The 136,037-nt window shown below is 40.5% G+C and overlaps 2 protein-coding genes, 2 non-coding genes and 1 pseudogene across 7 annotated transcripts; 2 read left to right on the top strand and 3 right to left on the bottom strand.

Moving 5' to 3' along the window:
* Window positions 1–10,880: 10,880 nt before the first annotated feature.
* Mrpl30-ps6 (mitochondrial ribosomal protein L30, pseudogene 6) lies at window positions 10,881–11,328 on the bottom strand (annotated as a pseudogene).
* Window positions 11,329–20,192: 8,864 nt separating this feature from the next.
* Decr1 (2,4-dienoyl-CoA reductase 1) lies at window positions 20,193–48,072 on the top strand. Of its 3 annotated transcripts, NM_057197.2 has the most exons (10): window positions 20,234–20,347; window positions 32,392–32,594; window positions 34,526–34,583; window positions 34,701–34,787; window positions 35,848–35,995; window positions 42,166–42,265; window positions 43,970–44,042; window positions 47,207–47,353; window positions 47,757–47,819; window positions 47,920–48,072. In NM_057197.2, the coding sequence occupies exons 1-10, from the start codon at window positions 20,279–20,281 to the stop codon at window positions 47,977–47,979; spliced, it is 1,008 nt and encodes a 335-aa protein (NP_476545.2). In that variant the 5' UTR covers window positions 20,234–20,278; the 3' UTR covers window positions 47,980–48,072. The 3 variants fall into 3 exon arrangements, with proteins under 3 accessions (XP_063143156.1, XP_038965094.1, NP_476545.2); XM_063287086.1 differs by lacking the exons at window positions 42,166–42,265; window positions 47,757–47,819; window positions 47,920–48,072 and having other exon boundaries at window positions 20,193–20,347; window positions 47,207–47,239; XM_039109166.2 differs by lacking the exons at window positions 34,526–34,583; window positions 34,701–34,787; window positions 35,848–35,995; window positions 42,166–42,265 and having other exon boundaries at window positions 20,193–20,347; window positions 47,920–48,064.
* A 3,090-nt stretch (window positions 48,073–51,162) lies between these two features.
* On the top strand, window positions 51,163–51,291 carry LOC120103326 (small nucleolar RNA SNORA17). Its single transcript, XR_005505393.1, has one exon. It is a non-coding gene; the product is annotated as a small nucleolar RNA SNORA17 (small nucleolar RNA).
* Window positions 51,292–56,711: 5,420 nt separating this feature from the next.
* On the bottom strand, window positions 56,712–83,655 carry Calb1 (calbindin 1). Of its 2 annotated transcripts, none has more exons than XM_039110854.2 (11): window positions 83,392–83,655; window positions 82,836–82,912; window positions 79,247–79,321; window positions 68,969–69,052; window positions 68,811–68,867; window positions 65,541–65,618; window positions 63,651–63,706; window positions 63,505–63,544; window positions 63,302–63,355; window positions 60,432–60,503; window positions 56,712–57,197 (listed from the first exon to the last, which is right to left on the bottom strand). In XM_039110854.2, the coding sequence occupies exons 1-11, from the start codon at window positions 83,468–83,470 to the stop codon at window positions 57,108–57,110; spliced, it is 762 nt and encodes a 253-aa protein (XP_038966782.1). In that variant the 5' UTR covers window positions 83,471–83,655; the 3' UTR covers window positions 56,712–57,107. The 2 variants fall into 2 exon arrangements, with proteins under 2 accessions (XP_038966782.1, NP_114190.1); NM_031984.2 differs by lacking the exon at window positions 56,712–57,197 and adding an exon at window positions 59,191–60,109 and having other exon boundaries at window positions 83,392–83,585.
* Window positions 83,656–124,637: 40,982 nt separating this feature from the next.
* On the bottom strand, window positions 124,638–124,767 carry LOC120096108 (small nucleolar RNA SNORA15). The gene has a single exon (XR_005505350.1). It is a non-coding gene; the product is annotated as a small nucleolar RNA SNORA15 (small nucleolar RNA).
* Between the last annotated feature and the right edge of the window lie 11,270 nt (window positions 124,768–136,037).

Here is a 136,037-nt window from a genome sequence, read left to right as displayed (position 1 = left end):
TGAGTGTATTATACCAGAACCGTGTTTACGTCTTTACACAATGTCAGAATTTACTGAATAACATTAAATTCACAAGCTGCATTGTTATCTTTGACTGCAATTTGCCAAGTAGTCCCAACTTGCCCTAATAGTTGATCACTGGCAAGCAGGTTTTAGTCCAGTTGTAATATTAATACATCACACAGCAAGAGTGTGTGTCCATTAAAGAGTGACTGCAACTGCTGGGCATGGTGATGCACACCTTTAATCCCAGCACTCAGAAGTCAGAGGCAGGTGGATCTCTGTGAGTTCCAAACCAGCCTGGTCTACCCAGAGAAATCCTATCCAAAAAATGAATAACTACAGCAGAGACACAGGGAGAGACATCAAGGGATTTGGGAAGCTAAAGTATAGAGCTGAAACAGATACAAGCAGGGTACATGCAGCATTTACCTAGCATGCATGGATGGTTGGTTTTGATTGTCAGCGCCAACAAACAGCACAGAAATCTTCCTGCATGGCAGTAATTGACTAGTAGCTTACATATGATATTGAAAGGTAAAAGTTTTAAAGTTGCCCCCCTAGACACAAAGTTTAGAGGAGAAGGAGAAAAAAAAAACAGGTTAGGCCCCAGAATTATATGTTCCAAGAAGCCTCTCCTAGGGCTATAGAATGGGTAATTACATTGGCCGGCTCAACAGCTTTCTCCCAGAAACTAGCAGACCATAAATCTTAGAGAACAATCTTGAGAAGAAGGAAACAACTTCTCCTAGGAACTAGCGGACCATGAAGTTAAACAATCTGAGAAGTAGGAGACAGCTTCTCCTAGGAAACAATCTTGGGGGACAGAAAGTTTTTCCTTGTGATTTTTCACTGTTATTCTACGACGCCATCCCTACCCCCTTGGGTTGTGGTTTCTCCCTTTAAATACCCTTTCTCCCAGCCTCTCGGGGTCGGACTCCACTGTCCCTGCGTGGGATATGAGTCTCGACCCCAGTGCACTGGTTGCTATCGATAAACCTCATGTGATTACAACAAGGACGGTCTTGTGTGAGTTCTTGGGGGGTCACGTCATCCCAAGACTTGAGTGAGGGTCTCCCCACTCCGGGGGTCTTTCAATATACAATAAAATGTAAATGATATTTAAACAGCCGTCCGGTTCTATTGCTTAAAGAAAAATAAACAATCTGTACATGTTCGGCAGAATACTTTTTTAAAAATAGTATTTTAGGTCTGTGTTGTTAGAATCTGGAAACCCAGAACCCTGAGAATCTAAGACTTAGCAGATAATCAACTATTTACACTAAGAGACCTTTTCCTTTTTTTTACAAGACCGAAAACTGAACTTGAAAATTAAGCTTACTATTCTTTTCTTTTTTTGTTGAAAGAGTCTCATTACTTGCCTGGAACTCTCAATGTAGACCAGGCTGACCTTGAGCTAACAGAGCTGTGCCTGCCTCTGCCTCCCAAGCACTAGGACTAAAGGTGTGTGCCACCGTGCCCAGCTCAGTTGCTAAGCTTTTTTTTTTTTTTTTTTTTTTAATTGTGCCCATACTGCAAAGCTGCAAGGGACTGACTCCAAGTACTTTCCTCACCCCAGAAGCTATGAGCCTTGATTTAATCCAAATGACCTGTCATAAATGTATACAAGTGGGGGCCTTCACGCTGAAGGCTTTCCACAGAGATCTTGGTCCAGCTAGGAGTGCGGGTTAAGGTGAAGGGGAGAGGACCCAGGCAGGAAGGGGGAGACTGCTTCCGGTGCTGGTGCTGCTGGTGCTGCTCTGCCTCCATTTCAGCCGCTGCTCGTTTCTTGGGCCAGGCTGAACCAACAAGAGACTGACTTGCTGGCGAGGGGTCCAGGAGAGCAGATCTCTTCTCCAAGCTGCAGTGTTACAGAATAATTCCTTCACACCTTTAATCCTTCTGAATAGGATTCTTAAATACGTTTTGGGGATGGGTCAGTGTCTGATAGCAGGTACTTCTTATTGGTTTGGCCTGAGAGCGTGGGAGGACCTCATCTACATATTTGGGGGCGTGGTCTGATCTGTCATGACTAATCTGTCTTGAGCCTATGTGACCTGTGGTCTAGTCCTCACCAGTGGAGGAGGGGCTTGGAGCATTTGCCCTACATGGCTGATCTGTCTCAAACCTCTCAACAGAGGGTTGTGGGGGGGCTATAGCTACTTGAGAGGGGACTGGGAATGCTCCTGACGTCCCTTAGAGTCCCCGGGGATTTGACCTATCTGGACCCTGGTACTTTTCAAAGCCCACTGCTCCACACACAAGGTACTGCATACTGGGTTTTTATAAAGCTAACATAAATTTTAACCAGTACTTCAGTAACTTCTAGACAGCACTTAATCAGGACAGTTGAATTTCTGCCTCAACTCGGCTCAAAAATACCAAAACAAAAAACCTGAAGTCGTTTGTTTCGCTTTCTTGCTCAATTTACTAATGGATTAGAACGTGGGAAACCATGAAAAAAGGACTTGTTACAACCTCAGTGTCAGTTCCTGTCCTATCATTCTGGCCTAGCAACCATTCTCCACAGGCAGGGAAACAGTGAACATTTCCTGTCTATTACTAGGCTAAGGCCTGTTTGAAGTACTTTAGACTTCTTGGGGTGGGGGAGGGTAAAGGAAATGAGGTAAGTTCTACTCACAGAAGCAGGTAACTAACATGTATGTTCTCACCTCAAAAAGATACTATATTCTTAGGCCAAATATGAGTGGTCATCACCCCAGTATTCATTCAGGTTGTTCTAAATTCCCTGTTCCAACATGGGCATAGCTTCCTGAAGATTTTATAGTTACAAAAAAGTCTTGAATCAGTATACCTTGGTGAAAACATCAGGTAAGCAGGTTACAGCAAAGGAGAGAAAATACCATAGGTCTTAGCCCTTTTGTTACTGGAAGCAGGTTGTCTGCTAATACATGTTAAAAGGATTTAGCTGGTACAAAGCTGTTAAGTCAGACACAGAAGTAGGTGCAATAAATGGCTATTGAGGACGTTAAAGGTAGCCTAAGGTAGTCTAGCTTTGAATTTATCACATTTCAACTTTTCACAGTCACAGAGTTTTAATCAGTTACTCTGTCAGCAGAGAAGCAGAATGAAGTAACCCAGATCTGGTGCCAGCAGCTTGTGTACTGCCTAATCTTTTAGGTTCTAAGGAAGGGACAGCACAGAGTTGGGAAGTGTAGGGCTGAGGGTGGCAGGTGCATGGGCCAGCTAGCAAGCAAGCTGCAGGCTGTGCATGGGCAGTGGTGCAGCTCAGGCCAAGCCCAGCGCAAGAGGAGTTTCAAGGCGATGGTGCCACCGGCTGGGGATGATGCTTTGACAGCAAAAAGATAGCACAGAGTTAGTGATTGTTTTAAAGACTTTTATGAGACCTTTGGCCCTGAAAAAATTCCAGTTGCTGCTTTCAGTGGCCAGACCTTCAACACTTGCTCACGGAAGGAGAGCATTCATTAAGAGAACTTTCTTTGAGGGAGCCTGCCTCCCTACCCTTATCCGCTGGCCCTATTCCAAGAGAGGAGTCAGTCTCCAACATTAAGTCACCTTCCCCGTTAGTCATCACTGACATAGAGAGTGCCTCTGATCCTATCCCCACAGCAGCCAGTTCCTGCCCCTGTGGTCAAAATGTCCCAGGTTGGGAGGCAAGGAAGCCCCTAAAGTAGTTTCAGAGAGAATCTGCAGCAAACTGTGAGGAACTTTGTTTTGCCAGTCAGAATTTGGAAAAGGCTTTGGCTGTGTTTACCCTACGATATCAGGAGAAAGTCTTGGCACGGGCTCTTCAGCCTACTCCAACTGAGGGCTGTGGCCAAGGTCAGGATCAATGTTTTCTTTTCCATGGGCCTTTAACCCAGTGAGACAGCTTGGTGAGGGGCTGGGGGGACTGCTACTGAAATCTGGATTTCAGAGGCATGAGGAGGGCTGTAGTTCTATTAAAAGTCAGTACTCCAGTCTTTATTGGATGTAAAAGTCAGGAAACCCAGCTCAACCTTGACTTCTGCCCCAGGAATGGCAGCAGAAAGAGTCCTTATAGCCATATATCTCTGACTGTAGCTTGCTCTCTGATACCCGAGGCTTCAATCGAATAACACCCCTCCCCCCAAATCTGGCTTTTCTTCTGTGTCCACCAAGGTGCTCCAGGGAGCAGATGAGCCATACAATTCTTTTGTCAGCTGCTTGGCATCTAGCACCTAGGTCCTAACCATCTCTCCATCCTTTTGTTATATCTTACTGGAAGCGTAATGTTGTCTGGAGGCTGGGTCTCTTGAGAGACGAAGCCCCCGAGCTGACACTGAAGGGAGGTACTCCTTAAGGGAAAATCTAAGTCCAGAGAGACAGCCGGTAACAGACCAGCTGCCCCTCTGCTCACCTTTCTGTTTCACAGGCACAAGGCTTGTGCATATTTTTGCATTGGCCTTTTCATCCTAAGAAAGCCTCCTCGTTTAGCTGTGTGACTGAATGCTAGTTGTCCTCTTTGGCGGACCTCTATTTTCTAGACTCTCTTCTTTTTCTCATCTGGCCACTTGAGATGCTTATTAGTAGCTGCTGCAGGTCCTCTTTACCACCGAGGAAATACAGAATCTTATTAGAGGCCAGAAAGAATGTTCCAGACCCAGATGGAAGGCCCTCACTCCTGCCTGTTGACTTCAATAGCCCTGAAGGTAGGGAGTGCCAGGTCTATCGCCAGACTCCAATAGTGGGTCTCTGACGGACTGGAAAATGTCCCACCAATTTGGCTAAGGTAAAGGAAATGTTCCAGGGGCATACAGAATCCCCCTCAGCATTCTGGGAATATTTGATGGAGGCTTTCTGTCAGTTCATGCTCTACAACCCTATAGCAGAAGAACACAAAGCCACTGAAGAGAAAGTTGCAGAAACTTGAGGGGTTAAGCTAAATTGCTGAGAGAATTAGTGTAAGTTGCAGAGAAAGTAAGGTTGAAGTGTGGTTCAGGGTCTATGCACATAAGTGGACAACATCTAATAGCTGTAGAGGAAGATGCAGAAGATATAACAGAGAGACTGAGGAAGAGAAAGAGGAAAGAAGGCAAAAAGAGCAGGAAGCTAGGGAAGAAAAGAGACAGAAAGAAGAGGAAGCTAGAGAGCTAAAGAGAGAGAAAAGACAGGAGAGGAACTTACATTGGCCACAGTAGTTAGGAACCTAGGAAGACAGTACCTGGCAACAGAAGAGATTCCTGGCTAAAGATCAGTGTGCCTATTGTAAGGAAAAAGGGCACTGGGCCAGGGACTGCCCCAGGAAAAACAAGACGGGCCTCTCCAGTGGGCCCGAAGGCAAGCCTCTCGGTCCTAGAGAGCTGGCTATACGCAAAGATGGAAGGAAAGCCCACCCAGTTGTTTTGTGAATACGGGGTCCCAACACTCTGTGCTCCTACGCCCAAATGGGCTAGTGTCCAGCAAAAGACCTTGGGTACAGGGGACTACTGGCAACAAACAATACTCATGGACTACCCGAAGAATGGTGGACCTTGGCATGGGCTGGGTATCCCACTTGTTCCTTGTGATCCCAGATTGCCTTTACGAGTTTGAACCCTGCAACCCTGCTCCTAGACCCCGACCTAGACCCCCCTTCATGACTGTCAGCAGGTGCTCACTGAAGCACAGGGGTGGCATAAAGATCTGACTGACCAGCCACCAGAGGGGGCAGATGCCATCTGGTTCATGGATGGGACCAGCTTCTTAGAGGAAGGAAAAAGACGGGCTGGGGCGGCAGTGATACATGGAAACAGAGTCATCTGGGCTCAGGCCCGACCAGAAGGCACCTCTGTTCAGAGGGCAGAGCTCATTGTCCTCACTAAAGCCCTTGAGCTGGGAAAGAGACTTAATATGTATATGGACAGCAGGTATGCCTTTGCCACAGCCCACCAGCAGAGGGGCCTGCTGACATCTGAAGGCAAGGAGATTAAAAACAAAGAAGAGATTCTGGCTCTGTTAAGGGCCCTCCACGACCCAGCCAAGCCAGGGAAGAACTCTGGTACACCTCAACAACGGGAAAGAAGATCCTGCTACAAAAACTGGCAGAGGCCATGATAAAACAAATGCATCAATGGACTCACTTAGGGGTAAGCAAACTCATCCAGACATTTTCAAAAAGTAAATATTATGGCCCAGGTCTCAGGTATCTCGTGGAGCAGATAGTGCACCGATGTGTACCATGCCAAAAGGTAAATGTTTGCAGGAATAAAATTGACTCTGGCAGGAGACTCTGTGGGGATCAGCCTGGGGCCTACTGGGAAGTGGACTTCACTAAGATAAAACCAGGAAAATATGGTAACAAATATCTCCTAGTGTTTATAGATACTTTCTCATGATGGGTAGAAGCTTTCCCCACCAAGCAAGAGATCACTTTGGTAGTCATCAAGAAGATACTGGAAGAAATCTTCCCACAGTTTGGGGTGCCCAAGGTGATCACCCAGGTAAGCCAGGGTGTGGCTAGGTACTTAGAGGTCGATTGGAAATTACATTGCATCTACAGACCTCAAAGATTGGGACAGGTAGAGAGAATGAATAGAACTCTAAAAGAGACCCTGGCCAAATTGACCATGGAGACTGGTGCAGACTGGGTGGCACTCCTTCCTCTTGCTCTCTTCAGAGCAAGAAATACCCTTTTCAAATTCAGCCTTACCCTCCCCCCTACTTTGAGCCTCAGCTCCTCTGATTGTATTAGATGATATTATTGAACCAACATGTCATAGTAATAATGATTTGTATGCCAGACTAAAAGGCCTACAGATGATACAGAAAGAAGTCTCACCAGTTCCAGGTCAGAGACTCCGTCTATGTATGACAACACCGGGCCCAGACACTTGAGTCTCACTGGAAAGGACCATACTGGTGCTACTGACCACTCTGATATCCATTGTGTCAGCCCTCACCAGTCACTTACTAGCTGTTGGGACTAGGGGGCTGGGACACTCAGATCTTAAAAAAGCTCCCTAGACTTGCATGTCAGATAAATGGATACATCCGAGATGTGACTGGGGGTTGCTGTGATGGGGTTGCTGTAATGCTCACTTGAGGAGTGTGCTTTGGAAACAAGACTTTCATGTTTGCCCTGGGTTCCATCAAGATAGGCCCCTCAAACGTAGGTGTGGAGATAGGTTTGATTTCTATTGCAAACGATGTAACATCCCCTTACTATGAAGGCATTGCACACGTTAGTACTCCTAACACTTCTTGGGCCTATGCCTCAGGAATCACAACCTGTATAAGTTTAGAAGTTCTAAAAAGCAATCGTGACTTTTGTGTGTTAGTTCAGATAGTGCCTAGAGTGTTATGCCATCCTTATGAAGATGTACTGAACTACTAGGATCCTGATGCTAAAGTCTTAGTAAGACACAAAAGAGAGTTGGGGATTACTCTGGCAATTATCTTAGGGCTTAGTTTAGGTGCTTCAGGGCCAGCTATGGGGACATCTGCTATTGCCCTACAACACAAGGCTTATGAAGAATTGAGGGCTGCTATTGACTTAGATATAGAAAGAATAGAAAAGACTTTAACTGACCACCAAGAATTCCTGACCTCCCTCTCAGAGATAGTCCTTCAGAATGAGAAGATTGGATCTACTGTTATTCCTTAAACAAGGAGGCCTGTGTGCTGCATTAAAAGAAGAATGTTGTTTTTATATAGATCACTCAGGAAGAGTTAAAGACAATTTAGCTAAGATTAGAGAAGGATTAGAATAAAGTTTTTAAGAGAGAGCTCAAGACAAAAGTTGGTTTGAAACCTGGTTCAATTCTTCCCCTTGGTTCACAACTCTGGTTTATTGCTTATTAGAGAACATGTTGTTAAAGTAACAATATGAGACCATCACTAGTGATGAGATTGAGATATGATTCTAAGATTAAAACCATGATAAAAGAAAAAGGGAGGAATGAAGAAATAAAGTTTCATAGATGTGAAAAACAAAGTTATAAAAACAAAGTTTTGAGAAATACATTTGGTGGCCAAGATGCCTATGACAAAGTTGTGACCTTTCTGAGAGATACATCTGATAATAGGATGCCCTGTGAGATGATAAAGTTTTGGTGATCAAGATTCTGACTAAGCTAATTAAGCAATAACAACTGTTCTTGTAAAGACCCCCACCCCTCCTTGTGGTAAATTTCAAGAACAACCGAAAGATGTCATCTTGACCCTGCCCGACCACCCATTTCACCCCCCTCTAAGGGATGTGCCAACTTAGCCCTTTCCCAGTGATTCTCCAAGGTCATGTGTAGGGCTGTATGAGGAAAGTGACCAACTGAGCCAAGAACAGACCATTGAGCAGGCCAGCCAATATCTGACCAGATCCTTTGTCCTGTGCACCACCAATGGGAATGGGTCAGCTAACCCTGTTGCTGAAGTCTGCCCTCTGTAACAAATAAGAGCTGTGTGCTTTTTGGGTTCGGGTTGCCTCTCCCTGTGTGGATGAGCAACCCCATGTACATGGATTAAAAAACCTTTTGCTATTGCAGTGGTCACTTTGTCAATCTGTGCTCTGTGGGTGGCGCTCCTGATGTAGGGGCATTTTGGGGTCTTATAACAGTTAACTCAGGGAAATGTTAGGACATACCCGAAAGTATGGGTGCGGGCTTCTAAGAAGAGGAAGGCATCTCTGAAGTGTCTTGGGGTGATCATGTGATGATTACATGCATGTATATGATCTTCAGCTACATCTCAAAGGCTACTAAGAAACTTTCTTCCCAGTAGGGTATGCTAGCACACTCTTTTAATCCCAGCAGTCATGATACAGAGACAAGCATATCTCTGTGGGTTCAAGGCTAGTCAGTATACATAGTGAATTCCAGGACACCTTGCACTACATCATAGACACTGTCTAGAAGAAGAAAAGAAAAAAGAAAGAGAAAGAAAGGAAGGAAGAAAGAAAGAAAGAAAGAAAGAAAGAAAGAAAGAAAGAAAAAAAGAAAGAAAATCTTTTAATCTTTTCCTATTTTTTTGGTGTGATTGTGTGTGTGTGTGTGTGTGTGTGTGTGTGTGTGTGTGTGTGTGTGTGTATCCCCTCACATCTTTTGCCCTCTGTTGTGTTTTAAATGAGAATGGCCCCCAGGGTCGTGTATTTGAATACTTAGTCCTCAATGCATGAGCCTTTGAGGAATAATAAGGAGGTGTAACCTTGTTAGAGTTGGTGTGTCAGGAAGTGGGCTTTAAAGTTTCTCTCTTCTTGCCAACTGCAGATTGTTAAGGCCTAGGTAAACTATTAAGATCTAGATGGAATGTTGAGGCCTAAGAAAAATGTTAAGTCCTTAGGTAACTGTCACCTGGCTGGCCTACCATTATAAGGAAACCTTCTCATATGTTTCTGCTGTTACTAGGAAACTTTCTAATGCCAAGTTGACTACCTGTTCTGTTATGATTTGTGCCCTCAGAAACTAGCCATGCTAGAGGTCAGTAGTATTGCCTTGTAAACTTACCACAATAAACTTGGACCAGAACCAACCGTCCACCAGCACTTCCTATACCTGTGTATAAGCTTTTATGTTATTTGCTTTTATAAGCTGCCAATGGGATGGACCCCAGCATAAGATATATATATATATATATATATATATATATATATATATATATATATATATATGAAACGATTTAAAATAAGACTTCCATTTTGAGTAGTGGTCAAGTAAAGTTTAAGTTCCCAAGACCTACCTGGGAACTAACATCCTACATGGCAGAAAGAGGCATGTACATGGGTAGTTGACATCCTGGTTGGCAAGTTAATGCATGAATATTAGACAAGGCAAATCCCTTGCCACAGTTGAATTTTCTAACCAAGGGTAACAGGATAAATGTACAACATACATTCCTGAGGAAATCTCCTATCCCTAAATCCTGATTGACGGAATAACGTCACACAGATGATTGTAGATCTCAGGCTTTAAAAAGTCCTGTAGGACCTTAAATCAGGGTCATGGTTCAGCTCCTGAGCCTGATTAGTCTTAGGGTGTGGTGTTCAAGACACCATTCCTATTTGACTGAGATCGGTGTCTGAATGGTTTGTGTGGCAGTTCCCAGACCCCAGCAGGATCAGGATATAAAGCTCTCAGCTATTGCTTATTGCCATGCCTGTCTGCTTCCAACTATGATGATCTCAGACTAGCCCTCTGTATTAGTCATGGATCTTTAGAGTAGCAGAATATATATATATATATATATATATATATATATATATATATATATATATATATATATATATACCAAGGCTGGATAATCTTCGGTAGAAGCTGGAATCTTTTTTTTTTTTTTTAAGATTTATTTATTATGTATGAGTACACTGTGGCTGTCTTTAGACACACCAGAAGAGGGCATCAGATCTCACCACAGATGGTTGTGAACCACCATGTGGTTGCTGAGATTTGAACTCAGGACCTCTGGAAGAGCAGTCAGTGCTCTGAACTGCTGAGCCATCTCTCCAGCCGGATACTGGAATGTTGAAGTGAGGTATAATGCCTGTGAAGGAAGGAATGTACTTGCTAACAAAGACGAGGGCCAGCACACAAATAGCAAATGCTTCTTTCTTCCATGTTTTTATATAGACTTCCAGAAGATGGTGTGGCTCAGAATAAACGTGTATCCCCCTGATTCAAGATCCGGATCAAAGGCATGTATCTTTCTACCTCAAAGGTTGGGGCTAGAAGTGGAGTCACCCACTTCAAACCAAGCAAAATATTTCTTGTTTCTAGATTGTAGTTCATTCCAGATATAGCCAAGTTGACAACCAAGAATAACCTTCACACTCTAAAACTGTAAGTAAGACCCCAGTTAAATGCCTTCTGTTCTTTTTCTTTTTTTTTTTTTTTTTTTTTGGACTGGATTAACACACTTTAATGAGAACAGTTTCCTCAGGAAGTGCATCTGTGAGCTGAAGCCATGCTGCATCAGGACTTTGCTTCCTGCTCCACAGGATTCAGATGCTACTGACGAAGTCCCCAGGGCTGGACACGGTCTCTTCTGTGGGAAGTCCCTGTGGCAGCTTCAGGGGCTGGATGTTTATCAAGTGTTTAACCAGGTTCAGTTTTGCATTCACAGACGAGATGGTCTTGTGAATTTGAGGGCTGTATGTCTTCTGCAGTCCAAGAATCTTGATTGTATCTTTTTCTCAGTATGGACACCTCTTTGTACTTCTTATTCTTGTAACAATGGGCAATTTACAAGGGTTCTGGTGGTCATGATCTTTAGGTCTAGACTGAAACACTTTATCTGAAATTCTTGATCTGGTAAATTTGTGACGAATCCACTCTGTACTGAATCCACTCTGTCACCTTTCTTCACAGTCTGTATTCTGCTTGGAGGCCTCTGAAATACCAAGCATAGAATCCCAGCCATAGGTGTGGTAATTCTCTTCAGAGGCAGCCACTGCTGTGTTCACCCCGAATGTCCCCATAGATGAAAGGAGAAGAACGGAAGCCAAATGCCTTCTTTTCTAAGAGTTTCCTTGATCATGTGTCTTTTCACGGATATAGAACAGTAAGGAAGACACTCTTCTTTTTTCAACTCTTCCCTTCTAATTGGTTCCAGTTTTACTTCTACTTTCAAGTCTCATGCATACACACCCCACATGCACATATCTACACACACAATGCATAAGTACACATAAACACAAAACATGCACATATGTACAATATGTACACCTCTCTTCCTGCCACCCCCCCCCCACACACACAGTTGAGCATTCTTTCCTGCCAATCCCTTGACACACTCAAGGTGGTCTGATGACAGTTTGGTGAGTCTCTCAACTTCAGATTGTCAGGCGCTCTCTTTGGTAGGGTTTACAGCCAGGGTATTGCACATTTTCGTGAGCTTGTTGCATTGGAAAGTTCTTGGGTATGGTTTTCTCAGTATGATGTTGTTGTTGTTGTTGTTGTTGTTGTTGTTGTTGTTGTTGTTGTTTTTGTGGGGATGGGGTGGAATGGTAGAGAAAGAAAGGGTGTGTGCAAAGAGAGAAGAGGAGAAGGAAAGAAGGAAGGAGTGAGCCCTCAGTATGGTTTCAATGTGCCCCTATGACCATATGGTCCCAATTTACTTTGAACACTTTGTAGGCTTGTACCCTCTTTACCTTTACAAATAACATATTTTTCTGTATGTGCCTTGTGGGTATTACCAGCACAAATGTGGTCCTCCCACTCCCTGTTTGCACTCAAAATGGAGTCACAATGGAATCTCTCAGGACATTCAACATTCTGAAAAAATAAAAAAACCACTGTCTCACACAGTGTGGAAAAGTAGAGTAGTGTTAATTCAATTTTATAGGTACCAGTTTCTTTATCCTGGCTAGCTTCCTGATAAATGAGACAGAGACTATGGGATTTATTTGATAAGCTTTGCAGCACAATGTCTGAGCAGTTATTAAGCTATTCTAATCCTCTAAACTAATCTGCCTACCTCACAGCCAAAATCTCTGAGATTCTTGAATTTTAGCATTGATCTGGCGTTTCCTGCTTCATGTGTTTTCTCTGGGACCCTCCCACCATGGTGAATCTTCTTCTGCTCTCTCCTCCCCTCTCCAGAATCAGAAGTCCAGCCCCTGCTTAGCCATTGGCTGATCAGCTTTAATGACAAATAAGAATAAATAGGGAACAAATGTCCACACAAACTTGAAACAGGAGATTCTTAGAATAAGCACTACAAACCAAGTCTGTGATACGGGGGCAGAGAAAGCAGCATGTGAATAATACAGGGATAATCCTTACACAATGCACAAAAACATTATGCCTATGGAGTACAGAATAGCCTGATGTCATCACGATTACACCTCTGGGAATGTTCCCAAGTACAGCCTGTTTAGCTCATGGATTTGTCATAGTGATGCAAAACTAACTCATATACTTTGTAGGTGCTTATGAGGATTAGAGATGTATATATAAGGAGTGCTGACCCTGGTCTCGCTCTTACACACACACACACACACACACACACACACACACACACACACACACACACACACACCCCAACATTGATAAATGATAGCTTTCAAGAGAAATATGTACCCGGACACTGAATTAATCCCCAGTTCTTAGATTCTTGATCAAATCAACTCAGAGGACACAGAGAGGACAATGAAGCATACAGAGTTTACTACAGAACAATATCAAATGAGAATTAGCAATGGTCTGTTCACTTAAAATGCCAGCTCTCATCTCAAAGTATCACAGTTCTCGTCGACCTAACACAAACCAGCACATATCTGGGAAATTTGGGTCTTAACTGAGGAATTACCTTCATCAGATACGCCTGTGTGTAAGGCACTGTTGCTGACTGATGTGGGACAGCTCACTGTGTGAGGCATCAGTTGGACAGGTGGCCCATGGAGGAGCTGAGGAAGCCACAGGAAGCAAGCCAGGGAGAAGTGTTCCTACATGATCTCTGCTTCAGTTCTTGGTAATCATTCGGTTCCTGCCTTGACTTCCTGACTTGACTTCCTGCGAGATGGATTGCAACCTGTAAGCCAAATAAACCCCTTCCTCTACATGTTGCTTGTGGTTATGGTGTTTACTACAGCAACAGAAAACAAAATACGACACCAGAGAAATATTAGTGACCAATGTGGTTCCACTTCAGCCTCATCTGTTGGGGTGGTGTTCAGGAGTCACTGAGTGGGTGAGTCAGTGTCCTAGTCCTGTAGAGAGTGCTGGGGGTGGATGTGTGTGTTGGGGAAGATCTTCTCTGAGGATTTCAGTGTTACAGCTCTCTTAAATGATATTCAGTGACACAGCTTGTATACAAATACTTTATTCTGGGTAAACAAGGGCCATGTGAACCTTGGAGAGTGGGAAGGACGTATACATTCATGGTGGATGTAAATTATTGGCTGGAGCTTAAAGGATTAGGAATGCCTCAACTGCATGGAGAGGTTCTTATCTGGAGAGAGGAAGTTGAACCTGTACTATTGCCCAGGAGTATGTGACATTCCTCAGGTAGAAAATGGGGTTGGGCTCCCCAGATCAGGTAGGGAAGAGGAAGTCCTGCTAAGAAAAGGGAGTCCTTCATTTTGCACCAAGCTCAGGGAAGCTGTCTGGACGTGGTAGACAGCAACCTTAGTATTGGAATCCAAAAAACATGACCCAGAAATACAGATTCAGGTTCCTCCAAATACATGGTCTAACATGGTCACAGGACCTGGTTCAGCAGGTCTTCCTTCATTGTCCGACCTTAGAAAGAAGACCGGGAGATCCAAAGACAGAGAGGATAGTAAATAATGGGATTTGGAGGATTTATAGAAGCTACATCTTACGCCAAGCAAATCTATTAAGTACAGAATCTTATACTATTTCTAGGGGGGAAATGAGGCAAAGTCAGCAGACTCTACCACACAATAGGACAAAATCAGCAGGAGGCGAATCAAGCCTTACAAACTCACAAGAGCATTGCACACTGTCTATACAATGGCCTTGGTACTGATGACATAACCCTTTAGCACGGTAGAGTTGGGTTCCCAGGATCTGAGGCCATAGATCCCCAAAGGTCCTGGTACCAGGCTGTCACTGGCTCTGTGAAGCATATTCCCTGTTTTAGAGAAGGAGCTGGGTTTGTTGTTGTGGTGGTTGGGTTTTGCTTTTGTTTTTGTTCTTTTTCTATATGTCAGGGCCTCAGAGAAAGACCCCCAAGGCCCTGGCCTATTAACAGCTCTTCCATGCACATTCCTGATTTTGAAAGAGCTCTGCTACTTATCCATACCACCAGGGCCTCAGAGATCAGTCCGTCCTTTCATAGTCAAACTTCATGAAATTTGTCAACACCCGTAATACAAGAATGGTACAAACTAAGGTACTTTTCAAGTGCATTGGCAGAAATATCAGGCAGTACTAGCAAAGCAGGAAACCTGCTGCTGTTGGTGTCAGAGGCTACTTGATAACAACGGTCTTGGCTTTCGGGTTGGTGGCGGTAGGCTGTTAATATGCCCAACAAAGTTTCACGTGCTCATCACGAGGAGGCTTGAAGAGGGGCAGAGATAGTTTCTTGTTTCTGTCCTGCTTCATCCTCCAAGCGAGCTGGACCTAATCTTCCAAGGGACTGTCCCCGTCTTTGTTGTTTCTCACCTCGCCACAGACATGCTTGGAATAAAGATGCAGAGTTTACATCCAGCGTTTTGTATGCATCTGAGGGACTGAATGAATTCTTATGCCTTTGCACTAGCTACTTTTACTTGATCAGCCTTTTTTGCTGGTCCCCAATTAATTTTTTAGGAAGGCAAAACATCATAACTGACTAGAATTTAAAATCTGATAGGAAAGAGAGAAAGTGAAGGTGCAGGGCTGGATGGGTGTTGAAGTCCCTTGGGGGCAAAGCAGCTCCTTTCTGATGAAGCATTTTAAATGTTTGTATGGGTATGCACACATGGATTCTGGTGCTAGAGAGGATGGTGGATTCCCTGGAGCCAGAGGTACAGGAGGTTATGAGCCAACAGGAGTGTTGTGAACCAAAATCTGCCATTTGTAATCGTAGCACATGATCTTAAGTCCTGAGCCATCTCTCTACCCCAAACCTCTGCATTCTGATACTCTGAGTGGGTGAGGACTAATGCTCTAAACTTCCTGGAAGATAAAGACACTATTATCTAATGGAGAGTTTCTGCTGAAAAAATAAAAAACTGTCCCTTCCATTTAGAATTATTCTAAATGTGACTGTCAGTTACCTGGTCAGGGCCGCCCTTCTCCTGACAGCTGTTTTAGAGCCCTTAAAAAGTAGTATACAGCCTACCTAAAATGTATGCCTGCACAGTGGTCTTTTTACCACTGCTATCTCTTCAGTCATGAGAGTGTTCTCTTCAGAAATGAGGAATAAAAGCTAAGATAGCAATTGATAACAGAAGTGTGTTGTTGAGACACACCTGACTGTATCGCTCTTAGCATGTTTTGTGGCTGGAATGTGGAAGAACTTGCACCTTGTGGTTAGAAGAAGCCTTGGATGCATACCGTTATGATGGGATCTTGGATGGCATGAATGTTTGAGAGAAGTGTGGATAGTGAGGGCCAGCTCATGAGATTTCAGAGGTGAACAGTGGCTCTATAAATAACCGGAGAAGGAACATTTGTTTGATATTTTTTTGGTCAAAAAATATGGGTTCATTCTACCCCAGGCCCTTAGATCTGTGAAGAGTGAAGTTGTGTTTAAGAATAATGGAGGAATTTGTTTTAGAGAGCATTCAGGCTGGTGCTGAGAAGACAGCTGTGGTGGTTAAAGAGATCAGCATTGCTGAAGAGAAATGGCCTGGGCTGAAATGGGACAAGAGAAAAGATGTTCTGAAGGCACAAAACAAAGCAAAACAAAACAAACAAACCTGTCCCTTAAAGGCGCCATAATATGCAGATCTGAATCATTTAAAGGAAGCCTGGGCTGAAGGTGCAATGACCTAAGAACGAATTTCCTTGGGGTCAGCGTGCAATGCCCACATGGAACTGATCCTTGGAGGCACGAAAGAGGCGAGATCGAGAGAGGGATCGTGAAGAACAGCTGAGGCCAGACAATGTGTTAGCATCCATGTCAGGAGGCCCTGACAGGACATTCTATAAACCTGTGAAGGTAAGGCACAGGCTTCAGTGGAGACCCCAGGGGGTTGGAGATGCTAAGACAATGGGGTCTGCATCCAAGGAGTGTTGTGGGCATGGATTGGAGCCAACCTAGCAGAGAATCTACTGGCTGGGAGCAGGAGGGCTGCAGGGGTGAAACTCCCCAAGCCTTTGGAAGCACAACTGATGCATGAGTTACTTTTCCGTTGCTGTTGTAAAATTCATGACCAAAACTAATACAGGGAAGAAAGGGTTTATTTTAGCCGATGGTTCCAGAAGGCCAGAGTATGCATAATAGCAGGAAAGTACTGGCATGGTTGGCAGGAATGGAGGAAAGAAAAGGATGGGGGAGAGGGGGAGGGTGCGGGGGGGGGGAGGGAGGGAGAGGGAGAGAGAGAGAGAGAGAGAGAGGAGAGAGAGAGAGAGAGAGAGAGAGAGAGAGAGAGAGAGAGAGAGAGAGATCACAACAGTTAATTACTCACAAAAGTTGATGCTGGCAACCAGGCAGTCAGCATCCCAGGTACCTGATACCTGAAACAGCATCCTGGCTCCTTCCAACACTTTCCGACCCATTCCTACCATAAACCTCTCTAGTCCTTGAGCTTCTCTTTCCTTGCTCCAGCTTCTCTTTCCAATATAACCCAGCCATTTTGGCCATGTGCTCTCTTTGGCCTCAAACTCCCATGTTTCTTCTCGACATCCTACTCTCTCTCGCCCCTCCCACTTTCCTTCCTCCCTAGCTCCCCACTGTGCTCCTTTCATGGCCTTGTCTATTCTGCTGGCCATGTTCAGTCTGGACCCTTTCAGATGCCCCTGCCTGTTCTGTTTCTCACATCTGCAATAAGAACCTTCTCCTCAAATATACCTAGGAGTGGTTATGTCTCTATTATATCCTGGGTCTTCCATTTTTGAATAGGAATTCTTATTCTGTATCATTATGTGTTGAGAGTATGTAACTTGTTTATGGCCTAAGTCTTTGGAATTTTAATGTGTTATAATCGTAAAAGATTATGGAGATGTTTAAAGTTAGACTGAATACATTTTACATTATAACACGGTCATGAGCCTATAGGGACAAAGGTGGAAGTTTATTGCCTAAAATTAATGAGGTTGGGTGTCAGGCTGATAAACAGCAGAGCTGCAATGATTGTGTTTTTAACTGTGAACTTGAAAGAGTCATGTAGCAGACTGGCCTTTGTGACCTGTTATCTTGACTGTATTATTTGAGGTGGAAAGAGCCATCTTCGTTTTGGGCAGGACCATTCCCCAGGAAGGGGATCCTGGACTGTACAAAGGAGAACCAGGCCTGATTGCTCACAGGTACGGTCATCGCTTCCTCCTGTCTTCCAAAATAGTGTGAGCACGTCTTCAAGCTCCTGCTCTTTCGACTTTCCAGCATGGTGGACCTGGAGCTGGGAGCCAAAGTAAATGCTTGCTACCATTCTTTCAAAGCGTTTAAAATTTTAAAATAGATTTATTATTTTGTGCCCAGATGCTCTTGTGCTGAGGTCAGAAGACAGCTTGCTGGAGTTGGTTGTCTCCTCTTCTACCTTGTGATTCCCAGAGATGGAACTCAGGCTTGGAGGCAAGTTACTGTACTGGGTGAGTTACCTCACCGTCCCCAGTCAGGTTCAGACTATTGCATTTTATCACTCATGCACGAAAACAAATCAAGACACATACCTTTAAGGATTTTTCTTTCCTGGTAGCGATAGGCTTGCATTTATTTATTTATTTATTTATTTATTTATTTATTTATATTTTCTTTTTTTTTTAAATTTTTTTTAATTTATTTAATACGTAATAATAATTCTTTGGTTTCCGGGTAAACATCCCCCTCCCCCTCCCCTTCCTTATGGGTGTTCCCCTCCCAACCATTCCCCCCATTGCCGCCCTCCCCCCAACAGTCTAGTTCACTGGGGGTTCAGTCTTAGCAGGACCCAGGGCTTCCCCTTCCACTGGTGCTCTTACTAGGCCATTTATTGCTACCTATGAGGTCAGAGTCCAGGATCAGTCCATGTATAGTCTTTAGGTAGTGGCTTAGTCCCTGGAAGCTCTGGTTGCTTGGCATTGTTGTACATATGGGGTCTCGAGCCCCTTCAAGCTCTTCCAGTTCTTTCTCTGATTCCTTCAACGGGGGTCCTATTCTCAGTTTAGTGGTTTGCTGCTGGCATTCGCCTCTGTATTTGCTGTATTCTGGCTGTGTCTCTCAGGAGAGATCTACATCCGGCTCCTGTCGGTCTGCACTTCTTTGCTTCATCCATCTTGTCTAATTGGGTGGCTGTATATGTATGGGCCACATGTGGGGCAGGCTCTGAATGGGAGTTCCTTCAGTCTCTGTTTTAATCTTTGCCTCTCTCTTCCCTGCCAAGGGTATTCTTGTTCCCCTTTTAGAGAAGGAGTGAAGCATTCACATTTTGATCATCCGTCTCGAGTTTCATTTGTTCTAGGCATCTAGGGTAATTCAAGCATTTGGGCTAATAGCCACTTATCAGTGAGTGCATACCATGTATGTCTTTCTGTGTTTGGGTTAGCTCACTCAGGATGATATTTTCCAGTTCCAACCATTTGCCTACGAATTTCATAAAGCCGTTGTTTTTGATAGCTGAGTAATATTCCATTGTGTAGATGTACCACATTTTCTGTATCCATTCCTCTGTTGAAGGGCATCTGGGTTCTTTCCAGCTTCTGGCTATTATAAATAAGGCTGCGATGAACATAGTGGAGCACGTGCCTTTTGTATATGTTGGGGCATCTTTTGGGTATATGCCCAAGAGAGGTATAGCTGGATCCTCAGGCAGTTCAATGTCCAATTTTCTGAGGAACCTCCAGACTGATTTCCAGAATGGTTGTACCAGTCTGCAATCCCACCAACAATGGAGGAGTGTTCCTCTTTCTCCGCATCCTCGCCAGCATCTGCTGTCACCTGTTATTTATTTATTTATTTATTTATTTATTTATTTATTTATTTATTTATTTATTTATATTTTCAAGCCAGACTGTAGAGATGGCTCCAGATGGTTAAGAACACTGACTGCTCTTCCAGAGGTCCTGAGTTCAATTCTCAGCAACCACATGGTGGCTCACAACCATCTGTAATGGGATCCGATGCCCTCTACTGGTGTGTCTGAAGATAGCAACAGTGTAGTCATCTACGCAAAGTAAATAAATATATGTTCTTTAAGTCTGAGAAATTATAATCTTTTATGATGCCCTGAGCTTTTCAAACCTAGTTATCCCAAGTCACTTATACTATACTGTGCGTTTGCTTTTCAAGTGTGCACTGGTTCCTTGGAGAAAAAAGCAAGGGCTTTGAGGGTCATGGCCAAGCTTATTCTAATAGGTGGTGGCGTGCCCTCCGACATTTCACCGTCTGCTTGGCTTTAGAAAAGAGGCCATGCCTTTAGAAAAGAGTACATAATATTAATCTGATGGTATGTGACAGAGCTTCCCATGGACCATGGCTTTACACCTTGGAGGAATAAACTCCAACTGACCACAAGGCATTCAATGGACTAACTTCAGGTCACGTTGTTTCGGGAAACTTTTGTATTACGCAGGGCCTGGTCCTGAACCCGTTCCCCGGTGGACGAAATTCTCTCTTAAGAGGGAGCCGAGGGAGCCTAGAACTACGTGGAGGAGGGAAGCCACCCCCTTCTGGGGTTAGCTGGTCCGGGATCGCAGCCTGGCCCTGCCCCTCCCTCCGCCCCTGAACTGAGACTTCCGGGCGGGGCGGACCCTGACACTAAGGACTCAGTTCTGCTGCAAACATGGCGCTGCTGGCCCGTGCGTTCTTTGCTGGGGTGTCCCGCCTCCCCTGCGATCCCGGTCCTCAGAGGGTAAGGCAGCGCGGCGCGGGTGAGGGCCAGGCTCGCTTCCACAGGCGAAGCTGAGCACGCAGAGCGCAAGAACAGGGGCCCCGGGCGCAGGCAGCTGAAACAGGGCCTTCGGGTGCAGGGAGGTGACAGATGCCAGGCGTTCCAGGGAGCAGAGGGTGCAAGGAGAGGGCTGAGGAGACCAGAGTTCCGGGATGTAAGGAGTTGTAATGAAAGAGGAGAGCATTCCAGGGACGCAGTGAGGGGAGAGAGACACAGCTAATTTTGAGAAGTCAGGGGTCTCAGGGCGCTGGGAGATGAGAGAATGAGGGGGTGGGGTGGAGGCACGAACTCCCCACAAAGGAACTTTCATTTGTAAATAAACAGGTAATGCTACACGTGTCAGTCTGGATGAACTCTGGTCTGTTCAGTGAACAGCGGGGTTTAGTTGGGAGGTGGAAACCAGAGATTGCTTTGGCAGAAATCCAGGGACCTTTTACCTACTTTTAGCAGTGGCAAACCCTTAGTCAAAGCTAGCCTGAAGGGCATAGCTGCCAATTCTGTGGGTAGGAAAGAGAAGAGAGTAGGCTACTAGGTTGGTTCTGTTTCTGAAGCCTTCCTTGAGCATTGTTGCCCTTTTCCAACCTCCTCTCGCCCCCACCCCCACCCACAGTGCCTTGTTTTGTGGGACATGGCAGGGGTGACTTCATTTTCTATAGTTATTTTTCCAAAAAACAAAGGCACGCAAAAAGGATAATAAATGAAAGCCCTAACCTTGTGGAAGTTGGCTCTCACCTTCTACCTTGTGAAGTTAGTTCTCACCTTCTACCATTGGATCCCAGGGTCCAACTCTTGCTTGTCCGGCCCAAGTAAACAAGCGAGATGTAATGAAAGTAATTTGAAAATATCAAACCCAAGCCACATTTGGATTCACCTTCTAGGGGTGCATCGCGGTGGAATCCACGTTGTTTCCCTCCAGCTTATATTGCTTCACCTGCCAACATTTCTCCCACCGGGTCAACAGTGGAAGTGAAATATATAAGTGAAGGAACCAGGGGAGAAATCGAAGAGGAAGAAGAAAAACCAAAAAGCATTAGGTCAAGACAACCCATGCCCCGTTAAAAATCTTTAGCTAAAAATCAGAATTTCCTTATCCCAGTAGAGAAGTCAGTCCATTCATTGATACCCCATCTCTACCTGCTTTGAGTTTGATAGACAGGCCCTGCAGTGTTCACTTTAGAAAAAAATGTGGGGTGATCCAAAGAACTGGGTACTGGAGGGCAGGGAGCTGTGAGAGGCAGGAGTGGGGGGCATGGAGGTGCAGAGAAACAGGAGGCTAAACAGGTCAGGACACAGGCTAGAAAGAGGCTCCAAATGTTAAGACAGAAATAGGTGTGGTGGCTTCTTCAAGTCAGAGCACCTTTTTCTGGAAAGAGTCTGTTCACTGGTCCAGTTGAGTTGATACTGTTTCTCTTTTCAAAGATAATGCCGCATGGCAAAGACAAACAGACAAAACCTCCACATTCCTTTCTGAGAACTGGTACTTTTCCAGGCCCGCAGATGCTCTTAGCGTCGCAGCAACAGAGTCACGGGTCAGAATCCCACTCTTTTGACACCACCGGACAGCACATTTCAGGAAAGAAAAAGTAATCAAAAAGAATTGCAACCTGACGTTTTGAAATTCATTTGCTTAAGAAAAATGTTAGAAGTCAGGTGTAGTGGAGCACACCTTTAACCCCAGCAGTTGGGAGACAGAGTCAGGTGGATCTTTGTGAGTTTAAGGCCAACCTGGTTCACACACTGAGTGACAGTCAGGGATGTGTAGAGAGACTCTATTTACAAAACACAATAGAGGTGCCTGTCTCCTTGACATATGAAGGCAGGAATTAAAAGCCTGTGGGGGAAGGAATAACATCTGTGCATTGGAGGCTACCAAGCAACATCATGGTTTCGAGGGTAAATATATTATAGCTAAAACCTCATGTGTGAGAGAAATGTTCCAGTTGTCCTAAGCTCTATCTGTGAATGCTATTTCACACTTAACCTTGACCTAGGAAGGCCTGAGTTCAATCCAGTAAACATCTAGTATTCCCTCTGCTGAGAAGGACCTTGCCCCTTAGTTTGCGTTTCATTCTCTGATAAAACATTTAATTTAATCAGTTGTTAATTATGAAATGTGATTGAGGGCTTTCTTCAGAGAGACTCCCTGGCTGGAGAGGGAAGCCTGCATTCCGTGTGGAAATATCCTAGTTACATTTCCAGAGCATGGCTGGTAACTTATGATTGCACTTTGAAATACATTTAGTGCAACCAAAACAGGTGTAACCAAGAACTGGAGCAAAAGGCGATGCCGCCGTGTCTTGCAGCAGGACGAATAAAATTCTATTATTCCTTCTGTAATTCCGTTACATCTGGTTAGCTCACTGCTTGATCCTAGCACAGGGCCTGGCACAGAGTAAACACGGAAGAGGCGTGTTACGTGGGTGACTGTGCGTACCATGTGGAGTTGGAAATTTTATCGCCGTGGTGCACAGAACAATGTGTGGAAAATGATAGTTCAATGAGATACCACCAGCTCCAGCGGACTGAAAAATGTGGTGTATTATAAAGCACAGAGGAACGAAACTGTGTGCAAGGGAGGCAGGAAAGGCTGCCTTCGAGGTGGATCCTAGCACTGGCTTGTGAGTCCAATGTCAGATTGCAAGGCCCGCAATTTCAGCCTAGGGCAGGAGAGATGGTTCTGTGGTTATGATTGCTTGCTGCTTTGTCGGACGACTGAAGCTTGTTGTACAGTACTCACATCGGCTAGTCACGAGCACTTGTAAGAACAGCTCCAGGGAATCTGACACCTACTTCTGCCCTTGCTGGGCACCTGCCTTCGTTATTGTTGAGGCACCATGACCAAAGCAACTCATAGCAGAAAGCCTTTAATTGGGGCTGCCTTACAGCTTCACAGGTGAGTCCATTATCGTCGTGGCAGGGACCATGGTGCTGGAGAGGTAGCTGACAGTTCTGCATCTGGATCTGCAGGAACACTCTAGGCTTGGCATGGGCTTTTGAAACCTCAAAGCACACCCCCAGTGACACACTTCCGCCCACAGGGCCACACCTCCTAATTGTAATTCTTTCAAATAGTTCTACCCCCTGTAGATGAGCCTATAGAGACCATTCTTGTACAAACCACCACGGCACAGCACAGCGCACACCCGTACATACAAACACACAGACACACACACATTAGTTAAAAAGTATAAAAAAAAAAGATAATTTCAGCCTGAAGAATAACGTTCCTCAACGAGTGAAGGTCATTCCCTGTTTCTGAAAGTCCCTATGAATTGATGTATAGAGTTTGTGTCTTCGGACCTAGAAAAAAATACACGAGGTTCTTCATCTCAGCCTACGGACATTGGAGAGCTTGGGGATGACGTTGGAGGAATCTTTTCCATTCAGGAGAAGATAACCCCAAAGTATCACTGTTTTATTTTTATCTTTTCACTTGAAAATATTTATTTTTATTTCATGTGTATGAATGTTTTATTTTTCTGTGTGTCTGTGCCCCAAATGCATTCCTGATGACTGCCGGGGGTCAGAAGAGGCCATCACTTTCCCTAGAACTGGAATTCTAGATGGTTTTAGTCACCATCCAGGTGCTGGGAACCAACCCAGGTCTTCAAGAAGAGCAATATGGCCTCTTTACTGCCGAACCGTCTTCTCCTGCCCCCATTTGAAATCCTTTTGGGTACAGGCTTTTGGGTAGCCTCAGATTCATGTTGACTCTCCTTGCCTCAAACTCAAGTGCTAGGATTAAAGTCATGTGCATCTCCCATCTTTAAGTATCTCTGTTTTTAGGTTAAGGTTTGTTCTGAGATCCAGCTGTGCCCTGTGAACTGCTGTGCTTCTGAACCGGTCCTAGTTACCACCTCAGAATGGTGTCCCAGTGTTGTCCAGTGGGGTAGCTAACTCCCAAGGGGAGGTAGGCCTTAGAAGCGTCTGTCCAGTGATTATCATCACAGTTTTCTGGATAGATGAAGCAGCTCTGTGGAAACATTGTACCTCAAAGCAGAAAGGGCTGGGGTTTCAGAACAGTCCCTGAGGTGCCATGAAGTTCTAGGCAAGAGAGTAGCTTCTGTGTAGGTTCAGACTAAGTCCAGGTGGTGATAGCTAGGTTCCTGGGCAACTGTGACTGCCTTGAAGGACTTAGAGTTTCCCCGGGAAGGCAGTGGTGTGGTGGCAAAGATGGAGACGAGCTGTCCACACTGGCTGGTCTTCCCAAATGGGAGGTGATGTGGCTTCAGGTAATGGGTTGCAGTGGAGATTAGAAGTAGAATGGGGTTCTATTCTATTCTAGTGAATGGTTAAGACAGGAGTTGGTGGGGAGAGGGATCAGGCTTCTCTGAGGGCCGCCATTAACATCTTATCAGATCCCCCCTGCACTTGCCACAGGCACCCTGGGTGCAGCTGTGTCCTCCTTCTACCTGTAACAATGCCCTACCTTCATTCCGTGTCATACTATAACTGCACCAAGGCTTAATGGACTATACATTTCACTTCATTTGTTTATCCCTTTCCCCCAAATCTAATCTCACCATGGGTAGAATAGTATATCTTTTTGTCTGTCCATTGCTGTACTATCATTGCCTACAATAGTGCTCGGGGCATAGTCGATGCTCAATAAAAACTTGCTAAGTAAGTGGATGAACTTTACCCTACCGTCTGTTTTCTGTCTAATACTTTCCCACATAAGCAAATCCTCAAATCCAACCAATCCTTTTCATAAGAGCAGTGGCTCTGATGTTTGCTCCAATAATGACAGTCATATGTTTCACTTGGCTTATGTAATAGGGAGTGAGTCGAAGATGTCTCCAAGGCAGGTAGAAATGAAGACTCCAGGGGAGCACCTCAGACGGTTTCCTAATTCGAGGCTGATTTCATCTTCTTTTATTGTGCAGTATTGGGAAGCATCTAAGTGTGCAGACAGATAAGAACTGTAATAACGGTAGGGAGTACACCCCAAAGCACAGAGTAATGACTTTTTCAAAAACTTTGGCTCATTGCTATGGGATGTGCCATTACTCAGAAATGTAATTTCTGCCTGGCTCCTGGCAACTGCATGATTCAGCCTAGCCTTTGGAGCTTGGAGTCCAGCAATGCCTTTTCTTTTACATTCAGGCTGGTTGCTGTGGCAACAAGATCTGAGCTCCTCAGAAACTCAGCACTCCAGCCTTCTGTGAGGCACTCTGCTGTAGGTTATAGAGTGGGCAGGCATGCTCAGGTGGTCCACACGGTTACAGAGATGTGCTTAACATGGCCCGTGAAGAGCCCAGCGTGACAGAGCTTGGACAATTTAGTTGTTTAAGTTTGTAGGCTCATGGTTGACATTTGGGGTGCTTGGCAGGTCTTCCCTTCTAAGAACCTACACGAGAACGTGGGAGAGAAGCTGTCCCTGTGTTTCCACATGCCTCCTGCTAAGAACCATAGGTGCTCTGCTGAAAAGGCAGTGTTTGGACTTAACCAAAAAGATCTCGTGGCTGGCACAGAGAAGCGCATTCTGGCAAATGGACAAGAATTGCAAGCAGCAAAGGAAGGCTTAGTGGGCAGGCAGTACAGGGAGTGCTCTGGGAGTGAAAGATAAAAGTCAACGTGTATAAAGATACGAATTTTCAAACACATACTTTGAAACACACAGCTAGCCAGTTTTTGCCAAGCATATGTTATATGACAGCTAAAGAGTAGTCTGCACAAATGCCCACTTTTGTATGAATCTGAGTCAGAGTAAATTTGATTTAAAAATATTCACCTGACACAAATCAACTGACACTCAGCCCCACCCCCTCCCTGAAAGAACCATGGAAGGAGTTCGTTTTCTGTGATGGAACTCCCAGCCACATGTTAACCGAGGAGGCATCCTGAACTGTTTCTGTGCTGTGTTTCTAGAGTGTTGTCTCCATCTCCAACCTTCCTGTACTGTGTGCCTGCTCACGTGATTCACTTTTGTGTTGGATATTTCAGATGAAGTATAATCTTAATGAACATGTTGAATACTCAAGCAGTGTTATGCTGTGCCCATCTCGAACTCTTCTGAGTATGCTACACTGGCTAGTTTCCTGTGGATTGTTCCAGAAGCCTTTGTGTTTGTGCCAACACATATGGGAAGACAGCCCTTTATAAAAGGCACACAGATTGTGCGTCACTTCCTTTGCACCTTTCTCTTAACAAATGATGCTTCACTCTGTTGATATTCAACATACATGGTTGAGCAATTGGACAAACTGGCAGTGTTTGCCTTCAGCGTGCGAGTTGTGTGCTTTTAATAGGTAATAGGTCCATGCTTTATAAATAGCTGAATGTATGAGGACACTCTCATCAACTTTTGTAAAGAGGTAGGTAAGGATATCAATCTGTTTTCAATGCTGGCAATATAACCCAGGGCCTTGTACATGCTAGGCAAATGATTTACCACTGAGCTCACCTCTTGCCCCTTAACAAGTATCTTTGAACAAAATGGCCCTTTACCGCCCTCTTAATGAGTGGATACATTTTTGAATGTGGAAGGACTAGATCAATGTTTTATGTAACAGTTTGATCGATATTGCCAAATCGACCTCCAGAGAAGTGGGCACTAAATGGGAGGGGAAATGTTGATAATTTGCCTGGTTTTGACTGGTGATTCTGCTAAATGGAAAATGAGTAACTCAGGCTGGAGAGAAAAATAGAGCAAAGGTTAGAAGGTGAAAGTTCTTGGCAAGCTTTGGGAATGCTGCAGCATTAGTAACTGTAATGTGTCTAGTTGGAACTGATATGGTATTGTTATTGAAGAGCAAGCTGAGGCCACACTAGATGGGTGGCTTTCAAGACCTGAGTACAATTCCCAGAACCCATGTAAAACTGGGTCAGGTAGTAGATGTTTACAACCCCAGTGCTTGGGAGCCAGAGCTGGGAGAGCTCCTGTAGCATGCTGACTAGACAGTCTAGTCTAATCAGCATTTCCCAGGCCAGTGACAGACCCTGCTCCAAAAAACATGGTGGACAATTGCTGAGGATGATATCCAAGGTTTATCTTAGGCATGCGCATGTGCCCTCTCCCCCTCCCTCTCCCCCCTCCCCTGCTCTCCCTCTCCCTCTCCCCCTCCCTCTCCAATACACACACACACACAATGGGAGAGAGAACAGAGATAGACAGAAGTAGAGAAACAAAGTGACTGGCAGAGAGGGAGAGAGAGGTTTTGTCTTTGATTCTGGATGTATCCTTGTTTTTGGAGGTATGCATTTTTATTGTGGAGACCTGATCAACAGCCATGACGTTGGTGGTAAAATAGCTGAGCTAACAGTTTTTAAATATCTATCTGTTCAGCCTCATAACTTCCTGTGAAAGTCTTTTGCTTAATGAATTTTACAGATTTGAAATTTAGCTTTCTTTTTTAAATAGAAACCTAGCATGTTTAAATACTATTTTCAAAAAGATATTTATATATGGAAATGCCAAAAACTTATTTGTGGTACTAAAAGCAAAACAACACAAACAATGGCCTCTACAAAAACCCCAAACTTGTCCCACCGCTTTTTTATACTGATGCTTCGGTTTATATAGACAAGAGTTCTTACTGAAATGCCTCAGGTCACTAAAGGTCCCTTAAATGGAGGAGGCCACTAAAGTGGAAGGACATGCAGGTTGCAGAGGCTGGGCAGGCAGCAAAACTTGCCTCAGGTGGTCATGGTTCAAGGTTATGCTTACTCAATAGTTTTGCCATGAATTCTGAGTTTTCTTTGAATTCTCCTAACATTTTAGTGTTGATTCAAGGTTTCAAGACTTTGTGCTAGCTTCACAATACATATCTGGCTCAAGATTGCCAATGCATGTATCTTTTAGTTAATTTACTTATTTTAGGCTAACAAAATATCCTTAAATTAGGTATGAATCTCATGTTTTTTCATCCCTCACACAAAGGACAAAGACAATATTCCTTCTGACTTTCCATTTTGAGGAGGATACGTGTGATCACCCCCAGTATCCTCGCTGGATATGAAGTGGGAGGCTGATGAGTAAGGGGACAAAAGGGGGTGAGAGCAATTTTCCTAAGGCAGATTTAGAGCTCAACACGTAGTCAGTTGGCATATCCAAAATAGGAAGATTTTACAAAGTTCAGGACATGAAAGGTCTACCAAGAAATTAATGCTGGTAAGAAAGGTATTATTTCCGATTAATAAAAACAAAAAGCCCAATTCACTTCTACATAAGCCATGTATAGGAAAACCACAATGTGAGATTTGAGGGCCATCCAGGGCACATTTACGTTACATCCGATTTTCCTAAGAGAAAGTGGCCAGGTGTACTTTTGGGGAATTCAAGACATTCCCTTATGGAAAGCCTTAGTGACAACCTGGTCCTGTGAGATCTAGTCATGTTCGTGAGTCTTTTTTTTTTTTCTTTTCTCCATCTTTATCAAATTGGTTATTTCTCATTTACATTTCAATTGTTATTACCTTTCAGGGTTTCCAAGCAAACATCCCCCCCAACCCTTCCTCCTCCCCTTCTATATGGATGTTCCCCTCCCCATCCTCCTCCCCTTACCGCCCTCCTAAGAGACAACCTGTGAATAGGCTAAGAGATGGCAGAATTCGTGCTTACACAAGTGCTGTCAGCTGTCAGAAGCAATTAAAATAGCAAGTCAGTGTTTTCCCTTTCAATGGCAGGAAAGGAATTCATATAATTATTATTGATCAATTGCATGAACTTACTAAGACATGCAATGATGCTTTTATTATCAAATATAACATTTTTACCTTTGTTTGCTTCCTCTGCCTGTTAGAAGGCTGATAGAATGCTTTTAAACATATGTAAATGTTCTTATTTAAATACCTAATTATCCTTCACAAAGCTTCAAATTCCTGCACAGATTGACCACAAATAAGTAAAAGTTCACGGCAGAACCTTAGGAACGTTGAAGCACTTCTTTCCCACTATTACCAGATAGTGACATCTCTGTCAGCCCACTTGCGTCCATTTCCTGATTCATCATACTAATGGAGTCATTGTGGAGGTGGGTGGAAGTCTTAAGCAAATCTGCCGGTTATGAAGAAAAAGATGATTGTAGGTTGCTTGTATTATCGTTTCGTGGCAAAGAAGATACAGAGAGAGAGAAAAAAAAGCAGTGTTCGTTAATGTGATGATGGAATTATGATGAAGATGAGATGTAACCCAGATTTGCAAAACTTGACCTTTGGCGATGATTTTGCCTGATTATTAAATAAGATACTAGCCAAGTAGATTTTGAAAATACTTAAAAACTAATATAAAAAATATTCATGACCCCATCGCTTAGAGATGATAACCGAGTATAGGAGACTCTGAGGCCAGACACATCTTGGATTTGAGGCAAGTCTTTACCTCATATTATTATTTGTTATAAATTTATTATGTTAAAATTTTTATTCATGCATCTGTGTGAGTATATGCCCTATGTTAGGAGTGCTTCATATCATGAAGAAGGTGTCAGATTGCCTGGAGCTGGCCTTACAGGTAGTTATGTCTGAATGCTGGAATCTCTCCAGCTCTCTTACTATCTTAAAAAGTAGGTTATTTGGCCATGTAGAGTTTCATTTTCGTGGTGTGAAAATGAGTCTGACAACAGAATTTGCATCATAGCTGTTATCTACAGGCAGCGTGGTCAGGCACTGTATAGATCACTGCTTACTGTTACTCTCTTCTTGTCTTTGTCCTGACTATATGTATATGTACAGACCCATCTCTACATATATCTGTCTATATATTTATCAAGACCAGGTAGCTTCAGACTTGCTATGTATTTGGAGATGACCCTGAACTTTTCACCCCCAAGCCTCTACGTCTGTGGTATCGTGATTAGAAGTCTGTCCTACCAGTCCTACTTTTCTGTATAGTGCTGGCCATTGAACCCAGGGTTACTCTGCAGTACTCTGACATCTGAGCTACATTCCCCACCACTAAACATTGTGGGGGTATTTTTTTGTAATTAAAAAGCTATCGAACCACAATAAATGATGTCTTGTATAAATTCAGTTGGGCAGCATTTTTTTTTTAAATCGTTGCTCACAATCCTAATCATTTCTTTGGGAGTAATTTGAGGATACCATGGCTCAGCTGATGACAGCTCTGTAGCATGCAGAATGGTAGATTAGAATTGTGATCTTGCAACCATGACTTATCTTTTGGGGGAAATGTCGTATCCTTCCCTGGTGTATTAATGAAGCTTGAGAAAAACTTAGCGGTAAGCCAGAGGCAGTGTGTCAGGGTGTTTTAGAAGTGGGCTCCAGAGTTTGCCAGCTTGAATTTGATCCTGCACATGGCTGTGGTGATCACATGATTTGGTACATAATCCTAGCCCATAGTAACTGATAAATGAGTGTTGGTTTTTACTGTATGTTTTGTTCCACACTTGATGTTTGCTTTTATAATTAAAATGTTTGAGAATAGCAGTACTTTTCATGAGTAATTATTTTTTAAACTGTAAATAGAAAACTAAGCAAAAGAAGTATGCTTAAATTAATTTGAATTATTTACCCTTCGTTTTAAGTATAGCAAGAACATTTTACCTGCTTTGTTTATTTATTTATTTTTTGGCATAAAAAAGGCATTTGATAAAGTCTATAAAGAGTTTAAAAATAATTGTTGTCCTGGGGTCTTTATTGTTGTGAAGACACACTGTGACCACATAACTCTTATAAAGGAGAATATTTAATTGGGGCTGGCTTATAGTTCAGATGTAGCTCATTGTTATCATGGTGGGAAACATGGTGGCTCACGGGCAGACATGGTGCTGGAGAGGTAGCAGAGAGTTCTACATATGGCTCTACAGGAAACAGGAAGAGACCATAAGATACTGGACCTGACTTGAGCATCTGAGACCTCAAAGCCTCAGTGAGACACTTCCTCCAACAAGGCCACACCTACCTCAACAAGAACACGCCTCATAACAAACAGTGCCAGTTCCTAACAGCCCATGGGCCCATTTTCCTTCAAACTACCACAGTTGTCTTCAGAAATTCAAATACAAAATGAGGTTTTCATCTAAGTTACTCTTTTGTTAATAGATTGAGCTAAGTGGCCCGGGATGGCCTTGAACTTGCGATCCTTCTGCTTCAGCCTCTGAATGACTGTGGTCGAAGGTGTGTGCCGCTCACCTGGCTCAAATATGTTATTTCTCCCTCCCCCTAAGACAGGGTTTCTCTGTGTACGCTTGGCTCTTCTAGAGCTAGCTTTGTAGACCAGACTGGCCTTGAACTCACAGCGATCTGCCTGCTTCTGCCTCCCACCACCAGTACCTGGATCAAATAGTCTTTTAAAAGACAAAAACCATAAAAGCTTTATGTTTTTTGTGAGTTGAGAAAGACTATCATATTACCAACTTGCTATGCATCTGAGGATGGCCTAGCATCCCTGATCCTATGCATTAGTTCTTCGTATGCTCTACTCCCCCAACTGTATTCTATTATATCATCATCATCATCATCATTGATATTGTTTTATGGTTTTTTGAGACAGGGTTTCTCTGTGCAGCCCTAGCTGTCCTGGAACTTACTTTGTAGGCCAGGCTGATCTCGAACTCTGATCTGCCTCCTGCCTCCTGCTGGGTTTCAAGGCACGCACCACCATTGCCCCTCAAGCTGTATTACTTTTTAAACTTGAATGTGAGTGTAACACCTGAGCATGGCGATGCTACCGTTTGTACCAGGGTACTGTGTACTGTGCACTGCTTCCTTTTCTTACTACTGTAGTTATTTTGCTTACAACAGTGTATGAAACCCATGGAGATGCTTCTGTTGGTCTCATTTTTGTGAGATGAGGAAACTAAGGCACAAAAAAGTTTCAGAACTTACCTACGCTTATACGACCACGGAGGAATTTCTTTCCTATGTTGTCTAAGCTCTTGAGCCCATGCTTCTTAAACCACCTCATTATACTACTTATTCACTTAATCAATGTTCTCATTCCGAAAAACACCTTAAATGCAGTCATGATAGGTAGAAGAGTTCTTCTCTTTTGTAAATACACAGGAGTGCAAGTCTAAACTCTTTTTTTTTCTTCCTTTCAGTTTTTCAGCTTTGGAACGAAAACCCTGTATCAAAGCATCGATGCTCCACAGTCTAAATTCTTCCCACCCATTTTAAAGCCTATGCTACCACCTAATGCCTTTCAAGGAAAAGTGGCTTTCATCACGGGAGGAGGCACTGGCCTTGGCAAGGCAATGACAACTTTCCTGTCCAGCCTGGGTGCCCAGTGTGTGATCGCGAGCAGGTAAGTGTCACTTGAGAGTCTGTAAAGAAGCTGCCTGTGTCACAGTATTAAAAACAGGGCCATTTACATAAAATATTCTGTAGGTAGATTAAATAAGTTTCCTTGGAAAAATTCAGTTGCAGTTTGATTCATAAAAACAGTGGCAGTTATGAAACTGATGGTGCTTGCAGTTTCCATTTTCTGAGTATGAAGGTGGCGTTTAAAATGCCTCCATTGAAGTGGTTTTCATTTCTCTTGGAGTCCTTATCCTTTTTTGCTAATTCGATTGATAATTAACCTCATACCAGAAGAGTGGATGCAGCCCTGGTGGTTGTTTTACGGTAGATAAGAGTTACAATGTGTAAGTTGTGATGGCTATAAACCACACAGGCAGAAGTTCTTATGTGGGCGTATCCTGGCACCATCTGTGACATCTGAATCTTTAGATCCTTGTTAAAATCTTTGCCCATTTCATCATCTCAGTGACAGTTAGCAGTCTGCCATTCACAAATGAAATGCAAACTGGACAGAGTGTTTATTTTGTTCTTAGTGTTGCAATGCGTAAGAATTTTGAGATATTATTTTCACTTTAATGCTGTATAGTTGGCATTCATGGTTTGTTTGTGTTTTGTTTTCTTTCAAGGATGTAAGACTGATCACGTAGAGTTATCCAAACTCATAAATTTAATGTGAAACCTATGCATATTATAACAGGAATACATTTCTTTGGTTGAAGAATGAATATAATGATTCTAATCAAGGAAGTAACGTAAATCAATAAGTAAGTCAGGGGTAGTTGCACATACCTGCAACCCTAGCACGTGGGAGATAGAAGTGGGAGGATGAAGGATTCAAGGTCACACTGTTTAATAATAGAGTTGAAGACAGCATTGATTACATAAGTTCTTTTTTCTAAAACAAAACCTTCCTAAATAATTTGATGTGTAGATAATGCTATATAAAAGTGACTAGTACCATGAATTCACTTCATATATTTAAAAGCAACCTTTATTTGCCTGATGTAGTTGTCATCTTGCAGGCTTACTGCTGAATGAACTCACCCTTTCTGAACTCTGGCTGGTTGGCTCAACTCAGCTGTTCAAACCCCTCTCCAAGCTGACTGATTCAGTCTGGTTTCGCTCAGCTTCTCGCTGAATTGATCTGCTTGGCCACAAATGAACTAGCAATCTGTTTAATCCGCTGGCTCCTTCTCATTCTCTGGCTCATTCTTCCTTCACCCGTTTCTAGCTTGCTCTCTCTGCAATCTGTCTCTGTAAAACTGTAGCAGGAAAAACTGCTTCCTCTCACTCTCTCCCTGCTGCTGCCTTAAGCCCCCCTTCTTCTTGGGCTGAGAGTTGGGTATATCCCATCCTGTCGAATCTTTCTCTGATTGCTCAGTGGTTAAGAGCACTGACTGCTCTTCCAGAGGTCCCGAGTTCAATTCCCAGCAACCACATGGTGGCTCACAACCATCTGTAATGGGGTCTGATGCCCTCTTCTGGTGTGTCTGAAGACAGCTACAGTGTACTCACATACATGAAATAAATAAAGCTTTAAAAAAAAAACTCAGGGTGTATCTGTATTCCAGCCAGACCATACTAAAATCCAGAGCAGCCATGTTGCTGGATTAAAATTCCTCTACACAGGGGCTGGGGATTTAGCTCAGTGGTAGAGCGCTTACCTAGGAAGCGCAAGGCCCTGGGTTCGGTCCCCAGCTCCAAAAAAAAAGAACCAAAAAAAAAAAATTCCTCTACACAGATATATTTCAACTTAACTTTAAAAATGAAATTAATCAACTTGATTTTCATGTAAGTATAAATTTCATACTTTCGCAGAAATGTTTTTCTTTAAACTGTCCCTTGTCTGTGTTCTTAGAGAACAAAAAAGAACAATACAATATAAAAGCATTTTAGGACTCATGTGAAGTCCCCTAAGAATGTGCTTATTTCTAGGAATATTGATGTTCTGAAAGCTACTGCAGAAGAGATTACTTCTAAAACTGGAAATAAGGTATGCTTAGCAGCAACCCTTTAAATCTGATGTGGGGATTATGACGCATTTATATAGGTTATTTGTGGATTTTGTCTTAGGAAGCCTGGAAATGGCTGAGTTTTCATCATTTTGCAGGTCTATGCGATTCGGTGTGACGTTCGAGATCCTGATATGGTACACAACACAGTACTGGAGCTGATCAAAGTTGCAGGGCATCCTGATGTAAGTGCAATGGGGCCGAAGCCTTTCAACGCACAGGGCTTTGATTCTGAGACCATCACCAGGATGCACACAGGGAATGAGCTGTTGAAATGAGAAGGGCCATGGTTGGGGAAAGCCAGCTCTGTTTCATGCAGAGAAAAGATTAGATGGACTTTCTATGCCATTACCGTACAGGAATACTTAAAAAACACATTTGTAGTCACAGATCAAACTTGATTATGCTTTATTTAATGAGATTATACAATAGCAAGAGGAGTCATCCAAGAGCACAGTAGCTGGTTTTAGTGATTGGTTGGGTTAGCTTTTCCTGATAACTGTCGGTGTGTCTCAGGGGAAGAGAATGGTGCAGACCAGGGAAACGGTCGGAAATACCACACTTCTGTTTCCTGGGCCTGAGCGGAAACTCAGTGTTCAGTAATGAGTACTTCGCTGTTCCATGGCTCATTTATGAGAGAAAGCCTATTTCTTCCAATAGTCTCAAAGAGAACACTTCCCTGTGTTATAAGCCATTTCGGAGGGATCCCTAACACTGAAGGGGTCTCTTCAGTCCTGCAGTGCCTCGGAACCCAGCGGATCCTTCCCTGGGAGTGAGGAACCAGGCCGCCAGTGAGCAAGTTCATTACTTAAAACTAAAGCACAGAATAACTTAAAAGGCAATTTCATTTTGATAATCTGTGGGTGGAAGGTGACATAGAGATTCCTTCTCCATGTACCACAGGCTAGCTCAAACTTCCTATGTACCCCAGGCTGGCTTTTAATTCTCAAGCCACTGCCTTCCAAGTGCTGGGATTGCAAGTGTGCACCCACACAGCTGTCTCAAAGGCATCTCGTGGTTATTCAGAGTAAAGTGTGGTTACCTGGTAAGTAAGCTGACCTACTTTTGTCATCTCTGTAGTCTACACTAGTTTAAAGGCAGGGCTGGGAATTCTGAGACTGGGAAGTAATACAGTTCGTCTTTACAGACTCCAGAAACATGCAAGTCAAATGAGTCTGGTGGATTGCCTCCCAGCGACTGTGGCGTTCAGATGTGCGTGCTAACACCTTGCCTTGTGTATTCCAGGTGGTGATAAACAATGCGGCAGGGAACTTCATTTCTCCCAGTGAGAGACTGTCTCCCAATGGTTGGAAGACCATAACTGACATAGTTCTCAATGGTACAGCCTATGTGACGCTAGAAATTGGAAAGCAGCTAATTAAAGCACAGAAAGGTAGGTCCGTTTATTCCTCCTGTGTTTATTGTGGGGGGAAGAGGGCTTTTTTTCAGTTGAGGCAGTACTAAGCCCTGACATAATTCAAGATGTAAATGAAATAGCCTGTCCTCACACATCTCATAGCCTGAAAATCCATGTTTACCGGAGGCTGTGGTAGAAGACTTGGCGTTTCAAGGGCATTCGGAAATTCCAAGATGGGATTGACTCCTTCCTGTAGCTGACTCCCTAATCATTATTATCTTTCATTTTCACACAGACTCCAATCTACTTTTACCTCCATAGAGGGCTGGTAGACGGGAAGGACAGATATATTTAGAGAATAATAAAGAATTCGATGTGGATAGAGAAGGGGACAGGAAGTAGGAAAAAATTGTGGAGAGGTGCCTAGTCATGTGACTGGGAAAGTCCCCAGTACCAAACTAGGGAGTTAGAGTCCACTGAAGTTACCTTGTGAAGAATGGTGATTTGCTGTAAAATATCACTGACCATATTGTGATGCTGGGAAGTTTGATTTTTGGGGGTGGGGGGTGGGGAGGTCATGTGGAAAGATGGTGTAGGTGATAAGGGAGGAGCCTTTAAAGCTAATAGCAGCAGAACTTATGAGAGGAAGGTCTTTAGCTGGGGTGAATAGTTTGTTTGGAGGGGACATCTTGGAGACTGCAAACACGAGTAGTCAATACCACAAAGAGGCTAGATTTCAGTGGGCACTGCTAGAACATTTTTGTTATGACTGAACCAATTTCTCTATTAAGAGTTATGTCTACATAAATAGAAAATATGTAATGTCTTATATATACTTAACACATACACAGAGAAAGAGATAGATTGATAGACAGACAGACAGACAGACAGACAGACAGAATGTTTTGGTAAATCTCCAACCCCAGTAAGCCCGTGTAAAGAACACACAACTTAGTTACAGTATTTAAGAGCTGCATGGCTAGATTGGGCAGATTGCACTACTCTACTCCCCAACCATGAGATCTCTTGCTACTTGGGGCTCCTCCAGGCTACGTGGTTCTGCTCCGTCTTCCTATCACTTCCTCTTCCTCCATCTTCCTTTTTCTCTTCCTTCCTCTCCCACTCTAAAACCTCCACCTCCAACCCCCCTCCCCCCACTGCCCAGCCACAGGCTCTAACCTTTATTTGACCAATTAAAATGGGAAGAAGAGTTACATGAAATCACTTGAGAACCTGATGGATCCACTCCTCATCTGGACAGCCCCTCTTGAAGAGGCAGAATTATCATCAAAATACAAATAGCACCAATGCAATCCTTTAGAGGGGCAGTGGGAGAGGATTCCTAGAGATTGGTAGAGTGCTTTGTTTATTAGATTCTTGCTGTTGACTTTATGTAACAGACCTGTGCTGTGTGCTCTCCGGAGTAAAGACTACAAGATTGTGCCTCTCAATAATTTGGGGTCACCCACATGTGGCATATATATACACACACATACAGACACCAAAACTAGATAAGATTGATGAAGCTAGAAAATGCATGCTGAAAGGGACTGGATATAGATCTCTCCTGAGAGACACATCCAGAGCATGTCCAATTCAGAGGTCAATGCTAGCAGCAAACCACTGAACTGAGAATAGGACCCCCTTGCGAGGAATTAGAGGAAGGATTGAAAGAGTTGAAGGAGCTTGCAACCCCATAAAAACAACAATGCCAACCAACCAGAGCTTCCAGGGACTAAACCACTACTGAAAGACTATACATGGACTGACCCAGGGCTCCAACTGCATATGTAGCAGAGAATAGCCTTGTTGAGGCACCAGGGAAAGGGGAAGTCCTTGGTCCTGCCAAGGTTGGACCCCCAGTGCAGGGGAATATGGGGAGGCAGTAAGGGGAATACCCGTATGGGGGAGGGGGAGGGGAAGGAATGGAAACTTATGGACAGGAAACCAGGAAAGAGAATAGCATTTGAAATGTAAATAAAGAAATATATCTAATAAAAAATATAAAAAATATAAATTGTGGCTAGGACTTGAGCTTAGGGCACTTTTTCAGAGTAGGTAGAGCACACCAAACAAGGCCAAGGACTCTCAGTGGCTGGAGTGGGCTATGGAGGACATTGTATCTGTTCAGAAACTTGTCTGTGAGGTTCAGTTTCCTCTCCCCAGTGTGGATAATTCACAAACCAGCTTGAGAAGGCTTGGTCAAAGAAGTGTAAGGTGAAAAGCATCATCGAAAGGCACAGCTTTGCAAAAGATGGGAACTCCTTTCCCTAGCACTCAGGGTAAACCTCATCACCCATCTCCACTGTAAGCAAGGCGGATGTGGTTTAGATCTGGACTTTTGTGGCACTGTTAATTTTATTTGCTGATTTATTATTTTCCCAACAGATAGATAGACTTGAGAAGGGAGTTGGAATTGTCAGCTGATTTCCTGCCTGCCTGCTGTTACTTTTTGTGTCCTTTGTCTTGTTGGCACTTACTCTCTCTGTCTCTCTGTCTCTGACTCTCTGTCTCTGTCTGTCTCTCTCTGTGTATGTGTGTATGTGTGTGTGTATGTGTGTGTGTATGTGTGTGTATGTGTGTGTATATGTGTGTGTGTGTAGGTGTGTGTGTATGTGTATGTGTGTGTGTATGTGTGTGTGTATGTGTGTGTATGTGTGTGTGTGTGTATGTGTATGTGTGTGTGTGTGTGTGGTGTGTGCACATGCGTGCGTGTTTTTTCTTTTCTCCCTCTAATTTCTGATCCTGCCTTTATTTCTTTCTCCGTCTCTTCTCCTTTTGCAGGCTTTTCATTTTTGGCTCTCTTTCTGTCTCAGTGATAACTGTCTTTCTCTGCTTCATTATCTCTTATTTCTATTTTCCTCATCCTTAGGATCCTTAGTTTTCTGACTCACTTCCCGTTGTCTTTCATTTTAACACAGACTTCAATCTATTTTTACTCCCCACACTGGATTAAAATTCTATGGGCTTCATTATAAATGTATTAGGTTAAGCTTCTTTAAAAGACGAAGGCCCATTTCTGTTCTTCCTGGTTTGGAGACGCTGACTTCTGTGTGTCTAAGCTGGTCCTGCACTGAGGGGCTCACGTGCTTGTGGTCTCCCAAGCATGCCAGTGTGGGTGAGCCTGGATGTTGGTTTAGGGGGTGCATGTGAGCATATGTAGTCAGTCCAACACGAAAGGTCAATCTAGGAATGTCATGGGCTAGTTGTCCAGTGAGGGCTCCAGCTTCAAGTGAACTCTAGCTTCTTACAGGGTGGAGATGGGCACAGCAAGGGGTTGAGGGTCGAGGGCAGAGTAGCTAAAGTTAGAGTCACAGCTGCAGTGAGACAAAGTTAGCAGTGAATAACTAACAAAGAAGTGTGCCTGGCGTGACTTGTCCCTCTACTGTTCTGGGTCCACTAAAGCCCCACACCCCTTGTCTTTCACACAAGGACATTTTGTACACAAGCTGATTTTAGAGATCGGAAAGGCCAAGTCCAATGTGTAGATGGAGTTGTGAGAATGGCTAAGGTAAGCACGCCTATTTGCACATCCTCAAGTGACAGTCCAGTACCTTCCTCCTCACATGCACTCCGGGCTGAGCTTCTTCTGGTTGTTTCTGTTCTCCGATAGGGCTGACCATGAGAATCTTTAACTATACGGAGGAGAGGAAGATCTTACAGACGTGTGCTTTGAAATGCTTTCTTTCTGGTCCTTCACGTTTAAACCACTTCCTTCTTTCCTCCTGTTGTTTTGAGGCAGTGTTTTATTATGTAGCCCAGGCTATCCTTCAGCTCTTGCTTCAGCCTTGAAAGAGTGGGGATTACAACTGTGTACCACCATACCTCACTTTCAAATGTACAGGAATTAAAATGTGTTTTGTAAAGCATATAAGTGTATTTTATCACACTTTTATAACATTAAACTTACAGATTTTTCATATCTAGTATTTAAGGAAGTAGAAAATCTAGTTTCTTGAAACCCAGAGCACTCTTCCAATTTTTAGTGCATTTAGTTTACCGAGACTCCACTGTGTCCCAGACGCAGCTGCTACGTCTGTGTGTGGTGTCACTTTTAACTCTGACTTTATGGGGTCAATTTAAGAAATTGGGAAACAAGGAAACATGCTCTTTGTCTTTGTTTCTGATATGTCATCCTTCTGTCCATCTGAATTTCTCCCTAATATTAATTTTATTTGGCTTCAAGGCTTGTCTTTAACTTCATTCTGGTGCAGATTAGGGGCTTTGACCTTTCTCTGAATTGGGGTAGAAGAAGACAGCACCTTCAGTTTCAGAATTCTTTGTTGTTGTGGTTGTTGGTTTGGGAGTTCAAAGATCACAGGATTCTTTACTCAGATTCTTAAAGGCTTCACTGTCTTCCTTGTGGCCCCCTGATGAGGGCTAGGTGAAGATGTTACCTGGGCTACCTTACCCGCCCGCTCCCGGGGGCTTCTTGTTTGCTTTTATAGTTTTCTGCCTTCTGTTTACCTCTTCTGGCATTTGTTTGCCTCCTAGAAACTGTAATTTTTTTTTTAACCAAATTAGATTTTTTTCAGTCTATGTTTCTCCCTCCCAGATCTCCGATTACACATATATTCTGCTAAAATGTCCCGTATGTCTGGTCTTTGGCTTGTAGTTAACTGTTTCCCCTGTGACTTTTGTGTTGGGTAGTTTTTATTGTGTTTTCATTGAAGATCTTCCACGGCTAAGCTCATTCCTTTAGTTATAAAATTTCAAATATTTTCTGCCATTGATGTTGTTTCTATTTTGGTATTTTTAATTACTTTTAGCGTTTCATTTATTTATTTGTTTGTGTTTGAGTATGCATACATGTGCACATATGTTTGGATATATTCTGCCGTGAGCATGTAAGGTCAAAGGACAACTTTCAGAATCAGCTTCTCTCTTTCTACTGTATGGGTTCTAGGGGTTGAACTCTGGTCGTCAGGCTTGGCAACTGGCTCCTTTACCCAGATGCTCATATAAGGGGCCTTGTCTTAACTCTTTTAACCTGTTTTCTTTGAAGTCTTTCATCAAGGTTATCATACTACATTTTACAACTCACCTTTAAACTTTATTTGTGAATGTATAGTAGCTTTCTCATTGGTATGATTCTTCTGAGCTGGCTACCAAATGTTTTGGCTGCTCATTTAGGATGCTTACCACCTCCCTCAGCCCTCTGTGAGTTTTTAGAGTCACCGTCTAGATCAATGCTGCAATGGCAGTCGCCTTTTTCTAGATTCCATTGACACTTACCCTCAGGTATATAATGGGGCATCAGCACACACTCAGGGCGACTCTACTATGAAAAGTCATTGAGCACTGTTCCTGTTCACATCCCTTCTCAGAGCTGCTTCTCATCCAGAAAGTCTCAGATGGTGTTAAGCTTATCATCTTAGGATGGCATGCCTTCTCTGCCTGTTCCAAGGTGGCTGGCAGTGACAGTATCTACACCTCTAATACAGTTGTAGTGATGTGTATGAGTCCACCGTGGCTAGAGGTGGAAGCCCTTGATAGTTTAATTCTGATTTCTTTGTGTTGAAGTTGTTCTTGGTCATGGGATGTGTCTCTCAGATTTGGGCCTTTGTATTGAGAGGTCAGGCACAGAATCACAGACAGTGCAGACTGGCCATCCTCAAAACAGTATCTTAGGTTTCCTTTCTGTAAAGAGACACCATGACCAAGGCAACTCTTATAAAGGAAAACATTTCATTGGGGCTGGCTTACAGGTTCAGAGGTTCAGTCCATTATCATCATGGTGGGAAGCATGGCAGTGTACAGTCAGACATGGTGCTGGAGGAACTAAGATTTCTACATCTTGATCTGCAGGAAGCAGGAGAGGACTGTCTTCTGCAGGCAGCCAGAAGGAGGATCTAGACCTCACTGACCAGACTTGAGCATATATAAGACCCCATAGCCCCACCTCCACAGTGACACACTTCCTCTAACAAGGCTACACCTCTTCCAATAAGGCCACACCTATTGATAGTGCCACTTCATATGGACCAAGAATACTCAAACCTACAGACATTAAGACCAGGAGTAAGACGACACACTTTTCTTAGATTACTCTTTCAGCGATGAAGGGTAGTAAACTTAAAAACAAGAGTAGGCCCTCTAGATTTTGTGATTCCTTTCGGCACAGGACCACATTCTTGCCTGTCTTGTTTCTCAGATGTGAACAGAAGTAGCTGCAATGCTGATAACCACATCCTTTAACTTTCCAGGAGCTGCCTTTCTTGCTATCACTACGATCTATGCTGAGAGCGGATCAGGCTTTGTAATGCCAAGTTCTTCAGCCAAATCAGGCGTGGAAGCCATGAATAAGTGAGCACTACTGAGTTAATTGTATTCCTGAAAATAGATAAAGTTCTCTGGCCAAAAGGAAGACTGATTTGGGACAGGCTATGTCTGATCACAAGTTCCTGTGCCATAGGACTGATTTTACTGATGGGGACTTTGATTGATACTCTCCTACTGAATTTTATCTGTTGCAAAATTACAGTATCTTAAGGTCGTTATTATGTTAAAACCTTTCCCTTTTATAAACCTCTCAGGATGGAACGTTTTTAATGAGTTTTGTACTAAAATCAGTTGCACTTCTGAGGAAATAGTATGCTGTTTCTCACAGGCACTGCAAACTCCATACCTGTCTAGGCTATCATTTTCACTGGGTCATGGTAAGAGGAGGCAAATTTGCCATTTCATAAAACACTTTTTTTGGGGGCAGGGTTGTTGAAACTGGGTTTCTTTACACAGCCCCTGGTTGTCCTGGAACTCACTCTGTACACCAGGCTGGCCTTTTACTCACAGAAATCTGCCTGCCTATGCCAACCAAGTGTTAGGTACAAAGGCATGTGCCACCACATCTGGCTACATAAAACATCTTTAACTTTTTAAATATCTGTTTAGGTATATGGGTAGTTTGTCTGCATGCACATTTGTACAACAGAAGACATCATCAGATAGTTGCAAGTTGCAACGTGGGTTCTAGGGATTGAACTCAGGACCTTCAGGAGAGCAGCGACTGCTCTTAACCACTGAGCCATCTCTCCAACCCCCTTACATACAACATTTTAATGCATTGCTATTAGCTTCATTTGGGCTCCATTATGCTTCCTTGTCTGCTTTGGCCCTTCCCTTCCTGTCTATCTTGCTTATTTGGGCTATTTTTTATCTTTTAAGGTAACCTCGCTGTCCTTTTGCAACTGTGTTAAGTACAAATACACACACACATAAGAAACATGCCAGTCCAATCTGTAAAATATGATCCTGTTGAAAAGTAGACGTGTTAAGTACATTTCTAAGCAGGTTCATGTTCACCGTTAATACCGTATTTTCATTTAGGACATTCAGGATTTTGTTTGAGTCTTATTTCCTTTGCAGCCCTGGCCAGCAGTTATGTTAAAGCCTTGTTTTGTTAAACAAGGCTGTGTTACTGTTTTCATTAACTGTGTAATCCATCTCTTGCTCAGTTGATGCACTCGTGACAGTGCTTGCGGACATTGGGATCCAGAGCATAGTCTGTAAGGAAAAGTAATGACTTTTGTAAGTCTAAGCTTGGGCATCAGAGAGTGGTGGGGATGAGCCTGAAGTTCACATGTAAACCAGGTTGGCTTTGAACTCGTCGGAACCCACCTGCCTGTGTCTCCTAAGAGCTGGGAGTAAATGCATGTGTCACCTTGCCTGGCACGTTCGATTTCTTGTTGTACACCGTAGATTTACAGTGCTAAGGATGCTGGAATGTGTTGTGTAATAGAGGATGTAAAGGTACTAGGCGGCCTAGACTCTCAGAGGTTGACAGATTAGCGACATCAAATTGAGAAAAGTGGTTTAATCTTCCTGTACCCAGTTACCCACCTATTGGTAACTCAGGGAGTAGTAGTGACACTTACCTGACAGTGTGTGACTCCTGGGAGGCAGTGAATGTGCACTGAACCCTGGCTATTCATGCTCGAGCATACCGTACTCTGTCTTAGAATGCGCTTTATGTGCTTTAATTTTCGGTATTTTATCTCCCTTAATTTTTAGGTCTCTTGCAGCTGAATGGGGTAGATACGGAATGCGTTTCAACATAATTCAGCCAGGGCCTATCAAAACCAAAGTAAGTTTGATTTGGCACATTATAACACCATGAAGGATGAAAGAACGAAACAGTGATAGATGGGCATTCTCATTGCTGTGTGGGACTTTCCAGGGATGCCTGGATCCCAAACCCTTGTTGTAGAGAGTGTCTTTGCGTTTATCCAGTATAAGTAACTTCATATTCCCAGATACTTACATTATCAATTTTGACATTTTAGTAATTCATTTCTGTTACCATAGATACGTTATTGCCCTACATTTCTTAATATTTTTTGGCCTATTTAAAAATGTATTTTATGCGTATTCATGTATCGCCTACCTTCTTGACTGTGCACCATTTCCATGCAGTGGCTGTAGAGGAAGAAAAGGAAACAGAATGCCCTGGAGTTGGAGTTATGGGTGGTTATGTGTTGCCATGCGGAGGTTGGAAATAGAAGCCTGGGTGTCTGGATGTGTAGGGCTCTGGAGCCAGAAGGTGGTGTGTGTGTGTGGGTCTCTCTCCCAGCTAGGTGTGTGGGTTCAGGCGATGGGGAGAGAACTCAGGCGGGGGGAGGGGGGCGGGGAGGGCGGGGAGGGAGTGTTTCTGCCCGCCTCAGCTGCCTGTTCTGCTCCTTTCTGCTGCTGCTGCTTCAGTTGCTCGGGCAGGGCTGAGCCAGCAGAAGACTGAATCACAGGCAAGGCGTGCAGGGGAGCTTCTGGAGGCCATTTTGGGAGAGCAGATTTCTTCCCCAAGAGGCGGTGTTACCAGTTCTTGTGACAGATGCTCTCAGATGATGGAATAATTCCCGCACACCTTTAATTTTGAACACGACTCTTAAGTACAGTTTTAGGGTGGGTCAGTGTCTGACAGCAGGTACTTCCTATTGGGTTGGCCTGAGAGCTTGGGAAGACCTCATCTACATATTTGGGGGCGTGGTCCTGCTTCTGCTCTGTCTTAAGCCTACATGATCTGTGGTCACATCCTTACCTGTGGAGGAGGGGCTTGAGGCATTGCCCTATGTGACTAGTCTGTCTCAAACCTCTCTACAGGGGTTTGTGGGGGGCTGCAGTTAGTGCGGCCTTGATCTGGGAGGCTGGGAATGCACCTGCCATCCCTATTAGGGTTTCCAGGGATTCAACCTGTCTTGACCAGGAATTAGGGTAACTTTCACAGCTCACCGCCCAACATGGAGGAGCAGCCAGTGCTTGTAACCACTGAGCCACCTTTCCTGCCCAACGTTTGCACGGTTTAAAAGTCCCATTGCTTGTATAGTCTTATTTTTCAGTTGTGGCAATGTCCGTGTATCTGTAGCTTACGACGGCCTCTAGAAGTCTGAGAGGAAGGCTTTCAGGAATGTTCTCTTTGGCTCATTGCCATGTCTCTTCACTTTCAGCCAGTTATGTTTGTCTTTGACTCTACGTCTGGTGAGAATTCCCTCAGGAGGAGCGCACCTCACCAATGTCATTAACCTTGCAGACACCCACAACTCCCAGTCACTTTTATGGGCATCACTTAGAATGGCCACACACTTCTGCTCTCCCACATCGTCTCCTGATGACTTCACTCTTACTTAACATTTATTTCCTTGTAAAGCCAGAATGCATGATTCTTGAGATGCAACTTTGAAAACTCAGGAAATTACATAGACACCATACCAAGGTATAGTCATTGAGTAGTACGTAGTATTAAATTTTACAATGGAAATTGTACTACTTATTTATGAATCTAATAGATAGAAAATGCAAAGAAAGGGTGCCGGAGTGAATGGAAATTGAATATATTCAGTAATAAGAGTCTAATGGCAAAATAACTGAAAGCCAAAGTCCATAATTTGAGTGCCCTCCGTTGCACAATTTCCCAGAAGAACGGTAGTTGCAGAAGCTTCGTTCCTGGACTCCAGTGACTAGGAGAGATCATCTGTTTCTTGTGTTTATTTGTCTTGTGTTTCTTTACTTTTTAAATTTAGTTTTATTTTGTGTGTGTGTGTGTGTGTGTGTGTGTGTGTGTGTGAGTGCACATGTGTGTCTGCATGCACATCAGTGTACCACATACATGCTTGGTGCCACGGAAGTCAGAAGAGAGCAGTGAGTCCCCTCAGAATTGGAGATAGGGATGGCTGTGAACCACCACGTAGGTGCTGGGAATGGGACTCGATCCTCTGCAAGAACCACAAGTGCTCATGACTGCTGAGCCATCTCTCCAGCACCTACATTGCATTTTTTGAGTTCCCATCATATTAAAAAAACTATTGGAGGTTGGGGATTTAGCTCAGTGGTAGAGAGCTTGCCTAGGAAGCACAAGGCCCTGGGTTCGGTCCCCAGCTCTGAAAAAAAAAGAAAAGAAAAACAAAACAAAACAAAACTATTGGAAAAGATGTGAGGACATTTACTTTCAAGAGTCTCCCAAGTAGGAGTGTGTAGTGGAGAAGTGGGGATAGGAGTTGTTCCCAACCAAGAGATATTTCGTCTTAAAGACACAAAAGGGAAGCTGAAGAAGTTTCCTGGAGAGGTCTGATAGCATGAAAGTCGCACCAGCTGCTGCTTTTAGCCTCTGCTGCCTTGGGAGAGCTGCAGGCTCACCCAGCACCTCCAGGGCGAGCCTTCACCTGTGCTAGGGACCCTCGTTTTAAGTCTGCAAGCGTTGACCTCACCTTGCCGTGTCTGCACATCACAGCCCCAGACACTAGCCAGAGTGATTCCCTGCTCCCTCGTTCTCACGTACACTTGGAGTTAATAGCGCTTGCTTTGCCTTTCCTGTTTTTATTTTTAATGAAAAGAGACTAGATAACTTCTCCTAAGCTTCTCATATTTGAATTGCTTTTCTGTGTTTACTGAAGGAAATAGCAATCCACCGTCTCACCCGTTCAGTGTAATCCCAGAGCTCTTTTGGGTGTATTGCTTCATTGGATTTTTTAAATAATGACTTGCCGAGGTCGGAGACATTAAAAACTAAGGTGACAGTTTGCATTCTTGGTAGGCTCTTTCTCCTTTTAAAGGGTAGATTTAGGGAAAATGACTTGTTTTGGCTGAGAGCGAATGTGAAACATTTTGGTGACAGTCTTTGTACAATGCCTAAGCTGTGAGCAGCATATTTTAGTGCAGCTGTGTTTTTTTTTTTTTTTTTTTTTTGTGAAATTGAGAAATAAAACGCATTCAGGCATACATGGAGACACACTAACGTAACTTTTCTCCTTTGTTGTTAAGGGTGCCTTTAGCCGTTTGGACCCGACTGGAAAATTTGAGAAAGATATGATCGAGAGAATCCCCTGTGGTCGGCTGGGAACTGTGGAGGAACTTGCCAATCTAGCGACTTTCCTTTGCAGTGATTATGCCTCTTGGATCAATGGGGCAGTAAGCATTGTAGTGTCTTCACTTTTTGGGGGCTGAGGGAGCACTATTTTGGAGTGGATTAATAATGCTGAATATGGATATGATGTTAAAAAATAGGTGCAAGCAATATAAAATATTCACACATTACTCATCCTAATCCTTTACTCCGTGATAAATTAATTTTATTAAGTGCAAGTTGCCTTGGTGGACATGGTTTAAAGACGATCCTTAAATTGGGTAGAATTTTGTTGGTAAGCGCATTCTAAGCAGAAGGAATAAGTTCAGATTGTATCTCAGTTTTATCTTTTGTGATTTGAGCTTTGAGTGAGACTAGCAAGGAGGTTACATCCAGTTGGGCTATGAAGATAGATAACGGTTGAGAGACTTTTCAAAAGGAGTGAAGGGGTTCGTGCTGTCTTTTCAGGTCATTCGATTTGACGGTGGAGAGGAAGTGTTTCTGTCAGGTGAATTCAACTCTCTAAAGAAGGTAACGGCATTTGGTTCACATATTATGACAGGCTAGGATGCTGGGCTTAATTCAAACCGTGAGCAGACCCAGCTAAATAGACTCTGTTTCTTTCCATCAGGTCACCAAGGAGGAGTGGGATGTAATCGAAGGCCTCATCAGAAAGACAAAAGGCTCCTAAGACGTTCATGGCTTCCTCTGCGACAAACTAAAGTTTAGGGACTATATAGATGGACATTTGAGTTAATAAATTTTTTGTCTGATAATTTTTGTAGTTTGGGGGATCAAACCCCGGGTGTCTGGTATTTATTTATTTATTTATTTATTTATTTATTTATTTATTTATTGTATGTGAGTGCACATGTGTTTTACCGCTCATTTGCACCTCAGCCATAAATGGTCAACGTTGACCGAGTGAAAAGAGTGTGCAGGTCAGGGGTGGCCACTGTGTATTGAAGGGTAAAATTGGACAGGATATCTTTTCTTTAAAACATGCGAAAAACAAGAAGGGGTAAAGATTTCTTTTTCAAATTATTCTTGTGTTGGTGAGAGGGCTCTGTGGGTAAACGTGCTTGCTGCTAAGCCTGATGAACTGAGTTCAATGTCAAGGCCCCCCTCTGTAGGACAGAACCAACTCTCCAGAGTGGGTCTCTGCCTGCTACACATGCACACCCCACCCCAGGGGTGTGTGTGTGTGTGTGTGTGTGTGTGTGTGTGTACATAATATAAAATTATTTTTCACAACTTCGACCATGTCTATAAATGGCTCAATTGCATTCACACTCTCCCATTGTTCTCTTTTATCTCCTTTCCTCTCCCGAGGAACCCTTTCTGTCCATGTCCGTCTCCTCATACTTTTAGGGTTGCTTCCATTGGTGTGGGTGGGAGGTCATTTCCTTCAGTAAGGGGGCTGACTGAACGGCTGTATGGAAGGACTATGATGCCCTTCTCCCAGCAACTATTCACTGCTGATAGTGTCCCAGGTCGGGGGAGTTGTGAAAGCTTTGATAGTACTGAGATGTGTGTGGAAATGTGAAGAATGGTTAAAAGGAGTAGGCTTCTGCGATCTGGTAAAGCAGAAGAACTTTAGGAGTGGAGGTAACCTGTGAGGTACACATCACATTGTGCCTGTGGCAGTGGGGTCTAGAAATGAGAGGAGTTACATTGATTTCAGAGGACCCTGCCTTCTCAGTATATTCTGTTTTTATTAATTAATTAATTAATTAATTAATTAATTTAATGTTATGCCCTTTCCCGGTTTCCTGTCCATAAACCCCCTATCCCATCCCCTCACCTCCTTCTTCTATGAGGGTGTTCCCCCACCCTTCCATCTGCCCCTTCCCCCCTCCCCACCCTGACATTCCCCTACACTGGGGAGTCCAGCCTTGGCAGGACTAAGGGCTTCTCCACCCATTGGTGCTCAACACGGCCATCCTCTGCTACATAAGAAGCTGGAGCCATGGGTCTGTCCATGTGTACTCTTTGGATGGTGGTTTAGTCCCTGGGAGCTCTGGTTGGTTGGTATTGTTGTTCTTATGGGGTTGCAAACCCCTTCAGCTCCTTCAGTCCTTTCTCTAACTCCTCCAATGGGGACCCCCCCCCCCGTTTTGATTTAGATTTGTGAACTGTCTTTCTTTATAACTCTGTGTTAATTCAACTTTACTATGTTAGAAGATTAAATATTATACCAGATGCTTTATTTGATACAGAATAACTGATAGTACTTGGCTCTTGAAACTAGCTAGTGGGAATGGCATAGTTGTAAAATAATTGTATCAAAGGCATTGGGATAAATATTGTGTGGGATTTAGATGTTGTGGAAGGGGTAATTTATATTGCTTTTAAAGTTAGCAAACACAGTAATAAGAGATAGCAGTCAAAGATTTCTGTAAGTAGAAAATAACGAAGGCTATAAAATATTTTTGATTCTTACTAATATATATTTTTATTTGGGCTATCATCTTGTACTCTTGAGTATCAAATAAGAAAGCATAGTCTTAAGCCTCCTAACTAGAATTGAGCCTATGTCTTTAGAAAGACCATCTGGCTTTCAGAGCAACTACTTATGGCACGTTCACTAGACTGACTGCCACCTTTGTCCTCTGTGCTACAGCAGGAAGCGGCTTTCATCTTTTCCTCACTAATAGATCTGTGCAAGAATGCAGGGTTAATGCTTACTATGTCTAAGACCTGTATGGTAACTATACATCGACAGTTATAATTGTGTCCATAAATGATGATTATTGTCCAGTAAACACATCCACAGTGTCACTGTTTTGGTTTGGAAACAGGCCCTTGAGAGTCACTGTGACACTGGTGTCCACTGGGCTGGTCTAAGATGCTAATACTTTTCCTGCACATCCTCTTAGTGCCAACTACCCCACCCCCAGCATTACTTTGCCTCCTTCCCCTCCTCCCCATCTTCTGCTTTAAACTTGTCCATGCTTCTTCAACATTATAAGCTTTTTAGCGGTTGTATAATCTTGCAGATGTTCATCATCTCCTTCCTTCCTTTTGATTATTTTATGTACAGATGTGTGTCTGCACACATGTGTTTGGGTGCACAGAGGAGGCAGGATAGGCATCGAGAGCTACCTGCCTCCCATGGGGGTGAACTGGAGTCCTCCACAAGAGCAGTGCATGTTTCCAGCCATTTCTTCAGCCCCTGTTTTCTTCAACAAAATACTAGATTACTTCCATTTTCTTTTTTGGATTCTACTTTATTTTCTCTTTTTAAAATTACATCTTATTTTTATTATTTAAAATGATATTTAAATTTAAATGTATTTTAATTATATTCTTCCCTTTCAAGGCCTTTTAGATTCTCTTCCTCTCCTTATCTACCCGACTTTAAATTCTTCCTTAATTGGGGCCTCCCAGAGACTTAACCAATGGAAGAGCGAGCATAGGCTGGACCTCCCCCGACTCCATGCACATATGTAGCAGATATGCAGCTTGGTCTTTATGTGGTTCCTCCAACAACTGGAGCAGGGGCTGTCCCCAAGTCTGTTGCCTGCCCGGGGAATCCTGTTCCCATAACTAGGCTGCCTTGTCTGTCCTCAGTGGGAGAGGCTGTGCCTAGTCTTGCAGTGACTTGATGTGCGGGGAGGTGGGAGTTAGGGTCATACAGGGGACTCCCCCTTCTCAGAAGAGAAGAGGAGGGGGGATGGGAGGAAGACCTGGGTGAGGAGGTACTGGGCAAAGAGGGGGCACTGATATGGGGATGTGAAATGAATAATGAAAAAGGAAAAAAAATCTTTAAAAAAAACCAATAAAACAACAAAACTCCCCAAACCAAGAAAAACAGAATAACCTCTCCAGCCCGCAAAGAACCACCAAATCAAAACACTCTAAACAACTGAAGTCCGACCCTAGAGACACTGCGGGTGTGGCTGCTGCAACACTTGTTTCAGTAGTTGGCAGAGAGAGAGAGCCTTTGTCTACACTTGGTGTTCTGACCTATAAACATCTGAATAACAAATAGGCTAGCATTCTCTGAAAAACGGCCAGTCTGAGAGGACCACCAATCTGGCACCAGGGCATCTGGCGGGGCTTCTAGGGTGGGGAGCAAATCAGAAACTAGAACAATCCTGCTTGGGACTGTGGGTCTCCGGAGGGAGTGAACCCAAGACAGAGTAGGGCCACTCAGACCTGCTGGTTACTGGTGCAATAGCCACGCCCCCCAGCCCGGACTGGGAGCAAGCCTTAGATGACCAGCAGTCTAGAGCAGCGCAGGCCTGGGTGCTGGGGAACAGATCAAGCTCGAGATGGCTCCTACCAGGGCCATAATGCACAAGCAGGGCATAGCACACCTGAGACCACTTCTGAGACAACCCCAGACACTCAAAGACCCCGGGTGCCACTAAGGAGCAAGTAAGTCATGGCTAAATGGAAGAGAAAGAGAAACAGAGCATTTGCAAAGAAGTGTGGACAAAAGGGTATTTGGTGGGATACACTGCAGCTTCCACAAGATTTTTTTTCTCTGTTGGAGGGGTTTGCAAGGGGGTGAAGGGGGGGGTACTAAGGGAGGGGGATTGTGGAGCATGATGTGAAATTCACAAAGAACCAGCAAAAAGTTTAAAAAAAACACCTGAGTAGTCCATTATACATTAGTTAACTATTGAACAGGAGGCCCATCCTGCAGTGGTCGATATACCCAGTGTCACTCTTGAAAACGGATATTTTTTTCTCTTACAGCAGATGTAAGTGACAGTTTAGTTCTTAACTTTTACCCTAGTGGCTATGTTTTCATCCATTCATATATATATACATGTATATATACATGTATATATATATGCGCATATACATATATACACACATATATACACATATATAAACACATATACATACACATATATGATATGATATATATACATATATATATCAGTAAGATGAAGCAATTATCGCATCAAAGTTGAACAAAATAAACCAACCAAAGGAAAAAAGCTCAAGACAAGGCACAAGAATCTTTCACTCAATTAAGAATCTCGAAACCACTAAACTGTACCAGTGATATTTACACAAACAGCCTGTGCAGGCCCTATGCTGCTGCTTCTGAGTTCATACGAGCTATGCTCATGTTGATTTAGAGGACCTTGTCTTCTTGGTGACCTCCTTTCCCTCCGTCTCTTACACTCCCTCTGCCTTCTCTCTTTTGGGGTTCTCTGAGCTCTGAGGGGAGCAATTTGACCGAGGCACCCTGTTTAGGACTATGTGTTTCAAGAGCTCTCAACATAATGTCTGGGCCTTTACAGTTTTCCTTTTGTTGCAGGAGGAAGCTCTCTGATGATCTGCGAACAGGGCACTGATCTGTGAGTACAGCAAGCACAATAGCCCTAGGGGCCACATTTTTGCAACATTTCTTTTTCTCCTCCTGACAGCAGTAGTATTTGTTTCTACGTTTGGTCCATGGACTATCTAGTCTCAGGTTCTTGGTCACCCAAGTAGTGTTACGTATTTGTTCTATCTAGTGGAGTGGCCTTAAGTCAAAGCAGCTATGGGTTGGTCACTCCAGCTTCTCTTGCAGGCAGGACACCATTGTAAATAAAGGGTTTGTGGCTGGCTGCTCCTTCCACAGTGCTAGCTAAATGAAGTCACCAGATAATGGGGGAGACAGTTCCATCTGGCCATCTCACATAATAGATTCCAGTACCAAGGCTGGGTTACATCTAATTGAGTTATTGGCCAATGGGACTCCATGGGGAGCCCCAAACAACCCAGGCTGTTGCCAAGAATATATATTGTTTCTACACAATTCCTGAAGTCAAGCAGGCACCTACATAGAGCCTTCATCCCGGTGTGCCAGCACCTTTAGTACAGGAAGGCACTCGTTTATTTTAAAGACATGATTATCACAGAAAGAATAAGAATACTGAAGAATAGAGAAAGAAATCTTGCTAATACTTGAGAATGTTTTATTCTTGGCCCTTTCTTTTTTATTTATTTATTTTTATAAAAAACATGTAATTTACCCAAAAAGTTTGCTTCAGGCCCACTCTGTAGCTAACTTTCTATAATAGTTTTTCTTTTTTCCCAGAACATTTTTTTTAAATGAGCATTGCTAGTTTTTGGGTCTTCCCGGTTTTCCTAAACATGTTGACTTTCTTCTGTGAATGGTGATTTAGCTTCAGTCTATTCCATACCCTCTTTCCTCTTCCCACCATTAACCAAATATATGCAAAGCCCACTCCTCCTTTCTACTGAGTACATCAATATATCCTCACCCACATTTTTGTTAAGTGGATATTGTATTTTTCTTTTTTTTGTTTCACAAAATATTGGCCCCAGGGTTTTATTAGCTACCTCCTTTTCTTTTAACAGTTCAGATTATGTTATGTCCAAGGAAAAACTTAAACTCTGTAGTTTTACTTGGCTTATTTTGACTCTAAAAATTATTGAAATAAGGTAGGTGAGATTATTCAGTTAGGAAATTGTTTGTCATTCATCTGTGAAGACCTGAGTTTGGACCCTCAGCACCTCTCTCCCAAAGAAAGGTAAATATAAAACCTTGTACCTGTAATCCAAGCACTGGTGCAATGGAGACTGGAGGACCCCTGGGGTATGCTGGCGGACCAGCCCAGCCAATGAGAGACCATATCTCAGAAAAGAAGATTAAGATCAACTGAGGAAGACACCCAGCATCAACTCCTGCCTTTCACATATATAAGCACACATATACATTCACACACACATACAGATACCCTTGTAGGTCACAGCTGATCAGCCTGCTTCTAACAATCATCGGGTGATATTTCCATTAATTTCTGTAGGTAGTCCTGTTAATCATTTATGAAATTTTGTCTGAGACATTAATAGATTGATTTCCTCCATAGTGACCCAATTCTTTCCTTTTTCCAAAACAGAAGACACCAAAATGATGATAGGATATGTTCAGATTTAGATCATCTTCATGATCTACAGATAACTGGCGAGTAGGTTCCACAGGTCTTGTTCTAGAGCCTCACAGCAGCATCTGGAAGATTTTAGCCCTAACCTAAGCCTACCTTCTGGACCTTTATGTAGGTAGAAGAAGAGCTTGAAACCTCAGTTTGCTCTGTAGCTAGGGAAGACCTTAAAACTGATCCTTCTACATCCACCTCCCAAGTGCAGGGCACCACCCAGATAGCAGGGCACCACCATACACAATGTTTCCCATGCTGGGACTGAACCAAGGGCTTCTCGAGTGTTAGACATTCCCTCTATCAAGTTGTGTTACCAGTCTCCAAATCATTCTTTCCTCTTTGCCCCAACCCCTTGTTCTCAAGTCTTTACCATTTTTTTTGTTGTTATTTTGTTTTTGAAAAATCATTTTATTTTTTGAGGCAGGTCCTGGAACTCAGTATGGTGACCAGGTTGGTCCAGAGTGCCGAGATTAAATGCATGTGCCACCTGCCCAGCTTTTTAGCATTTCTGAGTGGCAATGTGTTAAATCCAGCCAGTGACAGCATAATTAGTCAGATTCTGAATTCTGTGGTTTAAATGTCTAAATTTGTTCATTCTTAGAACTAGTTTCTTTTGTAATTAAAATATTTCTTCTCTAATGATATTGATGGTTCTTTCTTAGCTAATGGATTTTAATCATTTAATATTTTGACTAATAAATTATAGTTGGATATATGTGTGAATATAATTTATCTTTTTTTAATTTTTGAGATAGGGTTTCTTTGTGTAGCCCTGGCTGTCCTGGAACTCACTCTGTGGAACAGGCTGGCCTTGAACTCACAGAGATCCACTTCCTCTGCTTCCTGAGTGTTGGGATTAAAGGTGTGGGTCACCAACTGTTTGCCAATAATTTGATATCTTGGTATATTTATAAAATGTGGAATTGTTTAAACCCAGCAAAGAAGCATTTATTGACCGGTATTATTTTTATAATAAGACTTCTGAAGTTTATTTTTCCATTTTGAAATATATTATCCATCACCATTGACTGTGGTTCTGTAGTAGATCTTAAAATATTCTCTCTGTCCATCTGAACTCCTATGATTAGCTCTCCATCTCTGTGCACCCTGTTCCAGTGTCTGGGAACCATCATTTACTCTCTACCTTATGAGTTCACCTCTGTTATATATACACATATAACTGTGATCATACAACACTTTTTCAATATTGCAAATAAAACTGAACTGTAAAGAGGTAAATTATATTTAGTATTCAAAGTGTTCCTCATGATAGATTATTAGAAATTGTGTGGGTGTGTGGGTGTGGGTGTGTGGGTGTGGGTGTGCGTGTGTGTTATATGCAGGAGCGTGAGTGCATATTATGTATGCTTATGTGTATGTGAAGGACAGAGAGCAGCTTTAAGTATTTTTCCTCAAGAATGATCCACCTTGTGTTTGGGGTAGGGTCTCTGCATTGGACCTGGTATTTGCCTTCTAGGCTGCCTGGACAGCAAGTGCAAATATCTGCTTGCTTCTGCTTCTCCATACTGGATTACAAGGCATAAGCCCTTACTTTGTTTCCTATGATTCTGGGACAATTTATTTCACCCTATATGCCATCTCTCCAGCCTTTCCACATTGATCAAAGGTTAGGAAGCTTTAGCATGATAAAACATTTTCACATATTTGTTCCAAAAATGTGCATGGATTTATAACCCCTGAGTACTGAAGTATCTGCTAGCAATGAAAACTATTTACCCATTGGATAAGAAACCAATCATAGTTTACCTAAGATGTATTTCATGGTTTGGCTGTATGTGCTTGGCTAGCGTATGGGTTTGATTACATTTCTATACTTGAGAATTTTGTGTTTTACTTGTTGATAGTGCGGTATTTAAAGTTTTTGTTTTGTATGAGCTTGTATACTTTTTCTAATCACTGAGTTTTCTAATTATTATATGTTACATGAGAGATGAACCAAGGACCAAAGGTTGCAAGCGCAGCAGAGGGGATCCAAATAGAGATCATGCAAAGTTGCCCTACTAAGACTTTTATGAAAGAGAAAACTATTCACGAGTCATCAGACTGGCCACCCTTGGGCTGTAGCTACATCAGTGTGTTACCCTAAGAATTATTAGGACCACTCTCTTGGTACTCTTTTGGTACACATCCTTCACTCCATGGATGGAAGCGTTAACACTATCAATTAAAGCAGGGTTGTTGGTGACTCACAATTGCCATGTGAAAACCTTAGTGTCTCAAGATAGAGTGACAGTCATTGCTTCCTCTTGTTCATTTGTAACCTGATGCAGTAAGAGTACAACAGACTTTGAATAAAAGAAATATGCAGCAGCAGAAGTCTTAGACGACACCCTCAGGTACTTTGCTTTGCAGAAGAATCTACTGCCCATGGCCCAGAAGGTTATACGGCTTCTATCAGGTCAGGAAGTCAAGCTCATACCTGGGATCCAGTTATAGACCTTGTGAGTTCATAACTTCAAAATCTCGTGAGTTCATAACTTAAAGAGAATGGCAGGGTCTAAGCTAATTTATAAAATTCTTAACATGGAAAAATCCCATTTTAATAAACCTTCTAATTTAAGAAGAATATAAACAACGAGTCATCACAAAATCAACACATACATAATGTTCTGAAATAGAATAGAATTCAGAAACTCCACCCCTATTCCTCATAGAAGCTGCTATTTCCTCTTTGGGATGGGCATTTATACAAGCATTATGCCTGCTTTTGAAACATGCAATGCATTTCCTGCTGTTCTGGTTTTGACCGGTGCTACCTGTGTAGAAGCTGCTGATGCATCGGAATTGGTCCATACCATTTCTTTGAAAGTGTGGACTGAGTATGTACCCCAGCTTGGCAGTTCTGCTGTTGATAGATGTTTCAGTGGCTTCTAGTTTGAGTCCCTTCTCAATACAAGGTTGTTGTGAACTTGTCTGTCAGATGAAAATCTACATGTTCTCCAGTAGGTTGATAGTATGTTGATGTGAAATTGTCCAGCTGTATGGAATGGAAATTTAGTGGAGTATGTTCAAATCGAGGAGACACTGCTAAATTGTTTGCCAAAGTGTTTATACTTTAAGCTGCTATTACACAATGGGGGTATTTCCACCATACCACAGCCTCATGGGTAGGATCCCATTTTTAAAGTTTGTGCTTCTTATGATTAACAATAAAAATGATTATTAATTATGTTTCTTGGATAAGGAAATATCCTCTTGTGACATTTTATTTTCTCAATTTCCTCACATATTTCTCAATTGTGTTATATTTTAAAGTTAATATTTAGGAATAATGTGTACTTTGGCTATCTGTCTTTGTCAGTTACTTGTGTTACATTTTTTTTTCGTTCTTAGTGGTGTGTGTGTATGTGTTTTTTATAGAGAATGGTTTTTCAATGTTTCTTCTAAATGGCTAAAAACTATTTTGGTGTCCAGAGCATTAAAGATACCTTTAGTATTATCTGCATATCATTTATATTCATATTGAAACTAAACTTAAAATGTATTTTGTTTAAGATTTTGAGGCAGAATTTGTACCAGTGGTTTTACATTCATATTTCTAGATTTATATTTGTTTTATCCTTTTTTCTGCTCTCTTCCCAAGAGGAGGATCTGCTGACTTAATACAGTATAAGTATTTTGATAGTGTTCAGGAGTCCGACTCCACCATGATGATTCTGCTACTAGAATTATGACTGTTGTTGCTACCAGTACTCTAAGATCTTCTAAGAAATGCCAGTGTTGGGTATGGTGGCACACAGCTGTAATCCTGTCACTTGGGTGGCTGAGGCAAGAGGATCAAGAGTTCAAGGCCAGTATATGCTATGTGGTGAGATCCTGTTTCATAAATAAATAGATGAATACCCCCCAAAAAGCATAAAATAACATCAGAAAAACTATGACAATTTTATTTTATATTGTAGGTTTTGTTCTACTGTTATGACTAAGAATGCCAAACTTGGTACCATTTTAAGGTCTATTTTGTTGAACAAACATTTCTATAAATGGAATTTAACACATTTTTGTCTGTTCCTATTTCTTTTTAGACCTTGCATAAAAACTGTGGCCAAATCACGTGAGGAAAAAGAAATCTCTAAATATTTGGATCGTCTAGGATTTCTTTCCTAGTTAATCTTTAAAACTCTTGATTTAAAGAGTCTAAAGGCTTGTAGTCATTCACTGAACAAAATTTGTATTAGAACTCTTAGGCTAAAATGATTCAAGGTATCTTCTTTTCTACCCTAATTGATAATAGATTGTATGACAATTAACACTTTGGGGCAAAAACAAATATGAGAGAGTAATGTAATTTTCTTTATTCTTGGTTGATAAATTTAGTCTAAAGTCACTGCTTCCAAATACATGCTGAAACAAAAGCCAGTTTATCAGTCCTCCTGGGTTTCTGTTGTTTGTTTGTTTTGACAGATTCCTTTTCTATTCATTCTTGAGGAAAAGATTCCACACTTGTTATTTTTAGGAATTTTCAGCTGACCTAAAAACTTCATTAGGTACTAACTATAAATTCATAAATGCTGCCATTGTTTCTTGCTTCATAATAAAGAATCCAGGCAACTAATCAAGATTCGTCACCGATGACCAGAATAGGACACACTAGCTAAAGGATACATGAAACTGAGTTACATGTGGGTCAGTGAGGGTTTTAGAATATCATTTGTATATAAGATAAATGATCACACTAGTATTTCTTTTCTGACCCTATCTTCAACTCATCTGGAATTCTGCAGATAGAAATAGAACTATTTTGAATGCTGATCTCAATATGAAACATAGAATCCACAGAATACACAAATTTTGATGAAATAACATTCAATGATCAGGTTTCTGTGAATCTTACATTAAAATTCAATTACATATTAAAAATAGAGTAGTTATAGCTAGAAAAAAATATTTTCAGAGGCAGCAGATACCCTGGGTGGAAATGAACAGTTCTACATAGAAAATTCAGGAAGTATGCAAACTAGACACCAGAATACTCAGTACATTGAATTTAATCAGAGAGTACACACAGAATATGACACAAAACAGCAGTTTACTAGAATAATTGTCATCTGGAACACATGAAAATAATTTAGAAAATGGGCTAAGGTCATACTCTCTGCAATAGACTTCTTGGAAATATAGGCATAGTATCAGACAGATTTATGTGTCATCTGGCTACCTTCCCTTGCCACCAAGCCAGCTTGAACCAACAGTGTGGTATCTATTCAAGCAGTAGACATGCCACTGATCAGTAAATTAAATCTCTAGGGAGATCGTTTTATGATAAAGCCATAGTTAACTATTGATATTTGGTGCTTCACAAGCAGAAGCACATCCCTTCCACTAGATGGAAACAGCACAGAAGTGCTTTGTGGGACAGTTCTATGATTGCCTAAATTAAAAAACACTTGGCTTGTCATGAATTATTCTTTTACTCACTGACAGCTGTGCATTTACACATCTGACACTAGAATTGTTGAGATGGTAGAGTTTTAGGGAAATCCAAGTGTTCATCTGTATTTATGAAAGCAGAATCATGTTAGATTCATCTTTGAAAATGGATTATACTGACTGGCCTAAGCATAGACTTTCTTCTTTTCAATTATATGCTTACAAAAACTGTACATTACAAACAGTATAGAAACAAGCAGAAAAGAATGTGCCACACATCCTGGATAATTCTCTATATGCAGTAGAATTTACAGATATAAAAGAAAATACAGCCTACTCCTTTATAGCGCACAGTTATGGTTTTAGATACAATGTATCACTAGCAAGTGGTTGTGGCCACCAACTCTAGTTGTCCCCAGCAGAGAGAATAAGGGCAAGATCTGTTCGGTACAGCTTCCCTCCATCCGACAAGGCCATTATGTTCTTCTTGTATGTAGAAATATTGTTAATATCCAATTCCTGTATAGGACATAGATAACATTGCAATCCAATTAAAAATGGATGTTAGTTAACCACTGGCCAGTGATAAAACTTGAGGAACTGCTTGTTACACCAATCCTTTAAGAAGAGATCTCTTATAAATGCGAGTAGTCACCAGGTCGTTTCTAAATCAAATCTGTCTGTCACAGTTTACTGATTTGTGTTAGACTCAATTTGAGTTAAGAATTGAAATCTACTTCTGTCTTCTTCTTTCACTATATTTCCACAACAGGTGTATGATTGTTTCTGGGCAGTTCCCTAAAATCTGCTTAAGAAATAACTGACATGACTACTAAATTACCTGTTTGTTTTTCTCACACAGGTCTTTCAGTAAGGCATCCAGCTCATTTTCATCTATGTATCCGTTGCCATCCTGGGGGAGAAGAAATGAAACAGTATATATTAGAAGTAACTGGAGCCCTCCGATAAAATCTCCTTTAGTGAGTACCCCAACCTGCTGTGTTAGGGTAGAGCCCTTAAGAGTTCCAAAATAGGTGAGCACTTACATTTGTGAAATAGATTGAAAATTTCAGAGCATGCTCACATTTAATAATTCACTTCATGTTTGAAGTATTTTCCATTGGTATAAGTAATTAAGTAAAACTAAATATTTTCTTATGACAAAGGAGACCACTGGCTTGGGGAAGCTGTGGTTGGCTTACTGTCACACCAGCCGGTGGCAGTTGTATAGAGTCTAGATCCAGGAATAGAAAAATTAGAAGCCAAAAGCATGAACTAACAAACTCCCACTTAATCTTTTCTCATACATGAAGTTGTAATTTTTGTTTTACTGAGAGAAACTTCTGTGGACTGTTTCCTCTAGTTTAATTTTCATTGAACTCTGCCAGTCATCGTCGTTATTGTTTCCCATTTACAAACAAGCTTGAGGCTCAGAGGGTTTGGGCTCCTTATTCAGATCCTCACAGTGGCATGCCTTAGGCTAGCATCTGAATCAGGTCATGGAATGCGAGAATGTTGAATGAATAACTTGGTTGTGTAATTTCATGCTTTGTAAAAATTGTGAGCCTTTAGTTTGAGGCTCTTGTTTTCTTTTGGTGACCACTATCCAGGTTTTCCAGAGGGTGAAATTATAGACAAGAAAAAAATTGAGAAAGAAATAACAATATGATTTTTAAATACAGAACATTCTGAAGATAAAACATGTTGATATTAATAAGTAAGTTTAATAAAGTCATAGAATATAAAAATCTGCACCTACAAACCAGTCCTTGCAATAGTTCTAAAAATAGAATAAACTGCTTAAGAGTGAACTTAGTAATTAGAGTGAAACACAGCATGCTGACAGTTGTAAAACCTGGGTGATATATCAAAGACATAAGCCAATGGAGAAGCACCTGTGCTTATGGATTGGAAGACTTAATCTCCTTAAAGTGTTCATACTATTTAATTCTAAAGATCAGCACAATCCCTTTCTAAACTCCAATGGTATTTTAAGAAGAAATATAAAAGATACAAGTAAAATCATATATAATCACAAAATGCCCAAAGCTGAAATAGTTAAGAGAAAAAAAATAAAGGATGAAAACGGAGGTGTCAGACTGGTAAGATGGCTAGGGACAGAGACATTCTGTGGCATGTTTCCCTGTGCAAACAAATGTGAAAACAGCACCAGCAATTTCTGATTTCAAAACAAAGTACTCGAATTACAGTAGCCAAAACAGTATGGTATTTGATTAGAGACTGATACAGAGATGAATAGAGAGGAATAGAATAGAATAGAACAGAACAGGAGTTTTGGAATTTGTCCACATGCAAAGAATCAACTGATCTTTCTCTAGGAGGCTGAATATAGGGACAACATATTCTCTTCAACAAAAAATATGAGGAAAAACTGTATCCACCTGCAAAAGGGGAAAAAATCTGGACCCCTGCTTTTCATCTGTGCAAAATTAACACAACACAAATATTTAAATCATGAAGATATAAAACCCCTAGAGCCAAGTATGGTGATACACGTCTTTAATCTTAGCTCTTGGGAGGCATTAGAAATAGGTCTGTGAGTTCAAGGCTAGCCTGGCTAATATCATGAGTTTCAGGCCAGCCAGCATGGGACCTTGTGTCAAAACCAGAACCCAAAGCAGACAACATAAACATATAAACTAGGTAGAAACTTCATGACAGCAGTCTTAGCAGTGAGCTTGTGGGTTATGAGCACAGAGCATAAACTGCAGTAAGACAATGGAACTCAACATAGATGTTGCAAAGAGCCATCCAGGTAGCCTGCAGATGGGAGAAGATATCTGCAGACTATTTATCAGGTAAGGCAATAATTCCTTATCTAAAGGAATGTAATATTAAAAAGATGTAAGGAATATCTGTCATTCACCAGCATCAAACTAATCTTATTTTAAAATGGGCTAAAATATGAATAGATACTTCCCCCAAAAGATATAAATGGCTGATCAGTTTATGAAAAGGTGATCAGCCTTATTGTTCATCACAGAAATGCAAATTAAAACAAATAATGTAGCATTTCACAGCTGCAAGAAGAACTATTGTATACGAGCAAAGGAAGTAAGTGTTAGTGAGGATATGAAGAAATTGGAAACATGTACACTGTTAATAGAAAATCAAAATGGTTCAGCAATGTTGACACACCAACAAATTAAAAATAGAACTAACATGTGATAGAAAACATCACAATTCTGTTCTTTTATCTAAAAGTTCAGGATCTCTTAGAGGTATTAACATTCTATATTCGTTCAGTGTTTTCACAATTGCTAAGATGTGGAAACAGCCTAATGAAATAATATCTATAAGGAAATCATAAATACACATACAACACAAAATTATTCTGCATTTAAAAAGGACAGTCTGTAATGTATAATAAAATAGGTAAAACTTGACAGCATGCAAGGTGAAATAAGTTTGTCAGAGAAGGGTCATTATACAATGTTTCTAAACTAGTGAAACTCATGGAAGCAGGAGACTAGTGGATGTCAAGGAAGGGGAGGCAGAGAAAATGGGAAGTCACAGTAAATGTCCAGTCTCAGGTGAGTAAGGTGAGTGAGTTCTAAAGAACTGTCATCCAACCTTGCCCCTATAGCTAATACATACATGTCTCATTTAACATCACAAGAGGATAAACTTCATATTAAATGATTTTCATAAGATTTTTTTAAAGAAAAAAAGGAAAGAAAATACTTTTACCTGATCATATAACTCAAAAGCCTTATTGAACTCTTTCCCACACATTTTGATTCCCTAGGAGTCAGAAGAAAGGTTCAGTCAAAAAGTGATATATATATATATATATATATATATATATATATATATATATTTCTCTCAACAAATCTCCTATGATTTGAGTTTTTAAGGAAAACATTATTTACTATAGAGAAAAAACCACCTACCTGGAATTTAAGAAGGAAATTTTCCTGCACTGGTAGTAACCTTTTGGGAAAGAGAGAAAAAAAAAAAAAAAACCATTGTTAGTGGGTTGGGAATTTAGGTGAGGTCCTGCTTTTCCTAATGACATCTGTACAGTTCTGAACCTTACCTGGCCATCTCTGTCAGCTCCAGCTTCCCATCATTATTTGAGTCGAACAGCTTCAGCTGAAAGGTATTGTTATTGTTTGGGACACTGAGTTATACATTATTGAGTGAAGGAGACAAACATTCAAAAAAAATCAAACATCTTGAGTGGCTGTAACGTAAGCTCTCTAATACTGAGCTACACCCCCAGCGTGCTTTTTTGTTTTAATTGTTTTTAAAGCATGAAATTCAACAAAAGCAGTTAAGTAGGTAACAAGACTAAGTTATTTTGAATAATCTCAAATCATTTAATTTCCACTGGATACTAGAAACTTACTAATGTTTCCTAACTCACTTTTGTACTTAAATGTCACATACTGAGATGTACTTAGACATGAATACATATACTTATTTGGGAAACATTCCCATTTTTAGAAAGTAGTAAATATTGCCATAATGAAGGAAATGTTAATAACTAAATATTCCAAATGTAGCATTTTAAAATATATTTGAGAAAAAGGCCATGTTAAAGACAGTGCCTAGAGGTTTAGAGAGTTCTTTAGAGAAAAGTTTGAGATGTAAGAATTCTGTTTTGGAAGTACATCTTTTTTTTTTCAAGGTTAATATCGACACAACATTTTACAAACCCTTGACAATAAATTCTAATATTTTTACGCTGTCTACCGAGATACCGGACAACTAGATCACAGAGTTTAGTGCCCATAGGGAAATGTTTCCTCATCTATATATTTAAATTTTAATTAGCTCTTGATTAATTACTTCCTGGATTGGAACTGGTTTATGACATTTAATCAGATCTACTGGGCCAGACCAACAGGGGGAAGCTCCCATCTGAGTCACTTATGAAAGGCAGCCTCAGAGTCCTACCTGTAAAGGCGAATTTACTTTAAATAGAATCCCTTAAGATCGAGACAAATGAGAAAGTTGATAAATGTAGGTTATTGTCCACTCCCCAAAGAGAGGACCAAAGACAGCTTAGGTCTTGCCCTCATGATGCAGCAAGAATGTCTCTCACCTGTTTGATGCTACAGGAACAGATTTAACTGTACTGAGAATTTAAAACCCGGAAGGAAAATCTCAGCAGCACTGACAAGGACAGAAACCTCTAGAAGATTGTTCCTCAGGCTATCCCAAATCTAATATAACACACAAGTAATGGTTTATGGTTTATTTATTTAACCCATGGGGTATGAACGTGTAATAACTTTTTAAGTATGTAGAGAAAATATAAACATATATATTATTTGGAACTGTTAATTCTATGATGTGTTTAGGTAAGTAAACCACCTACTTGAGACAAGTAATTTCATGACTGTTTATCTTCTCTAGAACCTCATTAATTTGTTTGCATTAGACACCTTTGTTTAAAGAAGTTTTGTGGCTACATTATTCATATTTTATAAAGGTACTTCTCATATGTTTAGTAAAACATCAAGTGTAAAGTGTGTTTGAATATGCTCATTTATAGCATGGATAACATATTTTAAAATAATAAAAAATCAAAGGAAAAGGAAACCTCATTTAAAGTCATTTAATGAATAAAATAATGAGCAGTTATTAAACTCTCGAAAAGTCTATGGTCTTCTAAACAACGACAACAATAAGCTCAAAATTTCTATGAGCAAAGGGTGATGTTACTTATCTGCTATGTATAAAGATAGCATGTAGAAGCTGTATATAACTTAGTGATACAGTTACTCCGGCTTTTAAAGAAAGGCTATGTTTTGAGAGATGAATGTGGCATAGCTTCCTCAGAAATGCTCCTCGGTAGTTATGTGGTGTGCAAGCTGTGGTTTATTTATTCCACCCTAGGTACTCTGAAGAGTTAGCAAAACCACAGACAATGCTCTTGATGAGTTCTCGCTCGCCTAAGTCTTTTCTAGTTGGCTCTTACCATGAGGTCTGTGTACTCAGCAAGTTTCGTATCATCCACGGTCTTGTTTGCTTTCTCTAGCAGGTCCTTAAGAAAGTTCTGTTGAGAAAAAGAGCACTCAGAAAATGTCACGGATAACGTGTCGCCTGCAACAAAATATATCTGGATGAATGCAGAGTATTCTGTGGTAGAGCCAGGTGAGGAGAGGAAAGTCAGGTTGTCATTGTGGCCTCCCAAAATGAAGCGACCTGTGACAGGCACAACACCTGCCTCTTCCTGAGACCCAGTGTGACACAGTCAGAGCTATGCTGTGCTCTTATGGTTGGGATTAAAGGAGAGTGTGGACTGTGTAATGTAAAAGGGCCGGAATTAAAACTTTAGATGTTATCGCAATGGATACTCCTCTTCCCCTGTATTCACGTGATCTTCCGGATAGAAGTATAAGGTGCCATATCTGTACCTCTCTAATCTGTGTGAAAAACGATCAGCAATCTGGATGGAAATATGGCTCTGATTCAAATGCATTTCCCTCCACACCCTGAGACATATTTGCCTATAAGTGTTCAGCGAGCGTGAAGCCCATCCCCCCAGATGGCCTGGTGGTTAGCTTTTAGGCGTCACCGGATGCAGACTCTTTCTTTCCATGCTTCCGCTGACTGTACCAAGTACAACAGTTGGTAACGTCAAATTCTTGAGGGACATATGAATCACATTAAAACAGAGCTTAATGTGGGAAGGGTGCAAATGACTATTAACTCGACAGTTGGAACTTGGGAGCAAGTTTCATTTTTGTTTGAGAGAGATAAAAATTAAACAAACGCTTAACAAAGGCTTGCTATACAGACGTCAGTGTGGATTCTGAGGGATGTAATAGCCTTTCGTTTCCTGCACGAATGTTCGTTGGCCATTCTTTCTTTTCCTCGGAAAATGAATTAATGCAGCTATGGAAACTGAGCAGACCTGAGCCCAGAAAGTCCTGGAGGGCCACATTTCTTTGGTATCCCTCACCGTGCTCCAGCTCCTTCGTTAAAGAGAACAAGCTCTTTACTTTTTTTCTGAGGGAGGGCTGCTTCCTGGTTTGATGCGTTTATTATCCCTTCGAACATTCTGCTTCAGATCCACAGTGAAATCCATAGAAAATTCAAAGTTATCTGGTGGGGGTGAGGTTTATTTTTGAGCTTTCTGAGGCTTTTTTGTCAGAGATTAATTGGGTTAAATAAAAAGCCTCATCAGACAGTGAAATGGTGGTCACAAAAATAGCCTTGGAAGAAACCTTGGGACACTAGGATTCAAAGTCATGTCTGAGAGCAAGTGATGTTTTACTCTATTATGGATCTTAAAATTAGCTTTCTTGAAATATCCATTAAAAAGAATGCCAATGTATCTTTAAAATTCTCCAGGGAGGAGGACTTCTATTTAGAATTTCCTTTCTCAGGATAAAATTTAGAACAAAGAATGAGACTCAGAATATTTTGAGGTCAGAATTGAAGTGAGCTAAAGTTTTCATTACGTACTGCGATAGTTTTGTTTCTTTTAAATGATTCTTTTAGTCTAAAAGAATAAAACCACAATATCTCCCCTAGCAGCTTGTGGACTCTAGCTACAGAGCAATGTTTCTAAAAGACGTTGCTTTCAAGAACCTTATGTTAAAAGTGTTAGTGCTTTAAAAAGGCTGCAGTTGACGCTTATAGCATTTTCACAGTGGTTCAAATGTACCAGTTCCATCTCTAAAATTCTATCCTTCTTAAATCATATCGATTTGAGATTTAATCATGTGTGATTAGGAAAATGATGCTCCCATTTTCCCACCTAGCCAAGCAGAAGCAGCTCTACGGTGGGTGAAGCTTGAGGCACATGCTGCTATAGAAAAACCATATTTTTTTGACGTTAGCAGACACTCTAGGACCAAGCCTAGGTTCCCTTCCCAGGCAGCTGTGTCACGATGAAAAGTTCGCCAGCTGTTCTGAACTTCTGTCTCTCCAAACCTTGGGAGTCATAGTAAACTCGCCTGGCAAATTTTCTGAAGAATAAATGCTGAGAATCAATTCAGATGCGGTGCTATGCCTGTGACATAGAAAGCACACGCTCTCAACAATATTAACTTGCTTCCCTTCTAAGAATTAAAATAAACATGTGTGTGCGTGTGCGTGTGTCAGTGGGACAGTGCACAGGTGCTATGGCACACATGTACAGATCAGAAGATAGTTCTCCTTCCACCATTCGGGGCTCAGGAGATCAAGTGGTCAGACTTACTAGTGCCTTAACCCCTGAGGCATCTCAATAGTCCTTTCACCCACTAATCACTCCACATTCTGAAGGTAGAGGAAGTAGGGCCTTTCTGACTAAGGCGTCTTCCGGTTGGCTGGGGGAAATGAGGTGGAAGATCTGTTCTCATTCCTGTAATGAGTGTAATGTCCTTTCTTAGGCCTTACACTTCATAGAAGAGTGTGTCACGCCTTACTTGGGACTCAATAGCTTATCTGATACCATGGTATCGTTACCCCTGCTTTAAAGATAGGAAACAGTAGAATCCCATGGAGATTTGTCCTGAGGTTGTATTCGATTCAGATCACTTTTCCTTATGTCTCTCTCCCACATGTCTCCTCATCGCTGAGGAGTTCTGTCTGTGATGTACGAATCGATAGCTTCATTTTCAAAATTTTAGTTTTCCACACTTGTATAATTTGTATTGCTGATAGGCAGCGGGTTATGTACTGTATCTGAGGGCTTCGATACGGATGGGTCTGGGATTAAACATTACAGCCCTGTGTGTCCTTTCTGTATGGTCTTCAGTAGGTTCTTCAACATGTTACAGGCCCTTTGTCACTGGGGTAATGCTTATCTCACACAATATAGGTAAAGGTGAAATAAATATGCATAAGTACCACACGGTCTCTGTCACTTGTCTCTTTCAGAGGGAAATCTATTTAGGTGCTCGATTTATAAAATAAAACTTCCAGTTTCAACGGAGAGTGGTAGCATACTTAGCTGGCACGGTTAGCTACTTCTGTGTATGTACGACAACCACCCATCTATCTTATGTAATGATGTAGGTACAGCACAGAAAATGCTAATCTCTCACACAGATGAATAGAATCTCAAGAAGCACTTGAAGTCTGTCTTTCGATCTGGTGTTTCACTAATGATGCGAAGAGTGGGTGCAAATGTGCCACACTGCTCAACGTAAGTTTCTTCTGTAGGAGGGTTTTAGTTTTTTAAGATACGAATCCCTTAGCGGTTCATGGTTGCATCTGGGAAGAGCGTGCTGAGCCTCAGCTTTGATCCACTCACCTTAAGTTCCTCCGTTTCTATGAAGCCACTGTGGTCAGTGTCATACTTTCTCCAAGTCTGTAAGAAATTTGGAGATGGAAACCGATCTAAATAAATCAATAAACCCAACAATTGCCTTACTCCCAGCAGCTTTCTTCCAGGGAGGGTGATTTTTTTACCTTCATGAATTCCTCGCAGGACTTCAGTTGCTGGCATCGAAAGAGCAGCAGGAAATTCTCTTCGGTGGGTAAGACATGGGCCAACTGGAAAAGATGGAAAGACAGACATGAGGAGCCTGGAAAAGGGCCCACGCCATCGCCTGCTGCTTCGGTTTCGCTTCAGCATGGGCTGTGGGCAACGCTATTGGCTGAGAAAGGAGAAGCAGATAAATATGAGCTGACTAGTAGAGGAGAGGACACGGTTCACTGTCCCTGTCTGGTGCTTCGCTTCTGCAAAACTCGGTATCTGTGTCCCTGAGGACCTTCATGCCTAGAAGAAGAGATGGCGGTAGTGACCACATTTGATCTGCTGTGCATACACGCAGATGCTGCGGCCGAACCCCTAAGCCACCGATCAGGTCTTGGTTCTTTCGCGGTGCACAGGATGGGACACAGCAAGGCTGTAAATCTCACGAGGGATGAGAAAGTGTGAGAAACATGCATAAAGATGAGAGGAAGAAAAATTACACGTACACATGTCTAGTTCTGGAGAGAAACACAGTGGAGAGGGGCCTAAAACAACTGTAGAACAGTAGAAAGAGGTAGAGAGGCATATCACCAGAAAGAGGGGAAGCCAGACAATACTCTTAAACTGTGATCTCTGCTTGAATCCGGAGCTCGGGTTAATCTTTGTTCATCACTGTGTGACTCTGTGACATTCTCCCTTAGATCTCTCTTCACAATCGCAACGCCTCTTCCTCTGTTTCTCCTTCCTTCCTTCCTTCCTTCCTTCCTTCCTTCCTTCCTTCCTTCCTCCCTTTCCTTCCTTCCTCCCTTTCCTTCCTTCCTCCCTCTTTCCTTCCCTCCCCCATTCTCTGTCCCTCTCGAGGAGTAAGGAGTCACAGATCCCATTTGGAGACTAATCTATTGCATGTGGAGAAGGAGGGAGCTGGATTGATGGCCCCGTTGCTGGTGTGACTTCTATTTCTGGCTCTGCTGCTAATGAGCTGTGGTCCCCGGCAACTTCCCCAGCTGCATTGGCCCTCAGTACCTTCATCACTAGAAAAAGAAGGTGAAGGAGAAATGAATGTCTCAGGCTCAAAATATGTGCTGTTGGAATTACTGACCCTTTACCATTAAAGAATGAATACTCACATACAATATTTGACTGATTTTCAGCAGCGGTTGAGTTCCCTGAAGTGCAGACGTGACCCCTTATCCTTGGTACCTTACACTTTAAATGTCTAGATCAGAGCTACTTAAATTTCTCCTGAGAATGTTTTAGGTGGCCCCAGGCAGGTGTAATATAAATATATAAACAAAACAGATAATAAACTGTAACAATTTAGTTTAAAATCATTCATTTTATGTAATTTTACCACTTATTAAAGAACTTAAATTGTTTTTATGTAAAGGTTACATCTCGGCTGGATGTTTGATACTACAGAATGTAGAACATCTTCAATCTCTTAGAACTGATCTGTCTGTAGCAATTTCCCTAAAGTACAATAAAATCATTAGTGTGGTGAGCGGCATTTCGTATAAATATGTAGTATAAAATGGCACAACCATGTTATTGCACCACCACAGAAATTGTTGAAAATTCTTTCCTAATCTCTAGCCAGAATTCATCCAATGAATTTTTGTGAAACTCAGTTCAGCCACTTCTAACAGAACGTTACAAAACCAAACATTGTAATACAGAACACAGATATACTAATTTGATGTACGTTCGGGAATGGCAGTAGGAAGGAAAATATTAGAAGTCTTTGCTTCCCACAATTAGACTATAATGTTAATCCAAGAGTAGAAAACTTCATATGTAGAGTAAAAAGACTGAAACTCACAGGGTATCCTAATGATAGCTGGGGAGTTTCAGGCAGTGTTTGCTGGCGTTGCATGGAATGATGCATGTGCAGTGCCAGGTGAACATGTGTGCTCAGCACCAAGGCTACAGTAATGTCGTACATGGCAAGTGAGCCAGGAACACCCTGGATTCGTTACACTTTTAAGTTTGAATTAATTCATTTTTTCCTGTGTGTTCGGAAAACTTTTACTGTTTTATAGGTCATTAGCCACAGTTTAAGAAGCTAGGGTTGAAATTAATATTAAGGCCATAAGATGTCCTAAGTGTTCAACTAAGTAATGGGCAAGATCATCACATCCACTTAAAATTCTTCCAACCTTTTAGGTCCATTAAGGTTTGAAGTTTAATGTAAAATGCCATTTTGCATTATGGATATGTGAATTGTATAATATGTCCTTTAAATTGTCTTGCTTTTCAGTCTTTGAAAAATGGCTGAAATTTCAATTTTGCCCATACTCGTTAAAATAATGTAAAAGACAAAACAAATAAATCTTGTCAATGTTTAGTATGACCCAGTCAGAGAATATCTTAACTAGAAGCAAAGGCCACTGATCTGGGTAGATGATAACTAGTGTGAGTATATATGAAGTAGTGTATGTAGATGATAACACACCTAAAAGATGAAAATAGGGCTTTAGGATTTGCCAGGAAGTTTAGAAATTAATCAGGCTTTGATCCATAAATATACTAATATCACTTTACTGTGAGATTATATGTAAATATAAAATATAATATACATAGTAATATATATGTATATACATATATGTATGTTTATATATTTGTATATATATGTGTACATGTATATATATATATTTCAGGCATCTCATTACAACATTCAGGTATTGTCTGTATAGCTGATTTCTTTACCTATAAAATTCTGCCTGTTAGAAATAATACAGTTCAATATAATTCAAAGCCCAATATTTGAGTTGAGATACAAATTGAATGATCTGATCTGGTGACTTGCAGACTCTGAAACTCCGTTATATTTTATGACTGTTAATAAATTAAGGCTGCAACACTCTTCTTGCTTACAGAGAAGGACGAGTTGGTTGCTCCCTCACTCTTGAAATGCAAATGAAGCCTTTGTTGGTGATTGCTACCAGTGGCTATGAGAAGTTGAGCTTCTTTTCACTCAGGGAAATCTAGAAATCATTTTCCTTATGAGTCTTTCTTTCCTCTGCACCTGTATTTGGTCCTAGTAGAAAGTGACTATAAATGATTTTCATTATTAAAGAAGCATGAGTTAGGCCCACAAAGCAGATCTCCACCAAAGCTAAGAGGGAAGTGAAGAGAGAGGGAGAATTGTAGGCATAGAGCCAGCCTTCAAAGGGAGGAGAGACAACCACACTCCCAAAGCCTAGTGTAGAATACTGAAGTCATTCTGCAGAATACTTCTTTTAGAACTTCAAATGATGTGAGGAGGGAGGAAATATTTATCCAGGAGAGGGGTGAGAACAAAGAAGAAGCAAAATAGAAATCCTAGATCTTTTTTTTTTTTTTTGGTTCTATTTTTCGGAGCTGGGGACCGAACCCAGGGCCTTGCGCTTCCTAGGCAAGCGCTCTACCACTGAGCTAAATCCCCAACCCCGAAATCCTAGATCTTAAAGAAGGAGTAAATAGGTCAGAGAGGAGTTGACCAATGGAACTTGATAAGCGTGCATGTTAGGAGGTTTTGTTTAATGCTGGAAGTCTGTTCGTGTTATGTGACAGCTATGATTAGCATATTCACTCATTTATGAAACTGGAAATAAGCAATCTCAACTCTTTACTTATTAGTATATAAATTTTAATGTTTTCAGTGGTTCTTTCTCAGGTCATTTCAAGAACTCAGAAAACTAGTCTGCATCCTATGCCCATCCAGACTCAAGAAAACCTAGCATATCGGGTGCCTAGGTTACATGGTTGTGATTTTTCTTGATGATTTTTTTAAATTAAAAATAGTTCATTGACATGATTTGGAACCAACATCTTTTACTAGTATAAGTTTCTATATTACCTAAATTTCATAGAACATATGTTGTCTTAAACTAAAAAGAGCGATTTCTTTTAAAAAACTATACTTCTGAAAAATCCATCAACTAAACATAGAAAAAGTAAAAGAATACATTAGTTAGTAATGATTAGATATAAGATTTGGAAAATTCACCCACTTTTGTGCTATAAAGTTTATATAACTCACTTAAAGATCAGAGAATTCTAGACTGTCCCATATAAAGAGTCATCATCCTCATCCTCCTCTCCCTCCTCCTTTTGTTCCTTTTCTTCTTTCTCCTCCATTTCCCCCTTTCTTTCTCCTTCTCATTTTGGCTTTTCTAGACAAGGTTTCTTTGTGTAGACCAGGCGGCCCTCGAACTTAGAGATCCACTTGTCTTAGCCTCCAGAGTGCTGGGAGTAAAGTTGTACACCACCACACCCGCTGTTCTTTATGGATAGTATAGATTTATATTTCTTTGTGCATGCTGTTTTAATCTTAATTATGACATAATACTGACTGTATCTATATACAAACTGTTAAAAAATCTCATTAAGTTTTTAATGTTGCTTATAGTACTACCTTATTTAAAAATGAATTTTACTCATATATGAATGAGCTAACCCAATCACAGAAAGACATACATGGTATGCACTCACTGATAAGTGGCTATTAGCCCAAATGCTTGAATTACCCTAGATGCCTAGAACAAATGAAACTCAAGACGGATGATCAAAATGTGAATGCTTCACTCCTTCTCTAAAAGGGGAACAAGAATACCCTTGGCAGGGAAGAGAGAGGCAAAGATTAAAACAGAGACTGAAGGAACTACCATTCAGAGCCTGCCCCACATGTGGCCCATACATATACAGCCACCCAATTAGACAAGATGGATGAAGCAAAGAAGTGCAGACGGACAGGAGCCGGATGGAGATCGCTCCGGAGAGGCACAGCCAGAATACAGCAAATACAGAGGCGAATGCCAGCAGCAAACTACTGAACTGAGAATAGGACCCCCGTTGAAGGAATCAGAGAAAGAACTGGAAGAGCTTGAAGGGGCTCGAGACCCCATATGTACAACAATGCCAAGCAACCAGAGCTTCCAGGGACTAAGCCACTACCTAAAGACTATACATGGACTCACCCTGGACTCTGACCTCATAGGTAGCAATGAATATCCTAGTAAGAGCACCAGTGGAAGGGGAAGCCCTGGTCCTCCTAAGACTGAACCCCCAGTGAACTAGACTGTTGGGGGGAGGGCGGCAATGGGGGGAGGGTTGGGAGGGGAACACCCATAAGGAAGGGGAGGGGGGAGGGGGATGTTTGCCCAGAAACCAAAGAATTATTATTAAGTATTAAATAAATTTAAAATAAATAAATAAAATAAATAAATTAAAAAAAGAAGTTTAAAAAAACATCACTAACGTGAAAAAAAATATCATTGTAAGGCAAAATAGCTATTTAAAAAGCAATGCATGTGTTTGGATAATGTGTGCCTGGGGTGAATAGAAAGACTTCCTTTCAAGGTAAATTCTACAATGTGGGTGGTGCTGTGATTTCTGTTGCTCCCTTTGTCAATGCATACAAGTCATTATTCACATCTCAACCGGAGCATGGAGATTCTCCATCTATAGCAGTCAAGACAAGGTCTAGGATGTGCCAAAGGTCTCTCACAGAACGCCAGTTAGGACCACTTTATTCTCAAATGTTCAAGTCACTACGTCCACAGAAGTTCCCAGCCCTGATTCTTGGTTGATTTGTTAGTCACTAGGCTACCTGCTTTCTCTCTTATGAACTCCCCAATCTTTACTGGGAGTTGCAGAAAAAAAATTAGAGCGAATCAAAAGAATGAACAGAAAGTAAGACACATGTCTGTAGGTACAGATGGAATATCTTCAATCTTTGCTTATGGAATTGGTTGCTTGGCACTGAAAGTGGGGAAACAAACTTTTTTTCTAGTTGCCTGTCCTTGAAGATACCATCTACATTTTACTGACGCGATGAAGATGAATGATGTTAACTTTGTCTAGAGTGAGCTGTAAACCCTATCACCTGGCATTAAAGATGTGCACCACCATACCCACTTTTTTTTAATGGAAAGCGTAAATGTATATTTCTTTGTGTGTGCTGTTTTTATCTTAATTATAAAAATATTGACGACATCTATATGCAAAACATTCTTTCAAAAGCTCATTAAACTGTTAGCATTAGTCATTATAGTACCATCTTCTTTAAACAAAATTAATTTTATGTATTAAAAAAAACAAATGAAATTACTGACGTCTACTGGAAGTAAAGTTCCCTTGGACATAATTCAGATTATTACTGGGCCATGGATCGGGGCTGGTGGGGATATTAGGAGATGCTTCTCTGAGTTGTTTCCTGTTCCAGAAGTATTATTGTGCACTCAACTGTCCCATTGCAGAAGTGTCTGCGCTGAAGACATCTGTAGGTTCAAGAAGGCTGAATCTCATGGTTAATCCACACAGGAGTATAAAAACCCTACCCTCTTACTCAAAATTTAGGAGATCTCTGAAGAGTAACCCCGCCACAAAGCTCACTATAGAGGAAGTCTCCATTAAAGCTTTGTTTATGAGGGCCCTGCGTTCCTCAGTGCCCAGGCCTATTGTTTTCATTCTGCCAAGTACTTCCTACCAATCCTTTTTACTGTGGTTTCACTCAGGTCAGCTTCCAGGGAACTCAGCCCTAGCAAGAGTTTGACTTGCTTTGCCATCTCCCTCCGTTCCCTTGCAGAATGTGGAGCATTTGCGTCATGCTTTAGAGAAGGTTGGAATCCCAGTCCTGCCTCATCTGGCTGCTAAATTCTACGTCATAGTAAGAGTCTTACAGGAAGACAGATGATTTGAAAAAGAAAATCCCTTTCCATAAAAAATTTCTAAGCAAGAGATAGACACAAAAGATAAAGCAAAATGCCACACGTCAGGAGAAGCCATGGATGGGAAGTTCATTGAGAGACAAAGAGCTGAGACAGACACATCAACATGCAAAAGAGCAGAATTCATCACATTTGAAGGCAACCGTGGGACAAATAACCCTTCCTGAGCGCGCATTAGGAAGGGTTCCTTTTTACATTTGAGGAGCCAGAGGGCTTTTCCTGTCAATGAGAAGTAAATCCAGGGAGTGTGGAAGGTAAATAATCATGAACTTAAAAATATTTGAGTTTAATAACTTAAATTTAATAAATTATGTGAGAAGGAGAAAGGAGTTTTGACATTTAGGACAATAGAGTAGGTTTTTCAGTGGCTTATTTCTGTATTTAATAATAATGCCAAATGTGCATCATAGGCTATTACAGTATTGTGCTCGACCTGAATTATCTCGTTTGACACATGCTCATAATAGACATACGAAGTTAGTGCCCAGTCGTGTTTGCCCATAGTCCAGGAAACATGTTCTGAGACTGTTTATATAACTTATAGTGTGAGGCACTTTTAAAGTCAGATAATGTAAGATTTTTATTTTGAGACACTTATCCCTTACCATCTCACCCTATATTCAAAAGGTGTTTCTAATACATCATTTAAGTCTATCCAGAACAAAATTTCAAACAGGATTTTATTATTAATCAGTTTCTACCATTCTAAGGTAGACGAGTAGTCTGGCAAGAAAATTAACTTTCATCTCGAGTAAGTGAACAAGCTTAAATTCCACCTTGGAAGAGAGGAGAAAATGGCTGAGGACTTTCCGCTTCCCTTCAGTGGCTGTTGCAGTTTTTAGGTTAGAATAGCTTTTAGATCTATTTTTTTCAGTTGTATGCACTGACCTGGACAGATAGAAACACTAAGACTACAGAGGTTGATAGGCTCCTGCACAGCGCCCACGGGAACAGAGGGAGGCACTTAAAGGTTTGACCTCTAGCAAAAGGAAGAAATATCTGTGTGTACTTCATGTGAGAAAAAAAAATCGATGACCTGCTAAGTCATTGAGATTTCCTACTTAATTATTTTAATGGACCTTCTTAACATTGGAACAATATTAATCTAAATAAATTTAGAACATTTCTAACTGCAGTGGTGTTTGTTAAATTATCTCAAATTTCAATGCTTGTCTTTTGAATTTATACTAACAATTATGTTATCACTGAACTACCTTCATGTGAATTTTAAAATTTACTAAAGTCATTAAATTACCAAATTCAGAACATTAGACATATCAACATTTAAAAAATATGTTTAGGTAAAATGCATTCTGTGGAAAGTGTCAGTCTAGTATCAGGTCAGAACACTGAAAAATTAGGTAACATTTCTCCTTTTTAAAATTTAAAAAATTGGTGGTGCCCTCAGGGAAGCAGATTACTGCATGCATGTTAATTTACTTTGATTAGACTTCAATGAGTCCTGGAGTCTAAATTAAGTGAACATTACATACAAGCATACAGGTGTTCCTTGAACACTAAGGCATAGTGAACCATTTTGGAAACATGGGGTTTTGTGTTCTCTTATAGCCAGGTAGGCTTTTTATATTGGATGGCCTCATTACACACAGGACGTCTTAGCATGTAATATCTCATGTCAAATTGTGCATCTCAGTGTGCACATCCCCCAGCAGCTCCCCCAGCATCTCCCTGGTTTCTGTATGCTTCCTGTAACATTTTAATATTTTTTTCCAGGTAAGCATTCAGCTCTTAGCTACCCTGGACATACATTATAAACCACCATGGCAGTCTTCTTCCCATCCGCCTATTTAAAACTTCTCTTCTTTTTGGATAATCTCATTCAGTTGCCTTCTCCAAATTTTGGCTAATAACTGTTATGAGGGCTCACAAGGTACAGTGCACAAAGGTCATCAAGCTATGCAGTTTGGCAGGTTTGCTATTCTCTCTCTTTCTTAGAGCCATTTTCTTTTATACCCCATTTCATTTTATTCATTCAAAACCCATTTTGCCTTCCTTCTTACAGTTATTGTCTTAAACCTGTGGAGATTGTGTTTTATCATATCTTAAGACAATGCGTTTGCTGGGTGCCAGCTTCTCATTGATGTTAAAATTCAAAGGATGAGTCCAGAGTATAACCTGGATTCACTCATTTCACCTAATTATTCAACATCTTGTGAATAAGGTGCATGCTTTTGCTACATAATCTCATTTCACCAAACAAATGACACCATAAATAATTGAGTTCACTAGACTGCTTCAAGGTGAAATTGCTAAATACAAGATGATAATCTTCCTTCACCTAGAATTATAAAGTAGTCCAAGCTGTTAAAGAGACAATCTAGAATATCACGCGTTATAGACGTTCAAACTAGTTTTTGAGTAATTATTTATCTTTTACATATGGTCAGAAACAGTTTTATTATTCTGGTCTTGATTAGTCGGCCTCTGTATCAGCTGTACCTTCAATAACTATTACCTATTTATACAGTAATGAGTTGCACACAGGCAAAAGGGGAAAGTGTATGCTCCAGGGAGAAATTTTAATTACAAAGATAATAATAGTCTGTCCTCCCTTCACTCTATTTGTAGTAGGTGTTTAAAAATATGTGTATTTCACACTGGCACCACAAGTGTCCTAATAAGATAAATTATTTGGAAACCAGGTTAATTCTTTGAATCAAAAGTAAATTATAACTAATTTTTGAAGGCCACAGCACTTCACAACTGAAGAGACTGAGAATGTTTTTATGAACACAGTGGTTTGCCATATCTCAAAAAATATGCTCTTATTCATTTTTCTAGATAAAGCTTTCTATCCAGTTTAAAAAAAAAACAGGTGGCAGAGCTAAACACAGCTAAGGCATCACTTGTAGGAATAAGGGAAGCCACATCTGTTTTGCAAATTGAGAATATCGATGGATGCATAAATGATTTCCTTTCCTCGATGATTACAGGCATAATAAGATGTCTTTAAGAGGAAAAGTCATTGTCAAAAGGCAAGAGTTGACATGCACAGTTTTAACCTCTAGAAATTCAACTGCGTGCCTACATACCAGAGAGTAAAGTGTTCACTCCCCGTAGGAAAGTTCTTGTGCCTTTGCTAAGGCCATCTATCAATCTGAAACAGAATTTCAGAAACCAGCCAGGATGCAGCCTTTGCCATGACAACTTCATGGGCCTGAAAAGATTTGCTTTGAAAATATCACAGAGAACTTTACACTGTTAAGTGTTGGGCACTGTGCTGGGGAGAGTATGGAGGGGACTATGAGAATAGGCTCACTTAGAAGGTGGGACTTACTTGGTCCGCCACATCAGTGAGCAGGAATGTGAGAGAGATTTAGCATTGCACTTCTAAGTCTGCAGACTAGGATTCAGACTACATTAAATGCTCCAGTCTCTTTAAGTTGTTACTATCTTTGATTTGATGTGTGGGAAGACAAGATTCTATATCACTGACATTGAATGACCTCTGTGGTTGAGTTATGTTTGACTTAAGATGACCTGATAAATTTTAAAGTTGAAGCTCACTCATTCCATCAGACAGATGCATAGGTTCCTTACCTCTACAATTCCTATTTTCCCATCATCTCTCTGCCCATATTGATCCACAAAGGTTTTCATCTCAGGTGATAGCTCCTAAAATTATAAAAAACATTATATAAGATGTTTGTAGAAAAAAGTTCTTATAATGATGTTAATAAATCACTGCAAAGAAAAAATTAAACGTGAAATAGAATAGCTGTTAACATACTTTTAAAATGTTTGCTCCATGGAAGGCTATTTTATTATGCTATATAGTCTTATTTGATAACATCTCCTTATTTTAATATAACGCCTTATCTGTGGGAGGTAGGAGTAGGTATTTGGCTCTCAACAAGCAAAATATGCATATGTGAAAGAGCTGTAAGGTTTGGAAACAATGGATCCTTCTGGCTTGAAGCAGGTGTTTGTTTATTAAATAAAATTAGAGAATTAAGTGTTGGGAGAAAAGTGTGAGGAGAAAAGTGGGAGAAAATGACTGGACCAATTTGTGTTTTCACTAGGAACATATGAAAACATTGTCAAGCTTCCCTAGCTTCCATTTTCCTCAAGATACTATTTTTGCCATGTATTTTATTTTATAATAAACAGTACTTTGGCATGAGTAAGTAAGTGCTACCTTCTCCTTTGGCTTTTTACTCTTCAATGTTGTTATTCCTGTTTATAATCTCTTTACATATCAGCATACTAGAAAGTTATGAACTGTAAGCTATTTTAAATGGGTCTCAAACAAAGTCCACTTTAAATATCTGTTACGTGAACTGATCTATTTAAAATAGGTCAGTTCTTACTAATACCCTATTCTACCTCCTTGAGAAAGCAAATTAAGGACTCAATCTTCACCTTAATGAACAAGATGGCAGTGCCAGCCCTCAAGTTTACTGTAGGGGTAGAAGCTCGTCTAATATAATGTAAGGACCACACTGAAGTTGCAAAGCATGAATGCCAGTATTTACCCACTTGAAGCCATTGTAAATGTGTAGCAGAACTAAGGTAGAAAGCAGCAGTAAATGAATTTAGTTACACCGTTGTCCTTGAAGAACCCTTCTGCTATGGGTAATTTTCAGTTTGTGTTTATTAAATTTTGGTTTGGAAACAATTATAAGAAAATGAAAGTGTATAACTCAACAGTGCCAAGCATGTGAACATCAGTCCCAGACCATTCACACACCGTTTTAAGTGGACAAAAAACAAAGACTTTATATTTAAATATTAAAATTATGAAATACTACTAGCTCTAGGAGCAGACTTAATATACACCTCAGGAAGTTTCTGGGAAGCAACTGTGTTGCAGTCTATGTTTTAAATAGTGAGGAGCATGTCACCACCATCACCATCGTCATCAACTGCAGACTTATAAAGATGAGTGTGAATGGAATGATGACACATTGTTCAGAGCAGAAGAGTGGTGATTTTGGAACTAGGACACTGGACTACCATATTCACTTGGTGAAAATGAAAACATTCATATTATTAACATGATGAGTCAAATCAACGTTTCTCTCTGTCCTCATAAGTCAGGAAATGAGAAGTATGGTTTATCAGGTCCACATGTGTGCTTTTTATAGTGCAGAAACACATAAAAGTAGATTCATGGCAATAGATCACTAGTTTAAATGAAATGTGCATAATATATATGTATTCTTTCCCTAGATCTTAATTTAGATTTTTAGTTAACTAACCAAAGCCTATTATGTAACTCAGAAAAAATACTCAGGTATCAAGGTATTAAGCAATTTGATAGGGCCACATGCTTGTATGAAAGATTAATATTATCAAATTATAATCTAATTAGACCTTCTTGTGGACCAAAATTAGGTTCTAGGAGGCAGAGAAAAGAAATAAGCTCTCTCTACATTCTATAACTTCCACCTGAACTTTTTTAAATAAAAAAGTATTAAAATGAGATGAAAAATGCAGATCTCATGAACACATGTATTTATAGAATAGAACTCAATTTCAATATTAAAGTTGCTTCTGAGAGATTAAAATATGATCATGTAGCTATTAGAAGCACCATTCAAAACTGTAATTATAACATTTATGGAAAATAAGACTTTCCATATACATTTAATGTATTTTAAATGAGGAAGAAAACTCCTGCCTTATCAGCTAAAGATCCATAGAACTATAGTGATATTATTACATGAATTTATTTGCATGCTAATGCATAAGGGGAAAAGAGGGCAAAGTGCATAGAAGACATTTTTATTTGAACTTATTTTATTACACTTTAGGTTGCACAATCTTAAATCTGAGTAAAACAATACCCAGAGCATGATCTGGTTTAAAGTCAGTTTGGCATGATTTTAGCAACCTGATAGTCTGCGTGTAATACATCAGAGTGCATTTACAGCTGTATGGAGATTCTTTTTACTGTTGTAAAGGAATATCTACTATACAAATCTCACCACAGACAGAACAACAGCAAAAATCCTCAGACAAACAAAAACCAACCCTCAAAACCCAAAAACTGTCCTATTAATCTCTCTCTCTCTCTCTCTCTCTCTCTCTCTCTCTCACACACACACACACACACACACACACACACACACACACGGCACTAGAAATGGCGGCATGCTATAACTAGGGATGATATGTGTATTATCTTTATGTAAAAACTTCTTTGTAATAATAGTCCAAAAGACCAAAGGCTATCAACATTTAACTACTCGATATCCAACCTTGCTTTCTGAAAAGCAGTCTTACATAAATGCCAACAGACCTGTAAAATTCTCAACCTACTCTTTACACATACATCTCATATGTCTAAAAGATGATTGGGTACATTTTATTTTTATATTGGCATCATCCTTTCCCAAAAAATAAATGTGGCCCAAAGGAATTCATTATTAAACAATATTTATAATTTATTTAACCAATGGCTTATGTCAAAACCATATCTTATTTAAAAAGAATCACTAATAGCTTCTCATCAGAATTCTTTTCTTTCCACGACACATGAAATTCTTACAGTGCTTTGTTTTATTGCTTTCTTAATTTGGGGGGTTTCTCTCCAACAAAAAAGTAAAAAAAATTCTTGCAAAATTCTCACTCACGCTTATTACAAGTTGCTTATCTTTTCTCAGGAATAAGGGTCAAGGCAAGCTGTAGTCTCGCCCCTCCCCCACTCCTTTCCCAGCTACTTTGACTTCGCAGCTGAAATTGGCATGAGAATCTGCAGATCTGCTCATGACCACCAAGGGGCAGGAATGTATTTCTACCCCTTACTTATGGTCTAGAAAAGAGAAGTTAGAAATCACACAACCAACTCAGTGATGAGGTGGGGATCTAACGAAGGGTCTTGCACATTGACATTTCCTTTTAAGACCTATTAAGGAAAGGAGGATTATAGGATATATATATATGACCGATTTAAGACAGTAGGGATTTTCTCTTTAGATACCCCCCCCCACCACACACACACACACACACACACACACACACACACACACACACACACACATCATACCACACACTTTTTCTCCTGATGCAGTTTGGAAATACGTCCTCTCTCGCCTTTCTCAGTAAGCCTTTACTTTCACCCACAAAACCTCTTTTACGAAACACAAGGATATGGTTGAAGGGTCCTGCACAAACCCATGCCTACCAATCCAGCCTTCTTTCGTGCCTGCAGAAGCTCCTGGATCAAGTTCTGCAGCTCCTTTCCTTCCAGGTAACCACTTCCTGAAAAGACAAAGAGACACCCAGGTGTCAGATGTCTCTTTCTAAGTTTCTTCTAGGTTCTTTCCAGGACAGACATCCTGGAAGGCTATGTATCCCGAGCACCGGTTAATCAGCAATGGTACAGCCGCGCGGCAGCGCTTGGCTTTCGGAGGTGTAAAACTTCAACTGCATAGAGGGCATAGGAGGGTAGTAGGGGTGCTGGGGATGGTGTTTGAAACTTTTGGGGAACAGAGTTTCCTTCTGTCCTACCATTACCGTTCCTAGAAAGGTGGATGCTTACAGCATGAGGATGGCGTACACACAATTTAAACTTCTAGGATGACGGGTCGGCAGGCGGGGGCGGGGGATAAGATTAGGCAGGGTGATGGAAGACGAAAAGAACAGAAGACGATGGACGAGATGAAGAAGCACAATGGAAGGAAAGGGGAGGGAAAGGATGGGGACGGGTCTTGAAAGGGTTAAAAGAGAAAAATAATCACCATCAGCGTCGAAATGAAGCCAGATCTCAAAAAACTGTGAGGCTGTGATCAGAGATGACTGCAGGTGGGATTCTGCCATGGTGCAGCGGCTAGTTTGAGAGAGCGCTGAGCGCGAACCTCGGGATGAGAGGGCTGAGCAGGCTGAGCTGGGCGCGGCGCGGCCGGGCGCTGTCCGCGGTGCTGCTCCGTTCGGGCGTCCTCCGGAGTTCTCCGCACCCCGCACCCAGTTCTCAGTATTTATCCCGCCGGCCCCAGGCCGGGCCACGCCTCCTCCTGCCTCCCTTTCCTAGCTCCCGCCTCTTGCTCTCACCAACCTTCTTCCCCTCCCCTCCAGATTTCTCTCTTCCCTGGAAATAGCTGGAGCTGGAGTTTTGGAGTCTAGGAAGCAGCAGGTGGTGGGGATCCCTTTCTCAGGCTCATTTCTCCTCACATCCCCCTGATCCAGAGAGGCTTTTTACTCCGGAGTGTTAGAGTAAAGCAACGTATCTAGAATGACTTGATTTTTAGATGGAAGGGAAAACTGACTGATAAACTACCTTAGTGGCTATTTTGTCTGCTTATAATTTATCAAGCCACTCCAGTATTTGTTTGAACAAAATCATACTGTCAAGTATTAGGTTAATTTGATTTAATGCATACGATGGGGTGGTTAATCTAACAACGCTTCATATTGCGCTAATGGAGACCATCATGTGACTGTTTAAGATGTGAGCTGTCCTTGGAGACGGGAGAATGCAGGGCTCTGCTGCTTTTGCTGTTGTTACTTTTTAAGCTTGAGGTAAAATTATTGGAATGTAGTAGAATTAACGCATAAGAACTTAGAATGTTAGGAAGGAAGTGATTTTAGCGATGCCATCAGTTACTTGCAGCTTGCAAAGTAGAAACTGAAAGAAATGTAACACGTCGTCACCAGGCAAACCAGTGATCAGTAGGAGCCCCATCCAATGATTTTACCAGCTGTGCCCCTCCTATCTCTAGGTGAGGGATTTTTTTCAGAAACTGGACATTATTAGAGGTGGTAAAAACATCCAGTTACATGTTACAATTGGTATTTTAGTATGACAAATGCTGTATTTGGGTTATCATTTATGTATCATTTATAGTATTTATAAGCTATCTAATTGCCAATCCTTATGGTCTGATGAAAATAAACCCTAAGTGTCTGGTTATATATAATAACACAAAAGCAAAGCAGTGTGTATAAACTTTCAAAACGAGCTCATGAAGCGCCACACGTTTTGCCTGTGTTGTAGAATATGAAAACCTCCACATTTGTGCTTCTTCCAGGAGTGCGATTGTGAGACTTTGAATGCCTTCTCCCTACAGGTCTTGCGGCCATAATACTGGTTCTCATAGTTCTCAGCTTATTAACCAAGGTCAGAGGGCGTTATTTCTCAAATGTTCAGGAACCTCTCACTTTCTGGAAGAAGTGCCCACCCTTTGGACTTGCTTGTTAGGCCTCATTAACCGGCATTAAGGTGAATGGGTTCACGATCCCACGTATCATAAAAGGAGAAAAACAATCTCCAGCACAATTAAACTCTTTCCTACTTCATGTTACTGAACTATTGCCTCTCCGTTCAGTCTCAGGCTTCTATCGGTAGTTCAAATCACTCGCAACCTTTCAGGTTGAACAAATGCTTTCTCTGCCTTCAAGCATAAAAGTAAATGCTCAGGTATTTTACTATGGTTTCAAGTACAGGGAGGATTTCATCACACTCTCTTATGAACCTGTCCACACATAGGACTTTTAATAGATTATTCAAGTCTTCTAGGGGAGAGATTCATGACTCTACCTGCTCGTGATTCCTGAAAGGTCCCTTTTCCCCATTCCCTAGGAGTTCAAAGGTTTATACAGATGTTTTGGTAAACGAACTCTATTCTTGGGTAGCTAGGTATAACGGGAAGTCTGTTTCCTTCAGGGCACTACCATTTCTAAAAATGCTGACCGATCAAATGTAGGTTATACAGAAGAGAGTAAATATGCTTGGGAACAGTGGGTTTAGATAAATTCATGGGGTCTGGACATGAATGGGAACTTATGGATTTAGATAGCAATGTTTGGCTTAGACGAGCTGGCCTCATGTATCTGTTGGGCTTACCCAATGAGAGGGAGCAGACTGTATTGGAAGGCCGGTTTACTCACTGGCGGTATCGTTTACAGTTTAAACAGACTTCTTACCTTTGCAGTTCTTCACAAAGATGAGCACTTGTATAAGAGTGGTCTGTCCTCACAGGTATTCAGGGATACTCATTCATTCAAGCACTTTATTGATCACAATATATAACCCGAGGGTTAACAACGGTGAATGAGAATTTCTGCCCTTAATGGCTTAAAGTTCAGCAGAAATAATGTTGCCGTGAAGCCTACATGGTTGGCTTAGAGGTGCTTTGACTCTTCCAATCTCCTTCATGCTATAATTTTGTGACTGCTTGTTCTGGCCTATATTGGGATAAATATCATGAATTTGAATAAGAGATTTCTAGTAGGAAGCATAGGTTAAGGCCTTGAGAAGTGAATTTCTTTTGCTTTTCTTTTTAAAGATTTTATTTTTAGTTTTAATTGTGTGTGTGTGTGTGTGTGTGTGTGTGTGTGTGTGTGTGTGTGTGTGTGTGTACCTATACATGTGTATTTGTTCACGAGAGTGCATCACCCACAGTGGTGAGGAAAAGCTCTTGATCCTTTGGATATAAAGTTCCAGGCAGTTGGCGACTCATCTGACGTGTAGTCTAGGAATCAAACCTCAGTCTTCCATCATAGAGTTCATCCTTTCATGTCTTTCTGGCCCGTAGAAATGCATTTCTTGATGATAAACTACAGCAATTATTAAACCTTCAGCCTCACTAATTTCATTCCTGAATTACCAGAGACTGGTAAATGTTACAAAATACAAAACGCAGGTATTTTCTTTGTTTGTTTATTTGGTCGGTTGCTTTACATATGTTTTCCCTACATAACCCTGGCTGACCTGGCACTATGTAGACCAAGTTGTCCTTGAACTCTTAGAGAGTCACTTGCCTCTGTGCCTGCTGACTGTTGGGATTAAAGGTATGCACCACAAAACTTGGCCCCAAACCCATGCATTTTAACTTACTTAATGGTATGGTCGCCTTTAAAAAAAGAAAGAATTTCCTCTTTTCATTTAAGAGAAAAAGACTCCAAAATGAGAAGCCTACTATCATATATTTTTTAATAATTATACTAAAAGTCACCAGATCGTTGCAATTCATACAAATTTTCAATTCTGCACTCTGTTTTTGCTCACACTTTAGTATTTCAGAAATGATGAATCTAGAAGTTATTGCTCTATAAATCATACAAATTCTCAACAATTCTGCATTCTGTTTTTTTCTCGTATTTTAATATTTTTGAAACGATGAATCTGACAGTTATGGTTCTATAATTATCAGATCAATATTTGATAATCAGCAGTATTTTAATCATGAGGAAATCTATTAATGTCCTTTAAAAATGTCTTAGTGGGGTTAGTGACAGGCCTTTACAGATAGGGTACATATTACACCCATGATGCATTTGATTCCCAGAACCCACTTGAAGGGGAGGGGAGAGAACCAACTCCACAAAGGTGTCTTCTGATGTGGCCTGGCATGTGTGCCTATACACATCATACAAAACATAATAAAACAATAAATAAAATCTAAAAAATTTCAGTGGTTACTCATTTGCTTGACCTATAGAATTTAAATCTTTTGAGCCTAAAATTTAAACAGACATATAATATGGCATCATTTCCAATACTGCCCTTGTACTATCTAACAACAAAATCATTTATATATTTTGAGCATTGTTTCTTCTTTGGGATATCTGGTGACCCTTCATTTGGAATCTCCTTGTGGGAGCGGTATTACAGGATTTATCTCTAGCTTCTTACTAAGAGATAATATTTTGGCATTGGCATAACTTAAGCTACCTTCTTTCCCTCTGTCTTCCCTGACCCTTCAGTAGAAAGGTTCAGTTATTTACTAAGTGATTTAAAGAGTTAAACTAAGAACAATTAAGTTCATGAATTAAAGTCGACTAAAATCATGTTGGAAGTTTATTACATTTTGATTTTAATCTGATTACAAGTTAATACCCGACTAGAAGAAATTTACTACATGTTAATGTCTTTGAATTTAGAGTTGCCTTTATTTGTAAGTACAAATGAGACATGTCTAGTGGAATACCCTTATTGAAACATGAAATGGATGGAAATATTAGCCTTTTGTTTATTTCTGTGGTTCTGGGGATGGAACCAGGGTCTTGTGCATAGGAAATATGTGTCCTACTATGTTGTTAGAAGCCCAACCCCCCCAAATCAGCCCTGTGAACACATAATAGGAATTGAAAGTACACAAAGTATAAACATGTATTTTTCAATGTCTCGTGTCTATCATCCGTCTGATTTCTATCTTCTCAGATGTTTTCTGTGTTGTTTCTCTACAGAGGCTTTTCGGTTCTCAGAGATTCCCTTTTCTTATAGTGTCTTTGTATATACATCCACTCTTCCTGGAACATCTGTATGAACATCATTTGGGAGGATGGTCAAGCATCATTTCTTCAAGATGTCCTTATTACATATTTTCTGCTCTGTTTCTGCTATATGCTGAGACAGGACCCAGTGCAATTATCATACCACAAAATGGCCATTGTGCAAAATAAAAATGTCCATTGTGACCAAGAGGTCACCAAGTTTTCATTTGTCTCTGCTTTTTCACAAATGCCTGGCTTAAACTTAATATTCAATAATATTTTATTTTTATTGTTTGTTTACTTTTTATGTATTGCCTTTTGAGACAGGATTTTATTGTTTAGGCTGGATTAATATTTATGGTTCTGTGGCCTCTGCCTCTCAACTGCTAGGAATAGAGTGTTCATCACCATGTATAGCCTCAGTATTATAAAACTGATTTGATATCTGTAAAAATTCAGATTTAAGAAATTTTAATGAGCAGTCTGAACTTTCAATACATTATCAGCTTCTTACACTCTGCTTTTCTGTGACCCCAGGGACAGGCAGAGAGAAAGAGGATCAAGTGAATATACTTATTGCTTTATTCAAAGCAAATCTAAAAGCCAGTTAACAGAAATAATTGTTTGGAGGTATGGCTGAGAGTAACCCGGGATATTAACGCTAGAGAAGTCTTGCCCCAAACTGAACTTACTGTATTCCAGTCTTTCCCTTCCCCACCACAGTCTACAAGCTTCTACTCTATACCTCACATTTTGCTCGAAGGGTAATTTATCTTTTAAATATGTTTTTAACAGAAATAGAGTCATATCACTTTCTCATCTCTCTTTCCTCCCTAGATTCCCTCCCAGGCCTTTTAGTCCTTCCCATTCCTTGTCCCTATTTTTAAGTTGATAGCCTTTTTCCTTTGTTATTTTTACATACATGTATATAACTATGTATATATGTGTGTGTATATATATATATATACATATATATATATATATATCCTGCTAAATTTGTTTTTGTTGTTTGTGTGCAGATGTTTCAGGGATGACTACTCTGTGTTAGATAATCAATGAGGGGCTCATCCCTGGGAGAGGCTAATAATCTCCTCCAAGCAGTCAATATTTGCTTGCAGTTTCTTATCTGGGGGGTAGGTCTCTGAGAAATTTCCCCCTTCCATGTCACCATGCTCATTGATATCGGTATTGCTTAATTTTGTTTATGCAGCCATTTCTAGGATAGACTTTCACAGCAGACTTCATGGCACTCTGGCTCCTAGAGTCTCTCCCTCACCTCTCCTGTGACGCTCCTTGGTCCAATAATGCAAGGGGGTAAATGTAGATGCATCCATTCGTGATCCATTGCTCTCTGCGTTGTGTCCAATTGTGGCTTTCTGTGATAGTCTCCATCTGCTATAAAGAGAGGCTTCCTTGATGAGAGGTGGTGGTCACATTTAACTGTGGATATAAGGATAAGATTTAGAATGTGGTAAGAAATTATGCTGGTCTAGCAAAATGGTAGTAGCAGATTCTTTTCTATAATCCATGACTTCACTAGTTTTGGGAAGCTAGTTAGCTTTTCAGTACCACCAATGACTTCCCTCCTGTTGAGTGGGTCTTAGGTCTAATTAGATGGCTGTTAGTTACCACCAAGTTATGAATTCTACTTATTGCATGTTTGTGGATATCTTTCCATACATGTTGTACTTGTCATGCTTGTCATTATTGTGGTTCATTGGGTAGGACTGTTTAAATGAGTACCACTTTCGGAAGCTTGCAAATTTGCCTAAAATTATACAGAATACATTTAACCATAGGCATATACCTATACATGTGCATATTTACAATTTAAAGGAAGTTAAGCCAGTTGGGCTGACTGTGTTCCCCACAAGACCCATACATTAACAAAAAATCCATACCAAGCTCAAGAAACCTCATGTTTTCTTTTGAGTGGTTGGAAAATGTAGACAATCCTAAAACAATATAGACTATCAGTGAACCCTTGGCTCGATACCTCTGCCTCTCAGGAGATGAGGATGGGTCCCTGTTGCTGAAGACACTGCACATGTCGGCCACAGGACTTTGAATGATTGCATCTGATTTGGTGGTTATTTAGGTTCCAAGCCATAGGTCTAGAAGTCTAGATGAAAGGAACATCCAACTAGGGTCTATTCCAAACTGTCTACAAACCCTCTCCTTCACCCTGTAGCTCTTCAATCACCTTCAGTTTTGTCAGTTACTGAATAATTATTGCAGCTCTCACTTGCTCCCTGCCTTGCTCTGAATGCTTTTCCTGGTTCATTCTTCTCCTGAACATTTTATGGAAATATAGTTATCAAACAACAAATATTGCACTCTTAAAGTGTACATATTGGCATGTTCTGATGGATCGATTACTATTGTAAAACCATAACCCCAGTCAAGACAGTGGACAAGTCCATCACCCATGATGCTTTCTTCCCCATCTGCCTTTTCTTACCTCTCTCTTTACTTCCTTACCCATCTCTTCTCCGCTCCATATCGAGCCTTAGTTACTGTTGCTAACAATCAGTTTGCCTTTTCTAGGGCTTTATGTAAATGAGGTCATATAACATTTTTTGGGGGGGGTCTGGCTTCTTCCATTCAGTATAATTATTTTAAGATTCACTCATGTTGTTACATGTGTCAATCACTGATTTATAAAAGATTTACGCATATATTATGTATGCGGATGTGTGTGCCTGTGTGAGTTTAAGGACACCACGTACGTTCAGGAGTCCTGGAAGCCAGGAGAATGCCATGACCACTGGAATTGAGGTAACAGGTCGGTGCTTGCAGGAGGATGTTTGAGTGCTGCAAGAGCGCATGTGCTCTTAATGGATGATTCATCTTTACAGCTCCATCACTTGTTATTTTTAAGATTCTGAGCAGCATTATTATTTTTTATTGCAAATAGAGTTCTTTCATACAATATATTCTGATTGTGCTTTCTCCTTCCCCAACGCTTCCCATATCCTCCCACCTCCCCACCCACAAAAATTCATACTCTTTTTGCTTGCTCTCATTAGAAAACAGGCAGAGAGAGAGATATAGATATAGATAGATAGATAGATAGATAGATAGATAGATAGACAGACAGATAGATAGAGAATAAAATAAGACAAAATGAAAACAAACCTGAATAAGACAAAACCAACAGTAAAGAAAATTAAAAGCACAAGAAACACAGACAGACACAAAAACACAGACAGAAATCACACAAACACATAAAAAAAATCAGAAACCATAATATATAAGTAAAAGACCTGTAAGAGGACAATGCTTAAATAAAGCATTATGAGAAAATAAAATCAAAGTAAAGCAAAAATCCCATGGAATTTGTTTTGTGTTGGCCACCTACTGCTGGGGACAGGGCTTGCCCTTCAGTGTGGTTTGTATACCCAGTGGAACTCCATTAGACAAGATTGTGAGTGGTTACCAATTGGAGATAGCTTCTGAGTTAGGAGTGGGGGCTTGTGTGCACTTCCCTTCTCAGAGCTGGGACCCCCATCTGACTTAAACCTGTGCAGGCCTGTGAATGTTGCACAGTCCCAGACACACACACACACACACACACACACACACACACACACACACACACACACACATTTATTTGTTTATCTATTTGTGTGCTGATGCTCATTCAATTTCTTGGTTTTACAAATAAAGCTCAAATGCACTTCCATGAACAAGAGGAGCTCATGGTGTTCTAATCCTCTCTGCTGAACTACTGGCTGCTGGAGTGGTCTGGCAGAGAGGGGTCATCTTTAGCTGTGTCCCCACTGGTGAGAACATCAAGCTCCACTCAGTAGCCCCACAGCTGTGGTCACACACACATAGCACGTGTTAAACTCAGAGGGTCACAAACCAAGTAAACAGGACAAGAGCATGGGAAGGACCTATAGGGAGATAGTGGATTAACAGGAGTGGGAGGAAGATAAAGAAGGAGGGAAGAGAGAGAGTAAGGAGAGTGCAGTTGTCACATCATCAAGTAACAAATCAGTTTAAAAAGATCACATGTCTGTTTTCACATATCTTGAGAGTGTATTTTGATATAGGTTTGCTAACTCAAATGAAAGAAACATGTTTACATTTTCAAGAAACTGTCAGATTACAAAGTTACTGTACAGTTTCACATAACAACAAGCAAGGCACAGTGTTTTTTAAACACCTCCCTAATGTCAGCACGTTTTTTTTCCTTACAGATCTGACCTTGTGAGTGTGATGTCAGTTATCTAACTACATTTTTAATTTCTCCAATGGCCATCTTTCCGTATGCTGACTTCTTTCTTTCTTTGTTGTCGTGGTGCTGATGCTGGTGGTGGTGGTAGTGATGGTGGTGATGGTGGTGATGGCAGTGATGGTAGTGATTGTAGTGATGGTTGTTGTTGGTGGTGATGGTGGTGGTGGTGATGGTGGTGATGGTGATAGTGGTGGTGATGATGGTGGTGGTGGTGGTGGTGGAGATGGTGGTAGTGTTGATTATATGTCCTGACTATATGTCCTGTATTGGATACACAATTCACAAGTAATTTCCCCTGGTCTGTACTTTGAAATCCCATTGAAGCCCACTTCACAAATGGTTTTCTTCTGTGGACCACAGTTTTGGTGTATGGTATCTAAGACATCTCGGTTTAATTGAATATCATTAAGATTTTCTCTTACATTCTCATCTAAAGAAGTGGAGGAGTTTCCTTAATTCTTTGTTTAAAATTCATCTGTGCCCCTTTGAAAGAAAACATGACTGGGTCCTTGCCCTTCCATGGCTCCTGATCATGGTATATGAAGTTCTTTGCAAGTTTTCTTTCACTGTTAGTTTCTCCCTATTTATCCCCCTTGGAGCTGAGGACTGAACTCAGGTGTTGTGCCTGATAGACAAGAGCCTACCTCCAATCTCCCAATGTCTTTTTTTTGTTTTGTTTTGTTTTAATGTTTTATTTTATGTGTAATTTATGTGTAGTGCCATTGTGCCTGTCTGCATGTCTACATGCCACATGTGTGCCTGGTGCCAGCAAAGTCCAGAAGACATGGCTGGATCCTGAGAACTGGAGTTATCAGTGATTACGATTTGCTTTTTGGGAGCTGAGAATCTAACGTGGACAAGGAGAACAGGCACTGCCCTTCGTATCTGAGTCAAACCCAGCAATGTCACAATGTTGTTTTGGTAAACATTGATTTTAATTTCTTTACGCAATTTTTCAACTGTACTGAATTGTTTGCTTTACCCAAGCATTCTCCGTTCTGAGTATTTTCATATGCCATTTCCTTCCCCCTAATCTTCCAGGATTAAGAACCACCATGTCTTAAGCCTTGTTTGACCTTTCTTTGTTGCTCCGATGGATCCGTCCTTTTTCTGTATTTACACTAACTTTTAGTTTGCTTTCATTATATACACAATTACGATTCTCAGACTGTAGGTCTGCTCCTCTGTCCATGGGAACAGAAACGAGGTCTCTAATTTGTTGCCTCCTCATTGTGAAACACGATGTTGGGAACATGGTGAATGTTCGATTAATAGCCAGGTAGATGAGCAGAGCTGGGGTAGGGAGATTGATGCTCTAAGTCAGAAGGGCTTTATGGAAGGGTAAGTGCTTGCTACAGGACCCCAGCATCACAGCTGCATATCAGAAAGCTCCAAAAATCTTCTGTTGCTTAGACACTAGGATAGTTAATCGGAACCTCAAAGAATGCGACCCAGACATGAATGTATTTAAAAACTTACTATGATGATTTAAATATATAAACCAAGTTGAACAATACTTCTAATATACTAGTTTTTGTTTTATTTATTTATTTATTTATTTATTTATTTATTTATTTATTTATTTATTTATTCATTCATTCATTCATTCATTCATTTATTGTGTATTTGCATCACACTCTAACTAGGAAGCCCTGGTTGGCCTGGATGTTTCTATGTAGGACAGACTGGACTCTTGCCATCCTAGAATCTAAGGACTTCCTTTTATCTCTGTCAATTTCAGTTTTTGGATACTCAGTGTAGGTGGAATCAAGCATTATGTAATCTATGGCTGAGGTGTCTCCATGTTATAGCATGCATCCGCATGCTTTCCTTATTGAAAGCTAGCTGATAGTATGTGCTTGAGTTTATTTCCGAGCTCTCTAGTCTTCTCTTGCTCTGTGTCTCTTTTTTGTACCAGTACTATTCTGTTTTAAAATCTATAGCTTTGAATCATTTGACACCAGAAAATAGGCTTCCAGCTTTTTTCTTTTTAAAATCAAGATTGCGTTGGCTAATCAGGGTCTTCCGTGGCTCTATGTGAAGTTAGGTATAGTTCTTTTTTTCCTTTTTCTATGGAAAAAAAACTGGATTTGATATGTGTTGTGTTTTCTTTGGGTGGTTTTGACACTTAAACAATGTTATTTCTTCCTATTCATTAGCCTGGAGTATCTCTCCATTCAGTTATGACTTCCATCAGTGTTTTACAATTTTTAGTGTGCAAATCCTTCATATCTCTGGTTTAGTTTATTCTTAAGGGTTTTGTTGATTTTGAGGATATCATAAGTAGTATTGTTTCCCTTTTTGGTTTGGTCATTTTTGTTAGAAAGAAATTTAAGGTTTTATTTTGTTTTTTCAGTATCAATTGTGTATCATGGAATTTTACTGAATTTGTTAGATCTAACGTGGTTTTTGTTTGTAATGATTTTAGAATTTTCTATATATAGAATCTTGCTAGGTACAAACAAGAGTGATTTTATTTATTTCCTAGATAGATTTATTTATTTATTTATTTTGCATTTAGATGACTTTAGTGCTTTCATTTTTTTATTTACTAATAAATAATTTTAAGAGTCCAGAAATTATGTGAGGCAGAAAGGAGAATATTCTTTTTAAAATTATTATTATTATTTTATTTATTTACAATGCAGCCGTTGTTCCCTCCCATTCCCCCTCTTACAGTTCCTCATCCCATTCCTCCTCCCCTTTACCTCTGAGAGGGTACTCCTTCCCCACCAGGCTTACCTCTGGCCTCAAGTCTTTGAGGATTAATTGTGTCTTCTTCTACTGAGGCCAGACCAAGCAGTCCTCTGCTATAAATGTGCTGGGAACCATGGACCAGTTCATGTATGCTGCCTGGTTGGTGGCTCAGTGTTTAAGAGATTTCGGGGGTCTGAGTTAGTTGAGACTATTGGTTTTCCTATGGGGTCACCTTCCTCCTCAGCTTCTTCCAACTTTTCCCTAATTCAACCACAGGAGTCCCTTGTTTCAGTCCAATGGTTGGGAGTAGGTATCTGCATCTGTCTCTGTCAGCTGCTAGTAGGAGATGGATTCCAAGTTGGGCTGATCATTGAACCCCTTAAACTAAAATGCTCAATACTGAGTGTTTCATTTCCCTCAGTGTCTTCTTCATTTTTGTCCCTGCAGTTCTTTTAGACAGGGACAATTCTGGTTAGAAATTTTGCTGGTGGTTCGGTAACCCCATCCCTCCACTTAAGACCCTGTCTATCTACTGGAGGCAGACTCCTCGAGTTCCCTCCACCCTTTTTGGCAATTTTGGTTAAGGTCACCCCCATTGAGTCCTGAGAGTCTCTCACCTCATTTTTCTAGAGTGATTGCTTTGTCTACTAATTAACATTCCCACCAAACATGCGTAGGACTTTCCCTTCCACATCCATGCCTCCCCTTACTGTCCTCCATCTGTTTGGTAGTTCTAGAGTTAACTCAAACTTACTCGCATGGAGCCTCCAAGAACGTACCAATTACAGCCCAGATATTTCCACCCTGGTGCTTCTTCCCACAGAGGTTTGTGCCTGTGGTTCTGTCTAGGGTAATCTTGTGATGTCTCTTTTCCTTTGTCCGTCTCTCCAGTCTTCAGGGAGTAGTTTGTCCTATGACTTTACCTGCTCTACAGATCAAGAACCATTGATTTTTCCAGCCACATTCGTCTCTTACACACTGTTAACTTTGAGTGACAACTTTAAAGCTCCTTCAGACAACTGCTAGTAGGATTTCAGAATGGGGGGGGGGTTTCATTTGAGTTCTTTTGGGGGAATTCTTTTGGTGACTCCAGTCACCTGCATGGCATTATTCTCAAACACTGTCCGTGTCATTAAGAAAAAGTTTTAAGACAAATTCACCAGTGGCAGCCAGATAATCCCATATAACTTTTTAATGCTGCTGGTATATGCGGGAATGCTCTGGGACATGCTTTAGTTTCTGTCTTAATGGGTATTCACGTCTAGCTTCTCTTTGTGTTTCCCAAATAATTCCATAAGAAACAAGAGTTTATGTATGTGTCAATAGGTTAAAAAATTAAAAATTTGACTTCATGATATTATGCGAACAGAAATCTAATGTGCCTTCATATTTTTCAGTTTTCCATTAAGCTGAGTGTGCAGATGTGCATGCACAGCAGGGTGCTGTGCTGTGAACCTTTACTGTACACAAGAGAGTAAAGAGATCACCATCTACAGGATGCTTGTGTACTTCCTTAGTTTCCGTTTTAGCTAGTGCTTTATGGAGGGAAAAGAAAGAGCAGATTATGAATGCACTTAATTGTGTCCTATGCAGTGGTAAAGAGGTCATGTCTTGAGGTAAAAATATGGGAGATGACTGAGATTCATGCACATTTCAAGGGAGATTATTTTTTGATTCTTGAGTTATTTTTTAAATTTTTATTTAAAAATTTTCATTCGATGTATTTGATTATGTTCCTTCTTCTCCGACTCCTCCCAGGTCCTCCCCACTCCCACGCACACCCAATTTCTTGTTCTTACACTCCTTCTTTAGGTGGCGAGTTATAAAAGATTCAGCATCTTTTAATGTTCTTCCATCCTGCATTCAACGATAACAGATATCTCTGACTATGTGTCTTGTCATAATAGGAGGAGCACGAGCTTGGCAGTTAGGGTGACATGTTTAAAAATGCTTATCTTGCTACTTTCTAATTTGACCAAAACCAGTCTTGTCATCTGAAAAAATGGTGACATTTATCTCAGGCTACCATAAAGATTGAAGAGGATTAACAAGGAAGCTAACCATGTATATCACGCTTGACTGTGTGCTAGGCAGGTCAACATGTTAGTGATTGATGCAGTTAAAATAATCTTCTACTAACACTTACAAACTACAGCTCAATTTATATTTAAGAGTCTTTTTCTTTATTAACTTGAGTATTTCTTATTTACATTTCGAATGTTATTCCCTTTCCCGGTTTCCAGGCCAACATCCCCCTAACCCCTCCCCCTCTCCTTCTGTATGGGTGTTTCCCTCCCCATCCTCCCCCCATTACCACCCTCCCCAAACAATCACATTCACTGGGGGTTCAGTCTTAGCAGGACCCAGGGCTTCCCCTTCCACTGGTGCTCTTACTAGGCTATTCATCGCTACCTATGAGGTTGCAGCCCAGGGTAGGTCCATGTATATTCTTTGGGTAGTGACTTAGTCCCTGGAAGCTCTGGTTGTTGGCATTATTGTTCATATGGGGTCTCGAGCCCCTTCAAGCTCTTCCAGACCTTTCTCTGATTCCTTCAACGGGGGTCCCATTCTCAGTTCAGTGGTTTGCTGCTGGCATTCGCCTATGTATTTGCTGTATTCTGGCTGTGTCTCTCAGGAGAGATCTACATCTGGTTCCTGTCAGCCTGCACTTCTTTGCTTCATCCATGTTGTCTAATTGGGTGTCTGTATATGTATGGGCCACATGTGGGGCAGGCTCTGAATGGGTGTTCCTTCTGTCTCTGTTTTAATCTTTGCCTCTCTATTCCCTGCCAAGGGTATTCTTGTTCCCCTTTTAAAGAAGGAGTGAAGCATTCACATTTTGATCATCCGCTTGAGTTTCATGTGTTCTGTGCATCTAGGGTAATTCAAGCATTTGGGTTAATAGCCACTTATCAATGAGTGCATACCATGTGTGTTTTTCTGTGATTGGGTTACCTCATTCAGGATGATATTTTCCAGTTCCCTCCATTTGCCTATGAATTTCATAAAGTCATTGCTGAGTAATATTCCATTGTGTAGATGTACCACATTTTCTGTATCCATTCCTCTGTTGAAGGGCATCTGGGTTCTTTCCAGCTTCTGGCTATTATAAATAAGGCTGCTATGAACATAGTGGAGCACGTGTCTTTTTTATATGTTGGGGCATCTTTTGGGTATATGCCCAAGAGTGGTATAGCTCAGGTAGTTCATACATTTAAAAGTCTTAAGATGCATATAATCCCGAACTGAAAGTGACTGATGAAATAATTCCCATGCTTGGTTTAATGCCAGAATTCCGTGGTGAATTTTATTTATGTTGATTATTAAATATGTTAATTTTTTCATGGTTTCTTATGATTCATTAACTACAGGTACTTACCTGAATGAGCTTTTGGTGTGTGTGTTAAACACAAAATATCAGCATGAAATAGAATGGAGCCTGTTGATCATGATGAAGACCTTTCTTCACCTTTTGAGGTGCAGTCCCGTGTTCCTTCATAGCATCTGAGAGAAGCACCTGTGGGCAAGTCCACCATTTTTAATATCCTGGAACTCACTTGTCTGAGCTAAGATGGCTACAACTTCATTGGGCAATTTAATCCTGTGGGACCACTGTGCATATACAGTGTAATGACTGGATTTTCTTCACGGTATACATGAGTATAATGTTACAGAAACAGTAAAATTTTCTTTTGGGCTAGAGAGATGGATCTGTGGTTAAGAACACATACTGTCTTCCAGAGAACCTGAGACTTGCAACCAAATTCATTTGCATCTGCTACTTTCTTGCCTCTACAGGCTCCTGTTCTCTCTCTCCCTCCTTCCCTCCCCCCCTCTCTTTCACACACACACACACCATAAAAATTAAAATGAATCTTTAAAAGAAGTAATTTTTAAAAACAATGTCTTTTGCCCATCAGGATAGCTTATTTAAAAATTGTATTCTTCTCTATTTTGTTTTTGGAATAATGAAGGTTTTTGTATGTTCAGAATTAAGTCAGGTCGAAGACTTTACAATGCACCTTTAAATCAATTCTCTTTAAGCAAATGTGCCTATGGAACACTAAACAAAGATCCTATGGGAAAATGAGAATCAACTAGAATCAGGTACCATACTCCATGCAGAGGGAGACATCAGGCACCATGGGAATTTAAAGTAATAAAACATGATAATCACAATGTTAACAACAATAAACATTGTTTAACAATGATTTGAGCTTAAGTTAACTGAGCTTTACCCATTGATAGATAAGTGTTCAAAAAGTGAATGCACGAATATCCAAACATATGTGTAGTCAGAGCCATTTTTACTTATGAAGCACAATGATACTAATGAAATTGCAGGGAAACTGACTTTTCCATAGGTGAGTCACATATTCTGGTGTATCCCACGTCCGTAATTAAGAATGTTACTGCTCAACAGGGTCAATGGTCCCTATGTGCTCCCCACTGAATGTAAACAAAGGACACAGTTCTAAACCATCCGCTGTGTTTCCCAGGGCACACCTTTTAAACTATGACTTGTGATCCCATTTTGGGGCAACATAACTGAATGTGGGGGTTATGAAAAAATTGCAACAGTAAAACGCTTCTGAATATGTAATGACAGAAAATTAATTCCTATTATGTAATGAATCTAAAGTGTTTCTGACAGTCTGTACGTGAGTGGCAGCTCATGACTTCACCTCAGTCTTGGTTCTGAGCATACAACATGTGCACTTTGCACTGTGCATGTTGCCACACAACACCAATAGGCAGTGCTTGAAGCACCTCAGCTCAGACTTGAGATTTTGGCACAGCACAAATTGCCGTGGGTTCATTGTATATTTCTATTTCGCACTCTTACAGAAACAAAAATGTTGTAATTATGGAAAACAATGATATCAAATCAGTATGTCTTTGCTTTGTCCTGTTTTTAGAGTGCTTAACCTTAAAATTTATCGGAACACCTGAGTTGAGTTTCAAAAACAAGAAAACATTAAGTAAAATTTGGCTTCCGATTATGATAGAATTTTGAGCAACTTTTGAGATAGCTTATGGTTTCACATTTTGCCCTGCTGTTGGGGTGTGGTAATGCTGATGGGCAGGCGAAATGCAGAAGAGCGCTAGACTTTATTTACCCTGCCCTGGAGCTGTTGGTTGGTAGGCTCAAGGGAAGTGCCAACACCGCTCAGGTTGTGGGAAAACAGCCTAGGATCCAGACTGGAAGCCACTGTCTCTTCAGGAGATGGGAACAGAGTGGGCCAGTGGGCTGAGGGTGAGCCCTGGGCGGCAGATAGGGGCAGGGGGAGGGGCTAGGGTTAGGAGTGGGAGGGGAACTTTGGCTTAGCTCATTGGTGAAAATCCTAAACTTAGCTGTGGTTGTCTGGGAGTACAGAAGGGCCTTCTATAAGAGGCATAGGCAGCAGTTGGGGTTGGGGATTTAGCTCAGTGGTAGAGCGCTTGCCTAGGAAGCGCAAGGCCCTCGGTTCGGTCCCCAGCTCCGAAAAAAAGAACCAAAAAAAAAAAAAAAAAAAAAAAAAGAGGCATAGGCAGCGTGGCTCTGTAGGCCAAGTCCTTCATGCTCCCCATGGTGGTTCTTGATGAAAGAGACAGTCCTTGGTTCCAAACTGTTTATTGATTGTTCATTGTGGAAAATAGGTGTATACCATCTCCTAAGGGTGGATCAGAGGTTAAATACCTTTTGCAGGAAGGAATGTCTGAGAAGAGAAGCTTAGTGCCTAAACCCTCGGGACCTCTAGATACCTCATTAGCATGGAGAACTCTGGGTTATGTGACCACAGGGCACATTTCCTATGTGAGAAGTAAGGCACGTGTTCCAGGCCAGGAATCTGGTAGGGAGCAGGGAGCCCCGTACTGTCCCAGGTGGATGCTTGGGTGCCGGGACTCTGAACCTGCCTAACCTTAGCAAGTTTCCTGGCATGGTCCATTGTTCCATAATACTCTTAAACTTACTTCTGAAATTTTGCCTCACTATGCATATATACATATATGTGTATATGCATGTGCAAAGTGCCATTTCCCAGCATTGATGATTCTAAAGTTCAAGTATCAGTCCATTCAGGAAAACTACGAAGATGTTCTGTATTTTTGTACTAAAGGTTCAGCCAATAACTGATTCTTTATGTAAAAATCAACAAGCACCTTATTTCATTAGTATGCAAATTTGCTGTCATTTTTAATTTATGACCAAATTACACATACCAAAGAAATGTGTGGAAATGAATGTCTTTATGATTTCTGTTTAATGTTTGATTTGTGCATCCATTTTGCAAGCTGGGAAAGGGGTTGCTAATGGGAAAAGGTTAAGGGACCCTTTACTAGGAATTCTTGGCCACAGACTTGGAAGTAGATATGGAATTTCAGCACAATGGGGCACGTGCCATTAACAGATAATGTAAATACTAAAGAGTGTACAAAGACATCAGAGCAGATCTGAAGATGCCAGTGTATACGAGGACAATGCTGGAGGCAGGGAAGACGGTGGTGTTCATGGCATTTGAGGATACAACACACAGACACAGACACACACACACACACACACACACACACACAGACACATGCATGCACACAGAGGCAAGAGGGAAACACAGTGTACTCATAGACTTGAACACTTCAACTCTTGCTGTAAGATTTAAATATCTCACAATTAAGAGATGTTGATGAGACATATGTGACCAAAATCACATATCTGAAATAAATCCACAACTTGGGCTACTTGTTGTTTGATGATTTGCTATAAACTACATTTCGAATGAAATGCTCTGCTTCATATCGCTTTCCCATTTCTGTGCTGTAAATACTCCCACAGTGTCTGACTTCATGCTAATAATAATCAAATGAGAGGCTTGCAAAAATATTCGGATATTCATGGCTCTTGAGCTTAATGAGACTATGGATTTTATTTAAATCCTATGATGTAGTAGGACTCCTCTGGCATGGTGCTAGAGAACGAAGATGCACACAGCCTCATTATTGTTCTAATAGGGGAGCGGAGGGAGTACAGGTCTTCATCCAGCTCCATGGAAACTGGAAACTCGGAGAAGGTTTTGTTATTAGACCATGTGCATTGGGATTCAGACTTTCAATTCCCTGCTCTGACCTCACTCAGATTGGGACATGGGGAGCTTCCTGCTCCTGTGAGTGCTTCACTGACACCCCTGGGGATGGCGGTTACTGTCAACATAGGTGGGAATCCTGCCTTCCTGTTCAGTGTTCTCTGACACTGCAGCAGAAGGAAGACCTGGAGAACGCATGTTCTATTTACCTCTTCATCTATGCAGGGAGGTTTGGGGTGTGGCCACAGTTTTCTCTGTTATGTATGGTTGGTGGCAGTTTTTTGGCTTTATTAGGATACCACTCTGGGGGGGATGTAAGCTAGAGATAACAGCTTTCTTGTTGCCTTGGTGCTTTAAATGTCAGATTCTACATATCTTTTAACCATTCATGAAAAGGTTACCTAGAAAGCTAGCAGGTAGGAAATGGAGAGTTTTCGATTTCAAAATCTGAGAAAAAAAATCCACAAATGTATTCTTAGTACTTGACTTGTCCTGTCAACTGAGTGCTGCTGACAAAATTGAAGACTCATGAAGTGGACTGGACCAAAATTTAAGACCTTCTTCCAACACTGAAGGCTTTGAGGCAGGTGTCACACCGTGTGCTGTGGGTTTGCCTAATGAGTGCTGGGATCACAGACATGCACCACTGTGCATCATTAGACTGTGAAGTTCTTAAAACATTCGAAACAAACAGCTTCATGATGCCTTGTCTAGTGAAGAGGATTGTGGGCCTGAAGTACAGCAAGCTGCAGCATGAGACTCACGATTTTACTGCTCCTGGGGTCTTCTTGTCTGCTAGTCCCAATAAGAAAAAAAGTGTGTGTGTGTGTGTGTGTGTGTGTGTGTGTGCAGGTATGTGTGTGTGTGCAGGTGTGTGTGTGTGCAGGTGTGTGTGTGTGTAAGTATGTGTGTGTATGTGTATGTGCAGGTATGTGTGTGTGTGCAGGTGTGTGTGTGTGTGTGCAGGTATGTGTGTGTGTGCAGGTGTGTGTGTGTGTGCAGGTGTGTGTGTGTGTAAGTATGTGTGTGTATGTGTGTGTGCAGGTATGTGTGTGTGTGCAGGTGTGTGTGTGTGTGCAGGTGTGTGTGTGTGTGCAGGTGTGTGTGTGTATGTGTGCAGGTGTGTGTGTGTGTAAGTATGTGTGTGTATGTGTGTGTGCAGGTATGTGTGTGTGCAGCTGTGTGTGTGTGTATGTGTGCAGGTGTGTGTGTGTAAGTATGTGTGTATATGTGTGTGTGCAGGTATGTGTGTGTGTGCAGGTGTGTGTGTGTGTATGTGTGCAGGTGTGTGTGTGTAAGTATGTGTGTGTATGTGTGTGTGCAGGTATGTGTGTATGTGCAGGTGTGTGTGTGTATGTGTGCAGGTGTGTGTGTGTAAGTATGTGTGTGTATGTGTGTGTGCAGGTATGTGTGTGTGTGCAGGTGTGTGTGTATGTGTGCAGGTGTGTGTGTGTGTGTAAGTATGTGTGTGTATGTGTGTGTGCAGGTATGTGTGTGTGCAGCTGTGTGTGTGTATGTGTGCAGGTGTGTGTGTGTAAGTATGTGTGTGTATGTGTGTGTGCAGGTATGTGTGTGTGCAAGTGTGTGTGTGTGTGCGTGTGTGCATGAACACATGCACACCCATGTGTGTGCAGGTGTGAGGGAGTATGAAAAGGTCATTTACTGTAGACACCAAATGTATACATTTAAGTAGCTTAGGTCCCAGCACACTTTGTGCTCATCATTTTGTGAAATCCATCATCAGCTACATATAAAAATGTTTGAATATTTAGCCTGAAGAACTTTTGAATATTTTGGAAAGTTCTCAGGAAGAGGAAGGCACTGGTTTTATTTTGGTCAAATTTATGAGCCTGTAAATTTGTAACTTCAGGTACTTATAATACAAAATTTTAAAAGTAAAATTTCAGGCATACAAAGTAATGGGTTTGATTTGACTTTTCCCCTAGCATACACCACTGTCTATTGTTCTCATTGGTTCCTTTCCCCCCACTGCACTCCTCACCCTCCTCTGGCTACTCTCTTCCCTCGTCTTCCCTTTTCTACTTTCATACCACAAGCATTACATTTTCTTCTCTTTTTAGAATTTCTGAGAACAATTCAAACCTCAAGTAATGAACTACAGCATTTGCCTGCATGTATTTAATCTAACTCCACTGTGCACTTGTCTATATACAAGAAGTCATAATTATTCCTGGGGAAAAACATTCATTTTAGAAACACGTCGGTACTGGGGAGAGCCTTAATAAGCAGGAGCAGCCCTGAAATGAATCCCGGAAATTATAAAATGTATAATTCTACATGGTTTTATTATAGAGATAGGTCAATTGCACGTGACTGAGAAGCAAAGGCATTTTGAGATGGGTATCTCAACGAGGTTTTATATGGAAAAACCCATACCAAAATACACAGCCTGAAAAGGTTAACTAGTTCATCACTTGACCTCTGTGAACTTGAAATGGATTAGGTATGTACTGCTGTAGGGAGGGAGGGTTGAGGAAAGCAGGCATCATAACTGGACGTTTCTGGTACAAACTTGTTACTCAGTGTGGGAATCACCCAGATGAAATTTCTTCATTACATCTTTATCTACTCATGTTCTTGGCTATTCTCACCGCAGGCTCCAGTAACAACAAAGACCAATTTAATGTTCATTCCCAAGCCTGCTTTGATTAACATCAGTGCCTGTGAACTGTAAACGGTGAAGGTGAAATTGGTATCCTTTGTAGTTTCCAGAAGGTGCAAACTGAGGGAATTATGAAATAGAAATATTACTTTACTCTTAAGGATGTGCTGTATATTATTCCTGTGGAGATTTTCATTTAAATGGCTTAAGGCTAGACCTATCAATATGTACATTTAAATGGAGTCATATACTTTTTGCTAATAACAGCTCATGCAGTTGAGAATGAAAAGACCAGAGTCATAATGTTAGAAAATCTGTTGTCTAATAAGACAAGACTGAGCATATGAGAGAACTGACATTTGGTGAGGGTTAGAATGAAGATCTACCCACCTGATTAATTTGTGTGAAATCTGAGACAAAATGAACTTGTTGGCTTACATTTGGTGTACAACTTTGATACTTGTGTTTCTTTAAAGCATGACCTTAAATTCCTTCTGTGTGTCAGATCCTGAATCTGTGAAAGACCACTGCTAGCTAGGGTGGTAATCAGGACACTGAGAGAGGAGGGAAGAGGAGACTCTTACAATGCCTCCAAAGCAGGGATATTTGAGAGATGAGAACAGGGTGAAAACACAGATGCAGGCTCGAAGCTTTCTAGAATTTTATCACCTTGAGATTTCAGCAGCAACAGCTCTCCTCTCCCACTTGAGGTTCTCAAAGTAAAAGCACCACGTTGTTGTCTCTGTTTAAGGAGTTCTTTCATATTTTTGTAACCCTTTTAGTGAAGATTGTGCTTCTAAGGTAGAAAAATTTAGATTTGATTTCTGAGTTTCGATTTCCATGACAACCAAATTCTGCCATTCGGTTTTCTTTGCCTCTTGGGAGAAGGGGGCCATGTTTTAACATGGCAATGTAGACTAACAACTTTTAGATTAATAGGAGTTTATTTCCGTTTTATTTTAACTGAATCTTTCCAGGAGACAGAAATTCTGTTTTCTACACAAAGCCCAACTTTGTTCTGTTTTGACCTTTATCCTTATTCCAGCATTTAATGACCTTCATTTAAAATGAAATTTTCCTTGTAAATAGAATCTAAGCTTCTTGCCGCCCGATCTTGCTCCACTAGAGAGAGAAGAAACACACAGATTTGATTTTCTGCTGCAAAATTGGAGTCTCATCCCTCTGCTTATGAAAATCAGATTTTTGTAAGTTTTTACTAATATTTGGTGCTGTTTCCCTGTTGTACAACTTAGGGCAAAAGATGTTTATAAAACATAATCCAAGCTTAACAACCATTGAGAAAAAGATTATTTGGCCGACTACCATCTTTGAATTTTTAATCATGTTTATTCATGCTCCACGAAAGCCACAAACCGGTAATTTTCAGTGACCTTTCTCATCAGCAGTGTAAATCAGCTGGTGAATTTCTCAACCTGAAGTTTCATGGAAATTTGAGATTTCATAGATGTGGGAAAATTGAGATTGCTTTAGTTATTGGACACTAGGGAGAATATTTGAGAAAATAGACAGGTGGGGTATTATGAAAAACTATTCTTTCTTTTAATTTCAAAACCAACCAATGTATTGGTCGTACTCAGTGGAGCAAAAATTCTTCGTGACTAGGTTCAAAAAATGCTTATGGTACTGGGGCATTGATGACCTGGGTAGAAGAAATCAATCAGAATCTGGAGGAGATCCATGTGGTTAAACCCGTCACTCAAACTCTCCTCCTTTTCTTGATAAGTAGAGGCAACAATTAATAGAAAACAAAATAAATCTCATACATGTCTATATGTGTGTGTGAGTCTATGTCTATGTCTATGTATGTGCAAAAACCAACTCTATAAGGAGAGATTTTATTTTCGATGCTATGAACGTTGCCAAAGGTCAAAATTAGTTCAGTCTTCCTTTTAGTTCCTTAGCAAAGACGGAGTTGGGAATTAAATGGGCATCCTACAGCACTCTTTCCTACCGAGAAGCAGTGTTTGGTGTTGCTAGGCAGTCCTGCCCTGCTCATTCTGGCCATTCTGAATTCGAATAAGCTACCTGACAATGAAAATGGGGTTTTGTTCTCACATCTCTTCTGTCACCATGGAAATGTAAAAGAATTTGTTTTCATAGTTCAGATTCTGGTCTGCTCCTAGTTAACAAGGTGCTTGAGTTCCACGGTCTGTACTGGTTTTCTAAAATAGAGGTATTTATAAAACCATCCAAAATGGACCCAAGTATAAAGTGAATCCATATTGCCTAAGTCTACTTAAGAGACAAGGTTGAATATTGTGCAGGTAGGATGGCGAAGAGGGAGAAACCTAGCTTGGTGCGAGAAGCTTATACTTAGTGGTTGAATCAACGCTTATTACCTTTATGACTTTGGAAAAGTGATGTCAGGCTTTAAAAAAAGAAACAAAAAAATGCTTGTGCCCTCCTTTGTAACATGGAGGAAGTAAGACTTAGCTAAGCTTTTGCATGATTTAAATTGGAAGGAGCACATGCTCAGATTAACATTCTTTTCTGGTCATCCGGTCACCTTTGTCATTAATGACTAACATACGATTTACCAGGCATTCTAGCACCTCTCAACATACCCTATATAATAACTGCCCTGGGAGAGGATTAGACACTTAACCAAAGCTAAAGACATTTGACAGTGAGAATACATTCAGGTGCCTGATTACTTCTGTTTTAAAAAGCAAATAACCGTTTATCCTCTGTTTTCATCCGGTTTGTCGATGTTCCATAGTTACATTAGGATGATAAATAGGCCCTTTGGTTGTGCAGTGGAGGTAGGCATTTGCAATATTGCTAATAAAACTTTTATTAAAACTCTGGGTTACTTCCCCAAATCAGTTTACTAAACAGAAGGAAAGCATAAATCAATAATTGGCTTGTAAATCTTATCATGCGAAATGAATTTAACTCCTACAGCTTTCACACAAAATATTCTGTCCTGTATCTGTTTTATTTTTTATTTTCATTTTTATTCATCTCTTAGATGTTATGCCCCAGCTGCGGTTTCCCCTCCCTCCCCTTCCCCCAGTCACACTTCCCCCATTTCTCCTTTCCTCACAGACACAACCCTATTCTTCCAACTCCACCCACTACCCTCTCCCCTCACACAAGAGTAGGTCTCCCAGGGATGTCAACCAAACACCACATAACAACCTACAATAAGAGCAGGCACATGACATTACATCAAGGCAGGACAAGGCAACCCATCAAGAGAAATAGGGTTCCAGCAGCAGCCAAAAGAGTCCCACTGTGACGAATTACACGAGAACATCAAGGTACTCAGTCATAACATTCTGAGGACATAGGTCAGATCCCCACAGGCTCCCTGGCCTCAGTGAACCCCTGTGAGTTCGGGTCAGTTGATTCTGTGGGTCACGTTCCTGTGGTATATCCATGATCCCTTGGTTCATCCGATCCTTCCACCACCTCCTCCACAGAACTCTAGAGCTCTGCCTAATGCTTGGCTGTGGGACTCCATATATGCTACTATCAGTTGCTGGGTAAAGTCTTTCTGTCCACTCTGTAGGCAGGACGAACTGTAAGTTGAAAGTTTCGTGCCTGAGTTGGTGTCCCAATCCTTCCACTTGAGGTCTTGCCTGATTACAAAAGACGGTCAGTTCAGGATCCAATCCCCCATTACTAAGAGCCTTTGCTAGGGTCACTCTTAGACTCCATGGAGTTTCTATGGCAGTAGGTTTTTATCTCCCCCTCCCCCCGAAATGATCCCCAATTCCAGTTGTCTCTCCCGGTATTTTCTCCCTCCCTCCAAACCTGATCCATCCTGTTCTCAATCCCACCTGCCCTCAGTAAAGTGCTGAAATTGATTCTATTTTCCTTTCTTAGGAAGATCCTCGAAGCCTACCTTAGGGCATCATTGTTACTTAGCTTCTCTAGGTCTCTGGACTGTGGAATGATTGTATTTTTCTTTTTTCTTTTTCAAGCACTCTACCACTGAGCTAAATCCCCAACGATTGTATTTTTCTTTACAGCTACTCTCCACTTATGAGTGAGAGCGTACCATGTTTGTCTTTCTAGGCCTGAACTACCTTATTCCTACCTTATTCAGGATGTTTTTTTCCTTCTGTTATATCTTTTTTTCCTCCAAATTTCATGGTATCCCCCCCCTTTTTTTTAAACCAAATTGTCTTTATACATTCTTTGGTTGAGGAATATCTAGGTCGTTTCCACTTTTTGGCTATTATGAATAAAGCTGCTACAAACATAGTTAAGCAAGTATCCTTATGGTAAGGATGGAGCATCTTTTGGACATATGCCTGGGGGAAAATAAAACAGTCAAATTGTCTTTCAAAATGGCTGTGCAAGTTTACACTTTCACTGGCAATGGAGGAGTGTTCCTCTTGCCCCGCATCCTCACCAGCATGAGCTGTCACTTGTGTTTTTGATCTTAGCCATTCTGAGAGGTTTAAGATGAAATCTCAACATTGTTTCCATTTTCATTTTACTGATGGATAAGGATGCTGAACATGCTCTCTGTTTAGATCTATACTCCACTTTTAAATTGGATTATTTGTTTTGCTCATGTCCAGTTTCTAAAGTTTTTTTTTAAAATATATTCTGGATATCAGTCCTCTTCAGATGTAGAGTTAATGAAAACCTTTTCCCATTCTATGAGTTGCTGTTTTGTCCCATAGACAGTATTCTGTGCCTTACAGAAGATGTTCAGTTACCATTTATTAATTGTCAATCTTAGTGCCTACGTTGTTGGTGTTCTGTTCAGGAAGTTGTCTCCTGTGCCAATGCACTCAAGGCTATTGCACACTTTCTCTTCTGTCAGAGTCAGTGTGGTTGATTCTATGTTGAGGTCTTTGATCCACTTGGAGTTGAGGATTTTTTCTTCATCTGTGTGTTTGCTTGTCTTTTATTTTTATTAGTTATTTTATTTATTTACATTTTAAATGTTACCCCCCTTCCCAGTTTTCCCTCCACAAATCTTGGATCCTTTCCTGCCCACCCACTCCCACCTCAGGGTTTCTTTGTGTAGTTTTTGTTGTACTGAAACTTGTTTTGGAGTTCAGATATCAGAACTCAGATATCTGTCTGTATCTGCCTCATGAATGCTTGGATTAAAGTTGTGAACCACAACAGCCTGGCCTGTACTTGAGTTTTGTACAAGGTGATAGATAAGGACCTATTTGCATTCTTCTACAGGCAGACATCCAATTAGGCTGGCACCATTTGTTGAAGATGCGCTCTCTCTCTCTCTCTCTCTCTCTCTCTCTCTCTCTCTCTCCTTTACAAAAAGTCAGATGTCCTTAGGTATATGGATTCACTCACTTCTGGATCAATTCCATTGATCAACCTGTCGGTTTTTATGCCAATACCAAGTGATTATTATTACTAGAGCTCTGTAGTACAGCTTGTAATCAGGGATGATGGTTCTCCCAAGTTCTTTTATTGTATAGGATTGACTTTCCTATTCTGTTTTTGCTATCATTGTTGTTTTGTTTTTCCAGAGGAAGTTGAGAATTATCCTTTCAAGGTCTGTGAAGAATTGTGTTGGAATTTTTAAGGTAATTGTGTTGAATCTGTAGATTGTTTTTGGTAGGATAACCATTTTTACTACGTTAATCCTAAGAATCCATGAGCATGGGAAATCTTTACATTTTCTAATGTCTTCTTCAAAGACTTGAAGTTCTTCTAGAGTATACCAAGATATTTTATATCGTGTGTGGCTATTGTGAAAGGTGTTATTTCTCTGATTTCTTTCTCAGCCCATTTATCATTTGTATATAGCAGGACTACTGATTATTTTGAGTTAATCTTGTATCACATATGTGTACTCGCATATCATCTGCAAATAGAGATACTTTGACTTCTTCTCTTCCAATTTGTATCCCCTTGATATCCTTTAGTTGTCTTATTGTTCTAGGAAGAACTTCTATTATATTGAATAAATACAGAGAGAATGGACAGCCTTGTCTTGCCCCTAATTTTAGTGGAATTGCTTTCAGTTTCTCTTTACTTAATTTGATGTTGGCTATCAGCTTCCTGTAAATAGCCTTTACTTTATTTATGTATGTCTGTTGTATTGCTGATCTTTCTAAGAATTTTATTATGAAGGGTTGTTGAATTTTGTGAAAGGTTTTGTCAGTATCTAATGAGATGGTCATGTGTTTTTAAACTTTCAATTTGTTTATATAGATTACATTTACCGATTTTTCTATATTGAACCATACTTGCATCTCTGGAACAAAGACTACTTTACTTGGAAGATGATCTTGTTGATGGGTCTTGGATTCAATTTGTGTATATATATTTTTATTGGATATTTTATGCATTTACATTTCACCTGTTATCTCCCTTCCCAGTTTCCCCTCAGGAACCCCCTGTCGCTTCCTCCTCCCCCACTGCTTCTATGAGGGTGCTCTCCCACCCACTCACTCCTGTCTCACCACCCTAGCATCCTGCTAAACTGGGGCATTGAGCCTCCATAGGACCAAGGGTCTCCCCTAACATTGATGCCAGATAAGGTAATCCTCTGCTACATATGCACCTGGAGCCATGTGTCCGTCCGTGTGTACACTTTAGTTGGTGGTTTGTCCCTGGGAGTCCCGGAGGGGTATTGATATTGTTGTTCTCCCTATGGAGTTTCAAACCCCTTCAGCTCCTGCAGTCCTTCCCCTAAGTCCTCCATTGGAGTCCCTGTGCTCAGTCCCATGGTTGACTGTGAGCACCCACATCTGTATTGGCCAGGCTCTGGCAGACCCTCTCAGGTGACAGCTATGCCAGGCTCCTGTCAGCAAGTACTTCTTGGCATCAGCAATAGTATCTGAGTTTGGTGCCTGCATATGGGATGGGTCCTTAGGTAGGGCAGTCTATGGATGGCCTTTCCTTCAGCCTCTGCTCCATTCTTTGCCCTGTATTTCCTTTAGACAGAAGCAGTTCTGGGTTAATATTTGTGAGATGGGTGGGTGGCCATCCCTCAACAGTGGCTGTGCATAACCTTTGGATATGATCTTCTCTATAGGTTCTCTCTCCCCTTTGTTGGGTATTTCAACTAATGTCATCCCTGTTGGGTCCTGGAAGCTTCTTGCTTTCCTGGCAAGCAAGGTTACCCCCAGTTCCCCATAGCCCACTGCTATACACCTCTGTTCAATTTCTTAACCCTCTGTACTTCTCCCACATCTCTTCCCACACCCGATCATGCCCCCTTTCCCCTTTTCCTCCTTTATCCCATTTTTTTGCAGAAGATACATCTTCATTTTTAGCGTTTAAAATGGCACACATTAAAAAAAAGATCTACATTGGTTAAAAGACAGATAAAGTTTAGAGTCGATGAGCAGCCCTTGCCTTGTAGTTGTAAACATATCTATCACTGAACACAGATCAACCAGACCATAGCTCTATGCTACAGATACACCTGCCATTGTTTTTGTAAATAAAGTCTCATTGATACACCATCATAACAGTATTGTCTGTTGTCTTGGCTGTTTTCGCTGCAGTATCAGAACTTAAGAATTGAAGAAGTACCTACTTTATTGATCTCAGCTCTTAGGTTGATTATTTTCTGCCAACTGCTCCTCTTGGGTTCGTTTGAATCTTTTGTTCTAGAGCTTTCAGGTGTGTTGTTTAAATGCTAGTATGTGACCTCTCCAATTTCCTTATGAAGGTACTTAGTGCTATGAACTTTCTGCTTAGCATTACTTTCATTGTGTTCCATAAACCTGGGTTATTTCTTCCTTGACTCTAGTCATTCCATGGAGAGTTGAATAATTTCTATGAGTTTGTAGGCTTTCTGTTGTTTCTGGTTTTATTGAAATCAAGCTTGAATCAGTGGTGGTCTGATAGTATGCATTGGATTATTATTATTTTTTTTGTATCTGTTGAGACTTTGTGACAGTGTTATGTGGTCAGTTTTTGAGAATGTTCTGTGAGATTCTGAGAAGAAGGAACATTCTTTTGTTTGGGTGAAATGTTCTGTAGGTATCTGTAAGGTCCACTTGATTTATAACCTCTCTTATATTTATAACCACTTAATTTGTAACCTCTGCTAGTTCAAGTGTTTCTTTGTTAAGTTTTTGTTTGGATGACTTATCTATTGGTGAGAGTAAGATATTGTTGTTTCCTACTTTCCATGTATGAGGGTCAATGTGTAATTTTAACTTTAGTAACGTTTCTTTTTACAAATATGGATACCTTTGCATTTGAAGTATGGATGTTAAGAAGTGAAATGTCATCTTGATGGGTATTTTTTCTTTGATGACTGTGAAATGTCTTTATCTCTTTTAATTAATTTTGGTTGAAAGTTAATTTTGTAGATATTAGAATAGCTATAACAGCTTGCTTCTTGGGTCCATTTGCTTGGAAAATGGTTTTCCAACCTTTCATTCTGAAGGAATGGTTTTCTTTGATGGTGAGGTGTGTTTCTTCTATGCAGCAGAAGGATAAAAGCTGTTTTTCTATTCATTCTGTCCTTCTATGTCTTTTTATTGGAGGAATTGAGTCCATTGATATTTGAGACTGTTGAGATTATTGGGTTGGTTTGGGACTTTCCTTTCTGATCCAAAGCAGTTGGTATTCAGTAAGCTTCTTGTACATTTATAAGCAGCTCCTTCTTTAGGTTTAGAAAAAATTCTTCTATTATTTTTTGAAAATATTTTCTGGGCCTCTGAGCTGGAAATCTGCTTCTTCTATTTCTATTTTTCTTAGCTTTGTTCTTTTAATAGGGTCCTACATTTCATGGATGTTTTGTGCTAGGAACTTTTTAAATTTAATATTTCCTTTGGGTTATTTACCAATTTCTTCTACTATAACTTCTATGCCTGAGATTCTTTCTTCCATCTCTTGAATTCTATTGGTGATGCTTAAGTCTGCAGTTCCTATTCAGTCACCTAGATTCTTCCATTTCTGGGATTCCCTCATTTTGTGTTTTCTTTATTGCTTCTATTTCCATTTTCAGGTCTTGAACAGTTTTATTCATTTCCTTCACCTGTTTGATTTCCTAGATTTCTTTAAGGAATTTGTTCATTTCCTCTTTAAGGGTTTGTATCATCTTCATATGATTGGATTTAAAGTCATTTTCTGTCTGTTCAAATATCCAGGGTTTGCTATAGTATGATAGCTGGACTTTGGTGGTATCATATTGCCCTGACTGTTTTTGATTGTGCTCTTTGGCTTCTAATTATCTGTGGGAATGGGTTATTATAGGTTTATTGATGATTTCTGACTTTATTTTTATTGGATGGATGTTTTTCTTTTGCATTCTGTTTCCCTTTTGGTCCTCTGGAATAAGTGGCCTATGCTTCTGGTGACCAGAAAGTCTTCAAATTTAGTAACATGTCTCCATTGAGCTTTTGATACTTGGGTGATCTCTGGAGTTTTGGTTGTTTGATTTGTCTCTGGAGTTTTAGGGTTCTGAAAACTGGCTTCGTCTTTGGGGTTCTTGATACTGATGTGGCTCCTGGTGTTCCAGTTACCTGGGACTCCTGGGGCTCCTAGTGCCAGCATGGCCTCAGAGTCTTCTGTTGGGGTTGTGGGCTAGGATTTGGAGCCCAGGGGAGAAGATTCATCTAATGTTTATCTATGCTAGTGACATATATTTTTGATAAGTGTAAACAGTAATCAATCTTATTGTCCAGCAGAACAAATTTTTCCTTATTATATCTTTTCACAGCATGGAACTTAAAAGAGAACTTGCATGTTGTCAGTTTTTGTCCCCCACCCTGTGTGTTCTGGGGAATGACCTCAGGTTCTCAAACTTGGGAGCAAATGCTTTTCCCTGGTAAGCCATCTCTCTGGGCTCAGGAATTTATTCTTTTAGAGATTTAACAACTGGTTTGCCAATATAGTATATCTTGTATTATTTATATAAGTAATGTAATTGACAGTGAATTACATCTGAAAAGTGTTTTGTGTAAATCTGACATCTTTAGAATTGCATTGAGATTTTCTTTGAAAAATCTAACATAATAAAATTGAAAGAGAACAGGGAGGAGCAATGGGAGGGTTTAAATGGAGTAAAGGCAACAGAAAGATGTTTAAGTAAAATACTGTCTCAAAAATAAACAAAAGAGGCTGGCATGCTAAACACTTCAGTTAGGGAGTCTAGTCCCAACCTTCAGCAAATGTTCACAGTTTCTTTATAGAAAATTTATGCGGTTCTTTGGCTTATCTTAGGAATAATATAGGAATAATATAGGAATAATAATAATTATAATAATAATAAATAAAAATTCTTAATTTTAAGAATATTGTGAATAGGACTATTTCTCTTCACCATGTACTTTATTTTTTGAGTTGTCTTGAAGGCTTTGATGTGGTTGTATCATGGGAAGATCTCTGTGACAACAGTCTCTTCTGGGTAGGCACTGTGTCAAGCTTGTTATTTACTGGTCAAGAGTTGGATTTCATAATTTTTCTCTCCCTTTTCTATCAAGTTCAGAGGGAAATATGTGAAAATTTCTATGTATGTTCATGGCTTTCTTTTTTATTTAATATTGAGTTTTTAGTTTCTAAAGCTTGTCATTTTTACAAAACAACACAATGAAAAGCAAGTCCTAAATCCCTGCAAAGTTTGTACAATTTCTGTGCCTTTTATGATTATGATATTGACATCTTATGCAAATACTAAACACAGGCAGATTGTCCTGCTAACCAAAGGCATTCAGGTGTTTTGTTTGGGGGTGACTTTATAAAATTAACTTTTTATTGTACCAGTTGTTTTTTTCCAAGAAGTAATTTTATCTGTTAGACCCAATGAAAATATTTTATAGTTTCACGTTTGTTATTTAAAACAACATTAAGCTGAAACACATAATGAGTACTTGTTTTATTTGTGGGAGTTCAAGGCAACAAAACTCAGCTTTATTTGTGTGTCATAAATATGAAATGTCCCAAGGTACAAGCACACCTGTTCTCTGACTTCAGTGATTTTTCAGAAAAAGTTTTTTGTTTATTCCCCTTAGTTTTTAAAAGTTGATGTTATTTGGAAAAGATGATTTTTTTTCTGTAGACTGTTTTTTAATTATGAAGGGTTGAATTTGGAACATTTTGATGCATGTTTATAGTGTAGTTTGAACACATTCCCATCCCATTTCTATTCCTCTGCCCTACTTAGTATTATCCTGCTCACTACTTTCCTACATTCCCCAGGGTATGCATATGCAAAACCACAACTCTTACTGCTAAGGGGCTAAGCCATAGTTTATTCTGCAGCCAAATATAAATGACCATGGCCTAGGAGCATGTATTTAGGTTATTCCAAATTCCATGTTCCCATGTAAAAGCAATTCCATGATAATTTTTTATAGTCTTAGGATAAAGAAAGTTGTAAGTCAAGGTAATTTTCACATTATAAAAAATTCAGCAAGGATAATTGCAGAAGGAAAAACCTTGCTATAGATCTTACAAGTCATTGGTCTGCATTTTCAGCATCTTGGTTGTTGTAAACTAGGTTCTTGTTAAATTAATATATTCCAAAATGGTTTTTATCTGTTAGACACAGGATCATAGGTTCTACAAACATGTGGGCAAAGAGTGGTTATTAGATGGCCAGAGATAGACAAAGATAAATTATAACCAACCTCTGGAATGTACCATTCTGAACCCCGTATATTCATCAAAGGTTTAGTCAGTCGTCCTCGTAGAAGAATCCACTTTGAAGATGCAGATGCCTTTTGGAAAATTTTGTTTGCAAGAGTTTTCCTTTCTATGTGGCCAACTAGCCACAGGACTTAGAAAACATAGATCCGTCTGGCTCCCAAATCCATGAGTTTTCCTACAGTAGTTCAGTAATTTTTATAATGAGTTTATTGAATAGCTATAATTTCTTATTACATACTTAATGAGAACCTGGCAAAACAATTACTAATAGCTTGACTGAATATAATTACTTTTAATTATGTCTTGCTATTTTAGATTTTCAGTCAGAAAAACAAATCAATTATATTTGTTCCTTCCTTCCTTCTTTCCATTCTCCATCTCTCCTACCCTAGCTCCCTCCTGTCCTCCTTTCCTCCCTCCCTTCTTCCATCCTTTCTTCTTTCTCTCACTTCTAGTAGAAATTAACCTCAAATTCGTTATGTAGGCAGAGATGACCTTTAATCCTTATTCTCCTGCCTTCACCTCACAGATGCTGAGAATTATAGATATGTATCACCACACTAGTTTTATATGGAGCAATGGATGGAACATGGTGTTTCATGCACACAAAGGCAAATACTTTATAATCACATAACATTTTGTATGCAATTTAAGGAGGCTCCATGAATTTTTCTGTTACTTGTCAGTTGAACTCAGGATAATATTGTATTAGAAGACATTTGATAAATAATTTTCTTAAAACATTATGCTTTTCTTGAGACTGGAGTTTAATGATGTATATGTACTATGGACTTGAGGTGATATTGTTAACTAAGAGGAAATATGACTTCCTCATATATTTGTATGTATGTATGTATGTATGTATATCATCTAATCTGATATGTCTTTCTGAAATAATTATATTTTAACCACTGTAGTCTTCTTTCCTTACCTTTTGTTCTCTACATTTCATTATGTGACCTTTCTTTCGAATTTTATTCTCTATATCACACCTAATCTCTATATTCTATATTAAATTACAAATAATTTCGATGACCTCACATACAGCTCATTATGACACAATCATTTAGTTCATTAATTCACAATCATTTAATCATTCAACTCATTAGAGAATAATTTAAAGGGGCTGTTTTTATACACTAATGTCTACTATTCTTTGTCCATGCATCTGGGTTTGGAAAATTATTGGGTAGGACTTATAATTAAACATTCTTGAAGACGTTGTTGACAGTATGTCATGAAAAATAATTCAGTGGAAGAGGAACATGTTAATCATTACTGTATCCAATGGTCAGACAGGTTATAGAACACAGTTGAAACATTATTCCTTACTAAAATTCCTTTAGCCTATTCAATCGTTTTACTGGTTACTGATGGTGGTGTACTAATGAACTGTTGATGTTACTGAATAAATTCATTGGTTCACTATTTCTTTGACTAACAAGTAATGCTCTTGATGGATAGTGGCCATGCATAATTGATTTTTGTGAGAATTTGTCAGATCAGGTTCTGTAGCTACATCTGAAGTTAGACATAGGACATTTAAATAAAGATCTTAATTACTCTGATATGAAAACCCAAGTCATCGCAAATCAGTCATGAGATAAATGCAGTTGTGACTTGTTTGGTTTGGACTGGTGGTATTTGATTATAGTTTGAAGTCTCAAACATATAAAAAATGAAAGGGGGAGAAAGCTGAACTCCTAGAAGTGTGGACAATCCTGAGACCTCAGGGGAGACCACCACTTCTGCCCACTTCAGCTCAAATTCCAGGTCCAAGAAGAAACTGCATAATGGCCTCTGGATAAAGGAATATAGGAACAGTCAATGGCAGGAACCGGCTGGTTTCTTCCTGAGCCCAGAACAGAACTGAACTGGTCCCACAGCTCCCTGCATCCAAATTCTGTGGGGTAGAGAACTGGACCCTCAGAAGTGTGGACGATCCTAAGAATTCAGAGAAGACAACTACTTTCTACCCACATACCTGATCCAAGAGGAAATCGCCTAGTGCCATCTGTGCCCTCTGGGCACAGGGACCTAGGAACAGTCAGAGGCAGGACCCTTCCAGTTTTTGCCTGCACCAAGAGCTGAAAGCCAGTCACCAGGAGCACCTACACATCTGAGAGCAGAGGTAAGACCAACTCTTCTGCACCAAGCAACCCACCAGAGGCTTCAGGTCACACAAACCCAGGAGCAGCTCTCCGTTCCCAGATCTGGCTGAAAGATCCTATCTGATCACCATAGACTAAGGCTGGTCTTCAATAACAACAAAAACAACAGAAAAACCACTATACATGGAAGTTGAACAATGCTCTATTCAATGGAAGAAATAAAGAAAGAAATTAAAGACTTCTTAGAATTTAATGAAAATAAAGGCACAACATACTCCCACTTATGGGGCATAATGAAAGCAGTGCTAAAAGGAAAACTCATAGATCTGAGTGCTTCCAAAGACAAACAGGAGAGAACATACATTAGCAGCTTGACAGCACAATTAACACCTCTAGAACAAAAAGAAGCAAAACACTGAAGAGGAATATAAGGCAGGAAATAATCAAACTCAGGGCTGAAATAAACCAAGTAGAAACAAAAAGGACTATACAAAGAATCAACAAAACCAAGAGCTGGTTCTTTGAGAAAATCAAAAAGATAGATAAAACCCTTAGCCACACTAAACAGAGGGCACAGAGAGTGTGTCCAAATTAACAAAATCAGAAATGAAAAGGGAGACATGGCAACAGAATCAGAGGAAATTAAAAAATCATCAGATCCTACTACAAAAGCCTATATTCAACAAAACTTGAAAATCTGCAGGAAATGGACAATTTTTTTAGACAAATATCTGGGACCAAAGTTAAATCAGGAACAGATAAACCATCTAAAGAACCCCATAACTCCTAAAGAAATAAAGGCAGTCATTAAAAGTCTCCCAAGCAAAAAAAGTCCAGGACCAGATGGGTTTAGTGCAGAATTCTATCAGACCTTCATAGAAGACCTCATACCAATACTGTTCAAATTATTCTACAAAATAGAAACAGACAGAACACTGCCAAATTCCTTCTATGAAGCCACAATTACTCTTATACTGAAACCACACAAAGACCCAACAAAGAGAATTTCAGACCGAGTTCCTTTTTGAATATTGACACAAAAATACTCAATGAAATTCTTGCAAACCTAAACCAAGAACACATCAAAACAATCATCCATCATGATCAAGTAGGCCTCATCCCAGGTATGCAGGTGTGGTTCAATATTCAGAAATGCATCAACATAATCCACTATAAACAAACTGAAAGAACAAAACCACATGATTATTTTATTAGATGCTGAGAAAGGATTTGACAAAATTCAACACACCTTCATGATAAAAGTCCTGGAAAGATCAAGAATTCAAGGCCCATACCTAAACATAGTAAAAGCAATATACAGCAAACCAGTAGCTAACATTAAACTAAATGGAGAGAAACTTGAAGCAATCCCACTAAAATCAGGGGCTCCCTCTCTCCACTTATTCAATACAGTTCTTGAAGTTCTAGCCAGAGCAATCAGACAACAAAAGGAGGTCAAAGGGATACAAATTTGAAAGGAAGAATTTGAAATATCACTATTTGCAGATGATATGATAATATGCTTAAGTGACCCCAGGAGTTCCACCAGAGAACTACTAAGCCTGTTAAACAACTTTAGCAAAGTGGCTGGGTATAAAATTAACTCAAACACATTAGTAGCATTCCTATACTCAAAGTATAAACAGGCTGAGAAAGAAATTAGGGAAATGACAACCTTCATAATAGTCCCAAATAATGTGAAATGCCTCGGCATGACTTTAACCAAGCAAGTGAAAGTACTGTATGATATGTCCTTCAGGTCTCTGAAGAAAGAAATTGAAGATCTCAGACGATAGAAAGACCTCCCATGCTCATGGATTAATATAGTAAAAATGACCATTTTATCAAAAACAATCTACAGGTTCAATGCAATCCCCATCAAAATTCCAATTCAATTCTTCATAGAGTTAGAAAGAGTAATTTGCAAATTCATTTGGAGTAAGAAAAAACCCAGGAGAGCTAAAACAATCTTCAGCAATAAAAGAACTTCTGGGGAAATCAACATCCCTGACCTCAAGCAGTATTGCAGAGCAATAGTGATAAAAACTGTATGGTATTGGTACAGAGACAGGCAGATAGATCAGTGGAATAGAATTGAAGACCCAGAAATGAACTCACACACCTGTGGTCATTTGATCTTTGATAAAAGGAGCCAAAACCATCCAATGGAAAAAAAGATAATATTTTCAACAAATGGAGCTGGTTCATCTGGAGGTCAGCATGTAGAATGAAAATTGATCCATTCTTATAACCATATACAAAGCTTAAGTCTAAGTGGATCAAGGACCTCCACATCAAACCAGATACCATCAAATTAATAGAAGAAAAAGTGGGGAAGTATCTCGAACACATGGGCACTGGAGAAAATTTCCTGAACAGAACACCAATGGCTTATGCTCTAAGATCAAGAATCGACAAATGGGACCTCATAAAACTGCGAAGTTTCTGTAAGGCAAAGGACACTGTCATTAGGACAAAAGGGCAGCCAACAGATTGGGAAAAGATCTTTACCAAGCCTACATCCGATAGAGGGTTAATATCCAACATATACAAAGAACTCAAGAAGTTAGACTTCAGTGAGCCAAATAACCCTATTGAAAAATTGGGTAGAGTGCTAAACAAAACATTTTCAGCTGGGGGATATCGAGGGGCTGAGAAGCACCTAAAGAAATGGTCAGCATCCTTAATCATCAGGGAAATGCAAATCAAAACAACCCTGAGATTCCAACTCACATTAGCCAGAATGGCTATGATCAAAAACTCAGGCTGGTGAGGATGTGGAGAAAGAGGAACACTTCTCCATTCTTGGTGGGATTGCAAACTGGTACAACCTCTCTGGAAATCAGTCTGGAGGTTCCTCAGAAAATTGAACATTGCACTACCTGAGGACCCAGCTACATACCCAAATGATGCTCCAACATATAACAAAGACACATGCTGCACTATGTTCATAGCAACCTTATTTATAATAGCCAGAAGCTGGAAAGAACCCAGATGCCCTTCAACAGAGGAATGGATACAGGAAATATGGTACATCTACACAATGGAATATTACTCAGCTATCAAAAACAATAACTTCATGAAATTCATAGGCAAATGGAATGAACTAGGAAATATCCTGAGTAAGGTAACCCAATCACAGAAAATAAGTGGCTGTTAGTTCAAAAGCTCGAATTACCCAAGATACAATCCACAGACCACATGAAGCTCAAGAAGAAGGATGACCAAAGTGGGGATACTTCACTCCTTCTTAAAAGGGGAACAAAAATATTCATAGGAGGGGATATCGAGGCAAAGTTTGGAGCAGAGACTGAAGGAACGGCCATTCAGAGCCTGCTCCACATGGTTATACAGCCCATATATATCTTCCACCAAAACTCGAGAAGATAGATGAAGCTAAGAAGTTCGTGCTGACAGAAGCCTGAGATAGCTGTCTCCTGAGAGACACGGCCAGAGCTTGTCAAATACAGAGGCGAATGCTAACAGCAAACCATTGAACTGAGAACAGCTAACCCATTGGAAGTATTAGAGAAAGGATTGAAAGAGCTAAAGGGGCTTGCAACTCAATAAGAACATCAATGCCAACCAAGCGGAGTTCCCAGGGTCGAAACCGCTACCCAAAGACTATACATGGACTGACTCATGGCTCCAGCTGCATATGCAGTAAAGGATGGCCTTTTTGGGCACCAATGGAAGTAGAAGCCCTTGCTCCTGCCAAGGATGGACTTCCCCTGACCCCCAGTGTAGGGGAATGTCGGGAGGGGGCGGGATGGAGGGTGGATGCGGAGGGGAACACTCTCATAAAAGAAGGGGAGAGGGATCCGTTATGGGGCTTATGTCTAGGAATCTGGGAAAGGGATTAAAATTTGAAATGTAAATAAAAACATATCCAATAAAAGAAAAGAAATCGAAGAGTTCTGCAGAAAATACGGCAGTTTGTTTTTCACACTAGAAGTGAGCGTTCTGTCATCACTAGGTCTCTACCGTCTGAATTTCAGCTGGACTCATCTTTGAATGCACTTTGTTTTTTTTTTTTTTTATAGAGATGAAGATGAATGATTTCTGGTGCATCTTTTCAAATGAAGGAAAGTGATGAGAGAATGGCATACAGGGAAAAGCACATTTCTTACTAAAACAAAATGTTATCCTTGTTTTTATGTAAACCGTACTTCTATCCCCAAGCAACAACTTAAAAATACTATTAGAGGGCTGGGGATTTAGCTCAGTGGTAGAGCGCTTACCTAGGAAGCGCAAGGCCCTGGGTTCGGTCCCCAGCTCCGAAAAAAAGAACCAAAAAAAAAATACTATTAGGTGAACAACCATATTAGGAAATACGATTAATAAGTGGAAATCCTGTCCAATGAGAAACGTAAGGACTTGAGAAAACTGGGTCCTACCTTTTCAATTAAAAAATCTGAGTAGTATCTCTGTAAGATTCAGATAAGTAATAACTGCAAATATTTTCTGGGTATTAGAAATATTTTTTTGCTCATTTTTTTTGAGATAGGGTCTCCCAATAGTGGCCTAGGTCATCTCACTGTGAATCAAAGGAGGAACTGCAGTTCTCTTTGCTTGACCTCCTGAGTGATTACACGTGTGAACTGTCACACCTCGCTCTAGAAATATTCCTTTTAAATAGATGAGGAATTTGTAAAAAGAAATTGCAGAAAGTATTATATGTCCTATCAGGAAATAATAAATTAGTAAATCTAATTTCAACCAGCAATACTAGCTTAGAATATTGAAGAAATAGCTGAGAACCTCATGTAGAATTTGATAGAGGACTTCAGTCAGTGCCTAATATAGTTGATGAACACCCATACATACTAAGTACCACCAGGCTAGCTACATCCATGTACGGTATAAATAATATCAACGATATTGAAGACGTTTTGGGCACAGTGCTCCTCTGTAGGAGGCACATCAGAAAACAAACTGTGTTGAGGAGCCTTGACACACTAGACTTTCAGCAAATATTAGGATTAGATTATAGGTGGTACCCGCATAGAAGTATGTTAATACCAAACGCTCATGAGATCTCAGGTGATGAAATCTGTAGGGGTGCATTGCCATTTTTCAGGTACTAGTTGGTATCAAGAGGTTAGCAAAGATGGTTTCTGTCTTGGAGTAAATAAGTAAGACTTCAACCTGAAAGTGATCCTGTGACTTGCACACTAGAGCTTTGCCTGAGGCATTGCAGACACATTGCAATGCTGTGTGACATAGAGACGACTCATTCATGGTGCTTTGGGGTTTTTAGAAGATATAGTGGCAGGAGAGAGAGAGGGGAGGGGAGGGAAAGGGAGGGGAGGGAAGGAGGGAGGATGGTAAAGAAACTGTTCATGCTCCAGCTCTTTAGAGATCAATGGATTGTAACTCTTGATTTTTCTGGTTGATGTTAAAATTGACCTGCAAACTGTGAAAGGACTTGCCCAACAGTTACAAGTAATTGAATATACCATGTCAAGCAAATAATACATCTCTGAGGAACTCATCTGACAAAGAGGGTTTAGTTTCTATTCCTCTGATGGAAATGGCTTCATGAAGTGACAGCTACAGATTACACTGTACAGTTTGAATATTGAAGTTGTGACAATTCAGGAGAATTCTCTGTGATTTTTAAGATTTGCAAAAATGACTTGACATTGTTTTAACAAAACTATGCTTTCCAATTAAAATCATGTGAGCAGGGAGACTCTGGAGGAATTTACTGAACTGAAGGAATATGTTGCTAAAAACTGAATAGCTTTTCTGGGATGCTGGATCCCATCCAATTGTGTTCCTAATAGTATAAACATTGTACAAAGATTGTAGGCATATTACAATGGATTTATGCTTGTGAATTGAACAAAAATGAAGAAAAAATTTCAATGAAGAGTATAAAACTACAGTCTATGCTACATGGTCAAGATAAAATTTACAGTTAGACAAGGTCATCTGGGTGTGACTTCTGCCTTTTTCTTCTTTTTTCTTTTCTTTTTTGTTTTTTATTGGCTAGTTTATGTACGTATTTGGATTTCAAATGTTTTTCCCTTTCCAGGTCTCCCCTTCTCCCTTCCCCTCTCCCCTTGGTTCTATGAGGATGCTCACCCCCCACTCCCATCTCAACATCCTGTGACTTCTGATCTTAATGTGTTTATCGAATATATGATTTATTTGTACTCTTCTCTATAACCCATGTTTGCATGATTATCTGTGACATATCTAATAAAAATTATAATTTGTTTTCAGATCCTTTAATACAAGTCTTCATATAAAAAACAATCTTATTATTTATGAGTATCATAGGCAGCCTGCTAAACCATGCACTGGGCTCTTCTGGAAGCTCACAAAGCCATGAAGTGTTTTTAATTAATTAATTGTTTGATTAATTTTTGTTACTGTGTTTATACATTGAGCAGTTGATGTCTTTCAACAATTTTCTTTTTCTTCTTCTTTTTTCTTTTTCTTCTTTTTTCTTTCTTCTTCTTCTTGTACTCACTTTTAATGATGATATACCATAAAGTATAGCATACCAGCCATCTTAAAGGAAGACTTTACTTTTGCATGGTGTTTGGCTGTGTAAATTACTGACTGAAGAACACAGTATTCAGCCATGCCTTAGTTTTCTTATTTTCTAAATGCCTTCCTAAGTGATGAATTGAATTAGAAACTCTTGCCTCAGAGTTTTCCTTGAGAAAATGACAAGAACCAATTTGGCTTTGCCCTCTAAATGCCTTTAAAATAATGACCAGAAACTGGTGCTGGCTGATCTTTCTGGATGGACATGGCCTGATTAGTGTATTTGCCATGACAATGGCCGTTGGCTGTGACTGTTCACTTCTTCACTCATATTTACTTAGATTTGCTAACATTGTTGGTGTTCTTTTCCACAATGCTGCACATTCTAAGTAACTGGAAGCAAGAAGAGGCAAATGTATACAAGTCATTTATTCCAATTAAGGCAAGCATATTCCAACATTGTTGTTTAGGAAATGTTGTATACAAGTAACAATGTTCTTAAGATTGTCATGGTGATGTCTGTTGTTTTTGTCAAAGTTTACTGTACTTCATGGTCATTATTATCAATAATTATAATTTTCTTAATTTTATTGTTAAAAAATACATCAGGGCACCTGTTCTGAATATTGAATTCATTATACTAAGTGGACATAAGTGTCCTTTGAGATAATATTTTTAGAATAATTGAAATGAAACCCAATAGTTGAGTAATATGTAATAATCAGGCGAGACTGCATTGCATTGTTGGTAAATACACAGCTTTTTTCTTTTATTGGATTTTTAAAAATTTACATTTCAGTTTCCCCTCCAGAACCCCCTTAGCCCATATCCCCTCCCCCTGCTTCTATGAGGATGCTTCCCCACCCACCCACCTACTCTCTCCTGCCTCCCTGCCTTGACATTCCCCTACACTGGGACATTGAGCTTTCACAGGACCAAGAGTCTCTCCTCCCACTGATGCCCCACAATGCCATCTTCTGCTACATATGTGGCTGGAGCCATGGATATGTCTATGTGTACTCATTGGTTAGTGATTTAGTTTCTGATTGGTTGACATTATTGTTCTTCCTATGGTGTTGCAAACCCCTTCAGCTCCTTCAGTCCTTTAACTCCTTCATTGTGGACCATGTTCTCAGTTCAATGGTTGGCATCAAGCATCTGTCTCTATTAGTCATGCTCTGGCAGAGCCTCTCAAGAGACAGTTATATCGGGCTCTTGTCAGCATGCACACTTCTTGGTATCAGCAGTAGTGTCTGGGTTTGGTGTCTGTATATGGGCTGGATCCCTAGGTGAGGCAGTCTCTGGTTGGCCCTTCCTTCAGTCTCTGCTCCACACTCCATATTTCCTCCTGTGAATATTTTCTTCCCCCTTCTAAGGAGGACTGAAACACCCACACTTTGATTGTCCTTCTTCTTGAACTTCATGTGGCCATACAGGTTATTTCTTCACTTGATCTTAGCCAAAAGGCCGAGAAGCGATATACAGGCTATTTCTTACACTTTACTCTTACTGACAGGTTTCTGTACCTGGGCTCATGGAGGCTGCATACTTGATAGTGGTACTATCTAGAATGGCGTTATCCCTTCACACTGGACGATCATGCAAAGAATTTTCTGAATTCATTTTTCCTGGTCAAAATCAGTCTTTTCCTAGGTGCAAACAGATGGAGGAACAAATACAATACTTGATAAATGTTAGTATTGTTGTTACGACATGGTAAACAAACTAGAAAGTTTAGAAACTATAAAGTTTACTATAGTTGTGGGATATAGATTCTAGAATAGCGGTTAGATTGCTTATATGCATTTCTGTATTGAAAATAAACTTATTTTTTAGGAATACCATAAGTAGGATGCTAGGATCTCCTGGAAATTCACAAAATAGTAGAATGCTTTTTAATTAATTAATTAATTAATTAATTAATTAATTAATTGTGTGTATGTCTGTGTCTGTGTCTGTGTGTGTGTGTGCCATCAAAAGGTCAGCCTTGGGTGTTATTTCACAGGAGCTGACTACCTTATTTATTGAGACAGGATTTCTAATTGCCCTGAAGCTTACTGGCTAAGAAGCCCTCAGAGATCTGGTTATTTCTGCCTCCCCAGCATGTGGACAACAGGGGTGGGTTGTGGGGATCGATCTTGGGTCTTTCTGCTTATGTGGCAAGCACTTTACCAACTGAGCTTCGTCATTAGCCTAAAGTGTGATTTGAATATCATTGACTGATAGCAATATATGAGCAAAAGAGCTTTGGTACAATGTTGTAGATCCTAGTGCAGAGCGGATACCCTGCACCCTAGAGCTATTTCTGTCATTTAAGGGATGGCCATTTTCTACTCAGAAATTAGGGACTTCAGAAATTATTTCCAGGTGTGAATCACTTTGCTTATTCTGCCAAAGATAATTGTGTTACCCTCCACAATGATGATTGTCCTGGGGCTTTGAACCTGCCAAGGGTAGAGTCACATATTTTTAGGCGTAGACATCCTTGCATTGACTTAACAAGGGCTTTCCATTCTTAAAGAGAAATTTCTACTATCCAATGAGATCTACTGTGCTCCTCACTTCCCAGGTTTATGCAAGGGTTGGAGATTCTGAGATTCATACTTCTAATCAGAATCTCTAGAGTGTGTACATGTGAGTTATTTTATACATTATTTTCTTAACTATTCACAAACCTTTGGATATAAATAAGGAACAAAATCATTTACCCAGGCAATGTTTGTTGAGAAGTAAGGGTATGATAAGTGTGAGAATAGCTGATATATGTATCATATAACACTTTTATATGTCCCATGTGAGTGTTCAATGATGGTTTCCACAGAAACAATACTTACTCGGGCATTGAAACTTGTACAGGGCCGGAGAAGTCTTACCTGGAAAAAGCTTATCTATTCTACAACAAATAGTCAAAAGTATCTGTTCTTCTTTAGTATCATCATGTAAATTTGATCTCTGCCTTTTGCTCAATGCACCACTGCTGCCTCACTGCATATTATTACAGCACTCATTACACTACAATGATGTACTCCTTTTTTCCTTACTAAATGTTCTTGAAGTAAAGGTTTCCACCCATTTCCCTCAATAATAAATTTATTCATGTTACAACCTGATCACAGTCCCATCCTCATACCACCTCCCTCATTTCCCCATTCCTTTTTACTCAGAAAAGGGGCATTCCCTCTTGGGTACACACTCCCCTGGTATATTAAGTCACAGCAGTGAATCCTCTCCCACTGAGGCCAGATAAGGCAGCCCAGTTACAGGAAAGGGATCCAAAGAGACAGCTCCCACTCTAACTGTTAAGGGGACCCACATGAAGAACAAACTGAACACCCGCTACATATGTGTAGTGCATGTAGGTTCAGCCCATGCATGTTCTTTGGTTGTTAGTTCAGTCTCTGTGAGTCCCTATGGACCCAGGTTAAAAGACCCAGGTCTTTTTGTAGAGTCCTTGACCTCTGGCTTCCTTGGTTCTAGCAGCCACTCTTCTACAAGATTCTCCAAGCTGTGCCTGCTATTTGGCTGTGGGTGTCTGCATCTGTTTCCATTAGCTGCTAAAAGAAGCCTCTCAGAAGACAGTTATGCTAAGCTCCTGTCTGCCAGCATAACAGAGTATAATTAATAATATCAGAGGTTGGCACTCTCCCACATGGTAGCTCTCAAGTTCTGCCAGTCATTGGTTGGTCTTTTTCCCAATCTGTGCTCCATCTTTATCCCTACACTTCTTGTAGGGTTGGGTCAAAGGTTTTGTGTATGTTGATGCCCCCTTACCTACACTGGAAGTCCTGCCTGGCTATAGGATGTGGCCTCTTTTTGCTGTATATCCACCACTGGTAGAGTTCTCAGCTAGGGTCATGACCATAGACTCCTGGAAGCCTTACCCAACTCAGAGATGCCCATCCACCACTGATTTCTGTTTTCTCTCCCAGCCTTCCCCCTTCCACACTCCTGATCCCCACCCCTATTCCCCTACTTATTCCTCTCCTATCCAGATCGCTCCTTCCAATTACTTCAGATGTAGTTTCCCCTTTAGAGTGAGATTCAAACATTTTCCCTTGGGCATTCCTTGCTACTTAGGAACACGGAGTCTGTGTATTGTGGCCTGGTTATTCTCTACTTCATGGCTAATGTCCACTTATAATTGTGTACATACCATGAGTGTTTTTCTGGGTCTGGTTACCTCAATCAGGATGATATTTTCTAGTTCCATCCATTTGCCTGCAAATTTCATGATGTTTAAAAATAGCTGAGTAATAGTGTTCCATTGTGTAAATGCACCACATTTTTCTTTATCCATTCTATGGTTGAGAGACATCTAAGTTGTTTCCAGCTTCTGGCTAGTATGAATAAAGCTGCTATGAACATAGTGGAGCAAGTGCTTTGTAGTATGATGGGCATCTTTTGGGTATACACCCCAGAGTAATATAGCTGGATCTTGAGGCTGGACTATTCCAAATTATCTGAGAAACTGCCAGATTGATTATCACAGTGATTGTATTAGTTTGCACTCCCACCAGCAATTGAGAAGTGTTCCCCTTGGTCCACATCTTTGCCAACATATGCTGTCCCCTGAGTTTTGATCTTAGACATTTTGCTGGGTGCAAGATGGACTCTCAGAGACCTTTTGATATACATTTCCCTGATGACTAAGGACACTGAACATTCTATGAAGCCAGTCACCCTGATACCTAAACCACACAAAGACTCATCAGAAAAAGAGAATTTCAGACCGATTTTCCTTACAACATTCATGCAAAAATACTCAATAAAATACTCCCAAACTGAATCCAAGTACACATAAAAAATATCATCCACCATGATCAAGTAGGTTTCATCCCAGGAATGCAGGAATGGTTCAATATACAATGTAATCCCTGAGCTCAAAGAAAAACAATTCATTATCATATCATTAGATGCTGAAAAGCCTTTGTCAATATTCAACATCTTTTCACATTAAATGTATTGGAGAGATCAGGGATATAAGGTGCATACCTAAGCAGAATAAAGGAAATATACAGCAAGGTAATAGCCAACAGCAAATTAAGTGGAGAGAAACTTAAAGCAATTCCACTAAAATCAGGGACAAGACAAAGCTTGTCCCTCTCTCCCTACCTATTTGGTATAGTACTTGAAGTTCTAGGTAGAGCAATAAGCCAACTAAAGGAGATCAAGTAAATACAAACTTGAAAGGTAGAAGTCAAAGTATTGGTGTTTGCAGATGATATAATAGTATACACAAGTGACTCCAAAAATTCTACCAGGGAACTCCTACAGCTGATAAACACCTTCAGCAAAGTGGCTGGATACAAAATGAACTAAGAAAATCCGTAGCTATCCTTAATACAAATGATAAACAGGCTGAGAAAGACATTAGGGAAATGACATCCTTCACAATAGTCACAAATAATATAAAATACCTGGGTATGATTCTAACCAAGCAAGTGAAACATCTGTATGACAACAGCTTCAAGTCTCAGAAGAAAGAAATTGAAGAAGACATCAGAAGATGGAAAGGTCATAGATCAGTAGGATTATCATAATAAAAATGACCATCTTATCAAAAAGCAATAAAACATTTAATGCAATCCCATTAAAATTCCAACACAGTTCTTCACAGACCTTGAAAAAGTGATTCTCAATTTCATATGGAAAAACAAAGAAAACCCAGGATACCTAAAACAATCTTGTACAATGAAAGAACTTCTGGACGTATCAGCCTCCCTGTTTCAAGCTGTATTACAGTGCAATAATAATAAAAATCACATGGTTTTGGAATAAAAAGACAGGTTGATTAACAGAATCTAGTCACAGACCCAAAAATAAACCCACGAAATTTCTTTGACAAAGAAGCCAAAACCATTCAATTAAAAAAAATGGACAGGAAACCGGGAAAGGGAATAACATTTGAAATGTAAGTAAAGAAATATATTCAATAAAAAATAAAAAGAAAGCACCTTCAACAAATGGTGCTGGTCTTACTGGATGTCTGTATGTAGAAGAATGCAAATAGATCCATATTTATCACCTTCCACAAAATTCAAGTTCAAGTAGATCAAAGACCTCAACATAAAACTGGATACACTAAATCTAAAGAAATAAAAATAAGGAATAGCCTTGAACACATTGGTATAGGAGACAACTTCATGAACAGAACATTAACAGCTCAGGCACTAAGATAAACAACTAATTTCATAAATATGGAAGTTCATAAATATGAAAAGCTTTTGTAAGGCAAAGGACACTGTCAATAAGACAAAATGTCAGCCTACAGAATGGAATAAGATCTTTACCAATCCTACAACAGATAGAGGTCTTATATCCAAAATATACAAAGAACTCAAGAAGTTAGACCTCAGGGAGACAAATAACCCTATTAAAAATGGGGTTCAGAGCTAAACAAACAATTCACAGCTGAGGAGTGCCTAAAGGCTGAGAAACACCTAAAGAAATGTTCAACTTCTTTAGTCATAAGGGAAATGCAAATCAAAACAACCCTGAGATTTCACCTCACACCAGTGAGAATGGCTAAGATCAAAAACTCAGGTGACAGCAGATGCTGGCGAGGATGCGGAGAAAGAGGAACACTCCTTCATTGTTGGTGGGATTGCAGACTGGTACAACCACTCTGGAAATCAATCTAGAGGTTCCTCAGAAAATTGGACATTGAACTGCCTGAGGATCCAGCTATACCTCTCTTGGGCATATACCCAAAAGATGCCCCAACATATAAAAAAGACACGTGCTCCACTATGTTCATAGCAGCCTTATTTATAATAGCCAGAAGCTGGAAAGAACCCAGATGCCCTTCAACAGAGGAATGGATACAGAAAATGTGGTACATCTACACAATGGAATATTATTCAGCTATCAAAAACAACGACTTTATGAAATTCGTAGGCAAATGGTTGGAACTGGAAAATATCATTCTGAGTGAGCTAACCCAATCACAGAAAGACATACATGGTATGCACTCATTGATAAGTGGCTATTAGCCCAAATGCTTGAATTGCCCTAGATGCCTAGAACAAATGAAACTCAAGACGGATGATCAAAATGTGAATGTTTCACGCCTTCTTTAAAAGGGGAACAAGAATACCCTTGGCAGGGAAGAGAGAGGCAAAGATTAAAACAGAGACTGAAGTAACACCCATTCAGAGCCTGACCCACATGTGGCCCATACATATACAGCCACCCAATTAGACAAGATGGATGAAGCAAAGAAGTGCAGACCGACAGGAGCCGGATGTAGATCGCTCCTGAGAGACACAGCCAGAATACAGCAAATACAGAGGCGAATGCCAGCAGCAAACCACTGAACTGACAATAGAACCCCCGTTGAAGGAATCAGAGAAAGGTCCGGAAGAGCTTGAAGGGGCTCGAGACCCCCATATGTACAACAATGCCAAGCAACCAGAGCTTCCAGGGACTAAGCCACTACCTAAAGACTATACATGGACTGACCCTGGACTCTGACCTCATAGGTAGCAATGAATATCCTAGTAAGAGCACCAGTGGAAGGGGAAGCCCTGGGTCCTCCTAAGACTGAACCCCCAGTGAACTAGACTGTTAGGGGGAGGGCGGCAATGGGGGGAGGGATGAGAGGGGAACACCCATAAGGAAGGGGAGGGGGGAGGGGGATGTTTGCCCGGAAACCAGGAAAGGGAATAACACTCGAAATGTATATAAGAAATACTCAAGTTAATAAAAAAAAAGAATTCACCTGAAAAAAAAAAGATCTTCACCACCCTTACATCTGACAGAGGAGTTTTATCCCAAATATATAAAGAACTCAAGAAATTAAATATCAACAAACCAAATAACCCAATTAAAAGTGGGGTATAGAGTTAAACAGAGACTTTTCAACAGAGGACTTTCTAATGGCCAAAAAGCACTTGAAAAATGTTCAAATATTCTAGTTTTTCACATCTGCATATAGAACATTTTGATGCCTTTACGCAATAGTTGCTTTAAATAATATCTTCATCCTGGAGAACATAAGTGATTACGTAATACTTTCCAGGAGTGTACTTTTAAATGTTAACTTAGGCATCAGTGTGAAAGAGGAGGAAACAGTAGCATGTTCATTTACTTCTTTTTATGGGTTTGCTTTCTTAAAACAGTTTATCTATGCATCCTAGGTAGGTATGAATTTAGCTATCCAGTTCAACATACTGTTCTTATATCTCAGTTTTCTGAGTGTTTGGATTGCAGGTGTGAGACAGGAAGTACATATTTATTTAGCTTTACAAAACTTTTAGTATCTCACTTTGGCCTAGGCTGCCCAAGAATTTACTATGCAGCTTATGCTGGCCTAAAACTCTCCATGTTGTGATTACAGATATTAAAGATCTAGTTAATAGTCACTTGTTTCTTCAATCCCCTGACTATTTAGCTACTCAGAGACAAAATGAGACATAAAGATAGTTGGCTTTAAGGCAGCAGAAGTTGAGGAAAGGCTCTGCTTACAAGATCCATCAGAAGCTGAAGGAACATAGCATGCTAGAAATGTCCATAGTATAGAGGAAGAGAAGGAGAAGGAAGTAGAATAATTTTATGACGTCTAGCTTGCAAACATAGTGATGTCATTGAGATACAGAATACACTGGAAAAACAGGGCTAGGGAAAATTAACAAGGGTCAAGAAGGATATAATCCTGAATAAGACCAAAGTATAAAGACATACACATACCATAATGAAGCCTATCAGTTTATACATTAACTTAAAAACAGTTCTTGTCCAGGATAGCTAAAACTATCCTCAACAATAAAAGGACTTCAGGGGGAATCACTATCCCTGAACTCAAGCAGTATTACAGAGCAATAGTGATAAAAACTGCATGGTATTGGTACAGAGACAGACAGATAGACCAATGGAATGAGGACCCAGAAATGAACCCACACACCTATGGTCACTTGATTTTTGACAAAGGAGCCAAAACCATCCAATGGAAAAAAGATAGCATTTTCAGCAAATGGTGCTGGTTCAACTGGAGGTCAACATGTAGAAGAATGCAAATCGATCCATGCTTATCACCCTGTACAAAGCTTAAGTCCAAGTGGATCAAGGACCTCCACATCAAACCACACACACTCAAACTAATAGAAGAAGAAGTGGGGCAGCATCTCGAACACATGGGCACTGGAAAAAATTTCCTGAACAAAACCCCAATGGCTTATGCTCTAAGATCAAGAATCGACAAATGGGATCTCATAAAACTGCAAAGCTTCTGTAAGCAAAGGACACTGTGGGTAGGACAATACGGCAACCAACAGATTGGGAAAAGATCTTTACCAATCCTACAACAGATAGAGGCCTTATATCCAAAATATACAAAGAACTCAAGAAGTTAGACCGCAGGGAAACAAATAACCCTATTAAAAATGGGGTTCAGAGCTAAACAAGGAATTCACAGCTGAGGAATGCCTAAAGGCTGAGAAACACCTAAAGAAATGTTCAACATCTTTAGTCATAAGAGAAATGCAAATCAAAACAACCCTGAGATTTCACCTCACACCAGTGAGAATGGCTAAGATCAAAAACTCAGGTGACAGCAGATGCTGGCGAGGATGTGGAGAAAGAGGAACACTCCTCCACTGTTGGTGGGATTGCAGACTGGTACAACCATTCTGGACATCAGTCTGGAGATTCCTCAGAAAATTGGACATTGAACTACCTGAGGATCCAGCTATACCTCTCTTGGGCATATACCCAAAAGATGCCCCAACATATAAAAAAGACACGTGCTCCACTATGTTCATAGCAGCCTTATTTATAATAGCCAGAAGCTGGAAAGAACCCAGATGCCCTTCAACAGAGGAATGGATACAGAAAAAGTGGTACATCTACACAATGGAATATTACTCAGCTATCAAAAACAATGACTTTATGAAATTCATAGGCAAATGGAGGGAACTGGAAAATATCATTCTGAGTGAGGTAACCCAATCACAGAAAGACATACATGGTATGCACTCATTGATAAGTGGCTATTAGCCCTAATGCTTGAATTACCCTAGATGCACAGAACACATGAAACTCAAGATGGATGACCAAAATATGAATGCTTCACTCCTTCTTTGAAAGGGAAACAAGAATTCCCTTGACAGGGAATAGAGAGGCAAAGATTAAAACAGAGACAGAAGGAACACCCATTCAGAGCCTGCCCCACATGTGGCCCATACATATACAGCCATCCAATTAGACAAGATGGATGAAGCAAAGAAGTGCAGACCGACAGGAGCCGGATGTAGATCTCTCCTGAGAGACACAGCCAGAATACAGCAAACACAGAGGCGAATGCCAGCAGCAAACCACTGAACTGAGAATAGGACCCCCGTTGAAGGAATCAGAGAAAGAACTGGAAGAGCTTGAAGGGGCTCGAGACCCCATATGTACAACAATGCCAAGCAACCAGAGCTTCCAGGGACTAAGCCACTACCTAAAGACTATACACGGACTGACCCTGGACTCTGACCTCATAGGTAGCAATGAATATCCTAGTAAGAGCACCAGTGGAAGGAGAAGCCCTGGGTCCTGCTAAGACTGAACCCTCAGTGAACTAGATTGTTGGGGGGGAGGGTGGCAATGGGGGGAGGATGGGGAGGGGAACACCCATATAGAAGGGGAGGGGGGATGTTGGCCCGGAAACTGGGAAAGGGAATAACACTCGAAATGTAAATAAGAAATACTCAAGTCAATAAAACAAAACAAAACAAAAAAGACCAAACCAAACCAAACCAAACCAAACAAAACAAAACAGTTCTTGTAAAGGAGGAAATAACCATCAGGATACAGGTGGTTCTCTCTGCTGAAGGAGCTGTAGTAAAGGTGCTGTGTAGCAGAATGAGAGACACATTGGCACTGGCAGAGCCCTGTGATGCATTCTTCCCTTGGGAAGTCAACAAGAGAGAGATGAACCAAGATGTACAAGTTATATGGTGAGTAATCTTCAAGTTTCTTCTGGAATGAACTTGACACACAAAGTATGTATAGCTTACAACTGTGAATTCTTTAAAAAGAACATAGAAATGTATGTGATAGTTTTATTTCAGAAAAGCTTTATTTAAAGTTAATTTTCATAAAAAATAATAATTGCGGACTAAATTAAAGGTGAAATTGGTAATTCTTTACCCACAATGCATTTCCATTATTCCAATGGTTTTGTTGAGGGCTTTGCCTTATGTTACAAAACTTTAAGAATATGTTTTTGTTTCTTCAATAATTTTTTACCTAACAATTATTTAATGATTAGCATACTAAACAGGTAACCTTTCATTGATCAAAAATGTTAATATTCCTGAAAAGACTTCATTTGCGTTTCTCATATCACCAGGGTCACAAATACAGAATTGCAAGGAACATGTTGCCC

The sequence above is a fragment of the Rattus norvegicus genome, chromosome 5 (assembly GCF_036323735.1).
Source record: "Rattus norvegicus strain BN/NHsdMcwi chromosome 5, GRCr8, whole genome shotgun sequence".
Taxonomy (NCBI): domain Eukaryota; kingdom Metazoa; phylum Chordata; class Mammalia; order Rodentia; family Muridae; genus Rattus; species Rattus norvegicus.
Note: the sequence above shows the minus strand (reverse complement) of the source record. Positions and strands in the feature narration are given on the sequence as shown.

Excerpts from the sequence above, each read along its gene's own strand:
- Decr1 (NM_057197.2), top strand. The coding sequence starts at position 20,279 with ATGGCGCTGCTGGCCCGTGCGTTCTTTGCTGGGGTGTCCCGCCTCCCC. Across the intron at positions 34,584-34,700 it reads CTTCTAAAACTGGAAATAAG|GTCTATGCGATTCGGTGTGA; the intron begins GTATGCTTAGCA and ends ATCATTTTGCAG. Across the intron at positions 47,354-47,756 it reads CCTCTTGGATCAATGGGGCA|GTCATTCGATTTGACGGTGG; the intron begins GTAAGCATTGTA and ends CTGTCTTTTCAG.
- Calb1 (NM_031984.2), bottom strand. The coding sequence starts at position 83,470 with ATGGCAGAATCCCACCTGCAGTCATCTCTGATCACAGCCTCACAGTTT. Across the intron at positions 65,619-68,810 it reads TAGAAACGGAGGAACTTAAG|AACTTTCTTAAGGACCTGCT; the intron begins GTGAGTGGATCA and ends TTTTCTCAACAG. Across the intron at positions 63,356-63,504 it reads ATTTCCTTCTTAAATTCCAG|GGAATCAAAATGTGTGGGAA; the intron begins GTAGGTGGTTTT and ends TCTGACTCCTAG.